The sequence below is a fragment of the Bufo gargarizans genome, chromosome 3 (assembly GCF_014858855.1).
Source record: "Bufo gargarizans isolate SCDJY-AF-19 chromosome 3, ASM1485885v1, whole genome shotgun sequence".
Classification (NCBI taxonomy): Eukaryota; Metazoa; Chordata; class Amphibia; order Anura; family Bufonidae; genus Bufo; species Bufo gargarizans.
The window spans coordinates 525996883-526141061 of NC_058082.1; positions in this window are offsets into that span (position 1 = coordinate 525996883).

Consider the following 144179-nt stretch of genomic DNA (forward strand, 5'->3'; position numbering starts at 1 on the left):
CCTACCACCCCTGGGGAATGGCCTGCCTTTTCCTTAGCCTGTCATTTTCAAAATGACCCTGTGACAAAAGTTCCTATAGAAGAGCAGTGCATGTGGAAGAAGGTATATCACACCCCTGCCTGAATCAGTTTTTTGGGGGGCAACTGGTATATCAGACCAGTAGAAATTATTTGCTCCAATAGTGTTTGTCACTCTGTGTAGCTGCAGTATCGCAGCACAAATGCACAGTACATACAATACAAATGCACTATAATATACTTTCTATGTTAGAAAGTATATTATAAGCATATCACACCCCTCAGTAATCCACACCTATACTAGCCTTTGGTGTCCCTAACAGTCTGTCCCTACTCCACACAGCAACCTCTCCCTACACTATCAAAAGACTAAATACAAAATGGCGGCCACATCGGGTTTATTTAAAAGGTAGGGGGTATGTTCATGTGCTGAAACGTCTCAATTGGCTGTCCTGCACCACCTGATGGATGTGTCATGGTCAAAGTTCTTCACAATGTAAAAGAATATGGCGCAGTGGACATCACCATATATTCACCCGTTCGGCGAACCAAGAACGAGTAAAGTTCGCTGCAAAACGACCGCCTGGCAAACTGCAAGGCCATCTCTAATTAAAGACATAAATAGCCAAAATGAGTGCAAATTGAGCATAAGGCCTCTTTCACATGGTCAATATTTGATCAGTATTTTGCATCAGTATTTGATCAGAATCAAAAGCAGGAGTGGGTTCAAAACACAGATGAGATGCAAATATTTCCATTATGTTTTATCTCTGTTTTGGAACCACTTCTGTTTTTTGCTTACAAATACTGATCAAATACTGTGGATGCACTAGAACATAATGCACATGGCAATACACTCTGTCTGCAATCTCCCTTCAGTTTAAGTTCCAAGCTTTCAAACTGAGATTAGGCCACCAAGTGGGATGAATATGATTAATCAGAGAGGCCTGAGTATTCCTGATTTATAGTGATTCATGACAAATTAATTCATAATGAATCAAATTTTTGTTGAAGTTCTGTGAATTGGCTGAATCAATTTTTTCAAAGTTTTGAAAAAAGTTATAACCCAAGGCCAGGACTCTGGCAGTATTCACTGTTCCTGTTCCTGTTCAGGCTTAGGAGTCCGTGCTCTGACTCCATACATGGCTTGAGAGTCCCTGCTTTAAGTCCATATATGGCCGTGGCCATATATGAAGTCAGTGCTATAAAGATGAAGGGAGTATCCCCAAGAATAGTCAGTATGCTTGGGGACACCCTGTGTATTAAAGCATTATTTAGCCTTTATTTTTTTTATTTTTTTATTTATTTTTTGTCAGGATTCAAACTCACAACCATCTACATTAAAGGGAAAAAAACTTAACCACTGAGCTATAGAGCTCAATGTTAAAGTACTGCAGAGAAACCTCATAGTAGTTTATTGTTATATATTTATGTACAGTAGAAGTATAATTTTATATTCTTTAAGTAATTGTAAAAAAATGTATGGCACAAAATAAATATGTAATTACTAAAAAAGTATAAAATTATACTTCAAAAAAAAAAGTGATTAACAAATGCAGGGAAACATTAAATAGCCATTATACAGCTCTAGCATTCTAGCAATTTGTTCTTATTATTGGGGTGCAAGTGGTATGTTGAAAAGCCTTTAGTGGCTTATAGCTGTGGAAAAATAAAAATATATATGCATTTTACTTCTGCAGTTATATGTTGTGAAAGCGTTCAGTGGCCTATTTAAGTACAAAAAGGAAAAATATATACGCATTTCACTTCTGCAGTTATATGTTGTGAAAGCGTTCAGTGGCCTATTTCAGTACAAAAAGGAAAAATATATACGCTTTTTACTTTGGCAGTTATATGTGGTGAAAGCATTTAGTGTCCTATTTCAAAACAAAAACATAAGATCCAGCTCAAACTTATAGCAAAGAGGAATACTTTATTGAAACAATAAAAACTTCCAATACAGGACGGTCTCATCTACGCATTACAGACCTTAGGTTTTTTTGGTCCTTACTCATGAGTAAGGACCAAAAAACCTAAGCTCTGAAACGAGTAGACGAGACTGTCCTGTATTAGAAATTTTTATCACTTCATAAAGTATTCCTATTTGCTACCAGATTGAGCTGGATCTTACGCTTTGGTTTTGGAGTTTACAAGTCAGCTGTGTCCAGGAGCTGATTCCATGCTCACGGCAAAGAGGAGCAGGTGGGAGCTGCCTTTTCTTTTCTATGTGAAAGTGTCCAATTTCAATGTAAAAAGTAAAAAAATATATACGCACTTCACTGTTGCATTTATTTGTGAAAGAGTTTAGTGGCCTATTTCAGTACAGAAAGAGAAACATACTGTATACTCACTTCACTGGTGCATTTATTTCTGCTAAAAGCGTTTACTGGCATATTTCAGTACAAAAAGAAAAATCTATTCCAAGTTCACTTCTGCAGTTATATGTGTTGAAAGTGTTTACTGTCCTATGTCAGTTCAGAAAGAAAAACATATACACACTTCACTGGTGCACTTATTTGTGGCAAAAGCATTTAGTGGACTATTTCAGTACAAAAAGAAAAATATATTCTCTTTTCACTAATGCTAGTTATATGTGTTGAAAGCGTTTACTTTTCCTATTTCAGTACAGAAAGAAAAACATATATGAACTTCACTGGTGAACTTATTTGTGGAAAAAGCATTTAGTAGCCTATTTCATTATAGAAAGAAAAAATATACGCACTTCACTGGTGCACTTATTTGTGGCAAAAGCGTTTAGTGGCCTATTTCATTATAGAAAGAAAAAAATATACACACTTCACTGGTGCACCTATTTGTGGCAAAAGCATTTATTGTCCTATTTCAGTACAGAAAGAAAAACATATGCACTTCACTGGTACACTTATTTGTGGCAAAAGTGTTTAGTGGACTATTTTAGTACAGAAAGAAAAGCATACTCACTTCACTGGTGCGCTTATTTGTGGCAAAAGAGTTTATTGGCCTATTTCAGTACAGAAAGAAAAACATATACACACTTCAATGGTGCACTTATTTGTGGCAAAAGCATGTATTGGCCTATTTCAGTAGAGAAAGAAAATATATATGCACTTCACTGGTGCATTTAATTTCTGCTATAAACATTTACTGGCCTATTTCAGTACAAAAAGAAAAATATTTTTGACGTTTTTAGGGGTGTTTTAATTTGCTTCTAATTTATTGAGTTCAGATAAAAAGTATGTCAGACAGAGTAGTGCCAGGCCATGCACAGAGGAGTGGCAGAGGCATAAATGTTTCTGGCGCAGGCAGAGGTCATAGCAGAGTGTCATCTATCAGTCATATGTTGACCAGCAACCCAACTGTTTTTGATTGGTTAACTCAGTCATCCACTTCATCCCAAGTGACATCAGACACCCCAGCCAACAGTCAGTGGATTTGTCAGACACAACCCTTAGTTGGCATAGCCCGTGAGCAGGCCCTGTGCCCTCAACTGTCCTCAACCTGAAACAGTCCTTTTCTGTGCATAATATTTCCACGAGAAGTATTATATGCTGTAGGCTCTGCTCCACTTTTCAGCGAGCAAGAGCTACTAGAGGACAGTCAGCAGCTACTGCCCAGCCAAGATTTGGAGGAGACATCCGTCGCTTCCTCCGGTAGGTGGGCAAGTAGTGATGAGGTGAGTGGAGTGGGAGGTGGTGTTTCTAGTGGTCAGGCTCATGACCCAGAGACCGTTTAGGTGGACATCAGTGACGTTCAGACACTATTCGATGATGAAGAAGCTGATCACACTTGGGTGCCAGGTGCAGAAGGGGTTTAATCATCATCAGGAAAAGGGGGTGGCAGCTTGCATGTGAGGCAGTGGCTGCGTCAGCAAGGTGGTAGCATGGCTGGGAGTCAGCAAGGTGGCAGCAATTGCAGGTTGGGAGCCAAATGTGCCCTTGGTAGCCCATCTGCTTCGCAGCAGCCTACCTGCCCGGGAAGTAGTGGTGCGGGAATTAACAGAGGCAGTGGTAGTAGCAGTCAGTCAGTCAGTGCTGACTGTTGGAGGGGGAAATCACCTACTCGGCGGTGTGGCAGTTTTTTATTAAGCTGCCACAGGAGGTTAACGTGGCAATATGTAGAATATGTGGGCAGAAGGTGAAGCGTGGCCAGGGTGCAGTGTATCCATAAAATAGACTGGGAGAACCGTGGGTCCGATGTGGTGGTCCAGCCTGACACAGCTACCGATGCATCACTCAGTGGCACGCACCCGGTTTACACCAGTCAAGGCTCCACCACCTCAACCGAAGGGAGCTGTCTGTCATTCCCATCTTCTTCTGGTCCAGATGCTCCTGCTCCTCCTCCTCCTCCTCCTAACTCCTCGTTAGTCATTCCATCAGCAATCTATCACTGAATTATTTGTCAAGAGACAGAAGTATGCTTGCACGCATCCAAATGCGCAGAAGCTGAAAATTCTCCTGTCCAAGTTGCTGGTGCTTCAGTCCCTCCCTTTCCAAGTGGTGGACTCTGCACCTATCAGAGAACTGATGGCTTGTGAAGAGCCGAGGTAGAGAGTCTCAAACCGTCATTTATTTGCAAAAGAGGCAGTATCAGCCATGCATAAATATGTAGAACAGAAGGTGGGCCAGTCCTTGAACCTGTCGGTGTCTGCCAAAGTGCACGGCAGTGCTGACGTGTGGAGCTAAAACTACCGTCAGGGACAGTACATGTCCTTTACGGCCCACTGGCTGAATGTGTTTTCTGCACAGCCACAGGAGAAACTTGGCCAGGTCACGCCACTTCCGCCTCCACATCGTCATGCCGTTTGTCCTGCGACGATGTCTGCCTCTGCCGCCTCATCCTCAACCATGTCCTCAGCCTCCACTGCAGGGACAAGTCACAGTTCCCCTCCAGAATACCACATATACAGGGCATGGAGGTGTCACGCTGTTCTGCACCTCGTTTGCCTAGGCAACCGGAGTCACACAGGGGAGGAACTGCTCCGTGTCCTTAGTCAAGAAATCGAATCCTGGCTTTCTCCTCGACAACTCAAAATCGGAACCATGGTGACCGACAACAGGAAGAACATTGTATCAGCGCTGCGTGAAGGAAGGCTGATCCATGCGCCCTGCATGGCACATGTTTTCAATCTGGTTGTCAGGCGGTTCATGAAGTCTTCCACCCATCTGTAAGACATCCTAATAATGCCCAGGAAACTTTGCATACATTTCAGCAACTCGTACACCGCAAAGAACACCCTCCTTGAACTTCAGCGGCAGAACTGCCTCCCACAATATAGGCAGATATGCGACTTTTCCACCCGTTTGAATTTCACACTCCATTTGTTTGACCGACTATACGAACAGAGAAAGGCCATCAATGATTTCTTGATGATGCAAGCGGATAGAAGTACTCCCCTGTGTAACTTCGATGTAAGTCAGTGGCAGCTCATGCATGACACCTGTCGTTTGCTCAGGCCCTTTGAGGATGCCACGGTATTTAACAGTCGCCAGGACTACAAGCTTAACGATGTAATTCCACTGCTTCATTACAAAAAAGAAACAAAATGGCTGCATACCGTTATATATACAAACAATATAGCTAAGAAATGAGGGTCATTCTAGATAAAAGAGGTACAATACCAACTATAAATGAGTAATGGAAGCTCTTAGCGCACATACGTGACGGGCCCATCTACCAGGTGTCAAGGTGGCTTCCGCAGATGGGTCCCTAACACTAAATATACTGCCTCACTTTGGACTTACTTAAGCCTACAATATTCAGGGCAGTGTAGGAACCAGCTACAAACGTACTCTGCTCAGAAGTCCCAGGTAGATGGCCGTGTTCAGTCTAAAAGAGGTGCTACCCTCAATATATTGCAAGACAATTTAGACTAGAACCTTTAGAATCACAGGTGCATATCCATGAAGCAAACATAATTGCAAAAAACAAACACCGTTATATATACAAACAATAGAGCTAAGATGAAGAATTCTTCCTCGATGATGGGACGTGAGGACGTGATGACGTGACGGTGCAGCGTTGCGCTCTCCCCCCCCCCCCTAATGCTGGCTGGAACATGTCGTGAGCGTCTCTTCAGTTCGCGGATCTGAAAAACTTTCACTGACCCCTACCGGCCACTGTATGTCTCCCGAAGCTTGTTTGTTTGTCCTGGTGCGGGTGAGAGCTCTGTGTTCTGGGCGCTCCCCCAGGATTTGAAGCTTCCATTGACCTCTACTGACCTGTGTGTGCCTCCCGGACGCTGAGCTGCATTGTGGACGCTGATTGAGGTTGGTTTGTTCGTCTTGGAGGCAGGGCCGTCTTTAATATTGATTGGACCCTGGGCAAAAATTTACTTGGGCCCCCTGGATCCCGCCTTCCCACACCTTAGCAGGCAATCACGCCCTCCACCACAACACACACACAAAAAATCCACACATCTGGTAGAGTCCAGTGAATGACTGTAAATACTTCCAGTTCTGAAGACTCCAGCGGCTCAGGATCAGTGCTCTGGGTAGCTGGGCTCAGGCTGGAAGTGGGCACCGCTCTGCTGGAAGGAGACCAGGGCTCGGCTCACCCTAGTGTTACAGTGCACCCCAGCACCCCACAGTATGCAGTATAGCACCCTATAGTATACAGCACCACACAGTATGCAGTATAGCACCCCACACTCTACAGTACCCCACAGTATATAGTAGAGCAGTATAGCAGCCCAAAGTATACAGCACCTCACTGTATACAGCATCCCAAACTATACACGATACAGCCCCCCACACTATACAGTACAGCAGTATAGCACTCCCCCCCCCCACTATACAGGCCCCCCCACACTATACAGGCCCCCCACAGTATACAGCCCACCACACAGTATACAGACCACCACACAGTATACAGGTCCCCACACAGTACACAGGCCACTCCCCCCACACACACAGTACACAGCCCACCACACAATATACAGCCCATTACACAATATAAAAATATAGCCCACCACACAATATACAGCCCACCACACAATATACAGCACCCCACTATACAGTAGTTTATAGTATATTAACATAACAGCCCCTGTCACCTTTTTCTGATGTAATCTTTACACAAAAAAGCTCCACAATTAACTTCTGCAACACTCAGTAGGACCTGTGATGACCTCATAGCCATGTGACCAGTAATTGCTAGGTTACTGGTCACATGGTAATGATGTCATTAAGGTCCTAGAGCAAAACTCATTCTAGGTCCTAGAATTAAGAGCATTAACACAGTACGATCATGATGCCTGTGTAGCCGACAGCCTGACACCCGGGGCAGTAGCTAGCAGGGCTCAAGAGGCAGCTGCCTTGGGCCCCCCAGGAGCAACTGGGCCCAGGGCAGCTGCCCCTTTTGCCCCTTGGTAAAGACGGCCCTGCTTGGAGGGGGTAAGAGCGCTGTGTTCTGGGTGCCCCCCTGGATCTATCTGCCCGGATCTATCTGATGTGGCAACGCTCTTCATGTGTCTGTGGCTGTGTGTGTTTGTGGCTCTTCCTTGCCTCCTGCTCTTGCCTCCTGTCCAGTCTCCCTGCTCCCTGCTGACGTGCTGCCCAGCTGTCCCCTTCTAGTTGAATGGATCATTCTGTTTGGATCTTCCGGAACCCACTGTTTGGACACTATATTTGGAACTCTTGTCTCTGTTGGTCTGAGGTCCTATGAAGATTGGAGCCAGAACTTGAAGATCTGGGCTTGGTGAGATATATCCTTGTCCCCCTCCCTTGTCTGGACTGGTACCTTTTTCCTTTTGCCCTCTGGAGTTTGTGCTCCCCTTAGCTTTTTGTCCCCTTTTTTTCTCCCACTCCATTTAATACAAGTTTTTAATCCTCTAATTAACTGTTAACTACCTACTGTTTTTATTTTTTACTGAAAAAAGGGGAGGGAAAAAAAAAACACATTGTACTGAAAAAAATAATAATACACGGATAAGGGAAAAAAAAGGGGGATAGGGAAAAGGGGTGGAAAGAGAAAGAAAAAAAAGAAGGGAAAAGGGAAGAAAGAAAAAAAATGGGAAGTGAGAGAAGATAATAAAAAAAGAAAAGAAAATAACAGGAAGGAAAAAATAAATAAATAAAAAAGGGGGGAAATGGCTACTAAACAATAGAAAATATTGCTGTACAATTGGGGTCAATACAGTCAGATATACAGTTGGGTCCATAAATATTGGGACGTCGACACAATTCTAACATTTTTGGCTCTATACACCACCACAATGGATTTGAAATGAAACGAACAAGATGTGCTTTAACTGCAGACTGTCAGCTTTATTTTGAGGGTATTTATATCCAAATCAGGTGAACAGTGTAGGAATTACAACAGTTTGCATATGTGTCTCCCACTTGTTAAGGGACCAAAAGTAATGGGACAATTGGCTTTTCAGCTGTTCCATGGCCAGGTGTGTGTTATTCCCTCATTATCCCAATTACAATGAGCAGATAAAAGGTCCAGAGTTCCTTTCAAGTCCAGATTAGAGTTTGCCAAACAACATCTAAAAAAGCTTTCACAGTTCTAGAACAACATCATATGGACAGATGAGACCAAGATAAACTTGTACTAAAGCGATGGGAAGAGAAGTGTATGGAGAAGGAAAGGAACTGCTCATGATCCTAAGCATACCACCTCATCAGTGAAGCATGATGGTGGTAGTGTCATGGCATGGGCATGTATGGCTGCCAATGGAACTGGTTCTCTTGTATTTATTGATGATGTGACTGCTGACAAAAGCAGTAGGATGAATTCTGAAGTGTTTCGGGCAATATTATCTGCACATATTCAGCCAAATGCTTCAAAACTCATTGGACGGTGTTTCACAGTGCAGATGGACAATGACCCAAAGCATACTGCAAAAGCAACCAAAGAGTTTTTTAAGGCAAAAAGAAGTGGAATGTTATGCAATGGCCAAGTCAATCACCTGACCTGAATCTGACTGAGCATGCATTTCACTTGCTGAAGACAAAACTGAAGGGAAAATGCCCCAAGAATAAGCAGGAACTGAAGACAGTTGAAGTAGAGGCCTGGCAGAGCATCACCAGGGATGAAACCCAGTGTCTGGTGATGTCTATGCGTTCCAGACTTCAGGCTGTAATTGACTGCAAAGGATTTGCAACCAAGTATTAAAAAGTGAAAGTTTGATTTATGATTATTATTCTGTTCCATTACTTTTGGTCCCTTAACAAGTGGGAGGCACATATGCAAACTGTTGCAATTGCTACACCGTTCACCTGATTTGGATCTAAATACCATCAAATTAAAGCTGACAGTCTGCCGTTAAAGCGCATCTTGTTTATTTCATTTCAAATACATTGTAGTGGTGTATAGAGCAAAAAAATTTGGGATAGAACTAAGGAATTGGAAATCACAGTGAATACACTGGAACAAGAAGTGAAAATGTTAAAGGTTGAGAACAGTACAGTAAAAAAGGACTACAACTACCTGAGAAAAAAAACGGTGGACCTTGAGGATAGGTCAAGAAGATGTAATGTACGAATCTTGGGTCTAACAGAAATCCCCGATGAAAAAAATTATAATTGGCAGGAACGATACAATCCATAATTTTTGATCATTTCGGGAAGGAATATTTTTCAGCTTTGTTTCTAATTAAAAGGGCCCACCGAATGCCCAGTGGTAAATCGATCCTGGGGAAACCCCTAAGAACTGTAATAATTAAGATGCTTGCAGCTTGTAATAGAGACATGATCCTAAGGTGTGCACAAGATGTATCTCTGATTTTCTACAACGGGTGCAAACTTGAATTTTTTTTACAAATTTTTCAAAAGAAGTTTAAGATAAGAGACATACCTTCCTAGATGTTAAAAAACGTCTTCAGAGCAAAGACATTAAGTACTCTTTTTGTACCCAGCCAAATTAAGGATCATACATAAGGAAACAGTACTTTTTTTTGACACTCCAGATATGGCCATTGACTGGTTAGTTAGGAATGTTGACTGAAATATGTTTTCTTCCTTGAGATTTTCATTTTTTGTTTTTTTTTGGGATGGAGATCTGATTGGGGGAGTGGGGGAGGGATGGTCCTAGTTAAGAGGTCTTTTTTTTTCTCAATTACAGATCAATGGGGATAAGTCGTTTTTGGGTGGGGGGAGGTGCTGGGAGGGGCTGGGTGGGGGGAGGAATTGGAGGGTGTCCTGCGATGCGTCTAACATTGAAGTGCGGAACGGAGTGAAGCTTGAGGAGGATGGTACTTTGAGAATTTAGGATTAATTAATGATTACTCAAATACTTACATGGAATGTTTGGGGTTTAGGGGAGAAGGTAAAATGTCAGGCAGTATTAGATCTGATAAGGAGAGTATCTGCCAGCTATTGTCTGTTTGGTTGAAACTTATTTCTCGCAGGAAAATATACCCCGACTTGGGGGGAGGTGGGCTACACAGGTGGTTAACTCCACATATACTACTTACTCCAGAGGAGTCACAGTATTGATTCGCAAACAGATTAACTTTCTATGCCTGGCATCCTCTATGGATAAACAGGGGAGATATGTTTTTCTTTATGGTAGGCTTGATGGAAAGCTATGAGTTTTGGCGTTTATCTATATCCCTCCTCCATTCTCCAGGCAGGTATTGCATTGTTTATTGGTCTTTGTGGACCAGTGGCCTGATTGTTTGTTGATAGTCAATAGGGGATTTCAATTGTGTGATGAATCCAGAGGTAGATAGGATCTCCGCTGGAGGGAATGGCTCCTCCCCACTTAAAGGGATCCCCATGGCTCGTTTTTATCAAGAGTTGGGCCTTGTGGATGTCTGGGAATATCTATTTAGAGAAATGGGATCTTTTTCCTGTGTTAGTAAATCTGGAAGCTCTATGTCTAGAATTGACCTGACCTTGATAAATATAGGCTATCTAAATTGAGTTAAACATTTGAAGTACGAGGCCAGATCCGTTTCAGACCATGTCCCCTTCTTAATAGAGTTATGTATGGCAGGGAATGATTTTAGAGGGAAACCCCCATTTAGAATGAATCCCCACTGTCTATTGATAATAGATAACCATAATCAGATAGAAAAGGAAATTATCTCTTTTTGGATAGGAATTATGCCTCAGCTAAATCTCAGTATATTTGGGATGCGTTTAACGCATTTATGAGAGGGATCTTTGTTAGTACAATTGCAAATTTGAGCAAGCAGTATGCAATGAAGGATGAAGAACTAGAGGAAGCAGCCGCTGAAGGAATGGCTAGGTATGCTAAGGGGAAAACGGACGAAGGTAGAGAGATTATGCAAAGGACGAGCCAGGCTTTTTCTGACTTCCTTCTGGATAAAGCACAACAGAAGCTGTTCTTTAGAGGACAAAAATATTTTTCAGAGGCATGTCATCCTGGGAAGATGCTGGCTAGAGTAATAGCAAGGCAGGATCCAAAGAAATAGATCTGTAGTATACGTATGCCTGATTGCACTATTGTGGAAGACCAGGAGGGAATATTAGAAGTATTTATAAAATATTTCAGTGAATTGTATGAATCAGGGAGTGTCCTCTCAGAGGCAGCGATTGACTCGTACTTGGACTCTATTTCCCTTCGGGTTCTTACAGATGGGCAAAAGGAACGTTTGGAGATCGATTTGTCTCCCCAGGAGATAGAAGATGCAATGAAAGCCTGTTCAGGTAACTCTGCCCCCGGATTGGATGGACTGCCATAAGAATTTTATCATAAATACGGGGAGATTGCTTTTCCCCACTTGGGGAGAACACTCTCTGACTCAATAAAATAGGGAGTCCTCCCAGAAACAATGACAGAGGGCACGATAATAGTAATATTAAAGAAGGGTAAGGACCCTAGTGAGCTGGGATCTTATAGACCGATTTCTCTCTTTAACACAGATGTTAAACTTTATTATTATTTTAGCTATGAGGCTATCTAGCATTATGACATCAATTGTACATCCAGATCAAAATGGCTTTATTCCCAATAAAGGGAGTAAAATCTACATAATCTTTTTGCTAATATACAGACTTCTGGGGGGCCTTCACAATCTATTTTGTCTTATAGATGTGTCTAAGACTTTTGATAGAGTTGAGTGGGGGTTTCTATGGAGAGTGCTTCAGAGTATGGGCTTTGGCCCTAGGTTTATTAACATGGTTAAACTTCTTTATTGATCCCCTACTGCAAGAATAAATATAAATGGGCATTTTAAAAGAAGTTCTCCTATGACCAGGGGCACTCGCCAGGGATGTCCACTCTCTCCTCTTCTATTTGATATCTATATCGAACCTTTGGCCGCCAGGGTTAGACAAGATCCTAGGATACTAGGGTTTGGGGTATTGGGAACGGAAGATCACATTTCTCTATATGCTGCTGATATTTAATTTTATTTCCAACAGACAAAACCTACTCTCTTAACTATTATGCAAACGATAAACTCTTTTGGAGAAGCCTTAGGTCTGGATGTAAATTGGGATAAAACTACGATTATACCAGAAGATACCACAATGACGCCCTTAGATAAATTATCATTTCCCAAGGATAGTCCTCTGAATACTCAGAAAATTGCAGACTCTTTTGAGTATCTCTGCATTACAGTCTCCCCTAGGGTGGAAGATTTCATTCCACTTAACTTGATGCCATTGATAAATAAGTTAAGGTTAAAAATAACAACGTGGCTTTGTTTATCTCTATCAAAGGCTGATAGAATATCTCTAGTTAAGATGGTGATTCTCCCTCAGTTACTCTATCTCTTTAGGAATTCTCCAGTTTGGATCCCGGATAGGTTTTTTAAGGTGATTGAAAGAATTAATAATGACCTACTCTGGGGGAGGAAATGGGTTAGACTTAAATTAGAGCATTGGTATAAGCCCCTGGAGAGTAGAGAAGTCAACCTCCCCTGCTTCAAGGAATATTTCTTATCTGCACAGTTTTGTTTTCTCCGTGAATGGAAAGATAGGCCACTTTGCAGGGACTTAGTTAACAAATCTCCATATGATAATTTTTTAACCCTTCTGGAGTCTGATCAATGATTTATTTGGATGACCAGCAGAAGGTAACTCTGAATTTAAAATTGGTCTCACATAATTATAATCACGTAGTGGTTCAGTTTAATATTCTACATAGACTTTATGTTACACCTCTCTGGCTTAATAGATGTGGGATTAGGAAAGACTCTAACTGTCCCAGGTGATGTCCATGAAGTGGACTATCTGCACATGTTTTGGTCCTGTGCAGAGCTGAACATTATTGGGGAGCTATTCATAAATACATTGAGGGAAAACTGAAGGTGCAGATCCCTTTTTCCGCTGAATGTTGGGTACTGTAATGACCGGCGTCACACACAGGGAGGAAAACAGGGAAAGCCCTGCCCAAGGGAGAGGGAAAGGTGGTGACCCCTAACTCACCTTGCGGCTGGCACCTGACTGCCCTGACGTCCCTAGACGGGTTCCTCACTTGTGCGGCGATCACGTGCCTAAACCCTGGCTTTCCCTGAAATGAGCCCTAGATAGTGAACGGGCCGGTGGGATCGCTAGTCCGCACCACTGCACTAAGAGGGAAACACCAGGGAGAGGACAGACAAATACAAACAAACACAAACACCCAGGTGGGCGACCACAGCAGTCCACAAAGGTCCAACAGGGATCCGGAGGGTAGCGTTCTGAAACAACCATCCGAGAACGCAGCAACACAGCTCCAGTGGGTCAGAATAGATGTCCAGGCAGGAAGCTCTATCTCTGGCAACCAGAGAAGTGTGAGAGAGGAATATAAGGAGGTTTGGGAGTGCTGGACAAGGAACAGCTGAGGAGAAGGAGCTACGGATCCCTGAGTGAGCCAAAAGGGTTTGCAAAGCAAACCCAGAAAGCTACCATAAGGAAAACAGCCCTATCTTAAATAGAGCGTGCAGCCAACCGCTGCGACTTCCTGACCCCGGGTATAACGGAGTCAGGCGTGGTTCTCGATACCCTCGTGACAGTACCCCCCTCTCTACGAGGGGCCTCCGGACACTCAGGACCAGGTCTCTCAGGATAAGAGGCATGAAAAACCCGAACTAACCTGTCGGCGTTTACCTCAGACGCAAGGAATCCACATTCTTTCCTCGGGACCGTAACCTCTCCAATGCACCAGATATTGAAGAGAGCGGCCGACCCGACGAGAATTAACAATTTTGGATATCTGAAATTCTAGATTACCATCCACGACAACAGGAGGGGGTGGCAGCGGTGATGGTTCTAGAGGTGGAACATATTTTTTGAGTAACGACTTATGAAAAACATTATGAATTTTAAAAGTCTGAGGTAACTCCAGGCGAAAAGCCACGGGGTTGATGATGGCTACAATTTTGTAAGGGCCAATAAACCTAGGACCCAGTTTCCAAGAGGGAACCTTCAATTTAATATTCCTAGTAGACAACCACACATAGTCATTCACTCCTAGGTCCGGACCTGGCGACCGTCTCTTATCAGCCATGCATTTGTATTTACCTCCCATATTTTTCAAGTTAGCTTGCACCTTCTGCCATACCGATGAAAGAGATGACGAAAAACGTTCCTCTTCGGGAACCCCAGAAGACCCCCCCTCTTTGAAAGTACAGAATTGGGGATGAAAACCATATGCACCAAGAAATGGTGACTTGCCAGTGGATTCCTGACGACGATTATTTATGGCAAACTCAGCTAACGGTAAATATGATGACCACAACTCTTGGTTTTCAGACACAAAACATCTTAGATATGTCTCAAGGTTTTGGTTGGTTCGCTCAGTCTGTCCATTCGACTGAGAATGGAAAGCTGAGGAAAAGGACAAGTGTATCCCCAAACGGGAACAAAAAGCTTTCCAAAATTTAGAAATAAACTGGGTACCCCGATCCGAAACAACATCGGAGGGAACCCCGTGAAGCTTCACGATTTCACTGACGAATACCTGAGCAAGAGTCTTAGCATTAGGTAGTGCGGGTAACGCAATGAAGTGTACCATTTTGCTAAACCTGTCCACTACTACCAAAATAACTGTTTTACCCGCAGACAAAGGTAAGTCAGTGATAAAATCCATTGACAGATGTGTCCACGGTCTATTGGGAATGACGAGTGGTAATAGAGACCCTGCAGGACGTGTATGTGAAACTTTTGCGCGCGCACAGGTAGAACAAGAAGACACAAAATCTAATACATCCTGACGCAACCTTGGCCACCAAAAACGACGAGACAATAGCTCCAAGGTTGCTTTACTACCCGGGTGCCCAGCAAGTGCCGAATTATGATGTTCCTTTAATAATTCGAAACGTAGGTTCAACGGTACAAACAATTTCTCTGAGGGGTAAGAGACCGGGGCGTCCCCCTGGGCCTCTAGCACCTTCCCCTCCGAAACAGAGTGTACCGCAGAGACAACCACTCCTCTTTGTAGAATGGGCACTGGATCACTCACAGTACCCCCTCCAGGGAAACAACGAGATAGTGCATCAGCCTTGGTGTTCTTTGCCCCAGGACGATAGGTAATCACAAAGTTAAACCTGGTAAAAAATAGCGACCACCTAGCCTGTCTAGGGGTGAGACGCTTAACTGATTCGAGGTACAGGAGATTTTTGTGGTCCGTAATCACAGTGACGGGGTGGACTGCCCCCTCTAAGAAGTGACGCCACTCCTCAAACGCAAGTTTAATAGCTAATAGTTCCCTATTGCCAATATCGTAGTTCTTTTCTGCTGCAGATAGTTTTTTAGAAAAGAAAGCACAAGGACGCCATTTGCCAGGAGACGGACCCTGAGACAGCACAGCCCCCACTCCCACCTCTGACGCATCGACTTCAACAATAAAAGGCTGAGAGACATCAGGTTGGACTAGTACAGGTGCTGAGGTAAACCTCTCTTTTAGAGAGGAAAAAGCAACTTTAGCGGCGTCAGACCATTTAGAAAAATCAGTCCCCTTCCTAGTCATGTCAGTAAGGGGTTTTACAATAACTGAATAATTTTTTATGAATTTCCTATAGAAATTCGCGAAGCTCAAGAACCGTTGCAGTGCTTTGAGGTTCTCAGGAAGATCCCAATCTAAAATTGCCTGGACCTTCCTAGGATCCATACGGAAACCTGATGCAGATAAAAAATAACCCAGGAATTGTATCTCCTGAACGGCGAAGACACATTTTTCAATCTTAGCATATAATTCATTCGTCCGTAGGACCTGCAGTACTTGTCTGACATGCACCTCATGTGTTTTCAGATCAGACGAATAAATTAAAATATCATCTAGGTATATTACCACAAACCTGCCGATTAGATGACTAAAAATGTCATTAACGAAATGTTGAAAGACGGCAGGAGCATTGGTCAGACCGAAAGGCATAACTAGATTTTCATAATGCCCCTCAGGGGTGTTAAACGCTGTCTTCCACTCATCCCCCTCCTTAATATGTATCAGATTGTAGGCCCCCCTAAGATCAAGTTTGGAGAACCACCTAGCACCCGCAATCTGATTAAACAGGTCAGGAATGAGAGGAAGAGGGTATGGGTCTCGGATGGTTATCTGATTTAATTCACGAAAATCTAAGCAAGGACGCAGGCCCCTATCTTTCTTTTTGACGAAGAAAAACCCTGCAGCCACGGGTGAAGAAGAGGGTCTGATGTGTCCCTTAGCCAAGCTCTCGGAGATATAATCTTTCATGGCTTGTCTCTCTGGACCCGAAAGATTATATAACCTGGTCTTGGGTAATTTTGCGTCGGGAATAAGGTTAACCGGGCAATCATAAGGACGATGAGGTGGTAACTTCTGACAACCTTTTTCAGAAAAAACATCCTCAAAATCCGAAATAAATGTAGGTAGGGTAGTTATGGAGGTGACTAAGCAATTGCTATTTAAGCAATTTTCTCTGCACTGCTCACTCCACTCCAATATCTCCCTGGCCTGCCAATCCACCACTGGATTGTGCGCTACCAACCAGGGAAGGCCCAGCACCACCGGAGTCGGAAGCCCCTCCAGAACATAACCTGAAAGTATCTCGTTATGGTGGTTCCCTACCCGAAGGTGTAAATTATGAACGATGTGGGTGAGGTTTCTCTGAGACAGGGGAGCAGAATCAATAGCGAATATGGGAATGGGTCTCTGTAACGTACAGAGAGACAAACCCAAAGAGCGGGCAAAATTGGCATCTATCAAATTTACCCCTGCTCCACTGTCTAGAAAGAAAGAAATAGTCTCCGTCTTATCACCAAAAATAATAACGGCTGGCAACACAAATTGCGATGTACGTATGGAGGAGACGTATACCCCCCAGCTGACATCCTCCACACAGCCTGAGGTTAGTAGTTTTTCCGACGGTCTTTTGTTTCTGAGGAAAGAAGGACAGACATTAATGAAATGACCCCTCTTCCCACAAAACAAACAAACCCCACTTCTACGGCGAGCCTCAGGAGGACGGACTTGACGAGTAGTTTCTCCTAGCTGCATAGGCTCGTCTAAGTCCGTACAGACTAACTGCTGCTTGAGAGGGGTTACCAATTTCTCCGGTTCTTTCAACCTGTCCCTAAGGCGTCTCTCTATACGGATAGAAAGGGACATAACCGCATCAAGGGAAACGGGGGTCTCATATAATGCAAGCGCATCCTTAACCCTTTCGGATAACCCAGAGCAGAACTGACTCCTGAGAGCCAGGTCGTTCCATTGGGTATCCGTAGCCCCCCTACGGAATTCAGAGCAATAATCCTCTACCGGCCGCTCTCCTTGTAAGAGTCTCCGTAATCTTGATTCAGCCAGTGCTACTCGGTCAGGGTCGTCATATATGAGACCCAAGGCCCCGAAAAACTCATCCACTGACCGAAGAGCCTGGGAATCAGTAGGTAAAGAGAACGCCCAGGACTGTGGGTCCCCCTGCAGCAGGGAAATAACAACCCCCACCCGCTGATCTTCATTACCAGAGGAGTAAGGGCGCAGTTTAAAGTATAACTTACAGGCCTCACGGAACGTCAAAAACTTGTCCCTTCCCCCAGAAAATCTGTCAGGGAGAGGGACCTTGGGTTCCGCAACAACCTGGTTACCAGTAGCAACCGCTGGGCTTGCGGTCAGTTGTAATTGCTGCTGTTGCTGGAGGATCGACGCCTTCAATCCTACCACCTCCAAAGACAGGCCATGAAATTGTTTGGACAGAGCAGCAATTTGATCCATACTGGATTCTAAGTAGGTAAATTTTTTATTTTTATTTTACCTACACAAAATAATGGCCAGAGATAATGTAATGACCGGCGTCACACACAGGGAGGAAAACAGGGAAAGCCCTGCCCAAGGGAGAGGGAAAGGTGGTGACCCCTAACTCACCTTGCGGCTGGCACCTGACTGCCCTGACGTCCCTAGACGGGTTCCTCACCCGTGCGGCGATCACGTGCCTAAACCCTGGGTTTCCCTGAAATGAGCCCTAAATAGTGAACGGGCCGGTGGGATCGCTAGTCCGCACCACTGCACTAAGAGGGAAACACCAGGGAGAGGACAGACAAATACAAACAAACACAAACACCCAGGTGGGCGACCACAGCAGTCCACAAAGGTCCAACAGGGATCCGGAGGGTAGCGTTCTGAAACAACCATCCGAGAACGCAGCAACACAGCTCCAGTGGGTCAGAATAGATGTCCAGGCAGGAAGCTCTATCTCTGGCAACCAGAGAAGTGTGAGAGAGGAATATAAGGAGGTTTGGGAGTGCTGGACAAGGAACAGCTGAGGAGAAGGAGCTACGGATCCCTGAGTGATCCTAGAAAGCTACCATAAGGAAAACAGCCCTATCTTAAATAGAGCGTGCAGCCAACCGCTGCGACTTCCTGACCCCGGGTATAAGGGAGTCAGGCGTAGTTCTCGATACCCTCGTGACAGGTACTGGGTGAGCTGGCCAAGGTGAGCTGTCAACAACATTAAAAAAAAATATTTTATTCAAGATAATGTTTTTGGCATGTCTTTTGATAGCACGCTCTTGGTTTTCACGAAACACTACTAAGTGATATTAATATATATTCTGTACAAGCAGAAAAATATGGAGAAAAAATGGATTTGAATTTAGGGAGACTGGAATCCATAGAACTTCCGATCCTCACTCGTCACCATTCTCTCCGTTCTTAGAACCGAGCAAAGGTGGTGAATGAAGATGCATCGCGGAAAGGGGGCTGAGGGGGGGGGGGGGCTGTGGGGGGGGGGTGTTAAAGAGAAATATGATGATAAATGTTAGTAATGATATTTCTATAAAAAAAAATAAAAAAATTGAAAAGTTTTAATGTCAACGTTAGGGATTATCCAGAGATTTTATGTTGATGGCCTTTCCTTAAGATGGATCATCAGTTTCGGATTGGTGGGGCTCAGACTCCCACCACTACAACTGATCAGCTAAAGTCTTTTCACAGCTTACGCTGTACACTGTATAGTGGCTGTGCTTGGTATTGCCGTGCTCGCCTAAGCCATGTGACTGATGTACGGTGATGTCACTGGCCTAGGAGGAGACCTAATCACTCATGGAGCGTTGTGGCCTCTTCCAATGGCTGGGCGTTGGACCCCTGCTGATCTGGTGTTAGGACCCCTGCTGATTTAGTGTTAGGGACCCATCTGGCTTCCGCAGATGGGTCCCTAACACTAAATATACTGCCTCACTTTGGACTTACTTAAGCCTACAATATTCAGGGCAGTGTAGGAACCAGCTACAAACGTACTCTGCTCAGAAGTCCCAGGTAGATGGGCGTGTTCAGTCTAAAAGAGGTGCTACCCTCAATATATTGCAAGAAAATTTAGACTAAAACCTTCAGAATCACAGGTGCATATCCATGAAGCAAACAGTTACAAAAAACAAACAAAACGGCTGCACACCATTATATATACAAACAATAGAGCTAAGGAATGGGGGTCATTCTAGATAAAAGTGGTACAATACTGACTATAAATAAGTAATGGAAGCTCTTAGTGCACATACGTCTCAGGCCCATCTACCAGGCGTCAAGGTGGCTTCCGCAAATGGGTCCCTAAAACTAAATATACTGCCTCACTTTTTACTTGCAGTTCCACTGCTTCATGTCCTGGAATAGATGCTGGTAACAATGGCTGGTCAGGGGACTGGAGATGTGGCACCTAGATCTCACGGCCACATGAGCCCGATGGGGGCTGAACTGGAAGAGGAGGGGGAGGAGGACATTGGAGCACAGGCAATATGTAGCCAAATGGGTGTTTTTTCTACTCAGGTGACAGGAGAGGAGGAGCAGGAGCAGACAGAAGAGCTCCAGGGTGATGAGGAAGACGAGACAGAGGACCCAGAAACACTGTGGCAGAATGCAGTAGAGATGGAGGCAGGGGGTCCCTTCGAATCAATTGCTCAAATGGCTCGATGCATGCTCACTTAGGTAGTGACAGTCGAATTGTCACCATTCGGCAGAGGGATGACTTCTGGCTCTCCACCTTGTTGGACCCTCTCTACTGGTCCAGAATGGGGGCCTTTTTTACACCTACTGAGAGGGAAAACAGACTGAACTACTACAGAGACATCCTATGTAATCAGTTGGTCGCTGCCTATCTGCGTCATCATCCATCCTCTCACAGGTCTGACTGGGGGCCCTCTGTGCTCACGTTCCTCTGGCATGGCTGCTGGGGAAGGGTGGGGTGGCAGGAGCAGTACCATCTCCATCATCAGCAGCCTTAGTCTACAGTCGCTGATAATTAGCTCCCTTCACCCGCATAGTGAAGAAACTACTCAGCAGCAGTAGCAGCAAGGTAGACCTGGAACAAGACATGAACCAGCAGGTGGTGGCATACTTGGACAACACCCTCTCAACCCACATTGAAGATCCGCTGAACTACTAGACAGCCAAACTTGATTTGTGGCTGCAACTAGCAGAGTTTGCCCTCGAAAAGCTGTCCTTCCCGGCCGCTAGTGTGGCATCAGAGTGGGTGTTTAGTGCAGCGGGGGCATTAGTTACCGAAAGAAGAACTTGCCTGTCCACCCAAAATGTGGAGAGACTGACCTTTGTCAAGATGAATCAGGCGTGGATCAGCCAGGATTTCCAAACACCAATTCCTGATGCATTAAAGTAGATCATCTATGGTGCCACACCAACACTTTGATAAAAATAGACCTGTTTCTTCTCACTACCTACCTCAGCTACTTCTCTGATGCTGCAACCCGACTGATGCCACACATCTCATGCCAAGTGCTCCTTCTTTCACCCACCTTCATCAATGGGTACTGGTATTGCCACCCACTGCCCCACTCTGTTACCTGCTGCCATCTCCACACTATGTCACCTTGCCACTCTGTGGTATTCTCCTGCTGATGCCATATCCATACTATGTCAGCTTGCCACTCTGTGGTCTCTTGATGCTGCTGCTGCCATCTCCACACTATGTCACCTTGCCACTCTGTGGTATCCTCCTGCTGCTGCTGCCATATCCACATTATGTCACCTTGCCGCTCTGTACTGCTGCCATATCCACAGTATACTACCTTGCCACCTTGCCCCTCTGTAGTATCCTCCAGCTTCTGCTGCCATATCCACACTATGTCACCTTGCCACTCTGTGGTATCCTCCTGCTGCTGCTTCCATATCCACACTATGTCACCTTTCCATTTCGTGGTCTCCTGATGCTGCTGCCATCTCCACACTATGTCACCTTGTCACTCCACGGTCTCCTGCTGCTGCTGCTGCCATCTCCACACTATGTCACCTTGCCACTCTGTGGTATCCTCCTGCTGCTGCTGCCATATCCACATTATGTCACCTTGCCGCTCTGTGGTATCCTCCTACTGCTGCCATATCCACAGTATACTACCTTGCCACCTTGCCCCTCTGTAGTATCCTCCAGCTTCTGCTGCCATATCCACACTATGTCACCTTTCCACTCTGTGGTATCCTCCTGCTGCTGCTTCCATATCCACACTATGTCACCTTTCCATTTCGTGGTCTCCTGATGCTGCTGCCATCTCCACACTATGTCACCTTGTCACTCCACGGTCTCCTGCTGCTGCCATATCCACACTATGTGACCTTGATTATCTGTGGTATCCTCCTACTGCTGCCATATTCACACTATACCACCTTTCCCCTCTGTGGTATCCTCCTGCTGCTGCTGCCATATCCACACTATGTCACCTTGCCACTCTGTGCTGTACTCCTGCTGCTGCTTCCATATCCACACTATGTCACCTTTACATTCTGTGGTCTCCCGTTGCTGCTACTGCCATCCCCACACTATGTCACCTTAATACTCTGTGGTATCCTCCTGCTGCTGCCATATCCACACTATATCACCTTGCCACTCTGTGGTATCCTCCTGATGCTGCTGCCATATCCACACTATGTCACCTTGCCACTCTGTGGTCTCCTGATGCTGCTGCTACTGCCATCTCCACACTATGTCACCTTGCCACTCCGTGGTATCCTGCTACTGCTTCTGTGTCAATCTCCACACTATGTCACCTTTCCACTCTGTGGTATCCTCCTGCTGCTGCCATAGGATTAGCAATACTGATGGATTATTGAGTAAATGCTGACTGAGTGAAGGCGGATGCTCCACAGACAGGATATCACCTATAACGCTCAAAAATATATAATCAATTAATCCTTTATTAGACATCCATTTACAATACATTAGTAAAAATTATTACAAAAAGCAGCAGCCATGGGAACACAGAAGTGTTACAGAAAAAATAATAACAGAGTGAGCTCCAGACCATGAGGGACTAGAATACCCACAATTTAAGCAGCATCAGATCATATAGTGCACACTGGATATCAATTACAATGTACCACAAACACTATCCGTGCACAGCGGTGTAAGCCTTCGTGCACCCCTACAAAATGAGGGTGCTAAGGGGAAAGAGTACATACAGTCATATATCTTACTGACCCAGTCTGGAGCAGCCGCTCAATGATCGTTTCGCTTGGCGCTTCCTCTAGGAGCATCCACAGACAGGATCTGTATTTTGGGGGTTATTGTTCTGAGGGATCAGAGGAAGGGCAAATTAATCAGTGACATCAACACAAGCTTACTGCTGACACCCTCTCCACTCTGTCCGAGGGGCTCTGCTTGTATACACATATAATAGAACAGGTTCTCATAACATCTTTGTGGAATCAGCAGGCCATGGTGTGAAAGGAGTGTGCTTTTTCTTGCCGCTAACATCGACCTGTAAGGCTGAGTTCATACTTGAGTTATTTGGTCAGTTTTGGCCCTGTGACTGCCCTAATAAGTGAAGTGTGCACTGATTCTAAATGCGACGCCTGTCATCTGCATGTCATATGGACTCATAGTATTATTTCACTGCCAAAGCAGACTCTCTATGATCGTTACTACAAAGCAGTGTTCTACACCACTATAAAGGCTTTCAGAAGCCAAAAAAATAGCCGTAATTTAACATAATTTGCCGCAAATATATTCGGATCCAACCAAATTTTTCCCGAATTTTTTTTCGGGAAAATCGTTTCTTTTTTTTTTTTTATTGGCTCATCTCTAGTTATGAGTTTGAATCCTCGTAGAAACATTTCAAAAATAGAGGCTGAATAAAACTTAAATACATATGGTGTCCCCAACAGTATAAAGTTTGATCTAATTGAAAAAAAAATCAAAGCATAAAATATGATCAAATAACAACTGTGTTAAGCTACTCCAACATTTATAACTTATGTAAACTTGGCCAGTATTTTTTGTTGAGAAAAGTGGCAACCCCAAGGCCCCTTTCACATGGGCGCGTTTTCCGTGCGGGTGCGATGCGTGCGGTGAACGTATTGCACCCGCACTGAATCCTGACCCATTCATTTCTATGGGGCTGTGCACATGAGCGTTGATTTTAGCGCATCACTCGTGTGTGACCCGCGCTCGTGCTGCGGCCCGCAAATAGCGGGCCGCAATGCACAATCGCCGGCCGTAGATCAGCCGCATCGAATTGCGGACCCATTCACTTTAATGGGTCCGCGATCCGCCCGTCCTGCTAAAAGATAGGACATGTTCTATCTTTTTGCGTAACGGAGGTACGGGACGTAACCCCACAGAAGCACTCTGTAGTGCTTCCGAGGGGTCCCGTCTCGTGCGGCCGTTCCGCGATTCCGGATTTGCGGACCCATTGAAGTGAATGGGTCCGCATCTGTGATGCAAAATGCACACAGAAATGTGGCCGTGTACTGCGGCCCGTGATTTGCGGGCCGCAATACGGCCACAGATCACACATGTTCGTGTGAACTCGGCCTTAGTCAGTGCTGAAAATGTCAAAGCACTAGCGTCAGGACGTTCTATGAGGAGCGTGTACCTAATGTACCTCCTCCTTCTTGTTATCACATAGCTGCGCTAGGGTAAAAGCTAGAATGTATTTGTTAGAAGGAGGTTTGTGTCCTCACTGGTCAAATGCTCTTTAACCCTTTCCTGAAGTGGCAATTTTTCATTTATTTTTTTTTGCTTTTTTTTTTTTTTTCGCTGCCTGCCTTCCCAGAGCCATCATTTTTTTTTTTTTTTTCATTTGCATAGTCATATGGGGCTTGTTCTTTGCAGGACAAGTTGTACTTTTGTGGAATTGCGGGGAAAAAAAACGGAATTCCACCACAGTTTCAGGTTTGTTTGTTTTTTGTTGGGCTCCTTATTCTCCAGGTCAATACAAATCTAGAGACAACACAAATGTATGGTTTTTCTTGCATTTTAATAAGAATTAGTTTTTCTTTTCATCGCTATATTCTGACCTCCATAACTTTTTTTTTTTTTTGTTATGTTTATAAGGCTAAATTTTTGCAGGATTATATGTAGTTTTTAACAATTCCATTTTGGGTTGTGTATGACTTTTTGATCAATTTTTATTCAATTTTCTTTGGATAAAGTGATGAAAAAATTTCAATTCTGCCATTTTTTTTTTCTATTACGCCATTCACTATATGGGCTAACTTTTTTATATTTTAAAAGTATGGGTGGTTTAGCATGCGGAAATGCCCATTATTATTTTTTTTGAGAAAAGGGGGGTGATTCAAATTTTTCTATATTTTTTTTCTTTAACCCCTTAAGGACCGGGCTCATTTTCACCTTAAGGACCAGGCCATTTTTTGCAAATCTGACCAGTGTCACTTTAAGTGCTGATAACTTTAAAACGCTTTGACTTATCCAGGCCATTCTGAGATTGTTTTTTCGTCACATATTGTACTTCATGACACTGGTAAAATAAAGTAAAAAAAATTAATTTTTTTGCATAATAAAATACCTAATTTACCAAAAATTTTGAAAAATTAGCAAATTTCAAAGTTTCAGTTTCTCTACTTCTGTAATACATAGTAATACCCCCAAAAATTGTGATGACTTAACATTCCCCATATGTCTACTTCATGTTTGAATTATTTTGGGAATGATATTTTATTTTTTGGGGATGTTACAAGGCTTAGAAGTTTAGAAGCAAATCTTGAAATTTTTCAGAAATTTACAAAAACCCAATTTTTAGGGACCACTACAGCTCTGAAGTCACTTTGCGAGGCTTACATAATAGAAACCGCCCAAAAATGACCCCATTCTATAAACTACACCCCTCAAGGTATTCAAAACTGATTTTACAAACTCCGTTAACCCTTTAGGTGTTGCACAAGAGTTATTGGCAAATTGGGATGAAATTTGAGAATTTCATTTTTTTGCCTAATTTTCCATTTTAACCCATTTTTTCCACTAACAAAGCAAGGGTTAACAGCCAAACAAGACTGTATCTTTATTGCCCTGACTCTGCTGTTTACAGAAACACCCAATATGTGTCCGTAAACTACTGTACGGCCACACAGCGGGGCGTAGAGTGAAAGGTGCGCCGTATGGTTTTTGGAAGCCAGATTTTGCTGGACAGTTTTTTTGACACCATGTCCCATTTGAAGCCCCCTGATGCACCCCTAGAGTAGAAACTCCATAAAGTGACCCCATCTAAGAAACTATACCCCTCAAGGTATTCAAAACTGATTTTACAAACTTCGTTAACCCTTTAGGTGTTGCACAAGTGTTATTGGCAAATTGGGATGAAATTTGAGAATTTCATTTTTTTGCCTAATTTTCCATTTTAACCCATTTTTTCCACTAACAAAGCAAGGGTTAACAGCCAAACAAGACTGTATCTTTATTGCCCTGACTCTGCTGTTTACAGAAACACCCCAAATGTGGCCGTAAACTACTGTACGGCCACACAGCGGGGCGTAGAGTGAAAGGTGCGCCGTATGGTTTTTGGAAGCCAGATTTTGCTGGACAGTTTTTTTGACACCATGTCCCATTTGAAGCCCCCCTGATGCACCCCTAGAGTAGAAACTCCAAAAAAGTGACCCCATCTAAGAAACTACACCCCTCAAGGTATTCAAAACTGATTTTACAAACTTTGTCAACCCTTTAGGTGTTGCACAAGATTTAATGGAAAATAGAGATACAATTTCAAAATTTCACTTTTTTGGCAGATTTTCCATTTTAATATTTTTTTTCCAGTTACAAAGCAAGGGTTAACAGCCAAACAAAACTCATTATTTATGGCCCTGATTCTGTAGTTTACAGAAACACCCCATATGTGGTCGTAAACTGCTGTACGGGCACACGGCAGGGCACAGAAGGAAAGGAATGCCATACGGTTTTTGGAAGGCAGATTTTGCTGGACAGTTTTTTTGACACCATGTCCCATTTGAAGCCCCCCTGATGCACCCCTAGAGTAGAAACTCCAAAAAAGTGACCCCATTTTAGAAAGTACGGAATAGGGTGGCAGTATTGTTGGTACTAGTTTAGGGTACATATGATTTTTGGTTGCTCTATATTACACTTTTTGTGCGGCAAGGTAACAAGAAATAGCTTTTTTGGCACGTTTTTTTTTTTGTTATTTACAACATTCATCTGACAGGTTAGATCATGTGGTAATTTTATAGAGCAGGTTGTCACGGACGCGGCGATACCTAATATGTATACAATTTTTTTTATTTATGTAAGTTTTATACAATAACTTCATTTTTAAAACCAAAAAATTGTTTAGTGTCTCCATAGTCTAAGAGCCATAGTTTTTACAGTTTTTGGGCGATTATCTTGAGTAGGGTCTAATTTTTTGCGGGATGAGATGACGGTTTGATTGGCACTATTTTGGGGTGCATATGACTTTTTGATCGCTTGCTATTACACTTTTTGTGACGTAAGATGGCAAAAAATTGCTTTTTTTACACTTTTTTTTTCTTTTTTTTTTACGGTGCTCACCTGAGGGGTTAGGTCATGTGATAATTTTATAGAGCCGGTCGATACGGACGCGGCGATACCTAATATGTATACTTTATTTTTATTTATAAAAGTTTTACACAATTATTTTATTTTTGAAACAAAAAAAATCATGTTTTAGTGTTTCCATAGTCTAAGAGCCATAGTTTTTTCAGTTTTTGGGCGATTATCTTGAGTAGGGTCTCATTTTTTGCGGGATGAGATGACGGTTTTATTGGTACTATTTTGGCGTACATGCGACTTTTTTGATCACTTTTATTACCTTTTTTGGGAAGTAAGGTGGGCAAAATTTCAATTTTCTCATAGTTTTTATTTTTTTATTTTTATGGCGTTCACCGTGCGGGGAAAGTAACATGACCGTTTTATAGATCAGGTCGTTACGGACGCGGCGATACCTAATATGTGTAGTGTATTTTTTTATTTTTATTTTTATTCAGTGATAAATGTTTTTTTATTTTATCTTAACTTTTTTCACTTTTTTTAAAAAAAATTGGACCCAGACCCACTTGGTTCTTGAAGATCCAGTGGGTCTGATGTCTGTAAAATACAGTACAGAAACTATATAGGTTTCTGCACTGTATTTTACTTACACTGAACAGATCTATGCTTTCAGCACAGATCTGTTCAGCACCATGGACAGCAGGACGCCTCAGCAGGCGTCCTGTTGCCATGGGAACCTTCCCCGTCTGTCACAACTTCGCAGACGGGGAAGGGTGAGGACGGGGCTTCGGGGGGCTCTCTGGGGGCTCTCTCCCTCTCCCATCGGGGGGCTGCAAAGGCACAGCAGCCCCCCGATCGGAGAGGGAGGGAGCTCCTTGCGCTGTTAACCTTTTCCATACAGCGGTCCGTACGGACCGCTGCATGGAAAGGGTTAAACGGCTGACATCGCATCACCGATGTCAGACGTTTATACCAGGGTGCCAGCAATGTGCTGGCACCCTGGTATAACCCACTAGACGCCAACGATTATGCAATGGGAGGCGGGCGGGGGATCGCGATCCCGCCTGCCGCACCGCCCGCCTCCCGCAACGCCCCCACTGCCTGCGACACCCCCCCTGCACCACCCGCCGCCATCAAATCATGCAGGGGTGCAGGGGGGGGTGCGCAATATTGATTTTAGGCACTCTGAAGTTTCTGATCCCCGCGGTCAGGGACCGCGGGGATCAGAAACTGCAAAAAGCGCAGCAAACCGCAGGTCTGAATTGACCTGCGGTTTGCTGCGATCGCCGACACGGGGGGGTCAAATGACCCCCCCCCCTGCATTGTTACGGGATGCCGGCTGAATGATTTCAGCCGGCGTCCCGTTCCGATTAACCCCCGCGGCGCCGGAATGCAGATTTTAAGTCAGGACGTACCGGTACGTCCTCGGTCCTTAAGGACTCGGGAAATAGGGCGTACCGGTACGTCCTCGGTCCTTAAGGGGTTAAAACTTTTTTTTTTTTTTTTTACTTTTCGTTAGTTCCCCAATTGCACCACAACTTGCAGTATTGCTCCATTATTCTGCATAGAAACCGCTATATCACAGTTCAGTTCTGCTATGTAGAGACCTGAACTGGGACGAGCCTGAAAGCCTAGTACATGCTGCAGCTTATTATTAGAACATGAACTCTGCCGTAGGAAAGTGCACCTGAACAGGAGGCGTGTGCTTCCAGTTTTTAACACTCTCACTGCATCTGAGTGGTTAAATGTCCACAGTCAGCATTATAACAGAACTCAGACATTATCTGCGGGTGTTGGCTGTAAGATAAGATGCCTTTATTGTCACTGTACAATACAATGTAATACAATGTAGAATACAATGAAATGTTGTTTGGAGCAATCCTAGATGCCATGGACAGAGGAACAAGAACTGACATTTAAATTAAAGCGTTACACTAGAAAAAAACTAAACATTGCAGTAGAAGGCATTACTAGTCACAGTTCACAGCATATATATAGTAAGTGCTTGTGAGTATATATACACTGATTCAGACACCACTGCAGACAAGAGGTCATCATGGGTTCATGAATGCAGCAGTCACTTTCAGTCTGTGGTAGTTTCTATCCTAGGAAGGGGCAATAATCTCCGAGCATTTAGGAGACTGATTGCTTTGGGGTAAAAGCTGTTCTTCAGTCTAGTGGTGCGGGCATGTAGGGCTCTAAGACGGGTAGGGGAGTGAAAAGGCTGTGGCCGGGGTGAGTTGGATCCCTGTATGAAACAGCAGGCACCCGGTTGCTATGCCATCTTTAAATACCCAATCTATGGCAGATGGTGAGAAGGGATTAATAGTCACATGACCAAATGTATCTACGACAGAGCTCGAGTTCCTGGAAATACCCTAGAGAGGGATTGTCTATACCGGCAAGCGGCAGTTTGAGGGAGGGTCTAGTGCTGCGCAGTGCAGTCCTGGGGTATATGCATGACCACCGGCTCCATTGCTATAGCTTTTTGAGAGGGAAGTGGGCATGTGGCATATTTTGTGGTCATGAGGTTGCAGGTCTGCATGTGTGGGGCTTTATGAGGTGTAAATATGTGAGGGAGGGGGGACATTTGGTGTATTCTAGGTCTATGATGGTGCAGATCTGTGTGAGGGGTTTTATGGGGTGTAAATCTGTGAGGGAGGACCGGAATCGACATAATGTTGTTAATATACAATATCTTTACAAGATTTGGGGCCCCACTTTCGATTTTGCACAGGGCCACATTTTGTCTAAAACCGGTCCTGGGGTAAAGATTAGGGTCCATTTACACGTCCGTGGTGTATTGCGGATCCGAAATACACCTGGCCGGCACCCCCATAGAACTGGAGGTTCATGTTCTGTTTTTTTCCAGAGCTGCGGACCAGAAGATTGGGGCCACGGTCCGGAAATGCGGATGCGGAGAGCACATAGGGTGCTCTCCGCATCCATTCCTGCCCCATTGAGGATGAATGGGTCTGCACCCATTCCGGATATAGCGGAACGGATGCGGACCCATTCCACGGACGTGTGAATGGACCCTTAGTCATTTTGAATTTTAAGACAATTAAGGCATAGACGATTAGTATAATATACAATGCAATGTGATTATAGCTTATGTAATGGAAAGGATCTTAGAGTACATCTAGAAGTTTGTATTAAGACAGGCAATAAAGCTGCTACAGAAAATAATTTGCAATAGATAAATTCAAGGTCCTAATAATGCATTTTTTCTTATGTCTTATCTCTTACTATATGACCTTGGTCGTAAGACCTAGATAAACTGACACAGTACACTTGCATTCAAGTCATTCATTTTATCATACGTATTCTTGCTCGGCTAAGGTGATTAACCAGATAGAAGTTATATTTTTTTAGAAAGGTTTTACACTTTTAAACTTAGGTTTTTGGCATTTTAATAATATAGCCCAGAGCTACTGTATCTCCAGAGGTTATTGACTGTGAAAACTTTAATCATGGGTACCTTATGGATGGTACATTCACAAAAGACTAGGAAATGAATCTCCTGGGTTCATTCTCTGACACATGCTTGGTGCCCAAAGACAATGCAATGATTAAATAGTAACTTCTAATACAGTACCAGCAAAGACAAGCTATTTACAGCAACGATAAAATATTTAATACATCTGCTACTGCTGCAAAATTTAAGTATGTGATATTATTTAATGTGTAATAAGAGCAAAGCAGAAAAATCTATGATTGGCAATTTTTGATGCTATAGAAATTTATTATAGCACTATTTTCATAACATTTCGAATGTGTATATACCCTGACAATGTAAAATAAATGTTATAGTGCATTTAATATATATTAAATCTTAATTTATATTATCCATTATTCATTTGTTACATGCTAAATTGTAGTAGTAATTAATTGATATGCTGTAGTGATTTAGGGCTCATGCTCGGGCATAAAAAAAAATAAAAAATATGAAATGCTCCATCAGATGTCAAATAACTAGAGTTCAGCAAATTTCTTGAAACATGTTTTGGGACCAACTGGATTGGAATCAATTTAACTGGGCATAAGTAAATTTGACCTGAAATAAAAGTGTTCAGATTACTTTAAAAAGGCATGTGAAACACTCTGGGGTCTTTTAGGACGTTATCCAACCTATTTCAAGCTTTTAAACGCCAAGACAGCATTAGTAATGTCAAAGTGACCGTGAGACAGTGACATATATGGCTATGGGTGAACACTTGGTAGCCGGTGGGAACAAACAATCTGTTAAACCCTTCCCGCCCAGCACTGTACATGTACGACACAGGGTGGGTCTTTAAAGGTGGAGCCTACTCACAAATGGACACATTTAACCCCTCAGATGCCGTGGTCAAATGGCATGACCACGGAATCTGGGAATGCAATAGCATCCACTCTCAGGTGTGCATTGGCTCTCCGTAGGCAGGTAGTGTGTGCTGCAGCTTCAGTCCTCCTGGATGATGCAAGGCTTGCACAGTTAGGTTCCAATGGAGATCCCGCCTATGGCAGGGTTCCATAGTAAAATAGCACCAATGCTAATGCATTGAAGCCTATGAGAGAAGCAATGTGATGATTGCTTGTAAAAGTATAAAAATATAAAAAATTAAAAAAATATAAAAATTTGTATCACCACGGCTAACTGCCGAACAGGAAGGAAGTGTCCTTGCAGAGCTCCTGCGGTCGAAACTCTACCGACATCACTGCAATTTTAAGGCTACAAGACGACTCAAACTTGTCTCGTTCGTTTATATAAGGCAGCCGGATCATTTTAAGCCCTCTCTCGGACTTCTAGAGTTCCGTCAGCCTGAGATTCATCAGCGGCCTATACAGAGCGCCAAGCCTCCACTCGATTTGCGGACATCACTCAGACAGAGAATCGGGCCTACCGGACCACAGGGCCAAACACAAGGGGTACACTCGGTAGCAGTGGAATTGCGTTACTGGTAAGAGGACTTTCACCCTCCCTGGCTGTGTTCCTCCAGACATAAGCTGACCCCTGGCCCCCGGGACTCGCATCTGCATCAAGGCCTGCTAATGGTAAACCCCTTGTGCCTCTGAGTTGAAATCGGCAATACACCTCAGCGAGTTTTAACTCCAGCCTAGTACTTAACCATTTAGAGGTGGAGATGTCTGTAGGGGGGTGCAAAGGAGAGTGACAACAGATCTTGTATAATGCAAAAGTTTATGCTTGAACTTAGAAGTATATTACCTAGCACCTATGGTAAAAGTGGGAAGATTTAGAGGCATCAGCCAAGAATACCATAATCCTGAAAAAACTCTGTCTCAACCAGGTGTGGACAAATTCATAATAAAGAAATCCCAAGCTCCACCTGGGTCACAAGTCTCCACTTCTAAAGGAACCACACAGAAATCGACAACACGCTCACAAGAAGGAGATAGTGAATATGAAGATGTCACAGAGCCTACAACAGAACTCCCATTATCCAGATCCTTAATCTCCAGGGCTCTGTCAGATGCTTTGAACCCTGTACTAGAGAAGCTGTCTGAAATCAAAAGAGAAATGAGACAGATTGGCAATAGGGTCGAAGTACTTGAAACCACACAAACAGCTATTACTAACTACATTAAACAAGCCTCCAAAGCTTTCTCTAAATATCAACAACCCATCAATCATCTTCATGATTACATTGAAGACCAAGACAACAGAGGCAGGAGGAATAATATCCGTCTTCGTGGTATCCCTGAATCAGTTGCAAATGAGGCAATTCCTAAAGCAGTTGAAGAGATATGTAAATCTTTGCTAGCAGATGACTCTCCTGTTGTCATTGAAAGAGCTCACAGAGCTTTACGCTCTAAGCCCAAACCAGATGACACTCCAAGAGACGTAATCTGTAAACTCTTGAACTTTTTTCTAAATTTATTGTTCTACATGTCTTTGATTAAAAAAAAATGCAATCAGTGTATATTTATTGGTTTGTGTAAAAGTTATAGCGTTTACAATCTATGGTGCAAAAATTTGAATTTACGCACTTTGACTTTCTGAGCACCATGAGTCATGTTTTCTGAGGTTCTACAATGCCCAGATAGTAGAAACACCCCACAAATTACCCCATTTCAGAAAGTAGACGCCCTAAGGTATTCACTGATGGGCATAGTGAGTTCATGGAAGTTTTTATATTTTATTTTATTTTTCTTACAAATTCTCATATTCCACTAACTTGTGTCAAAAAATAAAAATAAAATTTTACATGAACTCTCCTTGCCCCTCACAAAATACCATGGGGTGTCTTCTTTCCAAAATGGGGTCTCTTGTGGGGTATTTATACTGCCCTGGAATTTTAGGGGAACCAAAGCGCGAATTTTTTTACGCATTTGGATTCCGTGAGGGGTATGGTGAGTTTATGTGAGATTTTATTTTTTGTCACAAGTTAGTGGAATATGAGACTTGTAAGAAAAAAATAATAATAATTTTTCGCTAACTTGTGACAAACAATAAAAACTTCCATGCCCCTCAAAAGTGAACTCGCCATGCCCCTCAAAAGTAATCTTTATAGCGACGCAGCGATTTTTCGGTGTTTTTGCAGTGATCAGAAAAATATATATTTCTGTCACTGCGGTGGGGTGGACTGACGCAAGTGTGCACACAAGATCAGGCCTGATCGGGCGAACACTGCTTTTTTGTAGAGCCTATAGAACATGTCCTATTCTTGTCCGCAATTGCAGACAAGAAAAGGCATTTTCTATATAGTTCTGGCAATGTGTGGATCCGCAAAATGCGGAAAGCACATTGCCGCTGTCCGTGTTTTGCAGATCTGCGGTGTCCGTGTTTTGCGGATCCGTGGATCCGCAAAAAACGCATACGGACGTCTAAATGGAGCCTTACAGGGGGGTGATCAATGACAGGCGGGTGATCAAGGGTTAATAAGGGGTTAATAAGTGACAGGGGGGGTGTAGTGTAGTGGTGTTTTGTGGTACTTTACACAGCTACCTGTGTCCTCTGGTGGTCGATCCAAGCAAAAGGGACCACCAGAGGACCAGGTAGCAGGTATATCAGACGCTGTTAGCAAAACAGCATCTGATATACCTTTCAAGGGTTAAAAAAAATCACATTTACAGCCTGCGAATGATTCACAGCCAGTGAATGATTGCGGCTGGCAGGCTGTAGATCAACTCGTTTACCTTACGCATCCCTGCATTAGGCGGTCGGGAGTTGGTTAAATTGCACACTGATTAATGCGGCAGAGGGTATTGCCAAAAATGGGTGTTTTTTAAAACCCAGAAAATTATTGAAGTATTTCAAGCTTGTTTTTAACAATCACAGATGCAGACAAGGCCGCAAATTAAGTATTTTGCCCAAAATGGGTGTTTTTTTTTTTTATACCAGAATAGCAGAGCAGTATCTATAGCGTGTATCTCACAATGGCAGATGCTGCAAGGCCTGTAAAATGTATTATTTTGCCCAAAAAGGGTGTGTTTTTTAATAACAGAATATGACAGCAGTATATAACGATTTAGTTTTTACACTGACAGATGCAACAAGGACTTTAAAATTTAGCATTTTGCCCAAAAAGGGTGTTTTTTAAAATCCCGAAAATTATAGCTGTATTTCTAGCTTAAATTGCACACTGACTAATGTGGCAGAGGCCACAGATGTGGGGTCTTTCAAAAAATGGGTGATTTTTTTAAACCCAGAATATAATTGCAGTAGTTCAAGCTTCTATTTGACTGTCACAAATGCACATATGCTGTGCTGTTGCACAGAACTTGCATAAAATGGCCGCCATCGCCGCCCACCTAACTAACAGACGGATAAAAGTTACTTTTCTGGGTCACAGAGCTCAGGGTAGGGTAATAAGATTGTGCACTGCACCCACAAAACAAAATCTAGGTAGATCGCTGAGTTAACAAGCACTTCTGGTAAAAGATTCTTTCCTATTCTCTCTCTCACAGCCGCAGCATCCTATCCCTACACTAATCAGAGCAGAGTGACGTGCAGCGCTACGTGACTCCAGCTTATATAGAGCCTGGGTCACATGCTGCACTGGCCAATCACAGCCATGCCATTAGTAGGCATGGCTGTGATGGCTTCTAAGGGCACAGAGTTAAACGCTTGTTGATTGGCTGCTCTGCAGCCTTTCAAAAAGCGCCAATAACTCACCAAACTCAAACTTTTACTGAAATGTCTGGGGTCCAAAAATCCTATAGTTCGGTACGAACCCGAACTATACAGTTCGGGTTCTATTAACCCTACCCATGACACATCCATCAGATGGTACAGGACAGCCAATTGAAATGTTTCAGCACATGGACATACCCCCTACCTTATAAATAAACCTGATCTGGGTGCCATTTTACATTGTCTTTTGCAAGTGTAGGGAGAGGTTGCTGTGTAAAGCAGAGAGAGACTGTTAGTTAGGGACACAAATCGCTAGCTAATAGGGCCACAAAAGTCCTTTTAAGGACTGTGTGAGGCAGTGACAGGCCTCATGGTTGTTAGAGGAGATATATGGCAGGATTTACTGTGTCTTCCCCACAATCACCAGGTCTGAAGAAAGACCAGGTATAGTAATCACCTGGGAATAAAGGAATCCTCAGAGAGAGAGGGGGTGTGGACTTGCACACAGAAGGCTGGAGTGGCTCTGTGTGGTCTGAGCCGGGAGGGCTGAGAGACCACTATCCCCCAAGAGACACTGGTGTGGGAGCCTCACGGGTGTGAACTGTGGTACGCTTTAGGCGAGTCAGGGAAACCTATGTGTTTAGATAGGGCCCTAATGGGCAAGGTATTTTATTTTGGGTTTGTGTGTTTTTTTTTTCTTTATGCCGTTTGCCACAATAAAGCACAGTTTGGCCCCTAAATCCTGCTGTCTGTGAAGAAGTATGTGGTTGAAACCTCCGGAAAAGAGGTAATTCCCCACAACTGGTATTGGTGTGCTATCGATAGGTGTGACATACTGAGGGGTGTAATATACTTATATTATGCTTTCTAACATAGAAAGTATATTATAGTGCAATTATATTGTGCAGCAGTTGTGTGTGGTTCTGCTGTGATACTGCAGTCACACAGATTGCCAAACGCTATTGGAACAAATCTTTTCTACTGGTGTGATTTACCAGTTGCCCCCCCAAAAAACTGATTGAAGCAGGGATTTTATATACCAATAATATACGTTCTATATAGTGCATTTAGGTAGTGCAGCATTTGTCTGCGGTTTTGCTGCGTTTTACCGCATCTACACAGAGTGGAAAACACTATATGAAGAAATAATTTCTACTGGTGTGATTTACCAGTTGCTACCCCAAAAAAATGATTGAAGCAGGGATTTTATATACCAATAATATATGTTTTATATAGTGCATTTGGGGAGTGCAGCATTTTTGTTGCGTCACCATATCTACACAGAGTGAAAAACACTATAGGAACCATTAATTTCTACTGGTGTGATTTACCAGTTGCCCCCCCCCCCCAAAAAAAAAATACTGATTGAGGCAGGGGTGTCATATACCTTCTTTCACAAATACTGCTCTTCTATAGGGACTTTTGTCACAGGGTCATTTTGAAAATGACAGGCAGAGGAAGAGGCAGGCCATTCCACAGAGGTGGTAGGGGTCAGGCAGGTGCACCAGGTCGGAGCCTAAGTCGGAAAGTTGCAGAAGGTGCATGTTCCTTATGTCAAAGAACGCACCAGCCCTGGTTGAGTGGCTCACTCAGCCTTCCGCTTCTGCACCATACTCATCCTCTCTATCTGCACCCTCTTCACTCTATGCTGTGTCCACCCCCAAAGACCCACCACCACCATATCCCCTCCGCTCGAGTCAGAGGAATTATTTTCCCATACATTCCAAGACCTTACCAATGCACAGCCATTCTTGGCATCAGATCAGGAAGAGGAGGTATCAACGGTCATCACCCAGCAGTCTGACAACAGTACCCAGAGAAGCCCAAGGAGGTTGGTCCCCACTGTTGCTGCCTACTCCGAGATATCTAATGTCAATGGTGGTGAAGGTGACGAATCCGATGATGACATGTCGATGGATGTCACGTGGGTGCCCACAAAAGAGGAAGAGTTCAGAGGGAGAGACGGAGCAGCAGATAGGGAGGAGAAGCAGGCAGAACTTAAAGTGCACAGGAGGCAAAGAGCAGACTGCTAATGTATCTGGAATGAAACATCCACCATGCACAGTCACATCTGATGTTCCCAGGATGCCAGGACCTGGCTCCACAGTGTGGGCTTTTTTTAATTTGTCCGCTGCTGACAATAGTGTTGCCATTTGCAGCCTGTGCTGTCAATGCATACATCGCAGTAAGCCCAATTCTCACCTAGGGACAACCGCCTTAGGAAGTCACCTGGCCTCCCATCACCGAGCCCAGTGGGAACAACACAGTCAGAATCCATAAAGCCATACTCCCGGCGCTCACCGTCCTGCCTCTTCTCCTTATCCTCTCACCTCCCAGTTATCCTCCACTCCATCTTCCACAGTGCAGTCGTCGCATTCATCTGGAAAAAGGGAGGCTTCCTTGCCCCAAATGCTCAAGCGAAAAAAGATGATGACGCCAGATAACCCTCTTGCCCAACGTCTGTATGCTGGCTTGTCAAAACTGCTAGCCCGCCAACTACTGCCATATAAACTGGTCAACTCGGAGGCCTTTAGAAAATTTGTGGCCATTAGAACACCGCAATAGAAGGTCCCCAGAAGAAAACTTAACCTGCCCGTCAGACGTCTGATTTGTGACTGCCCGATGCGATGGAACTCCACCTTGTATATGCTTGATAGGCTGCTCCAACAGAAAAGTGCAGTTAATGACTACCTGTACAAACTCTGCGGCAGGAAAGGTTCTGGGGAGCTTGTTTTTTTTTCACCGCGCCGTTGGCTGTTCATGCGCAACACATGCAGACTTCTGCGGCCATTTGATGAGATCACCAAACTGGTCAATCGCAACCAGTGCGCCATCAGTGACATCGTACCTTATGCTTTCTTTCTGGAGCATGCATTGTGTCATGTCATTGATCAAGCTGTCGAGGAGCAGGAGCTGGAAGATGAGGAAGTTGCAATGCTGGATGAATTCCCAGGGGGGCTGCTCCATCTGAGACAAGTCAACAACAGGAGTCTAAAGAAGAGTCAGAGGAGGATGGTGCCGGGGTGGAGGAGGAGCAAGAAGAGCATGCTTTAAACATTTCTGGGATCCCTGGTGTTGTCCGTGGATGGAGGGAGGAGAACAAGGATGACATTATCCTGGATGATGAGCAGGAGCCAGGCCACTCCACCGCTTCCAGTTTAGTGCAAATGGGGGCCTTCATGCTCCAGTGTTTGAAGAGGGACCCCCGTATAAAAAGCATAAATGGCAAGGACTAGTACTGGGTGGCAACGTACTTAGACCCCTGTGCAAACACAAAATGGAGGAAATGCTGCCACCATCACAGAGGACTTTAAGAATGCCGCACTTCTAGGCCTTGCTTCGAGAAATGCTGCATTCTGCTTTTGCGGGTGCTGGCAGAGGAATTTCCACTCACAGAGAAACAGTTGCAGGTACCAATCCAACAGCGCATGGAAGAAGAGGGCGGTTTGAAGATGTGTTGGTCACTTCAGATAGGAGATCATTCTTGCTGCCAACCCATCGACAGCCGTCCTCCGGATCCAGCCTCAGGGAACGCCTAGACTGACAGGAGTCCGACTACATCGGGTTAACGGCCGATGTGGATGCTCTGAGAAGCGATGAATCCCTGGACTACTGGGTGTGCAGGCTTGACCTGTGCCAGAGCTGGCACAATTTTCCATGGAACTGTTGGCTTGCCCCTCGTCTAGTGTCCTGTCCGAAAGGACGTTAAGCGCAGCAGGGGGGATCATGAACAATATGCACACTCGCCTAGCTCACAACAGTGTGAACTACCTCACATTTCTAAAAACGAATGAGGCATGTATTTCGGAGGAATGCAACGCATGTGACGAGTCGACTATATTTGATTGAAATTCCTCATGACAGACCGCAAATATCCACCACCCAGAACAAATCATGGTCCCTGTCTTAGGTAAATACAGCGGCATAAAAGGCCTTTTATGTCCGTTGAAAGCCTAATTTTTGGGGCCTGTACTGGGCAACAGTTACATTTTTATTCTGTGACTGCCTAATGTACCTCCAGCCACATAATCCAAAGTTCTTTGCTGTCAGGTGAATGCCTATTTGCAAATTTTTGGGGCCTGTACTGGCCGACAGTTACATTTTTATCCTGTGACCGCCTAATGCACCTCCAGCCACAGAATCCAAAGTTCTTTGCTATCAGGTGAATGCCTATTTGCAAACTTTTGGGGCCTGTACTGGCCGACAGTTACATTTTTATCCATTGACCGCCTAATGTACCTCCAGTCACAGAATTCTACAGAAGTTATGTGCTGTCAGGTGAATGCCTATTGGCAAATTTTTGGGGCCTGTACTGTACTGGCAAGTTCTCACAACAATACTTAGTGCACTAATATCTCATGAGACCTTTATAAAATGTGAAGCTGTGTGTACTGCAAAAAAAATTGCATCATTAGGGGTTTTTGCAATGGCACTTTTTTCTAAACACTCGATCTGCATATACAGCGATTGTTATAGCATGCATGTGAAATGTATTCAAATACACTGCTTTAATGTCAAATTACTTACAGTGATCAGAAATTCTTCCTCAACGTCGCAAAAATTGTTGCCAACCATCTTTTCTGCATCCAACCCAGTTGCTATAGTAGGATGTGCATATTTTGCTCATGCGCATAGGCAAAAATTACATTGCCGATATTTCGCATTGAAAAAAATTATGAATGGAGATTGCAAATTCAAATAAAACATCTGGTATGTCACTGTCCATGTTGTGGGACTATTTGTGCACTTCTAGTAAGTATATGGTGGCAGCAAATATGACCTGAAGGTAAATGTGAATGGGGCCCGCCGCGAACTTGCGGTTCACAAACATTTGATCGCGTTCGCGCACCGTTCTCGGCGATGTTCGTCCATCACTATTTCACACCAGTAGAAATTATTTGTTCCAATAGCATTTGTCACTCTGTGAGCTGAGGTAGAGCTGCAAAACCGCAAACCAATGCTGCACTACATAGAAAGTATATAATTGGTATATAACACCCTTGCTTCAATCAGGTTTTTTTTTGTGTGGCAACTGGTATATCACACCAGTAGAAATTATTTGTTCCAACGTTGTTTGTCACAATCTCTAGCTGCGGTAACACAGTAAAGCCGCAAACAAATGCTGCACTACCTAAATGCACTATATAGAAAGTATATTGTTGGTATATAACAACCCTGATTCAATCAGTTTGTTTTATTTTTTTATTTTTTTATTTCTTTATTGAAAAATCAGTAAATCAGTACAGTTGGAGGATGCAACCTCCAGATAGAAGTAACAGGTAATAGTAACAATGACGTCACAATGTATACATTTTCATATATGAGCAATACAACATTACAGAATGGCACATCCTGTCAATTATGGCCAAGTGGCCAAAACAGGGTAGTATAGTATAAAGGAATGGTTTGGTATGGGTGCAATAGGCAAACAGCTTGCGAGGTTTGGGGGTATAGAGCCTAAGCAGACGAAGGAGACCTTCGAAAGATGAAAGTTAAGGCCTCAAATCTAGAGAGTAAGGGCCTCAAATCTAAAGATGATCTTGAGGCATGACATTAAGATTCCTGAACGCTTTCCAATCTTTCCACGTTCTCATGAAATTTTGGAAGTTTCTCAATTCCCAGGAGGAAATTTCCTCTAATCTGTGGATTTGGTCAACTTTTGAAAGCCATTGTTCAGTAGAAGGGGTTTCTGTAGATAGCCAAAGTCTCAGGATGAGAAATCTGGCTGCGGCTATCAAATGTTTAAAAAGACCCAGGTTAGAGATTCTATGTTCAGATGGGAAAACGTTCAGAAGTGCAATCTCTGGAGAAGGAACTAAATCCGCCCCACAGATAAGGTTGGCTATATGAAATATTTTCTCCCACCACAATAAGAGGGTGGGACATTCCCACCATATATGTATGAAGGAGCCCCTGCCTGATAGGCATCTCCAGCATCTGTCACATCCAGATGACGAGTATCTAGAGACAATATCCGGCATCTTATACCACCTAGTAATAATCTTGTATCCGTTCTCTTGGATACGTACGCATCTGGACGATTTATGTGGAGATTGTAGGATAGTGTCAATTTCTTTAGCTGTAAAGGTATGCTTTAAATCTTTCTCCCATAAGTCAATGAAAGAAGGTAGAACAGAAGAAGTATGGGATCTAAATCTACTGTACAGCTGTGACCTTTTTGGGACCTTGCAGGCTATCCATCAAGCTCTCAAACCAGGTTAGTGGTCTTATAAGGTCACCCAGAGAGATGTGCAGAGATAAGTATGTTTTGATGAAGTATGCTGGATTATTAAGCATAAGAGAAGGAGGGATTGCGAGGCTTTCCTTCAATCTACTTAATGATAGAGGAGTATTGTCAATGAGTAAGTCCCTCAAACTAATATCGGAGTCTCTAAGGTACGTGGATAAACTGTCTTGTAGCACTTTGGGGGCAATTTGTAGAATATCCCGAACTCAGAGGAGTGGCGAAGGGATTGGGACTTGAAGGTGAGTGGATTGGAACCATTTCCAGGCGTTGTAAGTGGCTTTAATCAGGGGAGTTACATCTGAGAGAATGGGAGGAAAGCATTTGTGGCCTAACAGAAGAGCTTTAAAAGATGATTTGGTTAATGACTGTTCTATCTGGACCCAGGATTTGTGAGGAGGGGCTCTCAACCAGTCTACAAGTCTGGAGGGGAGGACAGCCTTCCCATAAAGTTTCGGATCTGGAAGGGCAATTCCTCCTAGGGCCTTGGGTCTGTTTAGGGATTTATATGACAGTCAGGCTTTTTTCTTATTCCAAATGAAGGAACTAAATAGTGATCGAAGAGAAGCGTAATATGAAGAAGGAATGGGGATAGGAAGAACCTGGAGTAGATAAGTCAGTTTAGGTAAAACTAGGGACATAAGTAGGTTCTTTCTACCGAACCAGGATAAAATTGGCAAGTCAAGGTTTTTTAGGGTGGTAGAGATGTGGTTCAAGAGGGGTGTATAATTTAAAGCAAACAGTTGGAAAGGGTCGTTGCTAATCTTAACACCTAAGTATGTTAGGTGAGGGCTTGGCCAATTAAAGGGAGATTTTTGTTCTAGACGTTTTGTCAAGGAAGTAGAAAGGCCGGTGTGTATAATTAGGGATTTACTATGATTAACCTTAAAGTTGGAGAATTTGCCAAACGTTTCTAAATGGTGATAGATCTTGGGGAGAGCAACGGTTGGGTTACTAATCATTACCAGCAGATCGTCAGCAAAGGCCGCCGTCTTGTGTTCCTGATCCCCAAGATCTATTCCCTTGATGTCTTTATCAGATCTGATGGTTTGCAAGAGGGGTTTCATAGTTAAAACAAAAAGAAGGGGGGGAAAGAGGTCAACCTTGCCGAGTACCATTGCTAATCAGAAAGGGGGAGGAGATGGTGTTATTAACCTGATATAGAGGCGGAGGCCTTAGAGTACATGGCATCTATAGCTGATAGGAAAGGGGCTAGAAATTTTTGTGAGGAAAGGACCGATTTTCATGAAGGACCATTTAACCCTATTGAAAGCCTTCTCAGCACCTGTGCTGAGAAGGACTAAAGGCAAGGCCTTTTTCTTTGTATGGTAAAGAATATTGAGGACTCTAGCGGTATTGTCTTTGCCCTCTCTCCCCCTAACAAAGCCAGTCTGATCCCTGTGAATCAGAGAAGGCAGAATGGATGCTAAGCGGTTTGCCAGCATTTTGGCTAGCAATTTATGGTCAATGTTAAGGAGAGAGATGGGCCTGTAGCTGGGGCAGAGTGTAGGGTCCTTGCCCTCTTTGGGAATCAAAACGATATAAGCTTTGGTCATGTTATTGGACAAGGGGGTGTTAGACAGGGTTAGGTTGTAAAGTGGAATTAGGTGAGGAATGAGGATATCGTGGAATGTAGAGTAATATGAGATGGGTAGGCCATCTGGGCCAGGGCTTTTCCCTTTGGGGGAGCTACGGATAACCTCTAGAAGTTCTGTTGGTGTGAAAGGGGAAGCCAGCAATATTCTATTCTCCTCGGATAGAGAAGGAAGGTGTAGCTTTTCCAGGTAAGCAGAAAGAGGAGACGAGAGCTCAGGGGAGGGGAGAGGACGGTTGGGAGCATCTAGATTGTACAGGGATTCATAAAAGCCTCTAAATTGTGATGCAATTAAATCTGAGTCAAAAATGTGTGAACCTGACGCGGTTGTGAGTTTGTGAACAAAATTATTTGACTTCCTCATCTTGACCCTATTCATAACAAATCTGGATGCTTTGTTACCATGAGCAAAGACCTTGTGTTGTGAGTTGAGGTAGTATTTCGCTGAAAGGGTGTTAAGTAGGTCTTTAAGGGAGCGCCTATAGCCATTTAATTCTTCTAGGTGGGCCATGAGTAGGGAAACTTTATGGGATTGTTCTAATCTGGTGATTTTCTCATGTAACTCGTCTATTTGTTGGTTCCTAGATTTTTTAAGATGGGCACCAATGCTAATGGATTGTCCTCTGACGACAGCCTTGTGGGCATCCCATAAGGTCTGAGGAGATATTTCTGAGGAGGCATTTAGATGAAAGTAGTCATTTAGGACCGTTTTTATTTTCAATCTAGAGTCAGCATTCCCTAAAAGTTGCTCATTCAACCTCCAAGATATAATGGTTTTTCTCTTTCTTGGTGGAGTGAGGTACAGGTATATAGGGGAGTGGTCGGATAGGAGGATGGTTCCTATGCTTGTATCTTTACAGTTCTGCAGATGATTTTTGGAGACAAAGAGGTAGTCCAGACGCTGGTATGAGCCATGGACTGTTGAGTAGAAAGAGTAGTCCTTAGTGTCTGGGTGGAAAGTGCGCCAAACATCAATAAGTTGGGCCTTCCATAGTTTAGAAGTCAGGGAGCGAATAGCTGACTGAGAATGTGCAGATTTACCAGAGGAAGAATCCAATAGGGGATTCAATACCAGATTAAAGTCTCCTCCCAGCACTAAGGTACCTTCCCTAAAGTTGCTAACTTTGTCCAAAATGTTTTTTTAACCAGGGAATTTGTTTCCTATTAGGAACGTACACGTTGACAAAGGTATAGATATGTTGGAAGATTTTACCTTTCAGCATTAGGAACCTCCCTTCCGGGTCTAAACATTGGTCTAGAAGCTGGAACTGAACACCTTTCTGCAACCCTATGCTAACACCTCTAGAGTTTGATGAGTTGGAGCCACTGTGGAACCATTGGGAAAAGTATGAGTGTGTAAGATTGGGGAAATGGCCAAGCTTCAGGTGCGTTTCCTGAAGAAACAACACTGATACCCCTTCTCTCCTCAGCATCCCAAATACCTGACCTCTTTTAGATGGAGAGTTAAAGCCTCTAACGTTGTAAGATGCTATCTTAAGGTCATTCATTTGGGACGCGAAGAGAGGTAAATTTCATGCAGGTCATGGAAAGATGGTAATCTTTAAGCTTCTGGCAAGAGAAATTGATATCCAGTATTAAGGAGAGGTCTAACCTTCGATGTGCAGCCCATACCAAAACCATTCTTCTGGAGTATTCTGGTGACGTGGAAACAAAAAGAACATAATAACTAAAATAATAAGAGAGAAACAAAAAACATAAGCAGTATATCTGCAAAGTCATCACTCAATAAGGGGGAAATTGGGTAAACCCTTATAATAGCAGAGCTTTACCAAGGAGGCAATAAACAAAACACCAGAGGTTGGGAGCGAACCAGGGGATCACTTCCCGCTCTGAGTCTACCGACCAAACAGTAGGGGGCGTCAAGAGACTTGGGACAAGGGGTCAGAGGAGAAAAGGTAGCCCTAGCTTCATTAAAATAAAGGCTATGGGTAGCTCCTCTTCCAGGGCCCAGACTGTTATAAGTTTTCGTGCAGTAGGGGGGGGGGGGGAGGGAAATTTAGGAGAGTGGGGGACAAAGGGGACATAGATCTGGAGACAGAATGCAGGTAATTTGGAAGAAGGTCTCAGATTCAAGTAGGGTCCATGTTAAAATCGCTTCTTTATTTGGACATCATACAGACATGACAGACTGCCACACAGTACAACAGATTGGCGTTGACGCGTTTCGGGTACTGAGACCCTTAGTCGTAACGTTATTGCACAGTGAGATACCCCAATATAAAGCGAAAAGATAGCCATTCCCCCCTATAATCCATGGGAGGCGGCATTGATCCCATTGGTCGTCTCACTGTGCATCACACCTTAGTTGCCACCCATTCATTACCAAGTTGATGCATTGCAGACTGTGCTGGGACTTGTCTTGGACTGCAATGCATCAACTTGGTAATGAATGGGTGGCAACTAAGGTGTGATGCACAGTGAGACGACCAATGGGATCAATGCCGCCTCCCATGGATTATAGGGGGGAATGGCTATCTTTTCCCTTTATATTGGGGTATCTCACTGTGCAATAACGTTACGACTAAGGGTCTCAGTACCCGAAACGCGTCAACGCCAATCTGTTGTACTGTGTGGCAGTCTGTCATGTCTGTATGATGTCCAAATAAAGAAGCGATTTTAACATGGACCCTACTTGAATCTGAGACCTTCTTCCAAATTACCTGCAGCCTGCGACGGGGTCACTCCCCTAGGGTTTCAGAATCGGGATCATACTAACTGGGAGGTGAGCTGGATTTAAGTTTTTCTATCTGGAGACAGAACATGTAATCGATGCAATAATACTTATGAGAGGAAGGTTGGAATCATTTCTTGAACTTCTTCCAGGGAGAATAACTCTTGGTTTAGCAGTTAACAGATAAGGTAGATACGGGGTGAATCAAAAGGAGTCTATGGAGAGACGTCTAGGTGTAATCGAGTTGGTCTTCTTCTTCTGACGATGGGCTTTAGGGGTCCTCCGTGGTTCAAAGGGTTGCGGCTTAGGAACAGCAGGCAAGGAGGCGACATCCTGGATGAAGTCCCAATTTTCAATCTCCATGCTGGGAATCTCCAGGTGCTGAAACACTTGTTCAAGGTCAGCGTGGGTTCTGATCGTGATCCTGCTCCCATTGTAAAGGAATGAGATGCCAAAGGGGAAAGTCCATCTATAGATAATTTTCCTTTGGATGAGCTACTCTGTCAGGGGCTTAAGTGCCTTGCGTTTTTTCAGGGTAATCTGTTCTAAGTCCTGGTAAACATGAATGCGATAATCCCTGAACAGTACTTCCGATTTTTTCCTGGCACACTCCAGTATGGCTTCCTTGTCCTGGAAGTTTAAAAACCGGCAGATTATATCTCTAGGCGGCTCGGCTGGTTTAGGTTTAGGGCGGAGAGCCCTGTGAGCCCTTTCAATGATCGGGCTAGGGTAGTCGGGACCCAGTAGCTGTTTGCATAGGGCCTTCATAGCCTCCGGAATTTCTGAGTCAAGAATAGATTCGGGCAGTCCTCGGAACCTCAGATTGTTCCTTCTGCCCCGATTCTCTTGGTCCTCAAGGGCAGCATGCATGTAATTCCGCTTGTAGGCTATTTGAAGCAGCCATCTGGAAGTCTAGCGCTGCGTTATGAGCGGTTTCTAGATCTTCCACCCTTCCTCCAATGTGCCTAATGTCCTGTCGCATGGAGGAGACTTCGCTTACTAGCGGTTCCAGGGCTTTGGTGAGGACCAATTTCAGGTACTTTCTGGAGATAGGAAGGTTTTGACGGCCTCCGGTGTCTTCTGAGTCGCTGTCTCTTCCCTCTGAGTTCTGGAACTCATCCTCAGGAGCAGCCGCGAGCGCCATTTTGGATTCTTTAGCGACGTGTACGTCCGCCGCTTTTTTAATGAATTTATCAATTTCTCCTGAAGTAACGGATGGCTTCTGGTGATGCAGAGTACCCCCTTGTCTCGGGTTGCTGATTTTCACCATGATCTGGTCGGTATAGCAAACGTAGGCTGCAGTAAAGCAATGCTTGTCAGACGGAGCTCAGACACACACCACCATCTTCGTCCGGCGCTAGCTCCGCCCCTCCAATCAGTTTTTTTGAGGGGCAACTGGCATATCACGCCAGTAGAAATTATTTGTTCCAATACCGTTTGGCACTCTGTGTAGCTGCAGTATTGCAGCAGAAACACACACAACTGCTGCATAATACAAATGCACTATAATATATTTTCTGTGTTAGAAAGTATACTATAAGTATAGTACACCCCTCAGTAAGTCACACCTATCGATAGCACACCTATGCCAGTCCTTAAAAGGACTTTTGTTGCCCTATTAGCTAGCGTTTGGTGTCCTTAACAGTCTGTCCCTGCTCCACACAGCAACCTCTTCCTATGCTGGCAAAAGACTGAAAGTAAAATGGCGGCCAGATCAGGTTTATTTATAAGATAAGAGTATGTCCATGTGCTGAAACATCTCAATTGGCTGTCCTGTACCACCTGATGGATGTGCCATGGGTCAAAGTTCTTCACTGTAAAAGAATATGGCCTTGGTGGACATCGCCATATGTTCACCCATTCGCCGAACGAGCAAAGTTCGCTGCAAAACTACGGCCGGGTGGACCGCAGAGCCATCTCTACTTATCTGTTGAAAAGTCTGTTGTGTTCTGTAAAAGTTTAAAAAAATTATGAACTAATTGCAGTTCAGCGGTGCAGTGAGATATTTTACAGCCCTGTTTGACTTGTATTAGTAACAAAATAAAAAATATTTGATCTAACAGTGTGTCAGAGAGATAAGTGCCAGGCCCTGCACAGAGGAGTGGCAGAGGCCTAAATGTTTATGGCACAGGCAGAGATCGCAGTAGAGTTAAGAGGTCATGTCAGCAGGGGTTACTTCGAGCAGCCTGAGCTCCCAGTGTCAGCTAGCTGTCGTGTTATAACCAGCAACCCAGCAGTTCTTGAATGGATGACTCGATCTTCGACTTCATTTCAAGTGACATCAGACACCCGCAGCCAAGAGTCAGTGGGTTTGTCAGACACAACCCTTAGTTTGCATGGCCCAGGAGAAGGCCCTGTGTCCTCACCTGTCCTCAACCTGCCTCTGTCCTTTTATGTTCCTTAACCGCGAGAAGTATTATATGCTGTAGGCTCCACTCCAGCTCCACTTTTTAGCAAGGAAATGCTACTAGAGGACAGTCAGCAGCTACTACCCAGCCAAGATGTGGAGGAGACATCCGCTGCTTTCTCATCTAGACGGGCAAGTAGTGATGAGGAGAGTGGCATAGGAGCTGGTTTTGAAAAGCAGTCAGGCTCCTGACCCAGAGAGAGTTGTGGAGGAAATCAGTGAAGTGCAGACCGTACTCAATGATGATGTAGCTGATTGCACTTGGGAGCCGGGTGATGAAGGTGCACTTAAGCCGCCGGAGGTGGTGAACGTGGCCACATGTAGAATCTGTGGGCAGAGAGTGAAGCATGGCCAGGGTGCCAATGTTGGTAATACGGCCCTGCGTCAACATATGCAGCGTCACCATAAAGTGGCCTGGGAGAACCTTGGATGTGGTGGTCCAGTCTGCCACAGTAACCGCTGCATCACCCAGTGGCACACACCCGGTTTCCGCCAGTCAAGCCTCCACCACCTCAGCTGAAGGGAGCTGTCTGTCCTTCCCATCATCTACCTGGTCCTGATGCTCCTGCTTCTCGCCTTCCTACTCCTCGTCACTTATTCTGTCAGCAATTGATCACCAAAGCGATTGCCAAGAGACAATGCGTGCACTCATCCAATGGAACAGAAGTTGAACGCGCTCCTGGCCAAGTTGCTGGTGCTGCAGTCCCTCCCTTTCCAAGTGGTGGACGTAATTTCTTTGCCAAAAAGGCAGGATCAGCCGTGCACAAATATGTAGAGCAGAAGGTGGGCCAGTCCTTGAGCCTGTCTGTGTCTGAAAAAATGCGCTGCAGCGCCTACATGTGGAGCTGTAACTACAGTCAGGGACAGTACATGGCCAGGAAACTTTGCATACATTTCAGCCACTCCTACACAACAAAGCACACCATCCACGAACTGCAGCGGCAGAACGGCATCCCCCAATATAGGCTGATATGCAACATTTCCACCCGTGTGAATTCCACTCTCCATATGTTGGGACTGACTGTACGAACAGAGAGAGGCCATAAACAATGTCCTGATAATCTAAGCGGACAGGAGTACTCCCCTGTATAACTTTGATGTCGGACAGTGGCAGCTCATGCATGACACCTGCCGTTTACTGAGGCCCTTTGAAGAGACCACATTATTTGTCAGTCGCCAGGACTACGGAATGAACAACTTCATTACACTGCTTCAGGTCCTGGAACAGATACTGGTAAATCTAGCTGGTCAGGGGACTGGTTTTTAGGTTGGTCTTTAGTGCCAGGTCGCCATCTTAGTTGTGGTCTCGTATGTCTTCTATGTGATATGCTATTCTTGCGGGATGAGAAATACTTTACGCCTGAGTAGTATGATGTCTTTCACACCGACCAGGTCCTGCCATCTCAATCTACATGTGAGAACTTTGATTAATGAGCTATTTGTTTTTAATATACACAATCATGTACACCTGAGATTTGATGTTGGTTAATTAAGGGTCGTTTAGGATATGTACTGTAACACAAGAATTTATGTATGTATCATTAGCACATTGAACTTTATGATAGAATGTTTGGAAATACATGTCATAAAATGATGTATACTTTGCTTACATCACTTTTTAATTATGGATTTTAACACGGTTTTTATGGATATTGACCTTTAATTGTGTAATCGCTTTGTTAATTAAGTATGCTATATAAGCACCTGATTTTGCACTATGTATCATGGCTTGATAAAGGCTCCATGGAGTGAGCTGAAAAGTTGCTGCTATCACATGGGTGCTGCCTTGGCTTCTTTTTGCACATATGTACCAAGACCTTGGTCCTTGGTCTTTTTCAAGGTATTGCACCACTTTTAATTTGTGTGCTGCTCTTCAACTTTTTTTCTTACATATGGTCAAGGAACTGGAGATGTGGCACCTAGATCTCATGGCCACATGAGCCCTGTGGGGGCTGAACTAGAGGAGGAGGAGGACATTGGAGCACAAGCAATGTGTAGCAAATTGGGTGGTTTCGCTACACAGGTGACCAGAGAGGAGGAGCAGCCAGAGGAGCTACAGGAAGATGAGGCAGAGGACCCAGATATACTGTGGCAGTATGCAGTGGAGATGGAGGCAGGGAGTCCCCCTGAGTCACTTGCACAAATGGCCCGCTGCATGCTTACTTGCTTGGGTAGTGACAGCTGAATTGTTACCATTTGCTAGAGGGATGACTTCTGGCTCTTCACCTTGTTGGACCCTCCCTACTGGTCCAAAATGGGGGCCTTATTTACACCCACTGAGAGACAAACTGAACTACTATAGTGACATCCTATGAAGTCAGTTGGCCGCTGCCTATCTGCGCCATCGTCCATCCTCTCGCAGGTCTGACCGGGAAGCCTTCTGCGCTCACGTTCTACTGCCATGGCTTCTGGGGAGGGGTGGGACCGCAGGAGCAGTACCAGCTCTATCAGCAGCAGCCTGAGTCTACAGTTGCTGAAGAGTAGCTTCCTTCACCCGCGTAGTGAAAAAACTACTCACCAGCAGCAGCATCTAGACCTGGAGCAGAACCTGAACCAGCAGGTGGTGGCATACTTGGAGTGTACCCTACCAGCCCTCATTGAAGATCTTGGACTACTGGGCAGCCAAACTGGATTTGTGGCCAGCAACTGTCTGAGTTTGCCCTCGAAAAGCTGTCCTGCCCGGCCAGTAATGTGGCATCAGAGTGGGTGTTTAGTGCAGCGGGGGCCATAGTTATCCCAAGGAGAACTCGCCTGTACACCCAAAATGTGGAGAGAATGACCTTTGACAAGATGAATCAGGCGTGGATCAGCCAGGATTTCCACCCATCAATTCCTGATGCATCAGACTAGAAATCATCCATGGTGCCACACCAACACTTTGACAAAAGAGACCAGTTTCTTCTGGCTACCTGCCTCAGCTACTATTCTGATGCTGCCACCCGCCTGATGCCACACATGTGATGCCAAGTGCTCCTTCTTTCAGCCGGTACTGGTATTGCCACCCACCTCCACACTATGTCACCTTACCACTCTGTGGTCTCCTGATGCTGCTCGTACCTCCACTCTGTCACCTTGCCACTCTTTGGCCTCCTGATGCTGCCGCCACCTCCACACTATGTCACCTTGCCACTCTGTGGTCTCCTCATGCTTCCGCCATCTCCACACTATGTCACCTTGCCACTATGTGGTCTCCTCATGCTGCTTTCACCTCACCACTATGTCATAGGGTCACTCTGTGGACATTTCAATCTGTTCCCACCCTCACTATTTCATGACTGGGCCACTATTTAGCCTTTTTGGTTCGGCTGACATCATCATTTATTTGACCCTTCTTCTGATCTGTCAGAAGAAAGGTAAAATGAGATGCACAATGGATTCTCCCTGTGTAGCAGCTGTTAGGCATGTATGGTCCCATTAGAATTGGCTTAGGATTTGGAAGCGAAAAGCAGGAGTGGGTACAAAACACAGAAGACTTGCAAATATTCCGTTCAAGTGTTATCTTTGTTTTGGATCCACTCCTGTTTTTTGCCATTAGCAATACTGATGGATTACTGACCAAATGCTGACCGAGTTGAGGCTGATGCTCAACAGACAGGATCCGTTTTTTTGGGGGTTATTGTTCTGACCGATCAGAGGAAAGGCAAAATAATCTGACGCCAACACAAACTTACTACTGACACCCTCTACACACGGGGGGGCTCTAAGCATTTAATAGAACAGGTTCTCTAGACATCTATGTGGAGTCAGCTGACGAAGGTGTAAAAGGAGTGCACTTCTTCTTGGAGCTAACATTTACCTGTAAGGCCAAGTTCATACTTGAGTTATTTGGTCAGTTTTGTCCCCTTGACTGCCCAAATAAGTGGAGCGTGCAGTGATTTTAAGAGTGACGCCTGTCATCTGCATGTCATACTGACTCACAGTATTATTTCACTACGACTGCAGACTCCCTCTGCGTGTCACTTCTGCGTCTTAAAAAATAAATAAAAAATACCAATCCAAAGTCGAGTTTGGTACCGAGGTACTAGCTTTTACCAAACCTGACTTTTGATTGCTATTTTTAAATGCTTTTAAAGACGCAGAATTGATTCATCGATGTATCGTGTGACTTCAGCTAAAACTAATTTTGCCTTCATGGAGGCAATATATTTTAATTATGTAAGTGGAGACAGCATTAAAACCGAAGTGTTTGGATGAATCGACTTCATATATCTGATCCAAAGCTCGATTCGCTCAACACTAATTGAGGACCAAATAACATAGAGCTACTGCACAAGATACAAATGTCAGACTGTGATGACTCCTCTAATTACTATAATGGATATTAATACTGCTTCATGTGAATTTAAAAATAATAAAGAAAGTAAAAATTAACCAAGGTGGACTGCAAAAGTTTACACAATGAAAATAACACAAAATACATAATGGAGACCCTGGAGATTGGTAGGCATCTCCATTATGCATGTTTTTACCTATGACAAGAGGAGTATATAAAAGCCATAGGCAAACTGTATGGCTCACCGAATCTCCAGCCAGGGTAATATGTAAATATGTTATTTTAGTGGTTCTTTCACTTTAAGTCTATGTAATGTAGTTTGTTAGTGGTACCAGGCCATGTTCCTAAGGTCTGAAGTAAATGTACATGTGTACTGCACACTGAAGATTGTTAAGAGAGGGTAGGAACGACAAGGAATCTGGAAAACATCCAAGCATGTGACAAAGCTTAGCTCCATTAAGAATATAATCAGGGTAAGATCATGTCCTGTAATTACTAGTGTTAATCGAGCATGCTTTGCCGAATACCTCGGCCAAGTACTGCATGTGCTTGAGCGCCATGAACGTGCAGGTAAGTGCTGCCCTCACTGTAATTCCAGTAGCCAACAGTAGCTACTGGCATTACAGTGATTGGCTGGCCTATATAGCACCCGATGACGTATGTTCGCTCATTTGTATTCAGAGAGAGCTGAGCATAGGAAGGGACAGATAGTGTAGGGAGTGTAACTGAATATTTTTTTGGTACCTAAATGTTTCAGAGACCCAAAAGTCCTTGTAAGGACTATTGTGTGTGACAGCAGCAATATATGCTTGTAGCGCAACCTGCACTAAATTGCTCAGTGTTAGGGAGAGCTGTGCATAGGAAGGGACAGACAGTGTAGGGAGTGTAATAGGAAGATTCTAATACAAAAAACTTTTCAGAGACCCAAAAGTACTTTTAAGAACAGCAGCAATATATATTTTTAGCACATCCTGCACTAAATACCAGTGCACTTTTTCCATAGACGGTGTCCGCTGCGGACAGTTAAATTATCAGCGCCACATCTCCAGTGTAAAGTGTGTGCATCCCTAAAGTTTTAGGGACACCCAGTGTACTTTTTCCGTAGACTGTGTCTGCTGCTGACAACGAAATTATCAGCACCGCATCTCCTGTTTAACCCCTTAAGGACCCATGATGTACATGTACGTAATTTCTTTGCGGGACTTAAAGGCCCGCCCGATCCGCAGCAGGGGTCTGGCACTTGCTGATAGCCAGACCCCTGCTACATGCACCATCACCAATGCCGCGGCACGTGCAATGTCGGACGGGGATCAGTGTTTCCATCGGATCCCGGTGCTGCTGTGACGGGCACCTGATGGCATGGAAGGCAGCACGATACCTTCCTTAGGCATCGGGGCTGCCTTCCGGTGGAGAGGCAGCTGTATGAGAGGAAGCTGTATGAGTAATACACACTGTATTACTCATACAGCCAATGCATTCCAATACAGAAGTAGGGAATCAGACCCCCAAAAGTTGAAGTCCTGAAGTAGGACAAAAAATAAAGTGAATAAAATGTGAAAAAATAAAGTTTTTCCCCCCAAAAATTCAAAGTTTCAAGTAAAAAAGAAAAGAAAAAAAATACATTATTTTCCCAAATAAAGTTAAAAAAATTGTATAAAATAGGGAAAAAAGAAAGCCCTATTAGGTATTGCCACGTCCATATCGACTGGCTCTATAAACATATCACATGACCTAACCCCTCATATGAACACCATAAAAAAAATAAAGTAAAAACTGTGCTAAATAAACCATTTTTTTGGTCGCCTTACATCGCTAAAAGTACAACACCAAGCGATCAAAAAGGTGTATGCCCGCAAAAATAGTACCAATATAACCATCACCTCATCCTGCAAAAAGTGAGCCCCTACCTAAGACAATCGGCCAAAAAAAAAACTATGGTTCAGAATACGGAGACACTAAAACATTGTGTAAAACGTAAGTAAATGAAAAAAGTAAACATATTACATATCGCCGCATCCGGAAGAACCTGGTCTATAAAAAATATCACTATGACCTAACCCCTCAGGTGGACACCATAAAAAAAAAGATCTTAAAAATTGTCTTTTTTTGCACCTTACATCACAAAAAGTGTAATAGCTAGCGATCAAAAAGTCATATGCACCCCAAAATAGTGCCAATCAAACCATTATCTCATCCCGAAAAAATGGTACCCTACCTAAGATAATTACCCAAAAACTGAAAAAACTATGGCTCTCAGAATATGGAGACACTAAAACATTATTATTTTTTTTGTTTCAAAAATTATATTATTGTGTAAAACGTAAATAAATAAAAAAATTTACATATTAGGTATTGACGCATCCGTAATAACCTGCTCTATACAAATATCACATTACCCAACCCCTAAAATACCATAAAAAAAACTAAACGGCGTAAAAAAAGCTATTTTTTGTCGCCTAATATCACAAATAGTGTAATAGCAAGCGATCAAAAAGTCATATGCACACTATAACAGTACCAATCAAACTGTCATCTCATCCTGAAAAAAATTAGCCCCTATGCAAGACAGTCGCCCAAAAAATAAATAAAACTACGGCTTTCTGAATGTGGAGACACTAAAAAATCTTTTTTATAAAAAATGCTTTGTTATGTAAAACTGAAACAAACAATTACAAAAAGTAGTCATATTTGGTATTGTCGCGTCCGTGACAACCTGCTCTATAAAAATACCACATGATCTAACCTGTCAGATGATTGTTGTAAATAACAAAAAATAAAAACGGTGCCAAAACAGCTATTTCTTGTTACCTTGCCTCACAAAATAAAGAGCAACCAAAAATCATATATATCCCTAAAATAGTATCAACAAAACTGCCACCTTATCCCGTAGTTTCCACTATTTTGGAGTTTCTACTCTAGGGGTGCATCAGGGGGGCTTAAAAAAACTAGTCCAGCAAAAATCTGCCTTCCAAAAACCGTATGGCGTTCTTTTCCATCTGTGCAATGCTGTGTTCCCGTACAGCAGTTTACAACCATATATGGGGTGTTTCTGTAAACTACAGAATCAGGGCCATAAATATTGAGCTTTGTTTGGCTTTTAACCCTTGCTTTGTAACTGAAAAAAAAATAGATTAAAATAGAAAAACTGCCAATAAAATTAAATTCTGAAATTTCATCTCTATTTTCCATTAATTCTTGCGGAACACCTAAAGGGTTAACAAAGTTTGTAAAATCAGTTTTAAATACCTTAAAGGGTTTAGTTTGCAAAATGGGGTCATTTTTGGGTGGTTTCTATTATGTAAATCACAGAAAAAATGCACCACACGGATATGCCACTGACTATACTGGCTAGTCATAAATGCAGATATTAAAAGCTGAGACTTTTGCCAATATATTCCTGTCAGGAAGATATCGGAGCCCCAAGCACCACGTCACGGTTCTCAGCATGGCAAGGGGTCCTACCACTACGCTACCTATGGTGTGAACAAGGTCTGAAGGTGATGTAATCCAGCTCACAGCCAAGCTTCCACACAACCGCCTAGCAGGACAACTAGTGCAATGTGAACAAAGCCAGACTGTAAGCCACACCCATATCAGACCATGTGATGGAGGCTACCAGGTGCAAAGAGTGTTTGAATGCCATAATGGTTTCTATTATGTAAGCCTAACAAAGTGACTTTAGACCTGAACTGGTCCTGAAAAAGTGGGTTTTAGAAATTTTCTGAAAAATTTTAAGATTTGCTTCTAAACTACTATGTTTTCCAATGTCCCCAAAAAATAAAATGGCATTCACAAAATGATCCAAACATGAAGCAGACATATGGGGAATGTAAAGTGATAACTATTTTTGGAGGCATTATTATCTATTATAAAAGTAGAGAAATAGAAATTTGTAAATTTGCTAATTTTTCCAAAAAAATTGTAAATTTTGATTTTCTTTATAAATAAAAATAATTTTTTGGACAAAATTTTACCACTGTCATGAAGTACAATACGTGATGAGAAAACAATCTCAGACTGGCCTGGATAAGTAAAAGCATTTTAAAGTTATCACCACATAAAGTGACACATGTCAGATTTGCAAAAAAATGGCTTGGTAAGTATGCACATCCCTAAAATATCAGTGACATCCAGTTCACTTTTTCAGTACATGGTCTCTGCTGCAGACAGTTAAATTATCAGCGCCACATCTCCTGTTTAAATTGTGTGCATCCATAAAATAAAAGTGACATCCAGTGTTCCTTTTTCCATAGACACTGGGAATGAATGAATAACTTTTATATAGCGCTACAATTGCAAACTAAATCACCTCAAGGCGCTTTTGCAGCCCTTGACTGCCTGTGCTTTCAGAAGAGGTGGGTGTTGAGCTTCTTCATAAAGGCTAGATGGTTTTCTTCTGAGCGGATCTCCGCAGGTAGAGTGTTCCATAGCCGGGGTCCTTGGACTGCGAACCTTCGTTCGCCTTTTGATTTGTAGTGGGTCTTGGGGATATGTAGGAGGTTCTGGTTAGCTGACCAGAGGGGGAGACCTGGGGTGTAGTGCTTTATTTTTTGCAGAGGTATTGGGGTGCTTTCCCTTGTGTACATTTATGGGTGAGGCAGAGGGTCTTGATTTTATTTTTTTTTTTTATTACCTGTGGTACCTGCCCTGTATAATGTTTATTAATCATAAATACCTTCCATACACTTCCAAATCCTACACTACTGTACGTGTGACATACTTTCAAGCATATATCACATTTAAAATGAAGAAGGTGAGCTGTAAGGGACGGAGAAGGGGCCGAGATGCTGATGGCCCTGGGCTCAGAGAAACTGCGCCTGCTGCCAGAGCACAAGAAAAACATAATCTATGATACCTAGCTTCATTTCCCAATTTGCAGGGTGGCGCAGTCAGACCAGTGTGACCAGGTGGTCGGTTGGATTTCAGCAGATAGTGCTTCCAGTCAGTTAAGCACCACCCTGTCTTCCATTAAGTCCAGTCTCAGTAGCTTGGACTCTGGTCACAACAATCCTCACCCTGATCCTCCTCCCTCCCACTATGTACAGACTGCCAAACAAGTGATCCCACACTCGGATATTCCAAGGACCTCTTTTTATTGTCATTACTTGATTTAGCCCTCTTACCAAGCACGCTTGAAGAGGGACATGAGATCTTGTGCCCCGATTCCCAACCTCTTGAGCATCCACAGTCACAAGAACATAACGGTGGGGAACAGTAATTAGTGTTTAATGAGGTGGATGATGAGACACAGTTGCCAATGAGTCAACCGCAATTACTTTCTCAAGAGATTGATGAAGAGGATGAGATGCAATCACTGAGGTTGTGGTTAGGTCAACAAATCAGGAGGACGATCAGAGTGAGGAAGGGGAAGAGGAGGTGGTGGATGATGAGGTCACTAACTTAACCTGGGAAGGTGGAAAGCAGAGCGAGTACAGCAGTTCAGAGGGGGAGGGATCTGCAGTACAGCAACAGGCTGGAAAAGGCAAAGGGGTGGCAAACAGGAGAAGGTGGGCCAAACCAAACAGGCCCGCAACTGTTCCACGGAGCATCCCCTTGCTGAGATCTACCTTGCCTACCTTAAGGGGTAGATGTTTAGCAGTATGTTTTTTTTTTTTTTTTTTTTTTTTTTTAGGAAAGCATGGACAACAAAAAAATAGTAGTTTTCAACCTGTGCCATACAAAAATGAGCCGAGGCGTGAATACTAGCAACCTCACCACCACGGTGATTGCACCAATGATTGTGGGCCCTACATCGATAAAGGTTTCCACCAGCACCAACTTTAGTGGCTCCAAACCCCACTTCTCCGCCTCCTCCTCCACTTCCACCTCCGATTTATCAGTGTGCAGCACCAGTCAGTCATCAGTCGGTAGCTGGAAGCAGTGTAGCACTGCAGTGGGGACGCAGCAACAGGCCGTGCTAAAGCTGATATGCTTAGGGAACAAACAGCACACCGCTGCAGAGCTGTGGCAGGGGTTAAGAGACCAGACTGAGCTGTGGCACTCGCCACTCAACCTACAACCAGGCATGTTTGTGTCTGATAATGGCTGTAACTTGGTGGCAGCTTTGGAGCTCGGCAAGCTCAGACACAACCCATGCCTAGACCACGTGTTCAACCTTGTGGTTCAGCGGTTTCTCAAAACCTACCCCAATTTGCCTGAGCTACTGGTGAAGGTGCTCCACATGTGTGCACATTTCCGCAAGTCATCGACAGCTTCAGCCGGTCTGTCAACGCCGCAGCAGCGCTTGAAATTGCCAGATCACTGGCTGTTGTGCGATGTGAGCACACAGTGGAACTTCCACGTTCCATATGTTGGCCAGGCTTTGTGAGCAGCAGAGGGCAGTAGTGGAATACCAGCTTCAACATGGTCGCTGCCTTTCCAGTCAGCTTCCGCTATTCACAAATGAGGAGTGGGCATGGATGTCTAACCTCTGTGAGGTTTTAAGAAACTTTGAGGAATCAACACAGATGGTGAGCGGTGATAACACTATTATTAGCGTAACCATCCGACTTCTGTGTCTACTCAAATGCTCACAATTAAGGACAACTCTTTGCATGTGGAAGAGGTGGAAATGGGGGAAGACATTAGATAGGGTGATAGCCAGACCACCCTCAGTTCGTCTTCTCAGCGCGAATTGGACGATGAATAGGAGGAGGAGCAGGAGACGGTTGCCTCCACTACAGTGGGCAGTACCCATGGAAGTTTAATTCCATCTGTTCAGCGTAGTTGGGCAGAAGAGGATGAGGAGATTGAGAATCATCCTTCTGATGATGACAGCAAAGTCTTGCCTGTTGGTACTCTGGCACACATGGCTGACTTCATGTTAGACTACCTTTCCCGCGACCTGCGCGTTTCACGCAAAACATGGACACCGGCAATGTGCATTCCGCAAAATGCCTAATCTTGTATGCAATTGCAGAAACGGAAGCACAGATGCGTAAGTGCAGATCCGCAGATGTTGACACCACATTCCGGACCCTTTGAAAATGAATGGGTCTGCACCCGTTCCGCAAAATTGCAGAACTGATGCGGACCCATTTTGCGGGCGTGTGAATGGAAAAGATATTCCTCAAAATGTAAATAAATGATATTATTAAAGTTAACCAAAAAGCATAGATGTGGTAGGCAATAACAAGTGCCCGGGGGCACTAAATCAGGTGCTCGGCGGCACCATATGTCCTACCACAATCTGCTGGGTTCCAGTGCACATCGATGAATCCAGGAGGGAAAGCAAAAAAAACATCCATCCCTGGTCTAGATGATGATGTGGTATTGAAGGACAGGGTGGGCAAAGAACTGTCCATGATATTGCCCTATAGGGGGTGCTATTCTGGCCCTGATAGCCTAACCACAGACCAACCGCCCTGATAAGAGTGACCCTGTCCAGAACCTTACCCTATATAAAAATGTCCCTAGTAAGCCCCTAGCCCCTAGCTCCCTGACTTCCAGGTGATCACTATATAGATCTATGTGTTTTTGACTCCTTATAAAAGTATATTATTAGTATATTGCACTCCTCTGTGTATAATACATATCGATAGCACACCTATACTAGTGCTTAAAATTACTTTTGGGGCCCTATTAGCTAGCGTTTGGTGTCCCTAACAGCCTGTCCCTGCTCCACACAGCAACCTCTCCCTACACTGGCAAAACACTGAATGTAAAATGGCGGTCAGATCAGGTTTATTTATAAGGTAGGGGGTATGTCCATGTGCTGAAATGTCTCAACTTGCTGTCCTGTACCACCTGATGGATGTGTCATGGGTCAAAGTTTTTCACAATGTAAAAGAATATGGCGGGCGCAAATTTCTCCATATGTTCGCAGGTTCGGCGAATTGCGAACACGCAAAGTTTGCTGCGAAATGACTGCCGGGCGAACCGCAAGGCCATCTCTACTAGTAATTACCAGCTCTCTTTGTATCATATAGACATTGGCTAGATACCATGTTAGGAACTGGTTGATGGGAAGTTTGCTCATTTACTTAGAGTTGAGTGAACACCTGGATGTTCGGGTTCGAGAAGTTCGGCCGAACTTCCCGGAAATGTTCGGGTTCGGGATCCAAACCCGACCCGAACTTCATCCCGAACCCGAACCCCATTGAAGTCAATAGGGACCCGAACTTTTCGGCACTAAAAAGGCTGTAAAACAGTCCAGGAAAGGGCTAGAGGGCTGCAAAAGGCAGCAACACTTAGGTAAATCCCCTGCAAACAAATGTGGATAGGGAAATTAATAAAAATAAAAATAAAATAAATAAAAATTAACTAATATCAATTGGAGAGAGGTCCCATAGCAGAGAATCTGGCTTTACGTCACCCACCACTGTAACAGTCCATTGTCATATATTTAGGCCCCGGCACCCAGGCAGAGGAGAGAAGTCCCATAACAGAGAATCTGGCTTCATGTCAGCAGAGAATCAGTCTTCATGTCATAGCAGAGAATCATGCTTCACGTCACCCAACACTGGAACAGTCCATTGTCAGATATTTAGGCCCAGGCACCCAGGCAGAGGAGAGAGGTCCCGTAACAGAGAATCTGGCTTCATGTCAGCAGAGAATCAGTCTTCATGTCATAGCAGAGAATCATGCTTCACGTCACCCAACATTGGAACAGTCCATTGTCATATATTTAGGCCCCGGCACCCAGACAGAGGAAAGGTTCATTCAACTTTGGGTTGCCCCGCAATATAATAGTAAAATGAAAATAAAAATAGGATTGAATGAGGTTGTGCCCTGGAGTACAATAATATATGGTTAAGGGGAGGTAGTTAATGTCTAATCTGCACAAGGGATGGACAGGTCCTGTGGGATCCATGCCTGGTTCATTTTTATGAACGTCAGCTTGTCCACATTGGCTGTAGATAGACGGCTGCGTTTGTCTGTAATGACGCCCCCTGCCGTGCTGAATACACGTTCAGACAAAATGCTGGCCGCCGGGCAGGCCAGCACCTCCAAGGCATAAAAGGCTAGTTCTGGCCACGTAGACAATTTAGAGACCCAGAAGTTGAATGGGGCCGAACCATCAGTCAGTACGTGGAGGGGTGTGCACACGTACTGTTCCACCATGTTAGTGAAGTGTTGCCTCCTGCTAGCACGTTGCTTATCAGGTGGTGGTGCAGTTAGCTGTGGCGTGTTGACAAAACTTTTCCACATCTCTGCCATGCTAACCCTGCCTTCAGAAGAGCTGGCCGTGACACAGCTGCCTTGGCGACCTCTTGCTCCTCCTCTGCCTTCGCCTTGGGCTTCCACTTGTTCTTCTGTGACATTTGGGAATGCTCTCAGTAGCTTGTACTCGCGCATATTCCTATCACGCTCCAGTGCAGGAAGTAAGGTGGGCACATTGTCTTTGTACCGTGGATCCAGCAGGGTGGCAACCCAGTAGTCCGCACACGTTAAAAAGTGGGCAACTCTGCTGTCGTTGCGCAGGCACTGCAGCATGTAGTCGCTCATGTGTGCCAGACTGCCCAGAGGTAAGGACAAGCTGTCCTCTGTGGGAGGCATATCGTCATCGTCCTGCATTTCCCTCCAGCCACGCACCAGTGATGGGCCCGAGCTGCGTTGGGTGCCACCCCGCTGTGACCATGCTTCATCCTCATCCTCCTCCACCTCCTCCTCATCCTCGTCCTCCAGTAGTGGGCCCTGGCTGGCCACATTTGTACCTGGCCTCTGCTGTTGCAAAAAACCTCCCTCTGAGTCACTTCGAAGAGACTGGCCTGAAAGTGCTAAAAATGACCCCTCTTCCTCCTCCTCCTCCTCCTGGGCCACCTCCTCTTCCATCATCGCCCTAAGTGTTTTCTCAAGGAGACATAGAAGTGGTATTGTAATGCTGATAACGGCGTCATCGCCACTGGCCATGTTGGTGGAGTACTCGAAACAGCGCAACAGGGCACACAGGTCTTGCATGGAGGCCCAGTCATTGGTGGTGAAGTGGTGCTGTTCCGCAGTGCGACTGACCCGTGCGTGCTGCAGCTGAAACTACACTATGGCCTGCTGCTGCTCGCACAGTCTGTCCAGCATCTGCAAGGTGGAGTTCCACCTGGTGGGCACGTCGCATATGAGGCGGTGAGCGGGAAGGCCGAAGTTACGCTGTAGCGCAGACAGGCGAGCAGCGGCAGGATGTGAACGCCGGAAGCGCGAACAGACGGCCCGCACTTTATGCAGCAGCTCTGACATGTCGGGGTAGTTGTGAATTAACTTCTGCACCACCAAATTCAGCACATGCGCCAGGCAAGGGATGTGCGTCAAACCGGCTATTCCCAGAGCTGCAACGAGATTTTGCCCATTATCGCACACCAAGAGGCCGGGCTTGAGGCTCACCGGCAGCAACCACGCATCGGTCTGTTGTTCTATACCCCGCCACAACTCCTGTGTGGTGTGGGGCCTGTCCCCCAAACATATGAGTTTCAGAATAGCCTGCTAACGTTTACCCCGGGCTGTGCTGAAGTTGGTGGTGAAGGTGTGTGGCTGACTGGATGAGCAGGTGAAAGAAGAGGAGGAGGAAGCTGAGTAGGAGGAGGTGGCAACAGGAGGCAAAAAATGTTGCCCTGCGATCCTTGGCGGCGGAAGGACGTGCGCCAAACAGCTCTCCGCCTGGGGCCCAGCCGCCACTACATTTACCCAGTGTGCAGTTAGGGAGATATAGCGTCCCTGGCCGTGCTTACTGGTCCACGTATCTGTGGTTAGGTGGACCTTGCCACAGATGGTGTTGCGCAGTGCACACTTGATTTTATCGGATACTTGGTTGTGCAGAGAAGGCACGGCTCTCTTGGAGAAGTAGTGCCGGCTGGGAACAACATACTGTGGTACAGCAAGCGACATGAGCTGTTTGAAGCTGTCTGTGTCCACCAGCCTAAATGACAGCATTTCATAGGCCAGTAGTTTAGAAATGCTGGCATTCAGGGCCAGGGATCGAGGGTGGCTAGGTGGGAATTTACGCTTTCTCTCAAATGTTTGTGAGATGGAGCGCTGAACGCTGGCGTGTGACATGGTTGAGATGCTTGGTGACGCAGGTGGTGGTGTTGGTGGTACATCCCATGTTTGCTGGGCGGCAGGTGCCAACGTTCCTCCAGAGGTGGAGGAAGAGGCCGAGGCGGCGGCGGCAGCAGCAGAAGAGGTAGCAGGGGGAGCCTGAGTGAATTCCTTGTTTTTAAGGTGTTTACTCCACTGCAGTTCATGCTTTGCATGCAGGTGCCTGGTCATGCAGGTTGTGCTAAGGTTCAGAACGTTAATGTGTCGCTTCAGGCTCTGATGGCACAGCGTGCAAACCACTCGGGTCTTGTCGTTAGCACATTGTTTGAAGAAGTGCCATGCCAGGGAACTCCTTGAAGCTGCCTTTGGGGTGCTCGGTCCCAGATGGCGGCGGTCAGTAGCAGGCGTAGTCTCTTGGTGGCGGGTGTTCTGGTTTTGCCCACTGCTCCCTCTTTTGCTACGCTGTTGGCTCAGTCTCACCACTGCCTCTTACTCGGAACTGTGAAAGTCAGTGGCACGACCTTCATTCCATGTGGGGTCTAGGACCTCATCGTCCCCTGCATCGTCTTCCACCCAGTCTTGATCCCTGACCTCCTGTTCAGTCTGCACACTGCAGAAAGACGCAGCAGTTGGCACCTGTGTTTCGTCATCATCAGAGACATGCTGAGGTGGTATTCCCATGTCCTCATCATCAGGAAACATAAGTGGTTGTGCGACAGTGCAGTCTATGTCTTCCACCGCTGGGGAAGGGTTAGGTGGATGCCCTTGGGAAACCCTGCCAGCAGAGTCTTCAAACAGCATAAGAGTCTGCTGCATAACTTGAGGCTCAGACAGTTTCCCTGGTATGCATTGGTGTGATGTGACAGACTGATGGGCTTGGTTTTCAGGCGCCATCTGTGCGCTTTCTGCAGAAGACTGGGTGGGAGATAATGTGAACGTGCTGGATCCACTGTCGGCCACCCAATTGATTAATGCCTATACCTGCTCAGGCCTTACCATCCTTAGAACGGCATTGGGCCCCACCAAATATCGCTGTAAATTATGGCAGCTACTGGGACCTGAGGTAGTTGATACACTAGGACGTGTGGCTGTGGCAGAACGGCCACATCCTCTCCCAGCACCAAAGGGTCCACTAACACCACCACGACCATGTCCGCGTCCCTTACTAGATGTTTTCCTCATTGTTACCGTTCACCACAATAACAAAAATATTATTTGGCCCAATGTATTGAATTCAAATTCAGGCCTTTTTTTACAGACACCTAACACTATCTGGCTATCTATTTAGGTACCGTATTACACTAATAAAGGCACAGTAGTAGCGCTGGATGACAGGTATATGTTTACGGACAGAATTAGACTTGGAATTGAACAGTAGCGTGTGTGTGAAGTTATTGAGAATGACCCTATCTGCACCTTGAATCTAATATACCCTTTTAGGGATAGATTTAAAGTAGGCCTGATACAGCAGAAACCACTAAATTAGAGAATTGCTAAATTGGGAATTGTATTTCAACCCAGAACAAAAAATGTGCTTTGACGGACACTAAATAACTTGCCCAGCCACAGCAATAACCACAGATTTAGATTAATATAAATTTGAGGCCTATTATTTAGGCGCTGGGTGACAGGTATACGTTTACACACAGAATTAGACTTGGAATTGCACAGTAGCGTGTGTGTGAAGTTATTGAGAATGACCCTATCTGCACCTTGAATCTTATATACCCCTTTAATGAATAGATTTAAAGTAGCCCTGATACAGCAGAAACCACTAATTAAGGAAATTGCTAAGTTGGGAATTGTATTTCAACCCTGAACAAAAATATATCCTTTGCCAGACAGCAGACAGTATTACAATTGGCTGGCCACAGCTGAAACACCAGATTTAGGGTACTGCTATTTTGGCAATTGTATTTCACCCCTCAATAAAATAGCAAGCACAGCCAAGCCCCTGATGTAGGATATAGCCAAAAAATAACCACACTATTGATGGTTAAATGCACTTGGTGACAGCTTGCCCCTGATGTAGGATATAACCAAAAAATAACCACACTATTGATGGTTAAATGTACTTGGTGGCAGCTTGTGCTGGTGCACCACAAGACACTAAATGGCCGCCGATCACCCCAGAAAAAAGTGACTGAAAAACGCTCTGGGCAGCCTAAAAACAGTGAGCAATTGAATATCAGCAGTTCAATGATCCACAGCTGTAGATCGATCACTGAATTAAGTCTTTTGGAGGAGTTAATCACTGCCTAATTTCGCCCTAGCGTTGCAGCTGCAACCTCTCCCTACACTGATCAGAGCAGAGTGACATGCTGTGCTACGTGACTCCAGCTTAAATAGAGGCTGGGTCACATGCTGCACTGGCCAATCACAGCCATGCCAATAGTAGGCATGGCTGTGACGGCCTCTTGTGGCAAGTAGTATGACGCTTGTTGATTGGCTGCTTTGCAGCCTTTCAAAAGCGCCAAGAAAGCGACAAACACCGAACCCGAACACAGACATTTACGAAAATGTTCGGGTTCGGGTCCGTGTCACGGACACCCCAAAATTCAGTACGAACCCGAACTATACAGTTCGGGTTCGCTCATCCCTACATTTACTGTTAGCCATAGGCTAACTGCATGGCTCACCCAATCTCCAGCCAATGTAATATTTAATAATGTTTATTTTAGTGGTTCTTTCACTTTAAGTCCTTGTAATGTAGTTTGTTAGTAACTGTATATAACAAATATCATGGCCAGATATCATGTTATGAACTGGTTGATGGGATGTGTGTGTGTGTGTGTGTGTGTATATATATGTGTGTGTATATATATATATAGATATATTTATATAATCATAGTTAGCAAAGGTTTTATGCACCCAAGCTGTGTCAAACCTATTTTATTTCTGGGTCTCAGACTTCATGGCAATACAGTTATGTCTTTTGTACTATTTTTATTATGGACTTTTTTTCCAGCTACTTGGATTAATTTTTATGTTATTTGTAATGTGTTTGATTTATATTAATGGTGATTACAGTATGTATAAATATTTCATAATACATTTACCAGTATTTTTAAATCTGTGTTTGCTTCGCTGCTAAGTCTTTTGTACTTTATGACATGCTTAGCAAATAAATGAGTACCTTCCTGTCCAATCTTCAAGGCTAATGGAGTCAAGCCAGTTTCTGGCTTAAAGACATACTAAAGGGCATCAAATCAATGTGCCTCTTAATAGACACATTGTACTACAACACACTTTAAATTGGTTTTCCTGAAATGGACAATTATATCCTATATACACTACCAACTCCTGGGATCCCCATTTATTACTAGAACTGATATTTTGGGCCTACTTACTTTCTTCCTCACAACCGAGGTCCAGAGGAGTTTGAATAAAGCCTTGGTTAAACATGCACCCTTTAGCTCTGTGTCTATGGGCCTGGCAGAAACAGCTGCTGTAATTGGTTGTATCTGCTAGTCCCATAGTCTCTTTACTACTGTATGATCATAGAGTCAGGAGGAACTGGGGGCAGTGGCGACTCTAGGAACAATATATGTGGGGGCACGTAAGACACCACATAAAAAAATGTAGGGAACTAATAATTTTAACATGCTTAATCATACTACTGAAAAAAATGAAATAAGTACCATATTTTTCGCCCTATAAGATGTACTGACCCATAAGACGCACCTAGGTTTTTGAGGCGGAAAATAAGAAAAAAATATATATTTTCAACCAAAAGGTGTGCTTTTGGTGGGTTTTGAACTAATGGTGGTCTGTGGAAGACACTATTATGGGGGATCTGTGGATGACACTGTTATGGAGGGGATCTGTTGATGACACTGTTATGGTGGCTATAAAGTCCAATAGGTCGGCACTGCTGGTTATGTAGTTTGTGGTGCTCGCATCCTAGGATTGGCATCCCATAGAGCAAGAACGGTAAGGATTGGTACTCACTGAAGTCGTCTGCAAAATTCTAGTTTATTGTCGATTAATCGAATATCCTCTGACGCGTTTCGACACTCACAGGTGTCTTTTTCAAACAGCTGTTTGACAAAGACACCTGCGAGTGTCGAAACGCGTCACAGGATATTCAATTATGTGACAATAAGCAAGAATTTTGCAGACTACTTCAGTGAGTGCCGATCCTTACCGTTCTTACTGTTATGGTGGCATCTGTGGATGGCACTGTTATGGGGGATCTGTGGATGGCACTGTTATGGGGGATCTGTGGATGGCACTGTTATGGGGGATCTGTGGATGACACTGTTATGGGGGATCTGTGGATGATACTGCTATGGGGGGATCTGTGAATGACACATATGTAGCATCTAATGCTGTAAATAGTGAATGACCCCCAATACAGGGGGCGGGGCTGGCAACTGATATTGGAATGGCAGAAGGCACGGTGCAGTCACTGTATTCTATTACACCAGGCTCCCCGCTAACTGTAGTATTCATATGTAACCTGTAGGTATGGGAGCTTTGTTAAACTATAGAAATCCTCTGAAGCAGTGTCGCAATCCACGTAGTACTCACTTGAAACTACAGTAGCAGGCAGGCCTTGCGGCAGTGTAACAGTCGCTCACTACGTCACGTGCCTGCTCCTCGCACTTTATAAATGAAGCAGGCAGAGTAAATCTTAGTTTTCTACTTTTCCATCATCCTCCCATCTTCTGGACAAATCATCCTACCACTCCCAATACTGTGCCACTGTGCTCTGCAATACTATCTGCAGAAACAGATAAACCCCTGATAATGGTAGTACCATGCAGATAGTGCCCTTCAATAATTATTGGCACACAGTGCCCTAAAATAACTGCACCCAGCAAATAGTGTCCCTGATACTAATAGTGTAAATATAACATCCCCCAAAAATAATTTGCCCCCACAGTAATAGTGCTCCCAAAAGTCCCACCAATAGCAATAATTCTCTTCTAGAGCACACATGGTAGTAATAGTGCTCCTACAGTGCCCTCAACATGCCCCCAATGTGCCCCAGAAGTAATAATGCTCCCATAGTGCTCATACTAGTAATCCTGTTCCCCATAGACCCCCCCAGTAGTAATAAAGCCCATCATGAAACCCCCCAGTAGTAATAATTTTCCTTATGTGCCAGTGCAAAAAATACCCCCTTTTAATGTCCCCAGTTGAACTAATGTCCCCATAGTGCCCCCATAATGTGCCAGTATAAAATACCCCTATAGAGTGCCCCCAGTAAATTCCCCAAAGTTCTCCTCTCCACCTTTCTTCCTAGTGTCCCCTATAATATACCAGTATAAAATGCCCCATAAATAGTGCCCAGTAGATGCCCTCAGTGTCCCCCAAAATTTGCAAGCATAAATACCCCTTCTTAGTGCCCCCAATAGATATGCTCATAGTACTCCTCTCTCTTCTTTCCCAGTATAAAATACCTCTATACAGAGTCCCCCATATAAAATACCCCTTTTTTGTGACCTCGGTAAAAGCCCCAATAGTGTTCTTCTCCCCCCTTCCCCCATATAAAATACCCCTTCTTTGTGGCCTCAGTAGATGCCCCCATAGTGCCCCCAATAATGTGCCAGTAAGAAGTCCCCCATAGATGCCTCCATAGTGCCACCAAAAAATGTGTCAGTAAGAAGTGCCCCCATAGATTCCCCCACAGTGCCCCCCAATAATGTGCCAGTAAGATGTGCAACATTGATGCCCCCCCAATAATCTGCCAGTAACAAGTGCCCCCAGCGTTTTAAAGGGGAGTCAGCGGGGTGGCAAGGAATAACCTAGGGGGCCCCGTGTAGCAATGCCTATGACTGGGGGTCACAGTTCTAATAACCGGTGGGACTCTAAAGATCAGATATTTATTACCTAACCTTGGAAAGATGATAAATATAATTTTAGAAAACCCCTTTAATTAAATTAAGGGCATTCTGAGCAAAAATAAATAAATAATAATAATAATAATAACCTGATATCATAAAATCATACAGCTGCTGTAATAAAGTAAATATTGTATTACCTAAATGTAATTTATAGTATAAATGACACTAGAGGATGTCATTTAATACTCATTTCTAACCATATTAATATGAGAACTCATGCAATAAACAAGGGTAATTTATTTTAATAAGATGTGCCATAAACAAATAAAATGAAGAAAAATAGTCTTTTAATTTCCTCAATCCTTTGATGAGCAGCGGCCTACATTCTAATCCCTTTTTCCTTCCCTGTGCACAAGAGAACTACTTTGGGAAAAACACTATACATACTCGAGAAGCCTAAATTTCTTCCAACATGTAATTAATTCTTTGTGCAGGATAGCATGCCTGTTTAAGTAGGAATGCATAATGAAATACAAGTTTCATTAAAAGCTTTATTTCTTCTAGTAGAATTTTTCATTTTTTTTATTGTCACACTTTTGCACATACTGTAGACTCAGATAAACTTAACATAACTATTTAGTAACCAGAAGGCATAGAGTAACTTATTTAGAAAGCAGTAATTTCTTCCAAAGAACAAAGTCCATCCTTGGCAGAAGGCTTATTCCCCAAGACAAATTCCTTTTCTCTGTAATTCTTAAAGAGGACTAGCTTATTAATATTTTCTTTTTGTTTTTCTTTTCTTTTATGTGTCCGTCCTTTGCAGCTGTCTTGTGTCATTTCATGTTTGATGCTTCAAATCACTACTTCCAAAATATTTGATGTTCTTTTTTCAGTACTGTCTTGGTATCTCAGGTGTCAGAAGAGAATGGATCTATCAGTTGCAAATATATAATGCATTATATTTTTAATGGACTGACACTAGATTACAACAGTGAAAAATGCATACATAGATAAATGCATGGAACAGTTTATAGCTTTAAATGTACAATCAATTGTAAACAAATCAAATACAACCTGAATTTTCCCAGAATTTGGGTCAAATCCAAATCCCAATTTTTGGTGATTCAATTTGGGCGAATTTCTCAAAATTCCTGATCAAAAGATAGGAAAGATGAAGAACATGGCCCCATTTGGACGTAACTGTAAGTCCAAATTGCAAGTAATTTACTGTATTTGGATGTACAGTCACGTCCAAACTGCTTACCGGGGCTGTGACACTATAAAGTGTCACAGACCCAGAGTCTCAGCTCTCCCAGAGAGCAGACACACCGTGGAAGCAAGCAATCAGAGTGGTCCCTTGCCGGCAAGCGCTCTGATTGGTTAGCGTCTGAAGACTAACTAATCGGAGAGCTTTAGTTTGAAAATCACGGTTTCAGGCTGTGATCGCAACGCTGGAGGTCACAGCCTGAAATCGGGTAAGACCCCCAATATGCCCCTAGTGCCCCTGATATTTATATTGCCCCCATTGCCTCCTGGTGCCCCCCTGCAGCCTGATCCTCTCTGTCATCTATGATGGCAGCGGCTCACTTACAGCTGACCCTCTATTGCTATGGCCATTTAACCCCATAGATTCCGCGGTCAGTAGCTGCCCATGGCATCCATGTGGCACCCATTGGGCCGCTGCTGCGATGGACGCTTACAAAGGCGTCCTGGCTGCCATGTGCCTAAGGCCTTATGCACACAGCTGTTGTTTTGGTCCGCATCCAGGCCGCCGTTTTGGCAGCTCGGATGCGGACCCATTCACTTCACTCCATGTGTTGTTCGCATCTGTTGCTCTGTTCCGTGGCCCCACTGAAAAAAATATAACATGTAGGGATGAGCGAACTCGAACTGTATAGTTCGGGTTCGTACCGAATTTTGGGGTGTCCGTGACACGGACCCGAACCCGGACATTTTCGTAAAAGTCCGGGTTCGGGTTCGGTGTTCGTCGCTTTCTTCGCGCTTTTGTGACGCTTTCTTGGCGCTTTTTGAAAGGCTGCAAAGCAGCCAATCAACAAGCGTCATACTACTTGCCCCAAGAGGCCATCACAGCCATGCCTACTATTGGCATGGCTGTGATTGGCCAGAGCACCATGTGACCCAGCCTCTATTTAAGCTGGAGTCACATAGCGCCGCCCGTCACTCTGCTCTGATTAGCGTAGGGAGAGGTTGCGGCTGCGACAGTAGGGCGAGATTAGGCAGATTAACTCCTCCAAAGGACTTGATTAACTGATCGATCTGCAGCTGTGGATCATTGAGCTGCTGATCCTCAATTGCTCACTGTTTTTAGGCTGCCCAGACCGTTTGTCAGTCACATTTTTCTGGGGTGATCGGCGGCCATTTTGTGTCTTGTGGTGCGCCAGCACAAGCTGCGACCAAGTGCATTTAACCCTCAATGGTGTGGTTGTTTTTTGGCTAAATCCTACATCAGGGTGAAGCTGTCACACCAAGTGCATTTAACCAGCAATAGTCTGTTTATTTTTTGGCCATATACTACATCAGGGGCAAGCTGCGCCTGTCACCAAGTGCATTTAACCCTCAATGGTGCGTTTGTTTTTTGGCTAAAGCCTACATCAGGGTGAAGCTGTCACACCAAGTGCATTTAACCAGCAATAGTCTGTTTATTTTTTGGCCATATACTACATCAGGGGCAAGCTGCGCCTGTCACCAAGTGCATTTAACCCTCAATGGTGCGTTTGTTTTTTGGCTAAAGCCTACATCAGGGTGAAGCTGTCACACCAAGTGCATTTAACCAGCAATAGTCTGTTTATTTTTTGGCCATATACTACATCAGGGGCAAGCTGCGCCCGTCACCAAGTGCATTTAACCCTCAGTAGTGTGGTTGGTCAAGCTATCACACCAAGTGCATTTAACCAGCAATAGTCTGTTCATTTTTTGGCCATATACTAAATCAGGGGCAAGCTGCGCCCGTCACCAAGTGCATTTAACCAGCAATAGTCTGTTCATTTTTTGGCCATATACTACATCAGGGGCAAGCTGCGCCCGTCACCAAGTGCATTTAACCCTCAGTAGTGTGGTTGGTCAAGCTGTGACACCAAGTGCATTTAACCAGCAATAGTCTGTTCATTTTTTGGCCATATACTACATCAGGGGCAAGCTGCGCCCATCACCAAGTGCATTTAACCAGCAATAGTGTGGTTATTTTTTGGCCATATCCCAGTCTAATTCTGTCACTAAATCCATACCGGTCACCCAGCGCCTAAATACTAGGCCTCAAATTTATATCCCGCTAAATCTCTCGTTACCGCTGTCCTGTTGTGGCTGGGAAAGTTATTTAGTGTCCGTCAAAGCACATTTTTTGTTCTGGGTTGAAATACAATTCCCAATTTAGCAATTTAAAAATTTAGTGGTTTCTGCTGTATCAGAGCTATTTGAAATCTATCCCTAAAAGGGTATATAATATTCAAGGTGCACATAGGGTCACTCAGAATAACTTCACACACCCGCTACTGTGCATTTCCAAGTCTAATTCTGTCACTAAACCCATACCTGTCACCCAGCGCCTAAATACTAGGCCTCAAATTCATATCCAGCTAAATCTGTCGTTAGTGCTGTAGCTGGGCGAGTTATTTAGTGTCCGTTCAAGCACATTTCTTGTTCTGGGTTGAAATACAATTCCCAATTTAGCAATTTCATAATTTAGTGGTTTCTGCTATATCAGAGCTATTTGAAATCTATCCCTAAAAGGGTAGATCATATTGAAGGTGCACATAGGGACATTCAGAATAACTTCACACACCCGCTACTGTGCATTTCCAAGTCTAATTCTGTCACTAAACCCATACCTGTCACCCAGCGCCTAAATACTAGGCCTCAAATTTATATCCAGCTAAATCTGTCCTTAGTGCTGTAGCTGGGCGAGTTATTTAGTGTCCGTTCAAGCACATTTCTTGTTCTGGGTTGAAATACAATTCCCAATTTAGCAATTTCATAATTTAGTGGTTTCTGCTATATCAGAGCTATTTGAAATCTATCCCTAAAAGGGTAGATCATATTGAAGGTGCACATAGGGACATTCAGAATAACTTCACACACCCGCTACTGTGCATTTCCAAGTCTAATTCTGTCACTAAACCCATACCTGTCACCCAGCGCCTAAATACTAGGCCTCAAATTTATATCCAGCTAAATCTGTCCTTAGTGCTGTAGCTGGGCGAGTTATTTAGTGTCCGTTCAAGCACATTTCTTGTTCTGGGTTGAAATACAATTCCCAATTTAGCAATTTCATAATTTAGTGGTTTCTGCTATATCAGAGCTATTTGAAATCTATCCCTAAAAGGGTATATAATATTCAAGGTGCACATTGGGTCATTCAGAATAACTTCACACACACCCGCTACTGTGTATTTCCAAGTCTAATTCTGTCACTAAACCCATACCTGTCACCCAGCGCCTAAATACTAGGCCTCAAATTCATATCCAGCTAAATCTGTCGTTAGTGCTGTAGCTGGGCGAGTTATTTAGTGTCCGTTCAAGCACATTTCTTGTTCTGGGTTGAAATACAATTCCCAATTTAGCAATTTCATAATTTAGTGGTTTCTGCTATATCAGAGCTATTTGAAATCTATCCCTAAAAGGGTAGATCATATTGAAGGTGCACATAGGGACATTCAGAATAACTTCACACACCCGCTACTGTGCATTTCCAAGTCTAATTCTGTCACTAAACCCATACCTGTCACCCAGCGCCTAAATACTAGGCCTCAAATTTATATCCAGCTAAATCTGTCCTTAGTGCTGTAGCTGGGCGAGTTATTTAGTGTCCGTTCAAGCACATTTCTTGTTCTGGGTTGAAATACAATTCCCAATTTAGCAATTTCATAATTTAGTGGTTTCTGCTATATCAGAGCTATTTGAAATCTATCCCTAAAAGGGTATATAATATTCAAGGTGCACATTGGGTCATTCAGAATAACTTCACACACACCCGCTACTGTGTATTTCCAAGTCTAATTCTGTCACTAAACCCATACCTGTCACCCAGCGCCTAAATACTAGGCCTCAAATTTATATCCAGCTAAATCTGTCCTTAGTGCTGTAGCTGGGCGAGTTATTTAGTGTCCGTTCAAGCACATTTCTTGTTCTGGGTTGAAATACAATTCCCAATTTAGCAATTTCATAATTTAGTGGTTTCTGCTATATCAGAGCTATTTGAAATCTATCCCTAAAAGGGTAGATGTTATTGAAGGTGCACATAGGGACATTCAGAATAACTTCACACACCCGCTACTGTGCATTTCCAAGTCTAATTCTGTCACTAAACCCATACCTGTCACCCAGCGCCTAAATACTAGGCCTCAAATTTATATCCAGCTAAATCTGTCCTTAGTGCTGTAGCTGGGCGAGTTATTTAGTGTCCGTTCAAGCACATTTCTTGTTCTGGGTTGAAATACAATTCCCAATTTAGCAATTTCATAATTTAGTGGTTTCTGCTATATCAGAGCTATTTGAAATCTATCCCTAAAAGGGTATATAATATTCAAGGTGCACATTGGGTCATTCAGAATAACTTCACACACACCCGCTACTGTGTATTTCCAAGTCTAATTCTGTCACTAAACCCATACCTGTCACCCAGCGCCTAAATACTAGGCCTCAAATTCATATCCAGCTAAATCTGTCGTTAGTGCTGTAGCTGGGCGAGTTATTTAGTGTCCGTTCAAGCACATTTCTTGTTCTGGGTTGAAATACAATTCCCAATTTAGCAATTTCATAATTTAGTGGTTTCTGCTATATCAGAGCTATTTGAAATCTATCCCTAAAAGGGTAGATCATATTGAAGGTGCACATAGGGACATTCAGAATAACTTCACACACCCGCTACTGTGCATTTCCAAGTCTAATTCTGTCACTAAACCCATACCTGTCACCCAGCGCCTAAATACTAGGCCTCAAATTTATATCCAGCTAAATCTGTCCTTAGTGCTGTAGCTGGGCGAGTTATTTAGTGTCCGTTCAAGCACATTTCTTGTTCTGGGTTGAAATACAATTCCCAATTTAGCAATTTCATAATTTAGTGGTTTCTGCTATATCAGAGCTATTTGAAATCTATCCCTAAAAGGGTATATAATATTCAAGGTGCACATTGGGTCATTCAGAATAACTTCACACACACCCGCTACTGTGTATTTCCAAGTCTAATTCTGTCACTAAACCCATACCTGTCACCCAGCGCCTAAATACTAGGCCTCAAATTTATATCCAGCTAAATCTGTCCTTAGTGCTGTAGGTGGGCGAGTTATTTAGTGTCCGTTCAAGCACATTTCTTGTTCTGGGTTGAAATACAATTCCCAATTTAGCAATTTCATAATTTAGTGGTTTCTGCTATATCAGAGCTATTTGAAATCTATCCCTAAAAGGGTAGATCATATTGAAGGTGCACATAGGGACATTCAGAATAACTTCACACACCCGCTACTGTGCATTTCCAAGTCTAATTCTGTCACTAAACCCATACCTGTCACCCAGCGCCTAAATACTAGGCCTCAAATTTATATCCTGCTAAATCTCTCGTTAACGCTGTCCTGTTGTGGCTGGGAAAGTTATTTAGTGTCCGTCAAAGCACATTTTTTGTTCTGGGTTGAAATACAATTCCCAATTTAGCAATTTCATAATTTAGTGGTTTCTGCTATATCAGAGCTATTTGAAATCTATCCCTAAAAGGGTATATAATATTCAAGGTGCACATTGGGTCATTCAGAATAACTTCACACACACACGCTTCTGTGCATTTCCAAGTCTAATTCTGTCACTAAATCCATACCGGTCACCCAGCGCCTAAATACTAGGCCTCAAATTTATATTCTGCTAAATCTCTCGTTAACGCTGTCCTGTTGTGGCTGGGAAAGTTATTTAGTGTCCGTCAAAGCACATTTTTTGTTCTGGGTTGAAATACAATTCCCAATTTAGCAATTTCATAATTTAGTGGTTTCTGCTATATCAGAGCTATTTGAAATCTATCCCTAAAAGGGTATATAATATTCAAGGTGCACATTGGGTCATTCAGAATAACTTCACACACACACGCTTCTGTGCATTTCCAAGTCTAATTCTGTCACTAAATCCATACCGGTCACCCAGCGCCTAAATACTAGGCCTCAAATTTATATCCCGCTGAATTTGAATACAATACATTGGGCCAAATAATATATTTGTTGTTGTGGTGAACCATAACAATGAGAAAAACATCTAGTAAGGGACGCGGACGTGGACATGGTCGTGGTGGTGTTAGTGGACCCTCTGGTGCTGGGAGAGGACGTGGCCGTTCTGCCACATCCACACGTCCTAGTGTACCAACTACCTCAGGTCCCAGTAGCCGCCAGAATTTACAGCGATATATGGTGGGGCCCAATGCCGTTCTAAGGATGGTAAGGCCTGAGCAGGTACAGGCATTAGTCAATTGGGTGGCCGACAGTGGATCCAGCACGTTCACATTATCTCCCACCCAGTCTTCTGCAGAAAGCGCACAGATGGCGCCTGAAAACCAACCCCATCAGTCTGTCACATCACCCCCATGCATACCAGGGAAACTGTCTCAGCCTCAAGTTATGCAGCAGTCTCTTATGCTGTTTGAAGACTCCGCTGGCAGGGTTTCCCAAGGGCATCCACCTAGCCCTTCCCCAGCGGTGAAAGACATAGAATGCACTGACGCACAACCACTTATGTTTCCTGATGATGAGGACATGGGAATACCACCTCAGCATGTCTCTGATGATGACGAAACACAGGTGCCAACTGCTGCGTCTTTCTGCAGTGTGCAGACTGAACAGGAGGTCAGGGATCAAGACTGGGTGGAAGACGATGCAGGGGACGATGAGGTCCTAGACCCCACATGGAATGAAGGTCGTGCCACTGACTTTCACAGTTCGGAGGAAGAGGCAGTGGTGAGACCGAGCCAACAGCGTAGCAAAAGAGGGAGCAGTGGGCAAAAGCAGAACACCCGCCGCCAAGAGACTCCGCCTGCTACTGACCGCCGCCATCTGGGACCGAGCACCCCAAAGGCAGCTTCAAGGAGTTCCCTGGCATGGCACTTCTTCAAACAATGTGCTGACGACAAGACCCGAGTGGTTTGCACGCTGTGCCATCAGAGCCTGAAGCGAGGCATTAACGTTCTGAACCTGAGCACAACCTGCATGACCAGGCACCTGCATGCAAAGCATGAACTGCAGTGGAGTAAACACCTTAAAACCAAGGAAGTCACTCAGGCTCCCCCTGCTACCTCTTCTGCTGCTGCCGCCTCGGCCTATTCTGCTGCTGCCGCCTCGGCCTCTTCCTCCGCCTCTGGAGGAACGTTGGCACCTGCCGCCCAGCAAACAGGGGATGTACCACCAACACCACCACCACCACCTCCGTCACCAAGCGTCTCAACCATGTCACACGCCAGCGTTCAGCTCTCCATCTCACAAACATTTGATAGAAAGCGTAAATTCCCACCTAGCCACCCTCGATCCCTGGCCCTGAATGCCAGCATTTCTAAACTACTGGCCTATGAAATGCTGTCATTTAGGCTGGTGGACACAGACAGCTTCAAACAGCTCATGTCGCTTGCTGTCCCACAGTATGTTGTTCCCAGCCGGCACTACTTCTCCAAGAGAGCCGTGCCTTCCCTGCACAACCAAGTATCCGATAAAATCAAGTGTGCACTGCGCAACGCCATCTGTAGCAAGGTCCACCTAACCACAGATACGTGGACCAGTAAGCACGGCCAGGGACGCTATATCTCCCTAACTGCACACTGGGTAAATGTAGTGGCAGCTGGGCCCCAGGCGGAGAGCTGTTTGGCGCACGTCCTTCCGCCGCCAAGGATCGCAGGGCAACATTCTTTGCCTCCTGTTGCCACCTCCTCCTTCTCGGCTTCCTCCTCCTCTTCTTCCACCTGCTCATCCAGTCAGCCACACACCTTCACCACCAACTTCAGCACAGCCCGGGGTAAACGTCAGCAGGCCATTCTGAAACTCATATGTTTGGGGGACAGGCCCCACACCGCACAGGAGTTGTGGCGGGGTATTGAACAACAGACCGACGAGTGGTTGCTGCCGGTGAGCCTCAAGCCCGGCCTGGTGGTGTGTGATAATGGGCGAAATCTCGTTGCAGCTCTGGGACTAGCCAATTTGACGCACATCCCTTGCTTGGCGCATGTGCTGAATTTGGTGGTGCAGAAGTTCATTCACAACTACCCCGACATGTCAGAGCTGCTGCATAAAGTGCGGGCCGTCTGTTCGCGCTTCCGGCGTTCACATCCTGCTGCTGCTCGCCTGTCTGCGCTACAGCGTAACTTCGGCCTTCCCGCTCACCGCCTCATATGCGACGTGCCCACCAGGTGGAACTCCACCTTGCACATGCTGGACAGACTGTGCGAGCAGCAGCAGGCCATAGTGGAGTTTCAGCTGCAGCACGCACGGGTCAGTCGCACTACAGAACAGCACCACTTCACCACCAATGACTGGGCCTCCATGCGAGACCTGTGTGCCCTGTTGCGCTGTTTCGAGTACTCCACCAACATGGCCAGTGGCGATGACACCGTTATCAGCGTTACAATACCACTTCTATGTCTCCTTGAGAAAACACTTAGGGCGATGATGGAAGAGGAGGTGGCCCAGGAGGAGGAGGAGGAGGAGGAAGAGGGGTCATTTTTAGCACTTTCAGGCCAGTCTCTTCGAAGTGACTCAGAGGGAGGTTTTTGGCAACAGCAGAGGCCAGGTACAAATGTGGCCAGCCAGGGCCCACTACTGGAGGACGAGGAGGACGAGGATGAGGAGGAGGTGGAGGAGGATGAGGATGAAGCATGGTCACAGCGGGGTGGCACCCAACGCAGCTCGGGTCCATCACTGGTGCGTGGCTGGGGGGAAAGGCAGGACGATGACGATACGCCTCCCACAGAGGACAGCTTGTCCTTACCCCTGGGCAGCCTGGCACACATGAGCGACTACATGCTGCAGTGCCTGCGCAACGACAGCAGAGTTGCCCACATTTTAACCTGTGCGGACTACTGGGTTGCCACCCTGCTGGATCCACGCTACAAAGACAATGTGCCCACCTTACTTCCTGCACTGGAGCGTGATAGGAAGATGCGCGAGTACAAGCGCACGTTGGTAGACGCGCTACTGAGAGCATTCCCAAATGTCACAGGGGAACAAGTGGAAGCCCAAGGCCAAGGCAGAGGAGGAGCAAGAGGTCGCCAAGGCAGCTGTGTCACGGCCAGCTCCTCTGAGGGCAGGGTTAGCATGGCAGAGATGTGGAAAACTTTTGTCAACACGCCACAGCTAACTGCACCACCACCTGATACGCAACGTGTTAGCAGGAGGCAACATTTCACTAACATGGTGGAACAGTACGTGTGCACACCCCTCCACGTACTGACTGATGGTTCGGCCCCATTCAACTTCTGGGTCTCTAAATTGTCCACGTGGCCAGAGCTAGCCTTTTATGCCTTGGAGGTGCTGGCCTGCCCGGCAGCCAGCGTTTTGTCTGAACGTGTATTCAGCACGGCAGGGGGCGTCATTACAGACAAACGCAGCCGCCTGTCTACAGCCAATGTGGACAAGCTGACGTTCATAAAAATGAACCAGGCATGGATCCCACAGGACCTGTCCGTCCCTTGTCCAGATTAGACATTAACTACCTCCCCATAACCATATATTATTGGACTCCAGGGCACTTCCTCATTCAATCCTATTTTTATTTTCATTTTACCATTATATTGCGAGGCTACCCAAAGTTGAATGAACCTCTCCTCTGCCTGTGTGCTAGGCCTAAATATATGCCAATGGACTGTTGCAGTGGTGGCTGACATGAAGCCTGATTCTCTGCTATGACATGCAGACTAATTCTCTGCTGACATGAAGCCAGATTGTCTGTTACGGGACCTCTCTGCTCTGCCTGTGTGCTAGGCCTAAATATATGCCAATGGACTGTTGCAGTGGTGGGTGACGTGAAGCCTCATTCTCTGCTATGACATGCAGACTGATTCTCTGCTGTCATGAAGCCAGATTGTCTGTTACGGGACCTCTCTGCTCTGCCTGTGTGCTAGGCCTAAATATATGCCAATGGACTGTTGCAGTGGTGGGAGACGTGAAGCCTCATTCTCTGCTATGACATGCAGACTGATTCTCTGCTGACATGAAGCCAGATTGTCTGTTACGGGACCTCTCTCCTCTGCCTGTGTGCTAGGCCTAAATATATGCCAATGGACTGTTGCAGTGGTGGCTGACGTGAAGCCTCATTCTCTGCTATGACATGCAGACTGATTCTCTGCTGACATGAAGCCAGATCGTCTGTTACGGGACCTCTCTGCTCTGCCTGTGTGCTAGGCCTAAATATATGCCAAAGGACTGTTGCAGTGGTGGGTGACGTGAAGCCTCATTCTCTGCTATGACATGCAGACTGATTCTCTGCTGTCATGAAGCCAGATTGTCTGTTACGGGACCTCTCTGCTCTGCCTGTGTGCTAGGCCTAAATATATGCCAATGGACTGTTGCAGTGGTCGGTGACGTGAAGCCTCATTCTCTGCTATGACATGCAGACTGATTCTCTGCTGACATGAAGCCAGATTGTCTGTTACGGGACCTCTCTCCTCTGCCTGTGTGCTAGGCCTAAATATATGCCAATGGACTGTTGCAGTGGTGGCTGACGTGAAGCCTCATTCTCTGCTATGACATGCAGACTAATTCTCTGCTGACATGAAGCCAGATTGTCTGTTACGGGACCTCTCTCCTCTGCCTGGGTGCTGGGCCTAAATTTATGACAATGGACTGTTGCAGTGGTGGCTGACGTGAAGCCTGATTCTCTGCTATGACATGCAGACTGATTCTCTGCTGACATGAAGCCAGATCCTCTGTTACGGGACCTCTCTCCTCTGCCTGTGTGTGTGCTAGGCCTAAATATATGCCAATGGACTGTTGCAGTGGTGGCTGACGTGAAGCCTCATTCTCTGCTATGACATGCAGACTGATTCTCTGCTGACATGAAGCCAGATTCTCTGTTACGGGACCTCTCTCCTCTGCCTGTGTGTGTGCTGGGCCTAAATATATGCCAATGGACTGTTGCAGTGGTGGCTGACGTGAAGCCTCATTCTCTGCTATGACATGCAGACTAATTCTCTGCTGACATGAAGACAGATTCTCTGTTACGGGACCTCCCTCCTCTGCCTGGGTGCTGGGCCTAAATATATGCCAATGGACTGTTGCAGTGGTGGCTGACGTGAAGCCTCATTCTCTGCTATGACATGCAGACTAATTCTCTGCTGACATGAAGACAGATTCTCTGTTACGGGACCTCCCTCCTCTGCCTGGGTGCTGGGCCTAAATATATGCCAATGGACTGTTGCAGTGGTGGCTGACGTGAAGCCTCATTCTCTGCTATGACATGCAGACTGATTCTCTGCTGACATGAAGACAGATTCTCTGTTACGGGACCTCTCTCCTCTGCCTGTGTGTGTGCTGGGCCTAAATATATGCCAATGGACTGTTGCAGTGGTGGCTGACGTGAAGCCTCATTCTCTGCTATGACATGCAGACTGATTCTCTGCTGACATGAAGCCAGATTCTCTGTTACGGGACCTCTCTCCTCTGCCTGTGTGTGTGCTGGGCCTAAATATATGCCAATGGACTGTTGCAGTGGTGGCTGACGTGAAGCCTCATTCTCTGCTATGACATGCAGACTGATTCTCTGCTGACATGAAGCCAGATTCTCTGTTACGGGACCTCTCTCCTCTGCCTGTGTGTGTGCTGGGCCTAAATATATGCCAATGGACTGTTGCAGTGGTGGCTGACGTGAAGCCTCATTCTCTGCTATGACATGCAGACTAATTCTCTGCTGACATGAAGACAGATTCTCTGTTACGGGACCTCTCTCCTCTGCCTGTGTGTGTGCTGGGCCTAAATATATGCCAATGGACTGTTGCAGTGGTGGCTGACGTGAAGCCTCATTCTCTGCTATGACATGCAGACTGATTCTCTGCTGACATGAAGCCAGATTCTCTGTTACGGGACCTCTCTCCTCTGCCTGTGTGTGTGCTGGGCCTAAATATATGCCAATGGACTGTTGCAGTGGTGGCTGACGTGAAGCCTCATTCTCTGCTATGACATGCAGACTGATTCTCTGCTGACATGAAGCCAGATTCTCTGTTACGGGACCTCTCTCCTCTGCCTGTGTGTGTGCTGGGCCTAAATATATGCCAATGGACTGTTGCAGTGGTGGCTGACGTGAAGCCTCATTCTCTGCTATGACATGCAGACTAATTCTCTGCTGACATGAAGACAGATTCCCTGTTACGGGACCTCCCTCCTCTGCCTGGGTGCTGGGCCTAAATATATGCCAATGGACTGTTGCAGTGGTGGCTGACGTGAAGCCTCATTCTCTGCTATGACATGCAGACTAATTCTCTGCTGACATGAAGACAGATTCTCTGTTACGGGACCTCTCTCCTCTGCCTGGGTGCCGGGGCCTAAATATCTGAGAATGGACTGTTCCAGTGGTGGGTGACGGGAAGCCAGATTCTCTGCTATGGAACCTCTCTCCAATTGATTTTGGTTAATTTTTATTTATTTAATTTTTATTTTAATTCATTTCCCTATCCACATTTGTTTGCAGGGGATTTACCTACATGTTGCTGCCTTTTGCAGCCCTCTAGCTCTTTCCTGGGCTGTTTTACAGCCTTTTTAGTGCCGAAAAGTTCGGGTCCCCATTGACTTCAATGGGGTTCGGGTTCGGGACGAAGTTCGGATCGGGTTCGGATCCCGAACCCGAACATTTCCGGGATGTTCGGCCGAACTTCTCGAACCCGAACATCCAGGTGTTCGCTCAACTCTAATAACATGTCCTATTCTTGTCCGTGCTTTGTGTAACTGTAATACAGACTCTACAGTGCAATGCAATAGATGACTATTTAAATGCACTGTATAGCCTTTAGGCCCACTGGATCTTAAAGAGGACCTTTCACTAGTTTAAAAACTAAAAACTAACTATATCAGTGGGCAGAGCGGCACCCAGGGGTCTCTCTGCACTTACTAGTATGTCTGGGCGCCGCTCCGTTCACCCGGTATAGGCTCCGGTGTCTGCAGCTCCCTCTGTTGTACTGGGCGGAGTTTTGTATTAGGGTTGTCCCTTGCTGCAGCGCTGGCCAATCGCAGCGCACAGCTCATAGCCGCGAACTTGCAGTTTGGGAACATTTAATCGCGTTCGCAAACCGTCACGGCAGAGGTTCGTCCATCACTATTTAGGACCAAGTACAAGGTGTTGCCGATAACAAATTGTGGGGTGCATTTTCTCCTGTTAGCCCTTGTGAAATCAAAAATGTAAGGCTTAAGCAACATTATATTGAAAATAAAAGTTATTTTTTAATTTTCACAGCCATGCATTTCTAAATTATATGAAAAACTTGTTGGGTCAAAGCATTCACTTCACCACTATATTTATTTATTCCTTGATGGGTGTAATTTCCAAAATATGGTCAATTTTGGGGGTTTTCTTTCTAGGAGAATATGTCACGAAAAAACATTCTCAGAATGGCCTGGATAAGTCAAAGTGTTTTAAAGTTATCGCCGCATAAAGTGACACTGGTAAGATTAGTCCTTAAGGTGAAATACGGCCGGCAGAGAACGATCCCGTTCCCTGGCCCTGTCAATCAACATGAGGAGGGGGCATCTTTAGGATATGAGGATGCGGCTGCTACCAGCAAGTAGCTGCCCTACTTGCTGGTAGAAAGGTAATTTGCATATTTTAAAAGCACGTTTTTAACACAATCTACTGAACCAAAATGATTAATTAGATTATGTAGGCATAAATCGCATTATAGGGATTATAAGTAAACAAAAAAAAAAAATTCACATCCATTTTCCTTTAATTTTTGTGAAACACCTAAAGGGTTAACAAAGTTTGTAAAATCAGTTTTGAGTAACTTAAGGGGTATAGTTTCTAAAATGTGGTCTTTTATGGGTGGTTTCTACTAATTAAGTCCCACAAAGCGACTCAATAACTAAACTGGTCCTTTAAAAAGTGGGTTTTAGCAATTTTGTTAAAAAAAAAAAAAATGCTTCTAAGCCTTCTACTTTCCTGAAAATATAGAATTCAATTTACAAAATGATGCAAACATAAAGTAGATGTATGGGGAATGTAAAGTAATAACTATTTTCTGAAGTATCACTACTAGAGTTGAGCGAACACCTGGATGTTCGGGTTCGAGAAGTTCGGCCGAACATCCCGGAAATGTTCGGGTTCGGGATCCGAACCCGATCCGAACTTCGTCCCGAACCCGAACCCCATTGAAGTCAATGGGGACCCGAACTTTTCGGCACTAAAAAGGCTGTAAAACAGCCCAGGAAAGAGCTAGAGGGCTGCAAAAGGCAGCAACATGTAGGTAAATCCCCTGCAAACAAATGTGGATAGGGAAATGAATTAAATTAAAAATTAAATAAATAAAAATTAACCAAAATCAATTGGAGAGAGGTTCCATAGCAGAGAATCTGGCTTCCCGTCACCCACCACTGGAACAGTCCATTCTCAGATATTTAGGCCCCGGCACCCAGGCAGAGGAGAGAGGTCCCGTAACAGAGAATCTGTCTTCATGTCAGCAGAGAATTAGTCTGCATGTCATAGCAGAGAATGAGGCTTCACGTCAGCCACCACTGCAACAGTCCATTGGCATATATTTAGGCCCAGCACACACACAGGCAGAGGAGAGAGGTCCCGTAACAGAGGATCTGGCTTCATGTCAGCAGAGAATCAGTCTGCATGTCATAGCAGAGAATCAGGCTTCACGTCAGCCACCACTGCAACAGTCCATTGTCATAAATTTAGGCCCAGCACCCAGGCAGAGGAGGGAGGTCCCGTAACAGACAATCTGGCTTCATGTCAGCAGAGAATTAGTCTGCATGTCATAGCAGAGAATCAGGCTTCATGTCAGCCACCACTGCAACAGTCCATTGGCATATATTTAGGCCTAGCACACAGGCAGAGGAGAGGTTCATTCAACTTTGGGTAGCATCGCAATATAATGGTAAAATGAAAATAAAAATAGGATTGAATGAGGAAGTGCCCTGGAGTCCAATAATATATGGTTATGGGGAGGTAGTTAATGTCTAATCTGGACAAGGGACGGACAGGTCCTGTGGGATCCATGCCTGGTTCATTTTTATGAACGTCAGCTTGTCCACATTGGCTGTAGACAGGCGGCTGCGTTTGTCTGTAATGACGCCCCCTGCCGTGCTGAATACACGTTCAGACAAAACGCTGGCTGCCGGGCAGGCCAGCACCTCCAAGGCATAAAAGGCTAGCTCTGGCCACGTGGACAATTTAGAGACCCAGAAGTTGAATGGGGCCGAACCATCAGTCAGTACGTGGAGGGGTGTGCACACGTACTGTTCCACCATGTTAGTGAAATGTTGCCTCCTGCTAACACGTTGCGTATCAGGTGGTGGTGCAGTTAGCTGTGGCGTGTTGACAAAAGTTTTCCACATCTCTGCCATGCTAACCCTGCCCTCAGAGGAGCTGGCCGTGACACAGCTGCCTTGGCGACCTCTTGCTCCTCCTCTGCCTTGGCCTTGGGCTTCCACTTGTTCCCCTGTGACATTTGGGAATGCTCTCAGTAGCGCGTCTACCAACGTGCGCTTGTACTCGCGCATCTTCCTATCACGCTCCAGTGCAGGAAGTAAGGTGGGCACATTGTCTTTGTAGCGTGGATCCAGCAGGGTGGCAACCCAGTAGTCCGCACAGGTTAAAATGTGGGCAACTCTGCTGTCGTTGCGCAGGCACTGCAGCATGTAGTCGCTCATGTGTGCCAGGCTGCCCAGGGGTAAGGACAAGCTGTCCTCTGTGGGAGGCGTATCGTCATCGTCCTGCCTTTCCCCCCAGCCACGCACCAGTGATGGACCCGAGCTGCGTTGGGTGCCACCCCGCTGTGACCATGCTTCATCCTCATCCTCCTCCACCTCCTCCTCATCCTCGTCCTCCTCGTCCTCCAGTAGTGGGCCCTGGCTGGCCACATTTGTACCTGGCCTCTGCTGTTGCCAAAAACCTCCCTCTGAGTCACTTCGAAGAGACTGGCCTGAAAGTGCTAAAAATGACCCCTCTTCCTCCTCCTCCTCCTCCTCCTCCTGGGCCACCTCCTCTTCCATCATCGCCCTAAGTGTTTTCTCAAGGAGACATAGAAGTGGTATTGTAACGCTGATAACGGTGTCATCGCCACTGGCCATGTTGGTGGAGTACTCGAAACAGCGCAACAGGGCACACAGGTCTCGCATGGAGGCCCAGTCATTGGTGGTGAAGTGGTGCTGTTCTGTAGTGCGACTGACCCGTGCGTGCTGCAGCTGAAACTCCACTATGGCCTGCTGCTGCTCGCACAGTCTGTCCAGCATGTGCAAGGTGGAGTTCCACCTGGTGGGCACGTCGCATATGAGGCGGTGAGCGGGAAGGCCGAAGTTACGCTGTAGCGCAGACAGGCGAGCAGCGGCAGGATGTGAACGCCGGAAGCGCGAACAGACGGCCCGCACTTTATGCAGCAGCTCTGACATGTCGGGGTAGTTGTGAATGAACTTCTGCACCACCAAATTCAGCACATGCGCCAAGCAAGGGATGTGCGTCAAATTGGCTAGTCCCAGAGCTGCAACGAGATTTCGCCCATTATCACACACCACCAGGCCGGGCTTGAGGCTCACCGGCAGCAACCACTCGTCGGTCTGTTGTTCAATACCCCGCCACAACTCCTGTGCGGTGTGGGGCCTGTCCCCCAAACATATGAGTTTCAGAATGGCCTGCTGACGTTTACCCCGGGCTGTGCTGAAGTTGGTGGTGAAGGTGTGTGGCTGACTGGATGAGCAGGTGGAAGAAGAGGAGGAGGAAGCCGAGAAGGAGGAGGTGGCAACAGGAGGCAAAGAATGTTGCCCTGCGATCCTTGGCGGCGGAAGGACGTGCGCCAAACAGCTCTCCGCCTGGGGCCCAGCTGCCACTACATTTACCCAGTGTGCAGTTAGGGAGATATAGCGTCCCTGGCCGTGCTTACTGGTCCACGTATCTGTGGTTAGGTGGACCTTGCTACAGATGGCGTTGCGCAGTGCACACTTGATTTTATCGGATACTTGGTTGTGCAGGGAAGGCACGGCTCTCTTGGAGAAGTAGTGCCGGCTGGGAACAACATACTGTGGGACAGCAAGCGACATGAGCTGTTTGAAGCTGTCTGTGTCCACCAGCCTAAATGACAGCATTTCATAGGCCAGTAGTTTAGAAATGCTGGCATTCAGGGCCAGGGATCGAGGGTGGCTAGGTGGGAATTTACGCTTTCTATCAAATGTTTGTGAGATGGAGAGCTGAACGCTGGCGTGTGACATGGTTGAGACGCTTGGTGACGGAGGTGGTGGTGGTGGTGTTGGTGGTACATCCCCTGTTTGCTGGGCGGCAGGTGCCAACGTTCCTCCAGAGGCGGAGGAAGAGGCCGAGGCGGCAGCAGCAGAATAGGCCGAGGCGGCAGCAGCAGAAGAGGTAGCAGGGGGAGCCTGAGTGACTTCCTTGGTTTTAAGGTGTTTACTCCACTGCAGTTCATGCTTTGCATGCAGGTGCCTGGTCATGCAGGTTGTGCTCAGGTTCAGAACGTTAATGCCTCGCTTCAGGCTCTGATGGCACAGCGTGCAAACCACTCGGGTCTTGTCGTCAGCACATTGTTTGAAGAAGTGCCATGCCAGGGAACTCCTTGAAGCTGCCTTTGGGGTGCTCGGTCCCAGATGGCGGCGGTCAGTAGCAGGCGGAGTCTCTTGGCGGCGGGTGTTCTGCTTTTGCCCACTGCTCCCTCTTTTGCTACGCTGTTGGCTCGGTCTCACCACTGCCTCTTCCTCCGAACTGTGAAAGTCAGTGGCACGACCTTCATTCCATGTGGGGTCTAGGACCTCATCGTCCCCTGCATCGTCTTCCACCCAGTCTTGATCCCTGACCTCCTGTTCAGTCTGCACACTGCAGAAAGACGCAGCAGTTGGCACCTGTGTTTCGTCATCATCAGAGACATGCTGAGGTGGTATTCCCATGTCCTCATCATCAGGAAACATAAGTGGTTGTGCGTCAGTGCATTCTATGTCTTTCACCGCTGGGGAAGGGCTAGGTGGATGCCCTTGGGAAACCCTGCCAGCGGAGTCTTCAAACAGCATAAGAGACTGCTGCATAACTTGAGGCTGAGACAGTTTCCCTGGTATGCATGGGGGTGATGTGACAGACTGATGGGGTTGGTTTTCAGGCGCCATCTGTGCGCTTTCTGCAGAAGACTGGGTGGGAGATAATGTGAACGTGCTGGATCCACTGTCGGCCACCCAATTGACTAATGCCTGTACCTGCTCAGGCCTTACCATCCTTAGAACGGCATTGGGCCCCACCATATATCGCTGTAAATTCTGGCGGCTACTGGGACCTGAGGTAGTTGGTACACTAGGACGTGTGGATGTGGCAGAACGGCCACGTCCTCTCCCAGCACCAGAGGGTCCACTAACACCACCACGACCATGTCCACGTCCGCGTCCCTTACTAGATGTTTTTCTCATTGTTATGGTTCACCACAACAACAAATATATTATTTGGCCCAATGTATTGTATTCAAATTCAGCGGGATATAAATTTGAGGCCTAGTATTTAGGCGCTGGGTGACCGGTATGGATTTAGTGACAGAATTAGACTTGGAAATGCACAGAAGCGTGTGTGTGAAGTTATTCTGAATGACCCTATGTGCACCTTGAATATTATATACCCTTTTTGGGATAGATTTCAAATAGCTCTGATATAGCAGGAACCACTAAATTATGAAATTGCTAAATTGGGAATTGTATTTCAACCCAGAACAAAAAATGTGCTTTGACGGACACTAAATATCTTGCCCAGCAACAACAGTACAGCGGTAACGAGAGATTTAGCAGGATATAAATTTGAGGCCTAGTATTTAGGCGCTGGGTGACAGGTATGGGTTTAGTGACAGAATTAGACTTGGAAATACACAGTAGCGGGTGTGTGTGAAGTTATTCTGAATGACCCAATGTGCACCTTGAATATTATATACCCTTTTAGGGATAGATTTCAAATAGCTCTGATATAGCAGAAACCACTAAATTATGAAATTGCTAAATTGGGAATTGTATTTCAACCCAGAACAAAAAATGTGCTTTGACGGACACTAAATATCTTGCCCAGCAACAACAGTACAGCGGTAACGAGAGATTTAGCAGGATATAAATTTGAGGCCTAGTATTTAGGCGCTGGGTGACAGGTATGGGTTTAGTGACAGAATTAGACTTGAAAATACACAGTAGCGGGTGTGTGTGAAGTTATTCTGAATGACCCAATGTGCACCTTGAATATTATATACCCTTTTAGGGATAGATTTCAAATAGCTCTGATATAGCAGAAACCACTAAATTATGAAATTGCTAAATTGGGAATTGTACTTCAACCCAGAACAAAAAATGTGCTTTGACGGACACTAAATATCTTTCCAAGCAACAACAGTACAGCGGTAACGAGAGATTTAGCAGGATATAAATTTGAGGCCTAGTATTTAGGCGCTGGGTGACAGGTATGGGTTTAGTGACAGAATTAGACTTGAAAATACACAGTAGCGGGTGTGTGTGAAGTTATTCTGAATGACCCAATGTGCACCTTGAATATTATATACCCTTTTAGGGATAGATTTCAAATAGCTCTGATATAGCAGAAACCACTAAATTATGAAATTGCTAAATTGGGAATTGTACTTCAACCCAGAACAAAAAATGTGCTTTGACGGACACTAAATAACTTTCCCAGCTACAACAGGACAGCGGTAACGAGAGATTTAGCAGGATATAAATTTGAGGCCTAGTATTTAGGCGCTGGGTGACAGGTATGGGTTTAGTGACAGAATTAGACTTGAAAATACACAGTAGCGGGTGTGTGTGAAGTTATTCTGAATGACCCAATGTGCACCTTGAATATTATATACCCTTTTAGGGATAGATTTCAAATAGCTCTGATATAGCAGAAACCACTAAATTATGAAATTGCTAAATTGGGAATTGTACTTCAACTCAGAACAAAAAATGTGCTTTGACGGACACTAAATAACTTTCCCAGCTACAACAGGACAGCGGTAACGAGAGATTTAGCGGGATATAAATTTGAGGCCTAGTATTTAGGCGCTGGGTGACCGGTATGGATTTAGTGACAGAATTAGACTGGGATATGGCCAAAAAATAACCACACTATTGCTGGTTAAATGCACTTGGTGACGGGCGCAGCTTGCCCCTGATGTAGTATATGGCCAAAAAATGAACAGACTATTGCTGGTTAAATGCACTTGGTGTCACAGCTTGACCAACCACACTACTGAGGGTTAAATGCACTTGGTGACGGGCGCAGCTTGCCCCTGATGTAGTATATGGCCAAAAAATAAACAGACTATTGCTGGTTAAATGCACTTGGTGTGACAGCTTCACCCTGATGTAGGCTTTAGCCAGAAAACAACCACACCATTGAGGGTTAAATGCACTTGGTGACAGGCGCAGCTTGCCCCTGATTTTGTATATGGCCAAAAAATGAACAGACTATTGCTGGTTAAATGCACTTGGTGTGACAGCTTCACCCTGATGTAGGCTTTAGCCAAAAAACAACCACACCATTGAGGGTTAAATGCACTTGGTGACAGGCGCAGCTTGCCCCTGATTTTGTATATGGCCAAAAAATGAACAGACTATTGCTGGTTAAATGCACTTGGTGTGACAGCTTCACCCTGATGTAGGCTTTAGCCAAAAAACAACCACACCATTGAGGGTTAAATGCACTTGGTGACAGGCGCAGCTTGCCCCTGATTTTGTATATGGCCAAAAAATGAACAGACTATTGCTGGTTAAATGCACTTGGTGTGACAGCTTCACCCTGATGTAGGCTTTAGCCAAAAAACAACCACACCATTGAGGGTTAAATGCACTTGGTGACAGGCGCAGCTTGCCCCTGATTTTGTATATGGCCAAAAAATGAACAGACTATTGCTGGTTAAATGCACTTGGTGTGACAGCTTCACCCTGATGTAGGCTTTAGCCAAAAAACAACCACACCATTGAGGGTTAAATGCACTTGGTCGCAGCTTGTGCTGGCGCACCACAAGACACAAAATGGCCGCCGATCACCCCAGAAAAATGTGACTGACAAACGGTCTGGGCAGCCTAAAAACAGTGAGCAATTGAGGATCAGCAGCTCAATGATCCACAGCTGCAGATCGATCAGTTAATCAAGTCCTTTGGAGGAGTTAATCTGCCTAATCTCGCCCTACTGTCGCAGCCGCAACCTCTCCCTACGCTAATCAGAGCAGAGTGACGGGCGGCGCTATGTGACTCCAGCTTAAATAGAGGCTGGGTCACATGGTGCTCTGGCCAATCACAGCCATGCCAATAGTAGGCATGGCTGTGATGGCCTCTTGGGGCAAGTAGTATGACGCTTGTTGATTGGCTGCTTTGCAGCCTTTCAAAAAGCGCCAAGAAAGCGTCACAAAAGCGCCAAGAAAGCGACGAACACCGAACCCGAACCCGGACTTTTACGAAAATGTCCGGGTTCGGGTCCGTGTCACGGACACCCCAAAATTCGGTACGAACCCGAACTATACAGTTCGAGTTCGCTCATCCCTAATCACTACCTGTCTTTTTTTTTTTTTTTTTATATTAACAATTTGTATTGTTTTTACAAGATGATCGCAAATATCCATGAGTAGAAATCATACAATCAAGCTTGTACATGCAAGTTACAGATATAAGTGTAAGGATCGAGAATGAACCTATGACAATCCCACCACGGGGGTATGGGTAATATATCTAATACAATTAATAACATAACTGTAACAACAAAAGGTAGACCTGAAAAGATACCAGTAAGTTCTCAGCGAAGTTAAAGTGCAAAGCATTCAACTTGCCAATAATGTCGCAGGCAAAGCCAGTCAATGTAGGAAGGTGAGCTATGTGAATTCCCTATATTTTCTCCAGGGTGACCATATTTGAAGAAAAGTGTGTCTTGATCTCAACTCCCAGTGGGAAATCTCTTCTAACCTATAAATCTGGTCAACTTTGTTGATCCACTGCTGTATCTTTGGAATTTCCGGGGAGAGCCAATGAGATGGCAGAAGGGTTCTGGCTGCTGCTAAAAGCAGAGAGAAAAGGGAGGATTTATGTTTGTTACTACCTTCCAGGCCCAGAGTAAGTAATACCAGTTCCGGGGTACAAGGGAAGGATGTTTTACATATCTGATTGCTAATTTTAACAATTTCTGACCACCAGGGACCTATTAATTTGCAGGACCACCATACATGAAAGAAAGTGCCCTTCTCCTCCCGACATCTCCAACAGGCATCAGAAGAGTCAGGGTTATACAGGCTCGTTTTATCTGGGGTTTTATACCAACGTAACAGTACCTTGTAGCTGTTTTCTTGTATACGAATGCACCTGGAAATCCTATGGGGGGTAATTAGTATCTTTGCAATTTCCAGAGTTGTCAAGGATCGCTCCAAGTCCCTCTCCCATAGGCCAATAGCCGCAGGTTTGGTACTGGAAAGGAGGGACTTAAGAGATTTATAAATTGTTGATATTACTTTGGGAGGAGGGCGAAGGCTGGTTATCAACTTATCAAACCAATCTGGATCTGACGGACAGGGGGATTTTTTGTGAGGCTGAGAGTTTCTTTCTTAATAAAGTGTGTCAGCATAAAGTTCTGAGCAGATAGGCCCAATTTTTTGTAAAGCTCAGAGTCAGAGGGAATACATCCCTCAGAGTCCAGGATGTCAGAAACCAGGAGCTTAGACGTTCTCAGGGTAATGGACAGCTATCTCTAAGTTCCTTAGGAGCCAGATCTATGATGTCTTTTAGAAGTAAAAGGGGGGATGGCAGCGCCAGAGCCCATCCATTAGCCAAGAACCACCCCCAAACCCTCAGTGTGTTACAGATCATGGGATTAGATATAGAACTGAAAGGCGGAGGTGATCTATTGGCCAATAGAAGGGCCCGAGCCGGAGTGGGCAAGAAGGAATTTTCCAGGGTAATCCATATTTTGTGGGGTGGGCTTCTTATCCAATCCACTGCTCTGGAGAGCTGGACAGCCCTCATATACATTTCGGGGTCAGGTAGCCCAATGCCACCTTGTGTTCTGGGCTTAGTGAGCGTGTGAAAAGAGATACGCGAACCTTTCCCTTGCCATATAAATTTACGAATTGTTCTGTTCAGGGAAATAAAGAATGTCTTAGGAATCTCAATGGGTAAGACCTGCATCAGGTAAGTTAACCTTGGGCTGGCCAGGGACATAAGCATGTTTTTTCGCCCGAACCACGATAAATATGGGAGGTTCAATGAGTCCAGCTGAGTAGTTATGGATTGTAGCAACGGCTTGTAGTTAAGATTGAATAACTCTGGTAGGGAAGGAGTAAGTTTCACTCCAAGGTAGGTTAGTTGCTGAGAGCGCCAGTTAAAAGTAGTTTCTTTCTGAAGAGAAGAAAGAGCTAGGGGAGAGAGGCCAACATGAAGCTGCTTTGAAAACTAGTTTTCCATTCGGATCTTTAATGGACTGAGCATATCTCTGTTTAATTCTCTGCATCATAAACTTAAGATGCCTTGTTTCCGTGAGCGTAAAACTTTTGCTGTGCAGACAGAAAATATTTGGCTGAATGCTCATTCAAGAGGTTTTTTAGTTCATTCCTGAGAGAAGTGAGCTCCTCTAACTGCTGAGCAAGAAGAGATTGCTTGTGAGCTTTTTCAAGTATGTGGATCCTAGCTAGTAAGGATGTGTATTTTTTTTAAGATTCTTTTTTGAGGAAGGAGCAGAGTCCAATCAGCCTGCCCCTGATGTAGGCCTTATGCGCATCCCACAATGAATGGGGGGAAATGTCCGGGGTGTTGTTAGTTAAAAAATATTCATGTAGGTAAGAAGTGATCTGGAATACATACTCTGGGTTTCCCAGTAGGGACTCATTGAACCTCCAATTAGCAGTTCTTTTCTTCCCATCAGGGGGATGAATGTCACAGAATACCGGGGAGTGGTCTGAGAGGGTGATATCACCAATTCTGGCTAAAGTGCAGTACTGTAAATGTTCCCTTGAAATGAAGATAGTCTATTCTACTATAAGAGTTGTTTGGTGCTGAGTAAAAAGAGTAATCAATCGAGTTAGGGTTAATACAATGCCAGGTGTCTAACACCCCTAGGTAATAGAGAGAGGAGTGAAGTGCTTTAAGGGCACTAGAGGGGATAGCAGACTTTTTCTTAGAGGTATCAATGAGAGGGTTAAGGGGCAGATTAACCACTTCAGCCCCAGCTAGGTGAAACCCCCTTCATGACCAGAGCACTTTTTACACTTCGGCACTACACTCTTTTCACCGTTTATCGCTCGGTCATGCAACTTACCACCCAAATGAATTTTACCTCCTTTTCTTCTCACTAATGGAGCTTTCATTTGGTGGAATTTTATTGCTGCTGACATTTTTACTTTTTTTGTTATTAATCAAAATGTAACGATTTTTTTGCAAAAAAATGACATGTTTCACTTTCAGCTGTAAAATTTTGCAAAAAAAACGACATCCATATATAAATTTTTCGCCAAATTTATTGTTCTACATGTCTTTGATAAAAAAAAATGTTTGGGCAAAAAAAAATGGTTTGGGTAAAAATAGCATTTACAAACTATGGTACAAAAATGTGAATTTCCGCTTTTTGAAACAGCTCTGACTTTCTGAGCACCTGTCATGATTCCTGAGGTTCTACAATGCCCAAACAGTAGAAAACCCCCACAAATGACCCCATTTCGGAAAGTAGACACCCTAAGGTATTCGCTGATGGGCATAGTGAGTTCATAGAACTTTTTATTTTTTTGTCACAAGTTAGCGGAAAATGATGATTATTTTTTTTATTTTATTTTTTCTTACAAAGTCTCATATTCCACTAACTTGCGACAAAAAATAAAAAATTCTAGGAACTCGCCATGCCCCTCACGGAATACCTTGGGGTGTCTTCTTTCCAAAATGGGGTCACTTGTGGCGTAGTTATACTGCCCTGGCAATTTAGGGGCCCAAATGTGTGAGAAGAACTTTGCAATCAAAATGTGTAAAAAATGACCGGTGAAATCCAAAAGGTGCACTTTGGAATATGTGCCCCTTTGCCCACCTTGGCAGCAAAAAAGTGTGACACATCTGGTATCGCCGTACTCAGGAGAAGTTGGGGAATGTGTTTTTGGGTGTCATTTTACATATACCCATGCTGGGTGAGAAAAATATCTTGGTCAAATGCCAACTTTGTATAAAAAAATGGGAAAAGTTGTCTTTTGCCAAGATATTTCTCTCATCCAGCATGGGTATATGTAAAATGACACCCCAAAACACATTCCCCAACTTCTCCTGAGTACGGCGATACCAGATGTGTCACACTTTTTTGCTGCCAAGGTGGGCAAAGGGGCACATATTCCAAAGTGCACCTTTCAGATTTTGCAGGCCATTTTTTACACATTTTGATTGCAAGGTACTTCTCACACATTTGGGCCCCTAAATTGCCAGGGCAGTATAACTACGCCACAAGTGACCCCATTTTGGAAAGAAGACACCCCAAGGTATTCCGTGAGGGGCATGGCGAGTTCCTAGAATTTTTTATTTTTTGTCACAAGTTAGCGGAAAATGATGATTTTTTTTTTTTCTCTTTTTTCCTTACAAAGTCTCATATTCCACTAACTTGCGACAAAAAATAAAAAATTCTAGGAACTCGCCATGCCCCTCACGGAAACTTTTCCTATTTTTTTATACAAAGTTGGCATTTGACCAAGATATTTCTCTCACCCAGCATGGGTATATGCAAAATGACACCCCAAAACACATTCCCCAACTTCTCCTGAGTACGGCGATACCAGATGTGTGACACTTTTTTGCAGCCTAGATGCGCAAAGGGGCCCAAATTCCTTTTAGGAGGGCATTTTTAGACATTTGGATCCCAGACTTCTTCTCACACTTTCGGGCCCCTAAAAAGCCAGGGCAGTATAAATACCCCACATGTGACCCCACTTTGGAAAGAAGACACCCCAAGGTATTCAATGAGGGGCCTGGCGAGTTCCTAGAAATTTTTTATTTTTTGCATAAGTTAGCGGAAATTGATTTTTTTGGTTTTTTTCTCACAAAGTCTCACTTTCCGCTAACTTAGGACAAAAATTTCAATCTTTCATGGACTCAATATGCCCCTCAGCGAATACCTTGGGGTGTCTTCTTTCCGAAATGGGGTCACATGTGGGGTATTTATACTGCCCTGGCTTTTTAGGGGCCTTAAAGCGTGAGAAGAAGTCTGGAATAAAAATGTCTAAAAATGTTTACGCATTTGGATTCCGTGAGGGGTATGGTGAGTTCATGGGAGATTTTATTTCTTGACACAAGTTAGTAGAATATGAGACTTAGTAAGAAAAAACAAAAACAAAAAAAAAAAATCCGCTAACTTGTGCCAAAAAAAATGTCTGAATGGAGCCTTACAGGGGGGGGTGATCAATGACAGGGTGGTGATCAATGACAGGGGGGTAATCACCCATATAGACTCCTGGATCACCCCCCTGTCATTGATCACCCCCCTGGTAAGGCTCCATTCAGACGTCCGTATAATTTTTACGGATCCATGGATCGGATCCGCAAAACACATGCGGACGTCTGAATGGAGCCTTACAGGGGGGTTATCAATGACAGGGGGTGATCAGGGTGATCAGGGTGATCACCCCCCTGTCACTGATCACCCCCCCTGTAAGGCTCCATTCAGACATCCGCATGATTTTTTACGGATCCATGGATACATGGATCGGATCCAAAAAACACATGCGGACGTCTGAATGGAGCCTTACAGGGGGGTTATCAATGACAGGGGGTGATCAGGGTGATCAGGGTGATCAGGGTGATCACCCCCCTGTCACTGATCACCCCCCCTGTAAGGCTCCATTCAGACATCCGCATGATTTTTTACGGATCCATGGATACATGGATCGGATCCAAAAAACACATGCGGACGTCTGAATGGAGCCTTACAGGGGGGTTATCAATGACAGGGGGTGATCAGGGTGATCACCCCCCTGTCACTGATCACCCCCCCTGTAAGGCTCCATTCAGACATCCGCATGATTTTTTACGGATCCATGGATACATGGATCGGATCCACAAAACACATGTGGACGTCTGAATGGAGCCTTACAGGGGGGTTATCAATGACAGGGGGTGATCAGGGTGATCACCCCCATGTCACTGATCACCCCCCCTGTAAGGCTCCATTCAGACATCCGCATGATTTTTTACGGATCCATGGATACATGGATCGGATCCACAAAACACATGCGGACGTCTGAATGGAGCCTTACAGGGGGGTTATCAATGACAGGGGGTGATCAGGGTGATCACCCCCCTGTCACTGATCACCCCCCCTGTAAGGCTCCATTCAGACATCCGCATGATTTTTTACGGATCCATGGATACATGGATCGGATCCACAAAACACATGCGGACGTCTGAATGGAGCCTTACAGGGGGGTTATCAATGACAGGGGGTGATCAGGGTGATCAGGGTGATCACCCCCCTGTCACTGATCACCCCCCCTGTAAGGCTCCATTCAGACATCCGCATGATTTTTACGGATCCATGGATACATGGATCGGATCCACAAAACACATGCGGACGTCTGAATGGAGCCTTACAGGGGGGTGATCAATGACAGGGGGGTGATCAGGGAGTGTATATGGGTGATCACCCGCCTGTCATTGATCACCCCCTGTAAGGCTCCATTCAGACGTCCGCATGTGTTTTGCGGATCCGATCCATGTATCCATGGATCCGTAAAAATCATGCGGACGTCTGAATGGAGCCTTACAGGGGGGTGATCAATGACAGGGGGGTGATCAATGACAGGGGGTGATCAGGGAGTGTATATGGGTGATCACCCCCCTGTAAGGCTCCATTCAGACGTCCGCATGTGTTTTGCGGATCCGATCCATGTATCCATGGATCCGTAAAAATCAGGCGGACGTCTGAATGGAGCCTTACAGGGGGGGGTGATCAATGACAGGGGGGTGATCAATGACAGGGGGTGATCAGGGAGTGTATATGGGTGATCACCCGCCTGTCATTGATCACCCCCCTGTAAGGCTCCATTTAGACGTCCGTATGCGTTTTGCGGATCCGATCCATGTATCCGTGGATCCGTAAAAATCATACGGACGTCTGAACGGAGCCTGACAGGGGGGTGATCAATGACAGGGCGGTGATCAATGACAGGGGGGTGATCAGGGAGTTTATATGGGGTGATCATGGGTGATCAGGGGTTTATAAGGGGTTAATAAGTGACGGGGGGGGTGTAGTGTAGTGTAGTGTGGTGTTTGGTGCGACTGTACTGACCTACCTGAGTCCTCTGGTGGTCGATCCTAACAAAAGGGACCACCAGAGGACCAGGTAGGAGGTATATTAGACGATGTTATAAAACAGCGTCTAATATACCTGTTAGGGGTTAAAAAATTCGGATCTCCAGCCTGCCAGCGAACGATCGCCGCTGGCATGCTGGAGATCCACTCGCTTACCTTCCGTTCCTGTGAGCGCGCGCGCCTGTGTGCGCGCGTTCACAGGAAATCTCGCGTCTCGCGAGATGACGCATATATGCGTGACTGTGCGCCAGCCTGCCACCTCCGGAACGCGAATCTGCGTTAGGCGGTCCGGAGGTGGTTAAAATCTCCTGCTATTATTAATATGCCTTCCCTATGTGTCTCTACAAGTTTAAAAAGGGAGGATAACCAAGAAATTTGGTTCGAGTTTGGAGCATACAGGTTTACAAGAGTGTACAGGGATTGCCCTATAAGGCCTTTGAGGATTAGAAATCTTCCCTCTGGGTCCTGAGTATGGGCCTTGTATTGGAAGGCCAAACCTTTGCTAAACCCAATACTAACTCCCCTCGAGGCTGGCGCCCCAAGCTCCACAGTGATACCATTCAGGGAATTTGGAAAAGGTAAGATTAGGGAAGTTGCCCTGTTTAAAGTGGGTTTCTTGTAAAAAGACAATGGAGCATTTCTCTTTATGTAGTTGGGAGAAAATGTGGCTTCTTTTGGAAGGGGATCTCATTCCCTTAACATTATAGGAAACAATTCTGAGATTGTTTGTGTTAGGTCGTATTGAGAGGGGGAAGGGAGGATAAGGGACAGTCTCACCTTACAGGTATGCATAACTGATAGCAGTAGAGGGGGGACGCCACCTCGAAGTGGAGAAGCACCCAGCAATTTTCCTGGAGTATGACATAGTTGCCTGCTCTTGGACCAGTCATGTCTAGGAACCAGAACATAATCAAAGAAAACATTATAACCAAACAGTAAATGTACTGATTTAAGGGGAGGCATCTCTTTTTTATTTATTTTTTATTTAATTTTTATTTTTGTAACCATATAAAAAATTCAAGACAACAGGAGGACAGACAGAAAACCAAAAAATACATATTCAATGACAAATTCAAAAATATACACAGACATTTGTTATATTTGTCTTTATTCACTACAAGAGTCTATCCTTGTCCTGTTTCTTATCTCATATCCTTAGGACATGTTATTACCACCCCCACCCTCCCCTCCGCCCTCCCTTCTTGGTTGTCTTGGGTGCTTCAATAAAAAAAGAGAAAAAAAAATAGAACAAGAAAAAATTTGATTTCCTGATCTCGTATCGAGGATTTTGATCGTCACATATCTATTCTTCCCTCTGCATTTTGATCTCTTACTTCCTACTCCTTTTCCCCCCCGCTTTCTCCTGTCCGTTTGCATTCCCCATCATTTTATCTTACAGGCATATTCATATCTCTGCACCCTTTCACATAAATTGTTCCACTCTTCAATATTTGGTGGTGCATCCGCTCCCCACTCTCTAGCCACTACAACCCGTGCCAGCATTAATCCTTTTGCCCATTTCCTCCCACTTTCTCGATCAAGGCCAATTTCCCTCATGTCGTCAAGCACCGCTATCGAGATCTCCAATGGCGCCGTGCATCCAGTTGCTCTGGTAAGCTCCTGAAATACCTGAGTCCAATATGCCTGCATAGGAGGACAGTACCAGATCACGTGGATAAAATCTGCATTGTTTACTCTACACTTCCAGCATCTGGAATCATATGTCTTGTACATCCTACTCAACATCCAGGGGGTGATATAGGTTCGGTGGACAATGAAAAACTGTATCAGCCGGAAATTTCTTGATAAAGTGCTTCTTTTTATACTTTTATAAATATATCTCCAATCTAGAGTATTAGACTCCACTTCTGATGCCCATTTACTTTCACTATTGAACTTAGTCACCCCCCCAGCCCCCTTTTTAATTTTTTTATATATCTGTGACTTTGATATTTTAGTCCCAATATTATGAAAACAGAATTCAGCGAATTCTGAGTGTTCAATGACAAAATACTCTTTGTTCCCAGTTGAGTCAAATGCGTGCTTGAGTCGCAAATATCTAAACCGTGTGAGGGTGTCCAGTTCTATACTAAGCCCCATTTCCTCTAGTGTCCTAAGCTTTCCTTTTTCCTCAATCTGTGAAATAAACTTAATACATTTTTTCCCCCAAAATACATAATCATCTAACCTCTGAAACTCACCTAGATTTAAATTCCCTTAAATAGGGGTTATCTTTAATGTATATTTTATACCCAGTAACTTTTTAACGTTAACCCATATCAAGTGAATCATATTACTAATTGGGCACTTCCTACCCTTTATTTTTAGAATCCCGGTTTCCAGGACACTCATCATGTTATATTGGAGACCTTCAAACTCACCCGCCAGAAAATAACGTAGTCTGTCATCCTCTGTCATTAACCACTGGAGCTGGGATGCATAATAGTAGCCTCTAAAGCAGGGAACGGACAAACCATGATCTTCTTCATCTAACCATAAATATTTTTGTTTCAACCTAACCCTTTTTCTCCCCCATATGAGATCATTTATCAATCCTTCCAATACCTTAAAAAAGTGATCCCCTATCCACACAGGGCAGGAGGATATAACATAGAGAATCTGTGGTAACAGGGCCATCTTGATAATGGCAATTTGATCTGCTTGTCGAATTAGTAATTTTTGCCAGGTATTTATTTTATTTTAACCCTTTTAATCAAAGGGGAAATATTAAGTTCTAAATACTCCTGGATCCTTGAGCTAATTTTTATTCCAAGATATTCAAATGATTCTGTAGGTTTTAATATTTTAACATTAGCATCTGATCGCATAATTTCATGACCAACTGGGAGCAGCACCGATTTCGTCCAATTCACCCTAAAGCCAGAAATTTGACCAAACTGGTTTCCTATCCCTATCAGGTAAGGCACCTGTCAGAGAGTGTGGGTAAGATTAAGAAAGAGTAGAGAAAGAGTGAAGAAAATTAAGTAGGGAGAGAGAAGAGGGGGGAGATCACACAGTGAAATAGTGTATCACCCATAGTGAAAGATGGGATCCAGGACAGGTTTCAATAGGAGACATCAGAGAGACATGAAGCAAGGAGAGAGGTTGTAGCATAAGAAAGAAAAGTTGTAGAAAACAATAGGGAGAGTAGAGGAGGCGCAGTCCATATGTTAAGTATCACGCTATACAGGTTCCTCTTGGTCTCCAAATCTTCTTGGCAGTCGTTTTAGAAATTCCTCTTCTGCCCCTTTGTGGTTTAGGGGTCCGTTGTTTTTCCCAAGGTTCCAGGGGAGGAAGGGTTGGTAAATCCGTCAGATCTTGGACAGGGTCCCAGTTTTGTATGTCTAGGGGCTTAATCCCCAGGAGGGACATAGGCCTGGTTGAGATCCTAGAATGAAGAGATGTTGATCCTGCGGCCCTCATATGCGAATGAAAGTCCAAAAGGAAACGACCACCTATATGGGGTATTTCTTGATTTGAGCCATTCTGTAAGAGGTTTTAGGGAGCGTCTCTTTTTTAGAGTAGACTGTGCCAGATCTTAAAATATCAGGATGTCGTGGTCATCCCATGTGACTGATCTTGCCTCTCTTGCTTTACTTATAACTGCCTCCTTAACTTGAAAATGGAGGACCTTACATATGATGTCCCTAGGAGGTGCCGTGGGAGCAGCTTTAGGCTTTAAGGCTCTGTGGGCTCTTTCCAGAAGCACTTCATAAGCCGAATCAGGGCCCAGGAGGGAGAGACAGATCTGTACAATGGTGTTGGGAATGTCCCCAGGGGCGACAGTTTCTGGTACACCCCTGAAACGCAGATTATTCCGCCTCCCACGATTCTCCTGGTCCTCCACCGCCTCATATAAAGAGTTGATGTTAGCCTGGAGGGAATGCTGCACAGCACTCTGGTGCTGGACAATCACTGTCTGTGACTCCTCTAATGATTCGACACGGCGTCCTATGTGTTGGACATCTTGTTTTATGACCAGGAGGTCAGAGCTCAGGGGTTCCAGCGCCGCTGCTAGCGAGGAGGTCAGGGCATCCCTGAGGTACGTGCGGGAGATAGGCAGGGAGTCTAAGTCTTCTTCACCTCTATGTGAAGCACCAGAGGGTTCCGTCTGTTTGTGTGCGGCGAGGTCGGCGCCATCTTGGCTTCTCTAGCAGCGTATGCAGAGGCTGCTTTCTTGATGAATTTATCCATCTTTCCTTCATTGGATGTGGCTTTGTGCTGGTTGGAGGAGTCAGCTGCTTTAAAGCCTCCTATCTTGACCATCCTGTAATCCGACAGGCTGAAAAACCAAGCTGTTAGGGCGATATAATGACCGGAGCTACTGATGCATGCAACCGGATGGATCAGGCGCTAGCTCTGCCCCCATCACTATCTGTCTTAAAAGAGGAGAAATTCTAATTTTAAAAATAGCGAATATTTCCACGTTTTCTGCTATTTTTTTTATGCATAAAGGTAAAATGCATCAATTCAAATTCACCAATAACATGAAGTACATATGATGTGTCATGAGAAAACATTCTCAGAATGGCTTGGATAAGTAAAATTGTTCCAAAGTTATTACCACATAAACTGACACGTCAGATTTGAAAAATGGGCCTCCGGCATTTGGCCCAAACTGGCTATCGCTTGAACGGGTTAAAGAGGATGTTTTCTACCATCAGCAGCCATGCATTTATACATAGCTATATATGTCCCTGTCACTTTAACCCCTTAGGAAACCGGGCTCATTTTCACATTAAGGATTAGGCAATTTTTTGCAAATCTGACCAGTGTCACTTTATGTGGTGATAACTTTAAAACGCTTTGACTTATCCAGGCCATTCTTAGACTCTTTTCGTCACATATTTTACTTCATGACACTGGTAAAATGGAGTAAAAAAATCATTTTAATTTATAAAAAAAATACCAAATTTACCCAAAATTTTGAAAAATTAGCAAATTTTTAAGTTTCAATTCCTCTACTTCTATAATACATAGTAATACCTCCAAAAATAGTTCCGTCCTAGGGGCTCAATTCTGGAAAATAACTGATCCGTGTTATCCCCATGCATTCTGAATGGATAGTACGGCTTTCAGGATACATCAGGATTGCTCCTCTTCAGTCTTTTCAACGTTTCCGTCTAAATACAAAATCGTAGCATGCTCAATTTTCATCTCCGGCTCAAAAGCCGTAGCATTCAATTTCTATTGAATTGTATTAAGGATGGATCTGACTCAAAGTGTTCCGGCAAACGACGCAACGACTGATCAGGATATCCTCTCTGCGCCTGCCTGCGAGGGAGTCGGGAGCAAGCCATAGAAGGTGATTTTTTTTTTTTTGTTTGTTTGTTTGTTTGAAGACCTATCAAGGCTCATGTATGAGTCCTTGGTGGGGATCACAAATAGGGTTGCATCTGTGGAGGATCATTTGCGTTGTCTTCAGTAGGGGGTGGTGATGACGACACAAATGAGTCCGAATGACTTCCTTAATTTGTAAATATTTCTCTTAATATTTTTATGGTTATTTATTAATAAATGTTATTTGCTATTTAAATTCAATGACTCTGGATTATTTATTTAAAATTTTTAAAATAGTAGATCCAAAATATATATTTTTAAAACAATAAAAATCTACCAGCACTGGCAGAGCGACACAACTAATTGTCTCTCCTCCAGTGTTGAGAGATTAGGGACAAGCTAGGTGTATAAGAGGCCTGACATAATTTCCCAGAGCTTAAGGAGAGACACAAGTGTTTTTCTCAGCTCCAGCGTGGTGACAGAAATATGAAACAACACTCATTGAATGGTGGTTAATAAAATGTATTAAAGAAAAAGTTAAATAAACAAGTATTATAAACCTATACACCACACTATAACAAATATAACCAGGCAACAAAATGACATTAATATTAACTTTAAAAATAAGCTTATTTAGAAAAATCTGTCGTGCCAGTCCACCCTTCCAACATCAGAACAGAAATAATCTGCAAACGTGTCTCTCATCCTTGCAACCGCTACACTTGATTGCGTTCCAAAATTTTGAATGCTCTCCATCTAGCTGTCCTCCGGTATCTGCTCCACATTTTGTGGTTCTTTTGTAAGCAGGAAGTTGTGTAACACAACAGCACACTTTACCACCTCATCGCCTGTTTCAACTTTCATCTGAATCAGTTTAGTGAAAATTCGCCATTTGGCAACCAAAAGCCCTGAACGTGCACTCCACCATCCTTCTAGCCCTAATCAAGTGGTAGTTGAAAGTGCATTTTTGTAAGTTTAAACCACGGCTGGAATATGGTTTCACAAGATTTCCATAAAAAGTGACACCTGTGCTGGCCAGGAGGATAGTTAGAGAGGTGAAAAAGAATCCAAGGATCACTACCAAGACCATCCTGGTGAATTTGGGCTCTGCTGGTGGCAATGTCTCAAGGCAGACAATCCAACGGACACTGCACACTGCTGGGTTCCACTTCTCCAGATAAGGCATGCAAAAGCTCGCTTGGCCTTTGCAAAAGCTCATCTGGACAAAGAAGACTAATGGTCTTCTGTGTTATGGTCAGATGAAACAAAAATTGTATTGTTTGGTCACAATGATGTTTCCTTCATTTGGCGTAATAAAGGAGAAGCCTTCAACCCAAAGAACACCATCCCCACTGTCAAACATGGTGGTGGGAACCTAATGCTTTTGGGGGTGTTTTTTAGCCAATGGACCAGGGAACCTAATCACAGTAAAGGGCACCATGAAAAAAGAGCAATACATGAGGATTCTCAACAACAACATCAGGCAGTCTGCAGAGAAACTTGGCCTTGGGCACCAGTGGACATTTCAGCATGACAATGACCCAAAACACACAGCAAAAGTGGTGAAGAAATGGTTAGCAGACAACAACATTAACATTTCGGAGTGGCCCCGCTAGAGTCCAGATTTGAATCCAATTAAGAATCTGTGGAGGGAGCTAAAGATCAGTGTGATGGCAAGAAGACCCTCCAACCTGAAAGATTTGGAGCTCATTGCTAAAGATGAATGGGCAAAAATACCTGTGGAAACATGCAAAAAGCTGGTCGGCAATTATAGGAAGCGTTTGATTGCTGTAATAGCTAATAAAGGCTTTTCTATTGATTATTGAGAAGGGTATGAATAATTTTGGACTGAACACTTTTTGCTCAAATGTAAATAAAAGACGAGAAATGTTTTTTTTTCGACTATTATCTTTTGGGAGATACCTATGTCATTTCCCGTCAAAAAATTACTTGCTGGTTGAATAAAAGTAACTTTAAGTCAAAATTTGCCAGGGGTATGAATAATTATGGGCAGCACTGTATGTGTAATATATATATATATATATATATATATATATAGTTCAAGAAAAAATAGTTCAAGAAAAAATGGCGGCACTGGTGTAATATGGTTGCAAAAGGTAGGGTGCACGTCCCTGGGGGAATAGGCTTCTTACCCCAATTAGTAAATCCGGAAAAATGAGCGGCACTCCAATGGTAGAAAAAACAAGTGAACCTTTATTTATGGGTGAATAAAGGTTCACTTGTTTTTTCTACCATTGGAGTGCCGCTCATTTTTCCGGATTTATATATATATATATATATATATATATATATATATATATATATCTTTTTATACAGCTCAAATGAGCTTTATTTGCTGAAACTGAAATACCCCCTTTAAAAATACAGTAAGCCCATAAACACATTAAAATAGGAAACATTGTGTCTATGCTTAGAGAGTTTATTGTGCTTTTAACAAATGCTTTTTCTAAACTGTGAATGCAATGGCTTTCATCTCCATCACATTTTCTTTCAAATTAAATTAAGAACTTTTAGAGGTCCTTACTTTCCATTTAGCTAAACTTTTTAATCAGTTGCTGCTGATCGGTTCACCTGTTAGTAAACAGCTAAATTTGTTGATTGGTGAAGGTATAATTATAAATTAGGTACTGAAGCATGAGAAAACATGGCATATTTTGTACATGGTAAAAAAAATGCATAGCTTAATTCGATTCTCAGGAGTTATAGAATGCTTAAATTCATACCGTATTTTTCGCTTTATAAGACGCACTTTTTTTTCCCCCAAAAGAGGGGGGGAAATGGCAGTGCATCTTATAAAACGATGGTTGACTTTTTTTAACAGAGCTGACACTGATATATCGCCGGCCGCTATGCTGCACAGTGTGGCCGTCGATACATCAGTTACAATGCGGGGAGGGAGGAGGGGCTGGAGGCAACTCATAGTGGGGCCCGGTGTAGTCACTGTATTACACTGGGCCCGCGCGCAGAAATCTCTTTGTATGTAAAGTATTTCTTTAATCCTGAATCAATTGCTCTCCTATTGATAAAGTAGCCTAATAGCCTGCATCAGTACTCACTATGAATGCAGTGTGCAGTCCCTCCGGCGCATGACTTCATCCTGCTCCTGCTTCATTAATGAAGTGGGAGGAGTGTGACTGACTGAGTGACGCCAGTCACACGCCAGCCGGACCGCACGCTGCATTCATAGTGAGTACTGATGCAGGCTATTAAGCTAGTTTATCAATAGGAGAGCAATTGATTCAGGATTAAAGAAAGACTTTACACACAAAAAATAAAGTACTGTAATGCTGTGAAACATAGGGCCATGAGGGGGACCAGCATAAGATGCTATATGTGTGTTATCCACACATATAGCATCTTATGCTGGCCCCCCTCATGGCCCTATGTATCATAGCACACATCCCGCATAACAGTGCATCATCCACAGATCCCCCCCAATAACAGTGAATCATCCACAGATTTCTCCCTCATAACAGAGTGTCCTCCACAGATTCCCCATAACAGTGCGTCATCCACAGAGCTCCATAACAGTGTCATCCACAGAGCCCCCATAAGTGTCATCCACAGATCCCCCATAACAGTGCGTCAGCCACAGAGCCCCCATAACAGTGTCATCCACAGAGCCCCCATAACAGTGTCATCCCCCGACCATTAGTTAAAAATCCACCAAAAGCACACCTTTTGGTTCAAATATTTTTTCTTATTTTCCGAAAAATACGGCAATTGAAATAAGATTTATACATGGCCTATACGCAACAAAATAATATTTGAAAAAAGCAACCCAAATGTAGACTGCCTTTCACCGGTCTCACAATATCTTTTACAAGTCATATTGATGTAACATTAGTCAGAAAAGGAAGTGTTCATTCAGGGCTGTTTAAACAAATTGATTGGCCCAGAGCATAAAATTAATGAGTGCGTCACTTCCTTCCTGAATATTCTGATATCCACTTTTTTATTTTGATGACCTATCCTCCTTTGCAAAACAGCATCTAAAGGACCCTCAGACTGTGAGAAGCAAGATTATCTGGTGTGATGAAACAAAGATTGAACTTTTTGGCTTCAATTTTAAGCATCACGTCTGGAGGAAGCCAGGCATTGGCCAATACCAGCCTAATGTCAAGCATGGTGGTGGGAGCATTTTGCAATGGAGGTGTTTTTAAGTGACTGGGACAGAGAGACTGGTAAGGGTACTTTCACACTAGCATTGTTAGAATCCGGCAGGCAGTTCTGTTGCTGGAACTGCCTGCCGGATCGGGAAATCCGTATGCAAATAGATATGTTTTTTTGGGGGGATCTGGATCCAGACTCCGGTGTCATATGGAATAACGGATTTGATATTTATTTTTTTAAAAGATAGAAAGAACTGTGCATGCACAGAGCGGAAAACCAGATCCGGCGATGCAGCAATTTCCAGAACACTTGGTACCAGATCCGGCATTAATACATTTCAATGGAAATTAATGCCTGATCCGGCAAGTGTGGTAGTTTTCTGGAATTTTGGCCGGAAAAAACTCTGCAGCAAGCTGCTTTTATTGTCTGGTCAAATGCTGTACAAGGGACAGAAGACATCCCGATGCATACTGAACGGATTGTTTTCTATTCAGAATGCATTGGGACAAAACAGAAGCGTTTTTTTTCTCAGTATTGAGACCCTTTACCGGATTTCAATACCGGAAAAGAATAACGCTAGTGTAAGTTCCCTAAGGGATGTGGGAATGCTGAATGGAGCAAAGTACGGAGATATTCTTTATGAAAACCTGATCTAGAGTGCTCTGGACCTCAGACTGGGACAAAGGTTAACCTGAAATCGAGACTATGACCCTAAGTACACAACCAAGACAACACAGAAGTGGGTTAAGAACAACTCTGTGAATGTCCTTGAGTTGCCCAGCCAGAGCCCTGACTTGAACCCAATTGAACATCTCTGGAGAGACCTGAAAATGGCTGTCCACCGACGGTCCCTAATCCAACCTGATAGAGCTTAAAAGGATCTGCAGAGAAGATTGGCAGAAAATCCGCAAATCCAGATAAGAAAACCTTGTGGCATCATACCCAAGAAGAATGGAGGCTATAATCGCTGCCAAAGGTGCTTCAACTAACTACTAAATAAAAGGGTCTGTTAATGCAATATTTAAGTTTTTCCTTTTTAATAAATTAGCAAAGATTTCAAAAATTATGTTTTTTTTCACTTTGTTATTATGGGTAACGGAGTGCAGAATGATGGGGAAAAGGTTGAACTTTTTTATTTTAACATGAAACTGCAATATAACAAAATGTGAAAAAAGAAAGGGTCTGAAGACTTTCTAAATACACTGTATAAATGGTGTATACTTTTATTATTTAGAATTTAATTGTGGTATAGCTGTCTAAACATGAGCATAGCAGTTTCCCTGAGTTTTAAAATATAGTTTGCATAATGGCTGTGCTTCAGTGTAAATGAGTTTTCAAAAATGTTTGCACAATGGCTGTAATTCATTATAATAACTTTGGGTTTCTTTAATTTCTATCTTAGCCATATTATTCCATGTTTCAGCTGGACAGCTAGATGCATTTCTCTCATAAGTAGTGGATGTCTCTCTACAGACTCTTCCAGCATTTTACTGCAGTGACCTAACTTCCCTTATTTCTCACCGTCTTTGTTTTCTTCTAGGGAGCTCAGAAAGCTCATGGGGAGGTGTGGTGGGTTGTTAGACATCACAGACACACACAGGAGATTCTCTGCTCATCAAAAGAGGCAGTGTAGAGGCAGTGCTTCTATCATGCTCCGGAGCTCAGCTAGCTCTGATATGCTCATGTTTGCTGTAAAACATCTCTGTTATTAGAGACAGATCTAGCCTAACAGGCAGTGGACTGCAAATTAGGTGGAAGTGAGACCCCAGTGGTCATGACTTTTTCCAGGTGGATGCAGGCAGATTTTTCATGATTTAGAAATTTGCTAATTCCACCATTAAATTTGTGTGAAAGTAAAGTGTTTTAGCATAGCAAATGAATCTGTTTGTTGCCATTGTGGAAAGTATATATCCAGAGCTACTAATGTACTAAATAAATGCAGTGTTAATTCAAAAGAGCAAATCATTCTAATATATATTAATTCAATTTTACTTTTACACTTGAAAATGTTATGTTTGACTAGGTTATAGAGTACATGTAGGGTTTTTATTTTTTGCATTCTTAATTTTTATCATGTTGTTCTGACTTATATGTTTTAGCAGGACACCTGAGGGGGGGGGGGGAAAAATCAAATATAGGTCTTAGTAAATATTTCCTTTTAGTCCTTCAATTATCTTTGCTGCTGAGATGGTTCTTCTCAGTCACTGCAGCCTGCAGAGCAGTCTGTAAATGCACATATGGCAGATTTGTTGCAGAAATTGCATTGACTGTCCCATTTTTATGAATGGAGTGTGCAGAAAAGAATGTGCTTGCAGCCAAAATGAGTCTATTTAAATCGATGGAACTGATTTTCAGTCAGATACATTTTCTAAATATGAATGTAGCTTTTATTGACAGAACCTGACGACTGATGACTGTTAGTCTGAATTTATTAACTAAGTAAGATATAGCTGTTGGCACCAACTTATCTAAACATGAACTTAAAGGGAGCCTGTCAACAGTTTTGAGCCCTCACATTTATTGACGGTGCTATATGAGTAATGGGGAGAGCAGTATACTCCTACCTGGGCTGATGGTCATGCAGCATGCATAATCAAGAAATACAGCATTTAATTCCTCCTTCCCCCAGTGTCATGAACGCAACTGGAGGCTGTCCATTTTTGTTCAGTACCCTCAGTTCTCTACATTGAATAGTTCCCCATCCCTTCCTCTCTGCTTTGAGTGACTTCTGCAGCATACAATCTGGAGACTTCTAGAGCTGAGGGAAGGGGCTGAGAAAAGTATTCAGCACAAGGAGCCAAGGGAACTCAACATCAGGAGGCCACCACTGTGGCACTTGCAAATGCATAGATTAAGAGTTAGATTTCTTGTCATGCAACTAAGATGACCATCATCTGAAGTGTCATAACCTTGTATATAGTTCTCTCCATAGTATTGATGTCTCAAAATTCTCTTTAAGACCTCGTGCATATAACCGTATGTATTTTGCAGTACCAAAATTATGGATCCCCAAAATACAGATACCGTTAATGTTGCATCTGCATTTTTTGCGGACCCATTGACTTCAATGGGTCCCTGGTCCACATTTTACAGCCAAATAATAAGGCATGTTTTTTTTACTTTTCATGGATCAGCCGTGCTGTCCACATCCATATGTCTGTTCTGCAAAAAGACTGAATATGTCCACAAAATGTGCCCCAGGGAACCATTGAAGTCAATAGGTCTGCAAAGAAATGCAGATGGTCCACCGTATTTTACAGATCCATAAAGTGGATGGTCCAAGACTATTACAGATTTCAAAGTTCTAACTGGAATTTAGTTTTACTATTTTATAAGACTATACAATAGATTTTGGAAGTACTGCTGGTATTCTATATTTTCTGAAAAAATCTCAAATGCTACTAAAACCTGAGGCAAATAGTTTGGATACCAGTGAAACCTTATTTTTTACATAGCCTCCACCTAATATAGTTAGACAATATTCTATTTCACACACTATAAAGCTGCATGTACACAATGCTCTATTATATGTCCTTGTTTAATGTAAGATTAATTTTATTGTAAGCTATCAAAGCAAAAATCTATTAGCAGGTTTCATGTAAGCTCAACAATCATTACATTAAATACATGCCTAGTAGTCAATCTTATTTTTGCACATTATATTTATAAAGCTAATGTATACAAAAGATAATGTATAGAGCCAACTTACTATGTACCTGTAACAGGCTGTTTCAATAGTAAAAAAAAAACTTTATAAAGAATATACAGATTTGCCTATGCTTACCTTTTCATACCTTTCTTTAAAGGTGTATTGTAGTATTACTATATTGTTGTTTTTTAACAGATATTATCATGTAGTTGGTTAACTCGTGTATCCATGATTTTGTAAGGAAATACAATGGTCACTGTTGGGAAACACAGCCAGCATCTCTGAAATTCCAACTAGTCTTCCTTAACTACTCCAGGTGGTATGAAGCTAAGGCTCCAGATCCCTCCATAGCCCTCCAGAGGCTTCTGCAAGGCCAAATGGACGTGGCTGTTAAGGACCCAAGTTATATCTGCAGAGTAAGATACCAAAAGATCGGTGCAAGCTTGCTAGAAGCAGACTTACAAGAATGACTGGGGAACAGAGTGGCACAGAAGCAAGACCAGAACCAGATGGGTAAATCCAAAACAGCTGAGGAGGGATTAATCCAGAAACTAGCCATGGTCAAAATGCCAGGAGAATCAGTAGACACTAATATAGCAGAAAAGGGGTTCATCTAGAAACTAGCCATGGCTAGGAGACCAGAAGTATTAGTTGAAGCAAAAACAGGGGTTAATCCCGGAAAAAAGCCATTGTCAGAACACATAGGGGTAATAAACAGCTCTTAAGTTCAGGTACAAAGCACATACATACAAACAGAGCCAGAGACAGACTGAGAATTTAAAGTGGCCTTGAAAAAATAAATAAAAGTGGTACCATTTGGTAGGCAGGCTCAAAGTGACAGAAGGCAGAGCAAACAGAAGTTTGCCATACCCACAGTACAGCACAAAATAACTGATGACAGTAATTCAGTTGAATTCATGAAGGGGATCTGTGGCCACTGCTGCTTTGACTGGGAGCTTTGCATCATTATTTACCTCATAAGGAGGGCTTGTATGTTCCACCAAACATCATCCCATTGGCAAACTTTCTGGTTGGGTCTAGTGGCCAGTCCAACACTGGCCAGTCCAACCTGGATCCAGGATACTATATATGTATAGTATATATGCAATCACAGTCAACTGGCAATGACTGAATAGCAAACTTAAATCCCCTACCTAGATCTGGGATTGGACTCTGAGCCAGGAACATGAATACTCGGCTTCTAGCCTCGCTGCAAGGTCAACCAGCAGCCGTCCCAGCACAACCCTGTGCAGAATCTTGACTGGGAAAACCCCTGACAGCTTTTATTTTTATTTTCAGCCCTTAGGATACCAGGAAGTGGGCAATTTTAACTATGGACCCCGACCTTACACAGGCAATTGGGAATTATCCTCAGGTAACTTACCGTAAAGGGAGAAGCCTACGAGACTGGCTAGTCCATAGTCATTATGATGGCCCAAAGAGGGAAGGCACTTGGTTAGACCGTAGGCCACTCGGTGTTTTCAAATGCGGTTCCTGCAAAGCCTGCAATTTCATCAACCCATCCAAATCAATAATTTGTTCGGTGACTCAGCGACCGTTCTTGATCCGTGACTTCGCCAACTGCAAAACCAAAGGCGTAGTCTATATTTGCCAGTGTAGTTGCCCTCTGGACTACATTGGCAAGACTAAGAGGGAATTACGGAGAAGAATCTGTGAACACCTAAACGATATTAAAAAATCTAAAGATACTCCAGTGGCCAATCATTTTAATAGTTGCCACCAAGGTGATACAAGGTTGGCTCGTTTTTCGGTTTTGGAGGTGGTCCCCTTTCCTGAGAGGAGGGGCGACTGGGACAGAAGGATTCTCCAAAAAGAGTCCTCCTGGAATTTATCGTTTCCAATCCCAGTCCCCCCTTGGTCTCAATGAAAGATTAAATTTTGCATGCTTTATTTAAATATCCTCCTTGTCTGTGGCAATTTTGACTTTCCTGAGTAATTTTTTGCTGAATTATTGGTATGTGACCCAGGGCTTCTGTGCCTATCAGTGCGAAAAGCACCATATGATTAATGGGTTATAAAAATAATTGATTCCCCATATCTTTAAATACTACCTGGCACCTCTTAATTTTAATTAAACTACCATAGAGGCAGGTCTGTATGTATTCTACATCATGATTCACATCGGTCAATATTATATCTTGTTCGTTTTGTGATACATTTTTTTCTTTAGGGGGGCTGATACTGAGGGTCCTTTGTGCCTCTAGGTTATATCTGTTAACCTTTGGCACATTTTTCACTTTGGACATTAATACTGACAGCTCCTAATAAAAATATACTGGCCTCTTTCCATCTATGTAATCGCCTGTGCTCGAATCTGCATTGATTGCCGGCCCCAGTTGTCCTCCGGCGCCGGCATCGAGCCATATGCGGCTCACGATGCGTTCCACGGCGCCGGAAGTGACGTAAGACACAGAGCCCTAATGCGTTCCACCTTGCGTTCCAGGAGACCGGAAGTGTGCTTCTGGCGTCCGGAAGCTAGAATCGGTCCCTATAAATGGGCTGCAATTCTATTGGCACGGTACCTGGGTCCCAAATAAGCTACTGGGGGAGACTTTGGCCAGCACCATTACCATGTAAGTCCTTATAGGTTATTTAAATGTTTTTGCAATGGTTTTACCTAGAGCTGTGGTGAATCCTTATCTAAGCGTCCTCCTTATATTTACATCCTTCTAGGTATATCCCTTGTGGTTGTAACTATCATGCCCTCTGGTAATGCCTTATCTACGCCTTCCCTTCTGAACATCGGTAGCTAAGTATCGCTCTATTTTACCATCTCTATACTATTGATCACATCTACATCTTAGTTGGACTCTGTCCATTTTTCTACCTACCTCCTGATGAGCCTGATTGTATACAGGCGAAACGCGTCGTGGTGTATATAATAAGATGTGTATATTTTAAAACGTGCGTATTGTACTGATGAGTGGAATGGTGATCTCCGTATTATCTGGACCCCCTTTCACTCGTATACTGTTTGTATAACTTAATTATTATTTTTATTTTCATTTCTGATTTTCGGAAAGGGCGGGTGGTGACCCTATTCATTTGAACCACCCTCCATTTCCGATTCATCGTTATTACGGTTATTGTACATCTTATATCTTTCCCTGGCTAGGGTCAACCTAGGGATCCGTTTAGTCTTAGGTTCGGGGACAGGGAACCCCCACCATCAGGGGGTCACCCTGGGCTGAGCAGCTTTTGAGGGCCTTTTAGGGTAAGCATTGTGTCTGCCCTGCCCTTTCCTCAGACCCTGTCTCATTATTATTTATTATTTATTATTTTTTTATTTTTTTGACTTGATCCTCGAACTGTCTAAGCCTACTGACGTTTTGTATTACTAGTAAATGTATTGTGTAGGGGTCACTACTCCCCGGTCAGAAGAAATATTTATATATAAATTCTTTTGAAATTGTAGTACACTCTGTTGGTATATACATACCTATACCCACATGATCACTAATAAAGGTATTTTTAAAAGTCACTAATTCTAAAAAAGTAAACTATATAAACCCCATGTGATAATAAAATCCAATAAAAATCTAATTACTAGGCAACTACCAGGAAGTGGGGTCTGAAATCCCAGCGTCATAGAGCTATGATGCTGTGTACATCTGGTGACCAGGGTACGATGGCTGCTCTGTACATCAGGCAGCCATGTTTCTTAGGGGCACAGGGAGGTATTTCTGCCTCCCTGCACCCCGATCGCTGCTATTGGCTAGATTCCGCTGACATTCACATCACAGCTCTGTCTGCGATACGGAGCTGTGCGGAGAGTGGGGGGTGTCATGTGGAGGTGACTGGTGCTAAACAAGTCAGCATCTGTCTCCTCCTAGGTAAGGGAGGGGACACCAGTGTTTTGGGTCCCCTGCCAGTGCTGCTTTTGGCTGGAACAATGCTCCAGCCAATGACAGCACTATAGCTGCTCAGGAAGAGGCAGAACTTCCCTGCATGTAGCCATTCTAGCTGGTGACTGCATGCAGAGAGGTTCTGTGTCTTTCTGTGCTGCTGTTGGCTTGCTGGAACTTGTGCACCACCACTGCGATTTAACCCTTTCCTGCCGAAAGAAGAAGAAAAGAAGAGAGAAGAAGAATAGATGCACTGATTTTTTTTTTCATTTGCTGCTGTTCCAGATCCCTAAACCAACCTCCGCCCCTGTCCCTTCCCGCCCACCCTGCCCCCCATCCTTTTTTTACGGACACCATTTGGTCCGTGCACTTTTTTTGGTATTTTTATTATTTTACCATTTTCCAGCTCTGCACCACTTTTTCTGCGTGCAAGCTGTGACCGCCAAGTGCTGTTCAGTGCGCACCTGCCTGATCAGCACCTGAGGATTATTAGTGCTGATTTTTTTGCCAATATTTATTGGTAGTTAGGGCTTTATATAAATATATAGAGAGTTCTATATTTCTATATATATAGATATACGTTACATTTTTAGCCAGTGTTCACTGTAGTCAATTTTTATACTACAGTTTTTGCATGTAAGCACAATCTGTGATTAGTAGTGTGTTCTATAGCATCTGCACATTTGAGTTGAGTTTTTTGGTTTTTATTTTACATTTTTGTGGGTAAAAAAAGAACTGCAGTTAGTAGTAGTTAGTTAGATATATGGATGGAGTATAGTTAAAACACCTGTTTTCTGAGATTTCTGAGTTGTATTATCTAATCTAAGCAAACACCTTCAATTGCTTTTAATGGCTTTTGTCTCAAGATAACTTAAGAAATTTGAGTTAAGAGCTGGAGTGCTAACCCTGCTACATCTGTGTATATGTATATGTGTATATATATATATATATATACACTGCCTGTAATTGTGGGAGGAGCTCCCTCCCCTACTTATGCTCAGCGGTCTAGAGGATGAGGGCGATCGTTTCCTGTGCGTGCTCGTTCCTGTGCTTCTGTTCCAGCTCAGCAGACGATCGTGACGCCACTTCCGGTTCAGCGACTTCCGGTTTGGTCCCTGCAGTGTGCGGTGCCCGCGGTAAGTAAGATTTTCCAGCCTGCCTCAGCCTTCCCGTAGCTACCGGGCACTCCACCTATTGCCAATTCGTTTCACAGCCGGACACGCTCTGCAGCCTGGGGGGCCCTCCAAGCACCGGATGGTCGGTCCGATCAACATCCAGGCAGCTTCCCCTCCAGGCAACCTGGCGCTCGCCCAGGCCGGGTTACCTCGCAGCTTCTTGTGGCCGGCGGATGGGTCCTGCTTTCCTAGGGGCAGGGTCTCAGCAGCCTTATGCAATGCACAAACCCAACGTAGTTGTTATGTGATTGAAGAGAGGCCTAACTCTGTTGAAGTTCATTTTTGGAACAGTCAAACGCCGGATGTCACGATCCTGAAAAATGGTAAGCCCGAGGAAGCTGTCAACGGTGCCACTCATATCATTACTATCCAGAAGGACAGAATCGAGAAGATAACCCTGGATGAGGATGTACTGACTATTTTCCTTGAGGGGGGAAGTCACAAAATTGCGGACCTGGCCAAATATACTCAATCCATGGTACAGATTGAAAAGGTCAATGACAATTTATTGATTCCCGTACAGGTGAACAATATAGCCCGGGTGAAATATGCCAAGTTGGATCTGAAATCCGAAGCCAGCTACATAAGCTTAGGAGTCTTAAAACAGGTCACCAATCCTAAAATTATTAATAATTCCTCTCCACAGGAACAATGGGTTCATGATCTGGATGGAGATTCCCAGAGTCATAATGTAGTTGCAAAATGTCTTTTGTCTATCTCCCTAGGAAGTAAGACTACAGAACACGTTTTCATCGTGTTGAATGAGCCACGGCATCAGATATATATGGGTAATGACCTTCTACACCGATTTGCCGTGTAGATTGATCTGGTAAATAATACCCTCTGGTCCAGATTACCGGGAGACCCAGAGGGATTCCAGGATGTGAAGCAAGCCTTGAGATGGGGACAACAGATGCCCTATGCCGTTAGTATCATGGTTTCCGAGGAGGTTAAAATCCCTGAAGGATGTAAACCATTTCTTATTCCCATCCAATTGAAAAAGGGACAAACTCTGAAGAACGCAGACCGTTTGATCTATTTATTTAACTGGATGCAGAAACTCGGCCTACAGGTAAAACCCACTCCTATAATTAACATCCATCAGGATCCATTGCACATGATAATCCATAACATGGCTCCCCATAGCATATCCCTGCAGAAGAACACAGTAATTGGTCTAGCTATGGATTCGGAATATTATACTTTTGGGTTCCAGAATGATGTAATTGGACTTATTCCTGATGAATACCTAACAGAAGAACAAATATTGAAACAATGTTTTTCCTCAACACCTGAGGGGTTATTCAATATCCACTCTGTTTATCCTTTCAGTCCTACCACATCGAAGAGTCATCATTGGTTTTCAACCAGGAGATCGATGAAAAGGAGTACGAGTCATGCCAACAAGGAAAGGATAAGGTACGCTACACTCAAAATAATTTAACCAGTGAGCTTGAAGAAACTTATGAGTTAAGTCAGCCTGAATTCTTCCCAGAATTTCAGGAACGGGTGGAAGAGCAAATCTCTATAGCTAACGCATGCTCCAACGAGTCAGAGCGTCAACAGGTAAAGGAGCTCTTCACAGAATTCCAGGACATGTTTGCCTAGGATTCTTATGATTGTGGGGAAACAGACCTGCATGTCGCAAGAATCATGACAGATCCTGATGCACCCCTTGTCTTTGTCAAACAATACCGACTTCCGCTGGCGGCTTACGAGTCCCTATCGGAAATCGTCAAAAATCTGGAGAAAAGGGGCATCATCCGTCCTCAAACCAAACGGTCAATTTCGTCTCTGCTCGGACCTAAGACAATTGAACAAACGTGTTTACATGTCCGGATGGCCCGTGCCATACATTGACCAGTGTTTAGCGCAAATTCAAGGATCCAAAATTTTCACCGCCCTTGACTGTGCACAAGGATATTTGACGATTAAAGTGGACGAAAGGGATCAGTACAAACTGGCCTTTACATTTGGAAAGACACAATATGCATGGACCCGACTACCCTTCGGGTACATAAATGCAGGCCATGAATTTGCTGTGTTCATGCATAAGGCAATGCCTGATGCCACTGAACAAGGTACCTTATCCTATGTGGATGACATTCTAATCAAAAGCACAACTTTTGAGGAACACATTGTAGAACTGAATCATGTACTAACCCAACTTAGAAAAGCTGGTGTTAAACTTTCTTTGCAGAAGGCTCAATGGTGTCGTGCCAAGGTAAATTTCTTAGGTCATGAAATCACTGCTGATGGAATCAACCCACAGAAGAAGAAGGTGGAAGCAGTGATCAACACCAAATCACCTACTAATCTCAAGGAGTTGAGATCCTTCTTGGGCATGATGAACTATTCCCGTAAGTTTATAGATAATTATGCCGAAATTACAAAACCTCTTTTGCAGTTGCTGAAGAAAGGAGTGAAATGGGAATGGAATGAGCGTCATGAGCAAGCTGTGAATGAACTCAAGGCCAAGCTTGTCCAGGCCCCATGCCTTGCATATCCAGAGGATGGAAAACCTTTCTTCGTGGAAACAGGTTTCACTGACAAAAGCATGAGTGCAGTCCTTTTCCAGAAAAAGGAAAATCTGAACAAGATCATCGCCTATGCCAGCAAATCCTTATCACCAGTTGAGTTAAAATTCAACAGTTGTGAGAAAGCATTACTGTCAACAGTGTGGGCTTTACAATATTTCAGGAGCTTCATTCAAGGTGAAAAGATCATTGTGGAAACTGCACACCAACCGCTGCAATATTTGCAAAGTGACAGGATCAAGGATGGGAATCTGTCAAACAGCAGGATAACCGCCTGGACGATGTCCTTAAAGATCCAACATGATGAGAAGTAATAACAAGCCAGTCAACCATGGTAAGATGTTTTGTGAAATCGATGACATGGTTATTACCCACAATCTTACAATTTACTGGAAGAAGGTAAAGGGTCATTCAAAGTATCCAGGTATGGACAAGGAAGGGAATCACCTAGCAGACTCCCTTGCTAAACAAGCAGCCATCAATGGAGAAATTTTGGATGTGGATGATCTCATGGGAACTATTCAAGTGGATGCAACAACAAGAAGTCAGGCCCAAAAAGGAACTGAAGCCAATGTGTTGCAATGGAGCCAAGATTCCCCTAGTGAGGATCTCATCATGAGCCAAAAAGGGGATCCAATTATTGGTGCTTTTTATAAACACATTGAAGATCCACAGAATTGTCCCATAAATACGGAAGATTGCGATGGCAAAGAGGAGTTGCGGATTTTGATGAAAGGTAAGTGCCAATTCTCGTTGCAGGATGGATTGTTAATTAGGACCTCAAAGAATGGTATCACGCAATGGGTAGTGCCCGCAACATACCGAGGTTTGATGCTACAACGCGCCCATGATGCCCCGACAGCTGGTCACCGAGGTGAGAAGTTGACGTACGAATTGTTACGGGACTACGCTTATTGGCCACATATGTTGCAAGATCTTCGCACGTATTTTCAAGGATGTCTAATCTGTCCTCAATTCCAGCCACAGACACCCACTCATCGAGCGCGGCTGATGAAAAGGGGGATGTCCATGCCATGGTCAGACATTCAAATTGACTTCATCGGACCAGTAACAACCTCAACAATAGGCAACAGATACATGCTAACCGTGACTTGCTTGTTCACAAAATGGGTGGAATGTTTGCCTTGTAAAACATGTAGTTCAAGCATATGTGCATCTCTTCTCATTAACCACATATTTTCCAGGTTTGGTCTTCCCCAATGCATCGAGTCCGATCGTGGAAGTCATTTCACTAGTGAGGTGATGACAAAGATGTGGGAGATACTGGGGTAAAGAGGAAGCTACATATAGCTTATCGGTCAGCCTCTAGTGGTGGAGTGGAACGCTACAACCAATCCATCGTGAACATTCTAAAAAAGTTTGTCAATGAATCTGGTAAGGACTGGGATGTCAAATTGCCTTTGGTTCTCATGGCCATCAGAGCCACCCCAAGCGCGGCAACCAAACTTTCTCCCTTCGAAATGATCACAGGCAGGAGGATGGTGTTACCCCAACATTTGTTATACCGGACGACAGACCACAATCTAATAAATGCTACAACATCTCATCAATATGTGGAAAATCTACGCAAGCACCTTCAGCATGCTTTTGCATTCGCCCAGAAGAATATAGAGAAAGCCGCGATAAGTGCTAAGACATACTACGATCTGAAGACCACACAGAAGGAATATCAAATTTCCGATCAGGTTTATCTCTATAACTTCGCTCGGGATCAAGTGAAGGAGAGAAAGTTCTTACCTTCCTGGAAAGGACCTTATGTCATCACTGACAAGTTGTCACCTGTGGTCTACAAGATAAAAATCCCTAAGGGGGGTGAATTTGTAGAAAAATGGGTGCACATTAACCAGTTACGTGTTTGTCATCCTAGCTCACGACTTCGCGAGATAGAAGGAGTGGGATGAAGAGAGGTGAAGAGATTTTACGGTTCCAGCTAAAGACGGAAACTAGGATTGGTATTGTATGAACGAACATGTGTACTAACCATCCTCATGTGTGTTTCCTCCTTAACTGAACATCTCTTAACTTACCTCTAAAAAAACTGAGAACTTACTCTGTTCAAGAAAAGAACCTATGCCAATCAAAGATATATGATAGCATTAACTCTTTTCTTACAGGATAAAAAGTGAAAGATATATGTATTCATATGTGTCATACAATTTTATAGGTACAAGATGCCGACTAAGATGATCGCCATCGTTTATGTCATCCTAATCTTGGGGAAGGAGTTCCACGCTGAGCTGATTGCTGTGCCAGGTCCTTCATCCGGGATCATGCTGCAGGACACCGCAGGATTCATACTGACGAACAAGAGGATTCTATCCCAAAAGATCTACATCAGCCTGGATCCACGCGTTTTCGTTGAAAGACAATTCAACGTGTCTGAGATCATATCGCCGGAAATCCAAGCCTGGTACCAGACGCACATCGGATATTCCCAAGAACGGATTACGCAAATCCTGGAGCAAGCGAGAAAGACCTAGACCAGAGAGCCATTTTCTACAAACCAAAGCGATTCATTTCTGCAATCGTAGCCGCTATAATTTTTAGCGTAATAGGCGCTGTCATTGCCACAGGTGTGACAGTTGCCAATTCTATCTCTTTCAAAACATTGGAACTTGAAATTGGTTCATTAAAGAGTAACCTACTAAGTATACATGCGGAGATGGAGAAGCAGAAGAAGCACTTATCTGATTTATATACTGTTGTGCAAGATACTGTCGTCACCACAAACTTACACTCTGAATTGCTATCTCATTCAATAAATCTGCACAAAAGTAACAAACTATTTAAACAGGAACTTATATTATTGAAAGAGCGTATTGACTTTCAAACTCAAGTTTACCATGACAAAGTGCAGAGTGGGATGCAAGACCTGAGGGAAGGACGCATTCCCCTTTATTTCGTATCCCATGATGTCTTTCGTAGAATGCTACAGAACATCAGTAAGGATAGGATAGAAGATATTCAATTGAACCTGGCGTTCAACATGGGGATTGCCATACCATTATATGTCGATCCCATAAAAATGGAGATTTGTTTCTTATTGTCGATTCCCGTTGTTACTAAGAACAATGTATACCAGATGAAGAAGATTCATAACGTAGGCACCTGGAAAGATAACATTCACGTTAGAATCCTGACATCGTAGCCTACCAACCATGGAAACCGGAGTGGTTTTCTGTCCCAATTCTGGATAATTGTGTGATGTTCCGGGACAACAATTTTCAATGTGAGTGTGATCCATTTAACTATGGCGCGACTAATGCGTTGTGTGGCCTCGAATATGAGAAACATGGATCAGAAAAGTGCCAGGTGACCCTGTCAAAAATCGAGGAGGGAAACGTGGTAAATGCGGTCTTAATTAAAAATAAATGGCTTGTTAGTACTCGCCTACCAGACATGACTGTTTTCTCAAATGACCACGTAATGGTGAAAGTCATCGCCCTGCCTTCTCATGTATCCATTATAAAAGTACCTCAAAATTCCAGGGTTATGATTGGAAATCGTACTCTGTATCCTGTTGACCTAGAGGACATTGAAGGAGAAGTGGAGAGTATTGATGCCTTCCAAAACCAGGAGATTGCCATAAACCCAGACTTAAGATATTTGCTAGATAAGAAACCTAGCCATACTATCCGAATGGTAATCAGGAAGGACAACGTCACCATGGACACATTACAGTATTCACCAGCGGACAATGATATATTATATCCCTCCGTTTGGGCACGGGGGGGGGAGATTATATATGAGGCATATTGTTTATCATCATAATAGGATGGTTGAGTCTATTGACCATCCAAGTGGTGCGTTGGATAAGATTCAAGTATTTGCCTGAATCGCTCAGGTTTTATGTATTTGCCTGAATCGCTCAGGTTTTATGTATTTGCCTGAATCGCTCAGGTTTTATGTATGTGCCTGAATCGCTCAGGTTTTATGATTGTGCCGGAATCGCTCAGGTTTAGGTATTGGCCTGAATCGCTCAGGTTTCTTGTATTTGCCCTTTTCTCTCAGGGTGTAGGTAACGGCCGGATCCGCTCAGGTTTAAGGTAATGCCCGACTCACCCAGGTGTCTGTCATCTCCATGAAAGGTGTATGTAATTGCCTGATTCGCTCAGGATTTGATGTATTTGCCTGAACCACTCAGGATTCAATGTATTTGCCTTGAATCGCTCAGGTTTTTTTTTCCAGCAGTGTCCAGCTGGTTCCTGTTTACCCGGTTCGTGTTCCGCATGTTTGAATTCCTGATTCGCTCTGGTCTTTTTTCATGCAGAGCGACTTCGGCCCCTAATTCTTGCAGATCAGGGTCATCCAGCAGTTGGCCATGGCACCCAGGCTGCATCCTGGTCTCCTTTGCTTTAATCCAGTGCCACCAGGTCACACCCCTCTCAGGGTCTCGTATCAACGCAAGCTTGTTTTTCCATATAAACAGGGCCTCAGGCGTCCGGAATTCCGGTCCATCCTCAGTAGTGTCGCAGTGCTCCTCCGTGTCCGGTCACTCCACGGGGCCAGGTTCTAGGTAAGGTCAAACCGAGTGGCGTCATCACACTCCTCCGCCGCTCAGAGCTTTCCCTTATTCATCACGAGCTTCCATTCCTAGGTCTTCAGTATCACCGGAGAATTAGTCAGTGCTGACTGTTGGTTCGGGTAGGTTAGCGATTCTTTCTATGCCACGTTTATTCCTGTTCCCTCACCGCTCTTGCCCGGTAACTCGGCCACAGCTCAATAAAAATAAAAAAATTAAAATGGGGGGAGTCTTTAAAATTACTTGTACATATGCTTACCTCTTTCCCATGCAGAATAAAGATGTCCCAAGCTCCAGAGTCGGATGATAACGTGTCCTTACCCGGGTCTTCGGTGTCGGGACGCGCCAGTAACCCGTCCCTTCGTAGCTGGACGATTCCTAAACTCTTCGCGGAGCTTAACAGGAGAGGAATCCATCATCCCGCATCAGCTAGGAAGGCGGAACTCTATTGTCTCCTGATGACGGAGCCAGAGGGTTCTAATGACCAGCCCTCTCTCTCCTCCATTCAGCTGTCCCTGCTGCCGTTACAGTCCACCATCGGCAGTCTGGCCGGTTCGGTGGCAAATATTCAAGCCAGAATGGGGGAATTGGAGTCCCGGCCTCCGGCGGCGCCACCATCTCCAGCCCGACCACCCATTCCTTCAATGTCCCAGGACGCGGCTCCAGGTACGGTCTGTGCCAGCACTCAGATCGCTCCCTCGCATTTTATCCCGGAGAACTTAAAAAGGGATATTCTAGCGGGGAAAGATGTCAACCTGGCATCTATTCTCATTGCGTCTCAGGACGTGTCTGAGAACAAGATAATTAATTGTGGGGAAGTGTCGGTTGTTCTCAGGGCCAAGGACGCCCGCTTGAACCGTAAACTATCTATTCCTGAATTTGCACTGGCTTTCAGCCTCTACAGAGACACCATCTGCTCTGTCCAGCCGCACAGACGTGAGGAACTGGATTCGTACTTGTACCGTATTACCGACTTGGGGTACAAGTACGGTGGCACTAACTTCTATGACTATCACAGGTCATTCTCGGCCAAGGCAGCCGCTGCCCTCGCCCAGTTTTAGTTCATCACTGACTGGGCGAACCTCGACATGGAGCTATTCTGTCGACATTTCGCCGGTTTAAGGGCTCCCACTTTTGCGGCTTGCCAGTCAATCCAGCACACCGCAGACTGGTACCCCAACCTTCCCACCCCGGCCCAGGAGGGTTCCCTTTCAGGTCCCTCCAGCGCCCAGCGGTTCCAGGCCTCAACCGATAAGCTGGGTAGACCTATCACGTATTTGGGTCAGAGTCAATTCTGCAACAATTTCAATTCAGGGGGTTGCGGGTTTAACAGTTGTAGAGCTCTGCATATCTGCTCTCTCTGTTTTAGGGCCCATCCTCTCCATAGCTGCCTGAAAAGGCAGCACAAGAACCTATGATTAGCCAACATCAACATCGAGCTCTTGGGCGTTCTATTGCAGGACCATCCTGATCGCCAGTTATCCCAGTTCCTTCTATCCGGATTCGAGAGGGGTTTCCACATGGGTTTCATTGCCCTTCCTCAAGTTTCCTGGGAGGGAAAAAACTTGCTGTCGGCTACCCAGGAGCCGGCGGCAGTGGATACCCTGTTGGAGGCCGAAGTTCGGAAGGGGTTCCTGCTGGGCCCGTTCCAGTCTATCCCCTTCGCGACTTGGAGGGTGAATCCAATTGGCCTGGTTACCAAGCAGTCCTCCAATAAAAGGCAATTAATCTACGATTTGTCTGCTCCTCACATGTCTCTCATTCCAAGTTTGAATTCCTTAATTCCATCGGAAGAATTCTCCATGAGGTACTCGTCCATCGATGAGGCCATCCAGTATGTCTTTCTGGCTGGGGAAGGGGCTTGGTTGGCCAAGGCCGACATAGCTGATGCATTTAAGTTGCTCCCCATCCTTCCCCAGCTATGGAAATATTATGGCTTGCATTGGGCGGACGGGTACTACTTTGCCAACGGGCTCACCTTCGGATCCAAGAGCAGCCTGTGGCTGTTTGATAGATTTGCATGCGCCTTGCATTGGATCATGGTTCATCACGGGGGTTTGGACATGGTCATCCATTATCTCGACGATTTCCTGATCGTCGAGAGGCCTCGGGCTTGGCAAGTTTGCTCCAGCTTTTTGCCAGGCTCGAGGTCCCCGTGGTGGCTGCTAAGACGGAGGGACCAAGCACCAGGGTTATCTTCTTGGGCATCATCCTTGATTCTGTCCGCATGGAAGCCAGCCTCCCCATGGCGAAACTGGCTAAGATCCAGGCCGTTGTCTCCTCCGCGGCTTTGTCCAGGGTCCTGTCCAAGCGGGAGCTCCAGTCCCTGTTAGGTCACCTCAACTTTGCCTTCAGGATCATGCCCCAGGGCAGATCGTTTACTTCTCGGCTCCTCAGTCTCCTCCCGTCAGCTCCGGATAAGGATTCCACCATCCAACTGAACAGGCATGCCATGGCAGATCTCCAGATGTGGCAAGCTTTCCTGGCCAGGTGGAACGGCATTTCCATGTTCGTGCCGTCAATGGATTCCGCGTCCCCCGCGGTCTTCACCGACGCTGCGGACATTTTCCATCCGCACTGGTTGGTCGGCAGTTGGCCGGTGGAATTCATATCCGATGCCGGTTCCATGAAGTCATCTTCGTTATTGGAGCTATACCCAATAGTGGCAGCCGCCCAGGTTTGTGGTTCACTCTGGGCTAACAAGTCAGTGATTTCTATGACAGACAGCCAGGTGTTGGTATAAGTCTCAGAAAATCATGTCCCTCCTGCGTAAGTTAGTTTGGCTGTCCTTGCAGTTTAATTTCCATGTATTTGCATTTCATATCCAGGGGGCAAAGAACGTTGCGGCCGCAGCCTTATCCAGCTTTAATTACGACATCTTTTTCAGGAACTTCCAGAGGCAGAACCCGTCGGTACTCCAGCTCCGGCATTTAGCTCCCTCCTGTTGGACTAGGGCCCCTGATAGCCTCCACTCGGATCTTAGTCCAGCATTCTTTAGCCGCCAATACCGCCAGGAATTATGATGCCGGGTTCAAGGTCTTTCGTCAGTTTGTAGACACCCATCCTCAGGGGGATGTGGACGTAGTCACATTCCTTATGGCATTTATAGCTCATTGCCATTCTCACCGCCACCTATCGTTCAATACCATCAAGCTGTATCTGGCAGGTATCCAGCACCATCGGATGCTCGGTAACCCCTCTGCCAAGTCCATTCTGGCTAATCAGGCCATTAAGGCTACTCTCAGGGGGTATTCAGAAGGATAGCACGGGGGTTCAGGTGCGCAGGCAACCAGTCTCAGGTGAGCTATTCCGCAAGTTGTCCATAGCCCTAGACGGTCTCCCTTTTGGGCACACGGCCAGCATCACCACCAAAGCGGCCATGTACCTTGGGTTCTATGGGTTTCTTAGGCCTGGGGAGTTCACCTGCGGCTCAGTCAATCGTTCAACCCTGCTCAGGCGGTATCTTGTCTGGCATTTTGACCATTTCACGCTGTCCATCCCTTCTACCAAAACTAACCAGGCAGGTCCTCCCACCGAGGTAAAGTTCTTCCCCACGTCCAATTGCTGGTGTCCCATCAAGGTTCTCAAGGAACTTTTAGCCTCACTCCAGTCTCCCGCCTTAGACGGCCCGTTGCTCCCGATAGACGGTAGGCCCCTTTCTTCTGCCCTTTTCATCTCCAACGTTCGCACACTAGCGGCAGGGTTGGGATACAATCCCAGTTCTATCTCCAGGCACTCCTTCCGCATAGGGGCCGCTTCTGCAGCTTACAGACATCAGGTGCCGGCTCATGTGATCCTCAAGATGGGTCGTTGGCGGTCGTCATGTTACGCAAGGTACATTCCTAATCCCCAAGTTGAAATATCCAGAGCCTTTTGTTCGTTAGCATTATAGGTTTCATTTGCTCAATAAACTGTTGCACCCTACACTGTGCCAGTCGTCATTATTTTGCCCACATATTTAGGCCTTACCTCGTCTCTGGCTCAGGGCACACTCCAGCCAGATAGGTCAGGGCAGTACGTAGGCATGCCTCTTCTGTTCCTCGCTCAGCTCCTACTACAAATAGTGAAGGCTGTGTACAGCCTGTAATTGTGGGAGGAGCTCCCTCCCCTACTTATACTCAGCAGTCTAGAGGATTCCTGTGCCCCTCCCTCCCATCCCCTTTTCTCATCTATCCCTCCTTGGGTGGCCCACATATTTAGGCCTTACCACATCTCTGGCTCCGGGCACACTCCAGCCAGATAGGTCAGGGCAGTACGAAGGCATGCCTCTTATGTTCCTCGCTCAGCTCCTACTACAAATATATATATACAGTAAAGACCAAAAGTTTGGACACACCTTCTCATTCAAAGAGTTTTCTTTATTTTCATGACTACGAAGGCATCAAAACTATGAATTAACACCTGTGGAATTATATACATAACAAACAAGTGTGAAACAACTGAAAATATGTCATATTCTAGGTTCTTCAAAGTAGCCACCTTTTGCTTTGATTACTGCTCTGCACACTCTTGGCATTCTCAAATGGTCTTCCAACAGTCTTGATGGAGTTCCCAGAGATGCTTAGCACTTGTTGGCCATTTTGCCTTCACTCTGCGGTCCTGCTCACCCCAAACCATCTCGATCGAGTTCAGGTCTGGTGACTGTGGAGGCCAGGTCATCTGGCGCAGCACCCCATCACTCTCCTTCATGGTCAAATAGTCCTTGCTTTCAAAGTTTTCCCAATTTTTTGTCTGACTGACTGACCTTCATTTCTTAAAGTAATGATGGCCACTCGTTTTTCTTTACTTAGCTGCTTTTTTCTTGCCATAATACAAATTCTAACAGTCTATTCAGTAGGACTATCAGCTGTGTATCCACCTGACTTCTCCACAACGCAACTGATGGTCCCAACCCCATTTATAAGGCCAGAAATCCCACTTATTAAACCTGACAGGGCACACCTGTGAAGTGAAAACCATTTCAGGTGACTACCTCTTGAAGCTCATCAAGAGAATGCCAAGAGTGTGCAAAGCAGTAAGCAAAGCAAAAGGTGGCTACTTTGAAGAACCTAGAATATGACATATTTTCAGTTATTTCACACTGTATTTGTTATGTATATAATTCCACATGTGTTAATTCATAGTTTTGATGCCTTCAGTGTGAATCTACAATTTTCATAGTCATGAAAATAAAGAAAACTCTTTGAATGAGAATGTGTGTCCAAACTTTTGGTCTGTACTGTATGTGCTTACAATATGCTTACAATATTTGCTTGCTTTAGTATTTCTGCCTTTTATGAGTCACCTGTTAGTTGAAAAGTACCCTTTCCACCACTTAAAATGTTTGTACGGGGGTGCTCTTTCGGAAATGGGGTCACTTGTTGGCGTGCTGGGCGCCCATACATTATTTTTGAGCACATATGGGGTGTTGGTTTAATCGTGGGGAAGGGGGAACAGAATTTTGATCTATTACCCATTGTGAAAGTGAAAAATTTGGATGCAACTTTTTCGAGAAACAATTGTAATTTTTCATTTTCATAGCCAAGTGCTTCCTAATTCTTTGAAATGCCTGATGGGTCAAAGTGCTACACACCTTGCAATATTCCTTGAGTTGTAGTTTCTGGAATGGGGTCACTTTTGGGGGGTTTCCAATGTAGGGAAACCTTAGGGTGTCTTCACATGCCACATAACTCCCAATTACCAATCCAGCTAAATCTTCTCTCCAAACACCATATAGTGCTCCTTCCACTCTGAAGCCTGCTATGCTCCCATACATCATTTTTTGGAGTACATATGGTGTGTTTGCGTATTCGGGGGGGAATGGGGAACAAAATGTGGGGTGCATTTTGTCCTGTTACCCCTTGTGAAAGTGAAAAATGTGGGTGTAAAGCAACTTTTTTTGGAAAGAAAATGTAATTTTTCATTTTCAAAACCAATTAGTTTCCTTATTCTGTGAAATGCCTGATGGGTCAAAGTGCTCACTACACAACTTGAAATATTCCTTGATGGGTGTAGTTTCTAAAATGGGGTGATTTATGGGTGGTTTCTAACATGTAAGCCCAAGAAAGTGACTTCATAACTGAACTGGTCCTGAAAAAATTGGGTTTTGGAAATTTTCTTAAAGGGAACCTGTCATCAACATTATGCTGCCCATACTAACAGCAGAATAAAGTAGAGACAGGTGAGTTACGTTCTCCGGGGGTAGTGAGAATTTTGTTCGCTTTAGAGAGGCTTGCAAACTCCATTTTCGCCTACTTCCCCATTCCTCTGGTGATGAGGAGCAGAGGGTTGGGATCATAATCTCGCTGCTCAGGGATAACGCTCAGTCTTGGGCTTTTTCGCTGCCGGTGGGGGCACGGCCCCTACGATCGGTGGATTAATTTTTTGTAGCCCTGGGGCAGATATATGATGACCCGGATCGTATTGCTTTATCTGCATCTAAACTGCGTCTTTTATGCCAGGGTGAACAGTCCACAGAGATATATTGTTCTGAATTTCGGAGATGGGCAGCTGATACTGATTGGAATGATGCTGCACTCTGGAGTCAATTTTTCCATGGTCTTTCGGAAAGATTGAAAGATGCATTTGCTTTTCATGAGAGACCAGCCTCATTAGAGTCTGCCATGTCTCTAGCTGTTCGTTTTGACAGGCATATTAGAGAAAGAGAGGAGACTACTTCTTCCTGTCATATTCAGCCCAAGGACAGTGGGGCTGTCTCATTCAGTGTGCAGGGGTCTCAGTCTCTCTCAATCCCCTCTGAGGAGGAGGCCATGCAGCTGGGTTTGCTTGCCTCTGATAGTAGAGGATTTAGCTCTCAGAGGAGGGTTTGTTTCTGGTGTGGGGGTATAAATCATTTGGCTAATGTTTGCCCCACTAGGAGATTCATGGAGTTTTCTGAGGGTAATAAAAGAAAAACAAAAAGAAAAAACCCTCTAAAAACTTTCCATTTGCTACTATTGGCAAGGTTGATGTGGAAATTGAAGGTTTGCCATTTACTTGTAGTTCCCGTTTTCTCCTACCTGCAAGGGCGGCGCTAGACAGCAAGAACATTGTTTGTGAGATTTTTGTAGATAGTGGAGCAGCTGTCAATCTCATTAATAATCAATTTGCAATAACGCATGGTTTCCAGGTATGCACTTTGGAAAAGGATATACCTGTTTTTGCTATTGATTCCACTCCACTTTCTCAAAGATCGTTAAAGGGCATATTTCACAATATCCGTTTGACTGTGGGTGACGCTCATGTTGAGGATATGTTGTGTTTCTTCCTAAGTGGATTACCTACTCCTCTAGTGTTGGGGCTACCCTGGCTCACTAAGCATAACCCCACCATTGATTGGCAAGCAAGGCAAATAAATGGTTGGAGTGAGTTTTGCAGAGAGAATTGCCTCACAGCGTCTCTTTCAGAGGTTTCTACCAAGACTGTACCATCTTTTCTCTCAGAATTTTCGGATGTGTTTTCCGAGAGTGGTGTCCAGGAGTTGCCCCCTCACCAGGAGTACGACTGCCCTATTAATCTCATCCCAGGCGCCAAGCTGCCAAAATCTCATTTATACAATCTCTCCCAACCTGAAAGAGTCGCTATGCGTACTTATATCTCTGAGCGCCTGAGAAATTGACACATCCGACCCTCGAAGTCATCTGTTGCGGCTGTTTGTTTTTTTTGTCAATTTCTTGGTTTTCTTCTCTCCGCTTCTGGTTTTCACATGGACCCTGAGAAGGTCCACGATGTGCTTGATTGGGAGCTTCCTGAGAATCAGAAGGCGCTGATGCGGTTTTGGGGTTTTGCCAATTTTTACAGAAAGTTCATTTTGAATTATTCCTCTGTTAAGCCACTCACTGATATGACTAAAAAGGGGGTAGATTTTTCCTCGTGGTCGGTAGATGCGCTTAAAGCCTTTTCTAGTATCAAAGAGAGTTTTGCTTCTTCTCCCATTTGGTACAACCTTATGTGTCTCTTCCTTTTATTGTTGAGGTGGATGCTTCTGAGGTGGGTGCGGTCTTATCTCAGGGTCCCTCTCCTGCCAAATGGCGACCGTGTGCCTTTTTCTCAAGGAAACTCTCTTCTGCAGAGAGAAATTATGATGTGGGAGATAGGGAGTTGTTGGCCATCAAATTAGCTTTTGAGGAATGGCACCATTTGTTAGAGGGAGCCAGACACCCTATTACTGTGTTTACCGACCATAAGAATCTGGCCTACTTGGTATCAGGCCAGATGGTCTTGTTCTTTTCTAGGTTCAATTTTGTTGTCACGTTCCATCCGGGGGTTAAAAATGTGAAGGCAGATGCCCTGTCACGTTGTTATACGGGAAGGGGGAACTTTGAAGACCCGGGTCCCACGATACGGTCCTTGCTGGGAACCCGGGGAGTAGAGCCACAGTGGATCTCATTGCTCTGAGACTCTGGTGGCCGGCTCTTTGTAAGACAGTTGAGGGTTTTATGGCATCCTGCAAGACCTGCGCTCGTGCTAAGGTCCCTCATTCACGGCCAACCCATTCCTTCCCATCCTTGGATGCATCTGTCCATGCACTTCATTACGGACCTGCCTCGTTCCTCGGGAAAGACTGTGATTCTGGTGGTAGTGGACCGTTTTAGCAAAATGGCACATTTCATTCCCTTTCCTGGGTTACCCAATACTAAGATGTTGGCGCAAGCGTTTGTTGATCACATTGTTAAATTGCATGGCATTCCTTCAGACATTGTTTCTGATAGGGGCACGCAATGCCAGGGTAAACAGTCCACAGAGATATATTGTTCTGAATTTCGGAGATGGGCAGCTGATACTGATTGGAATGATGCTGCACTCTGGAGTCAATTTTTCCATGGTCTTTCGGAAAGATTGAAAGATGCATTTGCTTTTCATGAGAGACCAGCCTCATTAGAGTCTGCCATGTCTCTAGCTGTTCGTATTGACAGGCATCTTAGAGAAAGAGAGGAGACTACTTCTTCCTGTCATATTCAGCCCAAGGACAGTGGGGCTGTCTCATTCAGTGTGCAGGGGTCTCAGTCTCTCTCAATCCCCTCTGAGGAGGAGGCCATGCAGCTGGGTTTGCTTGCCTCTGATAGTAGAGGATTTAGCTCTCAGAGGAGGGTTTGTTTCTGGTGTGGGGGTATAAATCATTTGGCTAATGTTTGCCCCTCTAGGAGATTCATGGAGTTTTCTGAGGGTAATAAAAGAAAAACAAAAAGAAAAAACCCTCTAAAAACTTTCCATTTGCTACTATTGGCAAGGTTGATGTGGAAATTGAAGGTTTGCCATTTACTTGTAGTTCCCGTTTTCTCCTACCTGCAAGGGCGGCACTAGACAGCAAGAACATTGTTTGTGAGATTTTTGTAGATAGTGGAGCAGCTGTCAATCTCATTAATAATCAATTTGCAATAACGCATGGTTTCCAGGTATGCACTTTGGAAAAGGATATACCTGTTTTTGCTAATGATTCCGCTCCACTTTCTCAAAGATCGTTAAAGGGCATATTTCACAATATCCGTTTGACTGTGGGTGACGCTCAAGTTGAGGATATGTTGTGTTTCTTCCTAAGTGGATTACCTACTCCTCTAGTGTTGGGGCTACCCTGGCTCACTAAGCATAACCCCACCATTGATTGGCAAGCAAGGCAAATAAATGGTTGGAGTGAGTTTTGCAGAGAGAATTGCCTCACAGCGTCTCTTTCAGAGGTTTCTACCAAGACTGTACCATCTTTTCTCTCAGAATTTTCGGATGTGTTTTCCGAGAGTGGTGTCCAGGAGTTGCCCCCTCACCAGGAGTACGACTGCCCTATTAATCTCATCCCAGGCGCCAAGCTGCCAAAATCTCATTTATACAATCTCTCCCAACCTGAAAGAGTCGCTATGCGTACTTATATCTCTGAGCGCCTGAGAAATTGACACATCCGACCCTCGAAGTCATCTGTTGCGGCTGTTTGTTTTTTTTGTCAATTTCTTGGTTTTCTTCTCTCCGCTTCTGGTTTTCACATGGACCCTGAGAAGGTCCACGATGTGCTTGATTGGGAGCTTCCTGAGAATCAGAAGGCGCTGATGCGGTTTTGGGGTTTTGCCAATTTTTACAGAAAGTTCATTTTGAATTATTCCTCTGTTAAGCCACTCACTGATATGACTAAAAAGGGGGTAGATTTTTCCTCGTGGTCGGTAGATGCGCTTAAAGCCTTTTCTAGTATCAAAGAGAGTTTTGCTTCTTCTCCCATTTGGTACAACCTTATGTGTCTCTTCCTTTTATTGTTGAGGTGGATGCTTCTGAGGTGGGTGCGGTCTTATCTCAGGGTCCCTCTCCTGCCAAATGGCGACCGTGTGCCTTTTTCTCAAGGAAACTCTCTTCTGCAGAGAGAAATTATGATGTGGGAGATAGGGAGTTGTTGGCCATCAAATTAGCTTTTGAGGAATGGCACCATTTGTTAGAGGGAGCCAGACACCCTATTACTGTGTTTACCGACCATAAGAATCTGGCCTACTTGGTATCAGGCCAGATGGTCTTGTTCTTTTCTAGGTTCAATTTTGTTGTCACGTTCCATCGGGGGTTAAAAATGTGAAGGCAGATGCCCTGTCACGTTGTTATACGGGAAGGGGGAACTTTGAAGACCCGGGTCCCACGATACGGTCCTTGCTGGGAACCCGGGGAGTAGAGCCACAGTGGATCTCATTGCTCTGAGACTCTGGTGGCCGGCTCTTTGTAAGACAGTTGAGGGTTTTATGGCATCCTGCAAGACCTGCGCTCGTGCTAAGGTCCCTCATTCACGGCCAACCCATTCCTTCCCATCCTTGGATGCATCTGTCCATGCACTTCATTACGGACCTGCCTCGTTCCTCGGGAAAGACTGTGATTCTGGTGGTAGTGGACCGTTTTAGCAAAATGGCACATTTCATTCCCTTTCCTGGGTTACCCAATACTAAGATGTTGGCGCAAGCGTTTGTTGATCACATTGTTAAATTGCATGGCATTCCTTCAGACATTGTTTCTGATAGGGGCACGCAATTTGTTTCCAGATTCTGGAAGACCTTCTGTTCTCGCTTGGGGATTCGGTTGTCGTTCTCTTCTGCTTTTCACTTGCAGTCGAATGGTCAGACCGAATGCGTCAATCACAATCTGGAGACATATCTGCGCTGTTTTGTGGCGGAGAATCAGGAGGATTGGTATTCTTTTTTGTCCCTTGCTGAGTTTGCATTAAATAACCGTCACCAGGAGTCCTCTGATAAGTCACCATTTTTTTGTGCATATGGCTTTCATCCACAGTTTGAGACATTCTCTGGAGAGGGGTCTTCTGGTTTACCTGATGAGGAGAAAACATTTTCTCGTCGTTGTCATTTATTTGGCAAAAGATTCAGGGTAATCTGAAGAGGATGAGTGAGAGATATAAGCGTGTGGCGGATAAGAGACGTGTGCCTGGTCCGGACCTGAATGTGGGTGATCTGGTGTGGTTATCTACAAAGACTATCAAATTAAAGGTTCCCTCCTGGAAGTTGGGTCCTAAGTTTATTGGGCCTTACAACATCTTGTCCATCATCAATCCCGTTGCCTTCCGTCTTGATCTTCCTCAGACTTGGAAGATCCATAATGTTTTTCACAGGTCCCTATTAAAACCTTATGTCTAACCCACTATACCCTCCGCTTTGCCTCCTCCTCCAATTGTTGTTGATGGTAATCTTGAATTTCAGATCTCTAGGATTGTGGATTCTCGCATTATCCCTGGTTCTCTCCAGTACCTCGTGCATTGGGAGATTTGTGGTCCTGAGGAGAGGATGTGGTCCCAGTGGCGGACATTAAGGCCACTTGTCTCATCAGGGCTTTCCATAGGTCTCATCCTGAGAAGGTGGGCTCTGAGTGTCCAGAGTCCACCCGTAGATGGAGGGGTACTGTCACCGCCAGTTCTGTGAGAAGTTCTGGCAGACGTTCTTCTCTAGCTCTTGCATGATGTTCTTTGTTTTGGTTTCACTTTGTCATCTCCTTTCCTTCTCCCAGGTGTCACCTATTTAGACTAATTGTCTCCCTTTATATTCCCTCCCATACTGTCTCACTTTGCGGTCTATACTACTTCCTGGATGAGGTGTTCACTGCCGGAGGCTGCTGCTGCTGTTTCCTCAGATATGTAATTTTCCTTTATTTGTGTTTCCTTGGTGGCTTGATTATAGGTGACCCTGACTCCGTCCGTATTAAGTGCAGAGAGCCGGTGGTCGTGTCACATCACTATTACAGAGTTTTCGGGTGTCACACAGTATTAGGTACGTGAGCATGCAATCGTCTACCATAGAGACCCTTGCATGGGCATAACAGTCAGAGAGAGCTCTAGGGGTTTTATAGGGCTCACCCATATGATCCTTAGTTTGGGATCAAGCCAGTTGAATGTTTATTTATAAGTTCCAGCTTTCTGCAACTTCATCCATGACAAAAGGTTGCTGTGTGGAGCAGGGACAGACTGTTAGGGACAAAATCGCTATCAAATAGGTCCACAAAAGTCTGTTTAAGGACTGGTATAGGTGTACTATTGTTAGGTGTGCAGTACAGAGGGGTGTAATACACTTATAATATAATATAATTTCTAACATAGAAAGCATATTATAGTGGATTTGTATTGTGCAACAGTGGTGAGCGGTTATGCAGCGATACTGCAGCTACACAGAGTGACAAACGCAATTAGAAAAAATAATTATAACTGGTGTAATATACCAGTTGCCCCCCCAAAAAACTGATAGAAGTGGGGTGTTATATACCAATAATATACTTTCTATATAGTGCATTTGGGTACAGCAGCATTTGTTTGCGGTTTTGCTGCGTTCCCTCTGCTACACCCACTGACAAACGGTATTGGAAAAAATAATTATAACTGGTGTGATATACCATTCGCCCCCCAAAAAAAACTCTGATAGAAGCGGGGTGTATACTACTAATATACTGTCTTTATAGTGCATTTGGGTACTGCAGCATTTGTTTGCTGTTTTGCTGCGTTCCCTCTGCTCCGCACAGTGACAACCGGCATTGGAAAAAATAATTGTAACTGGTGTGCGCATGCGTGTATGTGAAAATTATATTGCCAATATTTTGCATTTAAAAAAATAATGAATGGAGATCGCAAATTTGAATAATACATCTGGTATGTCACTGTCCATGTTGTGGGACTATTTGTGTACTTCTAGTAATTATTTATTGGCTGCAATTATGAGCTGAAGGTTTTTCAGGTGGCCTGCCATTAAAATAAATGGGACCTGCCACAAACTTACGGTTTGCGAACATTTAATTGTGTTTGCAAACCGTCCCGGCAGATGTTCGTCCATCACTATAGGAGAGAACTGCCAATCATTAGCAGATGGGCAGGAGAGGAGAAGATTAGGAATAATTATGACTCTTCTAAAGTAGATTTGACTCTTTTTAAGGCCTGGGATGCAATGATTATGATGCTGGTTCTCAGCAACCACTTACTGTAAGTTCATGAGTGACACACCACTGAAATCAGCATTTATGTCACTGCTTTGTGCTGCCCTCAGTGAGATCAGCATAAAGTTAATGACAGGTTCCCTTTAAACATTTTAGGATTTGCTTCTAAACTTCTAAGCCTTCTAACATCCCAAAAAATATCCAAACATGAAGTAGACATATGGGGAATGTAAAGTAATAACTATATTTGGCGTTATTACTATCTATTATAAAAGTAGAGAAATAGAAATTTGCTAATTTGCCCAAAAAAATTGTGGTAAATTTTGTATTTTTTATAAATGAAAAAGATTTTTTTAAATTCAATTTTACCACTGTCATGAAGTACAATATGTGACAAGAAAGCAATCTCAGAATGGCCTGGATAAGTAAAAGCGTTTTAAAGTTATTACTAGGGATGAGCGAACTCGAACTGTATAGTTCGGGTTCGTACCGAATTTTGGGGTGTCCGTGACACGGACCCGAACCCGGACATTTTCGTAAAAGTCCGGGTTCGGGTTCGGTGTTCGTCGCTTTCTTGGCGCTTTTGTGACGCTTTCTTGGCGCTTTTTGAAAGGCTGCAAAGCAGCCAATCAACAAGCGTCATACTACTTGCCCCAAGAGGCCATCACAGCCATGCCTACTATTGGCATGGCTGTGATTGGCCAGAGCACCATGTGACCCAGCCTCTATTTAAGCTGGAGTCACATAGCGCCGCCCGTCACTCTGCTCTGATTAGCGTAGGGAGAGGTTGCGGCTGCGACAGTAGGGCGAGATTAGGCAGATTAACTCCTCCAAAGGACTTGATTAACTGATCGATCTGCAGCTGTGGATCATTGAGCTGCTGATCCTCAATTGCTCACTGTTTTTAGGCTGCCCAGACCGTTTGTCAGTCACATTTTTCTGGGGTGATCGGCGGCCATTTTGTGTCTTGTGGTGCGCCAGCACAAGCTGCGACCAAGTGCATTTAACCCTCAATGGTGTGGTTGTTTTTTGGCTAAAGCCTACATCAGGGTGAAGCTGTCACACCAAGTGCATTTAACCAGCAATAGTCTGTTCATTTTTTGGCCATATACAAAATCAGGGGCAAGCTGCGCCTGTCACCAAGTGCATTTAACCCTCAATGGTGTGGTTGTTTTTTGGCTAAAGCCTACATCAGGGTGAAGCTGTCACACCAAGTGCATTTAACCAGCAATAGTCTGTTCATTTTTTGGCCATATACAAAATCAGGGGCAAGCTGCGCCTGTCACCAAGTGCATTTAACCCTCAATGGTGTGGTTGTTTTTTGGCTAAAGCCTACATCAGGGTGAAGCTGTCACACCAAGTGCATTTAACCAGCAATAGTCTGTTCATTTTTTGGCCATATACAAAATCAGGGGCAAGCTGCGCCTGTCACCAAGTGCATTTAACCCTCAATGGTGTGGTTGTTTTTTGGCTAAAGCCTACATCAGGGTGAAGCTGTCACACCAAGTGCATTTAACCAGCAATAGTCTGTTCATTTTTTGGCCATATACAAAATCAGGGGCAAGCTGCGCCTGTCACCAAGTGCATTTAACCCTCAATGGTGTGGTTGTTTTCTGGCTAAAGCCTACATCAGGGTGAAGCTGTCACACCAAGTGCATTTAACCAGCAATAGTCTGTTTATTTTTTGGCCATATACTACATCAGGGGCAAGCTGCGCCCGTCACCAAGTGCATTTAACCCTCAGTAGTGTGGTTGGTCAAGCTGTGACACCAAGTGCATTTAACCAGCAATAGTCTGTTCATTTTTTGGCCATATACTACATCAGGGGCAAGCTGCGCCCGTCACCAAGTGCATTTAACCAGCAATAGTGTGGTTATTTTTTGGCCATATCCCAGTCTAATTCTGTCACTAAATCCATACCGGTCACCCAGCGCCTAAATACTAGGCCTCAAATTTATATCCCGCTAAATCTCTCGTTACCGCTGTCCTGTTGTAGCTGGGAAAGTTATTTAGTGTCCGTCAAAGCACATTTTTTGTTCTGGGTTGAAGTACAATTCCCAATTTAGCAATTTCATAATTTAGTGGTTTCTGCTATATCAGAGCTATTTGAAATCTATCCCTAAAAGGGTATATAATATTCAAGGTGCACATTGGGTCATTCAGAATAACTTCACACACACCCGCTACTGTGTATTTTCAAGTCTAATTCTGTCACTAAACCCATACCTGTCACCCAGCGCCTAAATACTAGGCCTCAAATTTATATCCTGCTAAATCTCTCGTTACCGCTGTCCTGTTGTAGCTGGGAAAGTTATTTAGTGTCCGTCAAAGCACATTTTTTGTTCTGGGTTGAAGTACAATTCCCAATTTAGCAATTTCATAATTTAGTGGTTTCTGCTATATCAGAGCTATTTGAAATCTATCCCTAAAAGGGTATATAATATTCAAGGTGCACATTGGGTCATTCAGAATAACTTCACACACACCCGCTACTGTGTATTTTCAAGTCTAATTCTGTCACTAAACCCATACCTGTCACCCAGCGCCTAAATACTAGGCCTCAAATTTATATCCTGCTAAATCTCTCGTTACCGCTGTCCTGTTGTAGCTGGGAAAGTTATTTAGTGTCCGTCAAAGCACATTTTTTCTTCTGGGTTGAAATACAATTCCCAATTTAGCAATTTCATAATTTAGTGGTTTCTGCTATATCAGAGCTATTTGAAATCTATCCCTAAAAGGGTAGATCATATTGAAGGTGCACATAGGGTCATTCAGAATAACTTCACACACACCCGCTACTGTGTATTTCCAAGTCTAATTCTGTCACTAAACCCATACCTGTCACCCAGCGCCTAAATACTAGGCCTCAAATTTATATCCCGCTAAATCTCTCGTTACCGCTGTCCTGTTGTAGCTGGGAAAGTTATTTAGTGTCCGTCAAAGCACATTTTTTGTTCTGGGTTGAAGTACAATTCCCAATTTAGCAATTTCATAATTTAGTGGTTTCTGCTATATCAGAGCTATTTGAAATCTATCCCTAAAAGGGTATATAATATTCAAGGTGCACATTGGGTCATTCAGAATAACTTCACACACACCCGCTACTGTGTATTTCCAAGTCTAATTCTGTCACTAAACCCATACCTGTCACCCAGCGCCTAAATACTAGGCCTCAAATTTATATCCTGCTAAATCTCTCGTTACCGCTGTACTGTTGTTGCTTGGAAAGATATTTAGTGTCCGTCAAAGCACATTTTTTGTTCTGGGTTGAAGTACAATTCCCAATTTAGCAATTTCATAATTTAGTGGTTTCTGCTATATCAGAGCTATTTGAAATCTATCCCTAAAAGGGTATATAATATTCAAGGTGCACATTGGGTCATTCAGAATAACTTCACACACACCCGCTACTGTGTATTTTCAAGTCTAATTCTGTCACTAAACCCATACCTGTCACCCAGCGCCTAAATACTAGGCCTCAAATTTATATCCTGCTAAATCTCTCGTTACCGCTGTACTGTTGTTGCTGGGCAAGATATTTAGTGTCCGTCAAAGCACATTTTTTGTTCTGGGTTGAAATACAATTCCCAATTTAGCAATTTCATAATTTAGTGGTTTCTGAGATATCAGAGCTATTTGAAATCTATCCCTAAAAGGGTATATAATATTCAAGGTGCACATTGGGTCATTCAGAATAACTTCACACACACCCGCTACTGTGTATTTTCAAGTCTAATTCTGTCACTAAACCCATACCTGTCACCCAGCGCCTAAATACTAGGCCTCAAATTTATATCCTGCTAAATCTCTCGTTACCGCTGTACTGTTGTTGCTGGGCAAGATATTTAGTGTCCGTCAAAGCACATTTTTTGTTCTGGGTTGAAATACAATTCCCAATTTAGCAATTTCATAATTTAGTGGTTTCTGCTATATCAGAGCTATTTGAAATCTATCCCTAAAAGGGTATATAATATTCAAGGTGCACATTGGGTCATTCAGAATAACTTCACACACACCCGCTACTGTGTATTTCCAAGTCTAATTCTGTCACTAAACCCATACCTGTCACCCAGCGCCTAAATACTAGGCCTCAAATTTATATCCTGCTAAATCTCTCGTTACCGCTGTACTGTTGTTGCTGGGCAAGATATTTAGTGTCCGTCAAAGCACATTTTTTGTTCTGGGTTGAAATACAATTCCCAATTTAGCAATTTCATAATTTAGTGGTTTCTGCTATATCAGAGCTATTTGAAATCTATCCCTAAAAGGGTATATAATATTCAAGGTGCACATTGGGTCATTCAGAATAACTTCACACACACCCGCTACTGTGTATTTCCAAGTCTAATTCTGTCACTAAACCCATACCTGTCACCCAGCGCCTAAATACTAGGCCTCAAATTTATATCCTGCTAAATCTCTCGTTACCGCTGTACTGTTGTTGCTTGGAAAGATATTTAGTGTCCGTCAAAGCACATTTTTTGTTCTGGGTTGAAGTACAATTCCCAATTTAGCAATTTCATAATTTAGTGGTTTCTGCTATATCAGAGCTATTTGAAATCTATCCCTAAAAGGGTATATAATATTCAAGGTGCACATTGGGTCATTCAGAATAACTTCACACACACCCGCTACTGTGTATTTTCAAGTCTAATTCTGTCACTAAACCCATACCTGTCACCCAGCGCCTAAATACTAGGCCTCAAATTTATATCCTGCTAAATCTCTCGTTACCGCTGTACTGTTGTTGCTGGGCAAGATATTTAGTGTCCGTCAAAGCACATTTTTTGTTCTGGGTTGAAATACAATTCCCAATTTAGCAATTTCATAATTTAGTGGTTTCTGCTATATCAGAGCTATTTGAAATCTATCCCTAAAAGGGTATATAATATTCAAGGTGCACATTGGGTCATTCAGAATAACTTCACACACACCCGCTACTGTGTATTTTCAAGTCTAATTCTGTCACTAAACCCATACCTGTCACCCAGCGCCTAAATACTAGGCCTCAAATTTATATCCTGCTAAATCTCTCGTTACCGCTGTACTGTTGTTGCTGGGCAAGATATTTAGTGTCCGTCAAAGCACATTTTTTGTTCTGGGTTGAAGTACAATTCCCAATTTAGCAATTTCATAATTTAGTGGTTTCTGCTATATCAGAGCTATTTGAAATCTATCCCTAAAAGGGTATATAATATTCAAGGTGCACATTGGGTCATTCAGAATAACTTCACACACACCCGCTACTGTGTATTTTCAAGTCTAATTCTGTCACTAAACCCATACCTGTCACCCAGCGCCTAAATACTAGGCCTCAAATTTATATCCTGCTAAATCTCTCGTTACCGCTGTACTGTTGTTGCTGGGCAAGATATTTAGTGTCCGTCAAAGCACATTTTTTGTTCTGGGTTGAAATACAATTCCCAATTTAGCAATTTCATAATTTAGTGGTTTCTGCTATATCAGAGCTATTTGAAATCTATCCCTAAAAGGGTATATAATATTCAAGGTGCACATTGGGTCATTCAGAATAACTTCACACACACCCGCTACTGTGTATTTTCAAGTCTAATTCTGTCACTAAACCCATACCTGTCACCCAGCGCCTAAATACTAGGCCTCAAATTTATATCCTGCTAAATCTCTCGTTACCGCTGTACTGTTGTTGCTGGGCAAGATATTTAGTGTCCGTCAAAGCACATTTTTTGTTCTGGGTTGAAATACAATTCCCAATTTAGCAATTTCATAATTTAGTGGTTTCTGCTATATCAGAGCTATTTGAAATCTATCCCTAAAAGGGTATATAATATTCAAGGTGCACATTGGGTCATTCAGAATAACTTCACACACACCCGCTACTGTGTATTTCCAAGTCTAATTCTGTCACTAAACCCATACCTGTCACCCAGCGCCTAAATACTAGGCCTCAAATTTATATCCTGCTAAATCTCTCGTTACCGCTGTACTGTTGTTGCTGGGCAAGATATTTAGTGTCCGTCAAAGCACATTTTTTGTTCTGGGTTGAAATACAATTCCCAATTTAGCAATTTCATAATTTAGTGGTTCCTGCTATATCAGAGCTATTTGAAATCTATCCCAAAAAGGGTATATAATATTCAAGGTGCACATAGGGTCATTCAGAATAACTTCACACACACGCTTCTGTGCATTTCCAAGTCTAATTCTGTCACTAAATCCATACCGGTCACCCAGCGCCTAAATACTAGGCCTCAAATTTATATCCCGCTGAATTTGAATACAATACATTGGGCCAAATAATATATTTGTTGTTGTGGTGAACCATAACAATGAGAAAAACATCTAGTAAGGGACGCGGACGTGGACATGGTCGTGGTGGTGTTAGTGGACCCTCTGGTGCTGGGAGAGGACGTGGCCGTTCTGCCACATCCACACGTCCTAGTGTACCAACTACCTCAGGTCCCAGTAGCCGCCAGAATTTACAGCGATATATGGTGGGGCCCAATGCCGTTCTAAGGATGGTAAGGCCTGAGCAGGTACAGGCATTAGTCAATTGGGTGGCCGACAGTGGATCCAGCACGTTCACATTATCTCCCACCCAGTCTTCTGCAGAAAGCGCACAGATGGCGCCTGAAAACCAACCCCATCAGTCTGTCACATCACCCCCATGCATACCAGGGAAACTGTCTCAGCCTCAAGTTATGCAGCAGTCTCTTATGCTGTTTGAAGACTCCGCTGGCAGGGTTTCCCAAGGGCATCCACCTAGCCCTTCCCCAGCGGTGAAAGACATAGAATGCACTGACGCACAACCACTTATGTTTCCTGATGATGAGGACATGGGAATACCACCTCAGCATGTCTCTGATGATGACGAAACACAGGTGCCAACTGCTGCGTCTTTCTGCAGTGTGCAGACTGAACAGGAGGTCAGGGATCAAGACTGGGTGGAAGACGATGCAGGGGACGATGAGGTCCTAGACCCCACATGGAATGAAGGTCGTGCCACTGACTTTCACAGTTCGGAGGAAGAGGCAGTGGTGAGACCGAGCCAACAGCGTAGCAAAAGAGGGAGCAGTGGGCAAAAGCAGAACACCCGCCGCCAAGAGACT